Source organism: Panicum hallii, chromosome 7 (assembly GCF_002211085.1).
Source record: "Panicum hallii strain FIL2 chromosome 7, PHallii_v3.1, whole genome shotgun sequence".
Lineage (NCBI taxonomy): Eukaryota > Viridiplantae > Streptophyta > Magnoliopsida > Poales > Poaceae > Panicum > Panicum hallii.
This window is the reverse complement of record NC_038048.1, coordinates 40773322-40875149: the sequence shown is the minus strand read 5'-3', so window position 1 is coordinate 40875149 and position 101828 is coordinate 40773322. Positions and strand designations below refer to the sequence as shown.

At 45.4% G+C, this 101828-nt stretch overlaps 11 protein-coding genes and 1 pseudogene across 20 annotated transcripts; 6 read left to right on the top strand and 6 right to left on the bottom strand.

Moving 5' to 3' along the window:
• Positions 1 to 2358: 2358 nt before the first annotated feature.
• Positions 2359 to 6084, top strand: LOC112900392 (probable WRKY transcription factor 12). Its single transcript, XM_025969224.1, has 4 exons — positions 2359 to 2789; positions 2882 to 2958; positions 3123 to 3293; positions 5523 to 6084. Exons 1-4 carry the CDS (start codon positions 2523 to 2525, stop codon positions 5698 to 5700), a joined length of 693 nt encoding a protein of 230 aa, XP_025825009.1. The 5' UTR covers positions 2359 to 2522; the 3' UTR covers positions 5701 to 6084.
• A 2625-nt stretch (positions 6085 to 8709) lies between these two features.
• Positions 8710 to 16569, top strand: LOC112901344 (dol-P-Man:Man(7)GlcNAc(2)-PP-Dol alpha-1,6-mannosyltransferase). The gene is made up of 19 exons (XM_025970240.1): positions 8710 to 8979; positions 9901 to 9942; positions 10042 to 10087; positions 10240 to 10326; positions 10455 to 10510; positions 11015 to 11132; positions 11259 to 11317; positions 11593 to 11664; positions 12424 to 12487; positions 12587 to 12690; positions 12884 to 12955; positions 13427 to 13513; positions 13608 to 13675; positions 13835 to 13903; positions 13992 to 14074; positions 14319 to 14409; positions 15676 to 15741; positions 15900 to 15993; positions 16119 to 16569. The coding sequence occupies exons 1-19, from the start codon at positions 8839 to 8841 to the stop codon at positions 16197 to 16199; spliced, it is 1500 nt and encodes a 499-aa protein (XP_025826025.1). The 5' UTR covers positions 8710 to 8838; the 3' UTR covers positions 16200 to 16569.
• A 9091-nt stretch (positions 16570 to 25660) lies between these two features.
• Positions 25661 to 34533, top strand: LOC112900793. Its single transcript, XM_025969592.1, has 9 exons — positions 25661 to 26133; positions 27185 to 27532; positions 28206 to 28632; positions 28766 to 28838; positions 29028 to 29145; positions 29297 to 29645; positions 31585 to 31705; positions 32223 to 32729; positions 33065 to 34533. Exons 1-9 carry the CDS (start codon positions 26094 to 26096, stop codon positions 34214 to 34216), a joined length of 3135 nt encoding a protein of 1044 aa, XP_025825377.1. The 5' UTR covers positions 25661 to 26093; the 3' UTR covers positions 34217 to 34533.
• Positions 34534 to 36408: 1875 nt separating this feature from the next.
• On the top strand, positions 36409 to 38865 carry LOC112898942 (cyclin-P4-1-like). The gene is made up of 2 exons (XM_025967263.1): positions 36409 to 36882; positions 38296 to 38865. The coding sequence occupies exons 1-2, from the start codon at positions 36500 to 36502 to the stop codon at positions 38594 to 38596; spliced, it is 684 nt and encodes a 227-aa protein (XP_025823048.1). The 5' UTR covers positions 36409 to 36499; the 3' UTR covers positions 38597 to 38865.
• Positions 38866 to 42252: 3387 nt separating this feature from the next.
• Positions 42253 to 53161, top strand: LOC112901525 (histone-lysine N-methyltransferase, H3 lysine-9 specific SUVH5-like). Of its 5 annotated transcripts, XM_025970460.1 has the most exons (5): positions 42253 to 42321; positions 44839 to 44990; positions 47932 to 47968; positions 48847 to 48881; positions 51443 to 53161. In XM_025970460.1, exons 3-5 carry the CDS (start codon positions 47932 to 47934, stop codon positions 52937 to 52939), a joined length of 1569 nt encoding a protein of 522 aa, XP_025826245.1. In that variant the 5' UTR covers positions 42253 to 42321; positions 44839 to 44990; the 3' UTR covers positions 52940 to 53161. The 5 variants fall into 5 exon arrangements, with proteins under 5 accessions (XP_025826245.1, XP_025826242.1, XP_025826240.1 ...); XM_025970459.1 differs by lacking the exons at positions 42253 to 42321; positions 44839 to 44990 and having other exon boundaries at positions 47860 to 47968; XM_025970457.1 differs by lacking the exons at positions 42253 to 42321; positions 48847 to 48881; positions 51443 to 53161 and having other exon boundaries at positions 44845 to 44990; positions 45107 to 48083.
• LOC112901528 (glycine-rich cell wall structural protein 1-like) lies at positions 49566 to 50173 on the bottom strand. The gene has a single exon (XM_025970462.1). It carries the CDS (start codon positions 50061 to 50063, stop codon positions 49617 to 49619), a length of 447 nt encoding a protein of 148 aa, XP_025826247.1. The 5' UTR covers positions 50064 to 50173; the 3' UTR covers positions 49566 to 49616.
• Positions 53162 to 53265: 104 nt separating the features above from the next.
• LOC112901526 (glutamate dehydrogenase 2, mitochondrial) lies at positions 53266 to 56969 on the bottom strand. Its single transcript, XM_025970461.1, has 9 exons — positions 56327 to 56969; positions 56085 to 56198; positions 55119 to 55340; positions 54938 to 55012; positions 54729 to 54845; positions 54268 to 54518; positions 53984 to 54059; positions 53796 to 53882; positions 53266 to 53706 (listed from the first exon to the last, which is right to left on the bottom strand). Exons 1-9 carry the CDS (start codon positions 56432 to 56434, stop codon positions 53521 to 53523), a joined length of 1236 nt encoding a protein of 411 aa, XP_025826246.1. The 5' UTR covers positions 56435 to 56969; the 3' UTR covers positions 53266 to 53520.
• A 5456-nt stretch (positions 56970 to 62425) lies between these two features.
• Positions 62426 to 66384, bottom strand: LOC112901282 (subtilisin-like protease SBT2.5). The gene is made up of 7 exons (XM_025970160.1): positions 66233 to 66384; positions 65999 to 66149; positions 65018 to 65418; positions 64647 to 64716; positions 64283 to 64565; positions 63698 to 64026; positions 62426 to 63517 (listed from the first exon to the last, which is right to left on the bottom strand). The coding sequence occupies exons 1-7, from the start codon at positions 66382 to 66384 to the stop codon at positions 62546 to 62548; spliced, it is 2358 nt and encodes a 785-aa protein (XP_025825945.1). The 3' UTR covers positions 62426 to 62545.
• A 4211-nt stretch (positions 66385 to 70595) lies between these two features.
• Positions 70596 to 74776, top strand: LOC112900792 (cationic amino acid transporter 6, chloroplastic-like). The gene is made up of 5 exons (XM_025969591.1): positions 70596 to 70953; positions 71258 to 71480; positions 71803 to 72133; positions 72227 to 72458; positions 73138 to 74776. Exons 1-5 carry the CDS (start codon positions 70596 to 70598, stop codon positions 73671 to 73673), a joined length of 1680 nt encoding a protein of 559 aa, XP_025825376.1. The 3' UTR covers positions 73674 to 74776.
• Positions 74777 to 76252: 1476 nt separating this feature from the next.
• LOC112901331 (extensin-like) lies at positions 76253 to 77610 on the bottom strand. The gene has a single exon (XM_025970226.1). It carries the CDS (start codon positions 77161 to 77163, stop codon positions 76543 to 76545), a length of 621 nt encoding a protein of 206 aa, XP_025826011.1. The 5' UTR covers positions 77164 to 77610; the 3' UTR covers positions 76253 to 76542.
• Positions 77611 to 78437: 827 nt separating this feature from the next.
• LOC112901330 (nucleolin) lies at positions 78438 to 85016 on the bottom strand. 6 transcript variants are annotated; one of them, XM_025970221.1, is made up of 13 exons: positions 84913 to 85016; positions 84515 to 84819; positions 83592 to 84118; positions 83422 to 83511; positions 83105 to 83344; positions 82724 to 82945; positions 82313 to 82619; positions 81902 to 82221; positions 81713 to 81819; positions 81532 to 81626; positions 81366 to 81442; positions 81183 to 81282; positions 80581 to 80942 (listed from the first exon to the last, which is right to left on the bottom strand). In XM_025970221.1, the coding sequence occupies exons 2-12, from the start codon at positions 84786 to 84788 to the stop codon at positions 81184 to 81186; spliced, it is 2358 nt and encodes a 785-aa protein (XP_025826006.1). In that variant the 5' UTR covers positions 84789 to 84819; positions 84913 to 85016; the 3' UTR covers positions 80581 to 80942; position 81183. The 6 variants fall into 6 exon arrangements, with proteins under 6 accessions (XP_025826007.1, XP_025826010.1, XP_025826009.1 ...); XM_025970222.1 differs by lacking the exons at positions 80581 to 80942; positions 84913 to 85016 and adding an exon at positions 78438 to 78674 and having other exon boundaries at positions 84515 to 84788; XM_025970225.1 differs by lacking the exons at positions 80581 to 80942; positions 84913 to 85016 and adding an exon at positions 78438 to 78665 and having other exon boundaries at positions 84515 to 84788.
• Positions 85017 to 89326: 4310 nt separating this feature from the next.
• Positions 89327 to 96877, bottom strand: LOC112900791 (annotated as a pseudogene).
• Positions 96878 to 101828: the final 4951 nt, after the last annotated feature.

Genomic DNA, 101828 nt, shown 5'->3' with positions numbered 1-101828 from the left:
ACGTACTCCTTCCTAGGAACACGTACGTAACGTACTGAGTACAGAGTGCTACCATGCAATAACAGATGGCAACGGATCTAGCTGCAGTGCTGTACAACTACAGCGTCTAGTACCCGTAGTACCCCTCACTTCCTCAGTCCTCACATGCATGCTTTCCTGTCTGAATGGTTCACGACTATCCGCGCATCACTGCACTTGGATCTGAGGATCTCCAGTAGCCCTGTTCTTTACACTGATCACAATGAGAATATGCGATCCTGAAAGAAACTTTCATTGGATTTGCTTGGTTGGGGAGAAAGAGATCGGGACGAGGCAAGGCAGACGACAGACAGGCAGGCAGGAGGCAAGTGGCCCAAATGGGGAGGGAGGCATGGCTGATGGCCCTGAAGAAGAGGCTTTTACAGCAGCTGCAATGATAACAAAATTCGATCCCTCTCCCTCTGCATCTGCCTCAGCGGCTAAGATCCTAATCTGGAAACACCGGGTCACTTTGCCGCCGCTGCAACTGCAAGCTGCGTGTGCGCGCGCTGCCGCGAGCCTGCGATCTTTGCATTTGGTTGGTCATGGCTGCTCCTGATGCTAATGGCGTGCTAGGCCCACCACTTCGCCCCATGAGAAGAACCCTAAGTTTTCAATCGGAGTATCATGCGCATGACCAGGGCCACTTGCCACTGCAGACATATGATTGGCACGAACGCTAGCTGCACGGCCCCGTTTCCTCTCCTGTGCAGCATCGAAGATGACTGCCTGTGTTTTTCTTCAAGAAAAAAAAAAGATGACTGCCTGTGTGGCCATGCTGTTTTTTCTCTCCTGAATAGCAAAAAGATTCCATTACAAATAGTAACTGGACCGCTGTGTCAGCTGTACCATGGTAGTACTGCGTCTACAAACCATCCGGCCACGTCGTCGTAGATGCTGCGTGCATATGTATCCATGCTTCTTGTTGCATAGTAACAATAATGAGCATGCATTTGCATGCACACATGTACACATCTGCAGGTAGGAGCTACTACAGGTAGATGGAGGAGTTTCGAGAGTGGAGTACTGGCTGCAGATGTGATCCAGGTTACAGGCTTGCATATCGAGTGTGCCCTTGCTTTTTTGGTGGAGTGGTGCCCCACAATTATTGAGCAATTGCAGGAAACAAAAGGTACAATCACTGCATTCTTGTACCCCTGATCGACCGCTCCAGTAACATATGCTCCTCAATTGCCGTAAAAAAAGCCATGCTCCTCATGAAATCTTTTGCTCAAAGGCAGGGGAAAAGTTCTTTTGAAAAACAGTACTAATGCCCTTTTTTTTACCACCACGCTATGCGTGGTGTTCTTGCAATAGTTTGGTCGTCGTTGGATTAGCTACTACATACTACATCCATTCTTCCTACAAGGCGTGGTTTAACTTCAAAATTCACGTTGTAACTACATTTAGTCCAATGAGCGATGTTTACATTATTTGCATAAAATTTATATAGCTGGGTTCATATTTAAAAGCACTTGCTAGTGAATATGATTTTTCAGCTAAAATTGAGGGCCAGAGATCGACTTTGTGCAGTCAAATTACATCCATTTAATTAAAATGAATAGAGCACGTAGTAGCCTATGCCTTTTTCATTGCTCTCTATCGCCGCCTGAAGGAGAGGTAAGGGAGGTGGACATCCAGTGTGGGCAAAAGTGGCGGCTTGGCATGATCACTTTCTCTATCTTTCTCCTATCACAAAGATAAGTATAAAATTTTTAAAATATATTATATCAAATTTCATATACTATTATGAAAGTATTTTCATAATGAATTAGTATTTTTCCAAATAAAATGAATTAGTATTGTCATTTTGTGTTTTCTACTTATATAAACTTTTAGATACTGATGATCACAGTTAAAGTAGTTTGAATTAGGATAAACCTACATATACTTATATTTACGATTAGAAGAATTAGGTCGAGAGATCAGTAGATGTATAGCTATTCAAAAATGGATATTTGGGGATGATTGGCGATGGTTTTATTTGAATTCAGCGGTTAAGAAATGTGATCGGAACAAAAAAGAGGGGGTTATAAGAACCCATTTCCCCCCACCAAATATTCTAGCACAACAACTCTAGATGCAAGAAACCATACATAAAGTCCGGGACAACGTTAGTTTGTACGTGACATCGAGAGTAGAGAAGCCAATAAGCCATAACCTAAAAAGCGAGTGCTGGATGATGAATCTGAATGCAAGCACTTAGCACTATTGTACTAGCTAGCCTAGCGCGTACAACACCGCTACAGGAACAGGTACTGCCATCACACCACCATTTGAGCAAAAGGCTCTTTAAAGGGGATGTCTTGTCCAGACCTCGCAGCTGGGCTACCAAGCTTGTCCACCACTCCTTTTTTAAACCTAAAGGACAGAAATCTTCCTCGGCATCTCACTCACTCATGGCCCCAAGACCACTTTGATCCATTGATCATTCGATCCATTGATCATCACCACGACACCCTCACCTGCATGGTCGATAGATCGATCTTGTGTTATATGCGTGCATGGAGGGGAGCAGCCAGTTTGAGACCTGCCTTCCTAGCCTCTTCAGCCTAGGCGCCCTTCCTCCTCCTCTTGCTCCGCTGCCGAACCAGCACAAGCTTCTGCAGATGCCGTTGTTCCAGGAGCAGGGCGGGACCTATGGCGTGATGCTCTCTTCGGACCACCACGGCGGCCTGTACCCGTTGCTTCTTCCCGGGATCCCGTTCTGCAACTCTAGCGCCGGCGCCGGCGAGAAGCCCACCGGTTTCGCCGTGCTGGACGCCGGCGAGGTAAATGACGCAACGCAACGCGCGCGCGCCTGGTTGATTAAATGGCATGATCCGGATTGTGCCTTGATCCTTTGTAAAATTGGTTTTCGCAGGCGGGCACCTTAGCGGCGAAAGCCGCCGGCGAGATCCCTAGTACCACCACCGCCACGTTCCACGGCTCGAGTTCATGGTACGTAGGGCCGCATCGCAACTCGCCGCTTGATTCTTGATCACATGGGGGAGTAGTACCGTGGCGTGGTTCACCGATTCTTAGGGTTTCTTGGCGTGGGGTCGGGGATTTCTTGTTGAACTGATTGGGATCACATCGGCATCTCCTGACGTGGTGATGAACAGGTGGAAGGGCTCGGCAGCGGAGGCCGGGGAGAAAGGGCGGATGAAGGTGAGGAGGAAGATGAGGGAGCCGAGGTTCTGCTTCCAGACCAGGAGCGACGTGGATGTGCTGGACGACGGGTACAAGTGGCGGAAGTACGGCCAGAAGGTTGTCAAGAACAGCCTCCATCCAAGGTACTACTCTATAATTCGTTAGTTTATAGGAGTACACAGTAAAACGCAATGGCAAAAAATGAATGCTAAACCTAATGCTCTGTTTACATTTGGAGTGTGAATGTTTACCCGCCGCCGCTATGGAAAAATTGAGACGTTTTCCACAAATTCCTGCAAAAATCCCTAATTGTCTCGTCTTCCCCACAAACAATAACCCACTTCAGTTGTGTGCGCAGGTGCTCTTCCGCCTGATGCATGATCTTGTTTTGGATGTCAGAAATTATATGCAAACTTGCCAAACCTTGAATCATAGGTGATACTACGGGTACGGGTAAGCTAATTGGTAGCATGTCAAAGGCAGTGGAGTCAGCATCGAGCATTGGTCGGTGGACTACTGTCTTCTAGCTGAGTTCTCTCTCTAAAGCAGGGATATTTTGACGTTTTTTGAATGGCAGTGAAAGTTGGAATAAAATAAACCAAAGACTTGGCTTGAGATCCATTTGATAGTTTAGAACGTCTCAATCAATTTTCTAAATTTGACATTTTGACCGCAACATATTTACAAATTTTCTAGCTTGGCCATATATATAAATAACTTTTATAATATTCTGTTTGGAAATAGTGTCAGGTTTCGCATTTTAGAGACCAATAAAAGTCAGTAACCTCAAATAGAGAGGAAATCATAGATCGCAGATTAATGACAGCAATTATGTGTATTTTCGCTGCCTTGCTTTGTTGAACGATAGTGTCCACTAGCTTCTTAGTGCGAGAGACAGCAGCTAACAAAATTATGACATCATAAAGAATACTGCCTGAAGAGGAACATCCAATCTGATGCATTTTTAGGTGTGCTTCATGATATGTATTTTTATAAATGTGCGCTCGCATGAAAAAAAGTGTTATAGATGACACATGCAACATATTAACATGAATATTCCAGACACATGCACAGTTGCAAACTTTATGCCAAGATTTTTCTTTTTGATAATTCTTTTATCCCAAGATTGAATCGTTTCTATATGTGCCATTGGGCATGCTTGATGCATCATCAGTGATAGATCATAGATGCCCAAAACTCATCTATGCTACGCTGATGTTAGATAAGTCTTTTTCATTCATTTCACCTAATAAACATGACATATAATAAGGATACATCAGAAAAATTGTTGCTGTGATGAGAGTAACAGCACACAACCTATTTCTAAAAGAGCCCTAAAAAAACCTATTTCCAAAAGAAAAAAAGAGTCAGGCAATGCAATACTACAAAGTGAAAGGACAGATGCATATTGCTGGAGTCTCTAAAATGTCAGTTTCAAGAATCCGTAAACATCCTTTTCCTCTGCTGCTAGGTCTAAGTTCTGATCATGCATCATCCACGGCATGCCCTAGTAAAACCTATCATCATTCATGATCTGCAACAATAGGACCCATGCACATGAAGCAGTGCGTATGGATGCGCTGGGACAAAAATGCCAAATTGTGCACACATTTTCACAGAAGGATGTTTCTTCAGACACTCAATGCGCCGTAGGAAAGGCAAACCGACCTGTCCCTTTGATTGTTGGCCCATAGTATCTTTGAAATTTCGTTCAAGCTACATATCTCATTCGCAAGTGTCTTCTTTAGCGAGAGGGCATGGGGTATAGAGACTGAATTTATGCCGGCCGCGCCTGTTCATGTTTTGTCTGTGTTTGGAATGCTTTTGATTTGTTTTTTCAAAAAAATAAAGCCTTTGAATAATATATATGCCAGAATACTCTCTAAAATCAACGCACATATAAAACTGGCCAATCAGATTCAGTGCAACTTCACATAGTTCAGTATACGCATATATATAGGGGCTCTCTGCCACGTAAATTTGATGCAGTTTTGATAATTTGTCATGCCGAAAGAAATAAACTTAATCTTTGCCATGCATGCATAATTGGGACCGAAACATATGCGGGTCTCAAAAACTGACCACTTATTGTTTGTTTTACATTATGCTCCGGACATAGTGAAATATGTTAGCCAACATATATATTTTTGGTGGTACTACAGAGTATTATTGTCACAGTGATATCTTAAAAAAAATTATCTGATGAACAATGTAATGGAGCACTTCTTGAACACATAAAGTTGGTCGATGCAGTTTGACAATGCATATGCCCAAGCGCTACTTTTACTAAAAAAAAATCAATAAAGATCCATAATTTATGGTTTCAGTTCGCTGATCTGCCCTTCATGTCATTTTCTGCATGCGTGCGGCAGGAGCTACTACCGGTGCACCCACAGCAACTGCCGCGTGAAGAAGCGAGTGGAGCGGCTGTCGGAGGACTGCCGCATGGTGATCACCACCTACGAGGGCCGCCACACCCACTCCCCCTGCAGCGACGACGCCGACGGCGCCGGCGACCACATCGGCAGCTGCGCCTTCACCTCGCTCTAGAGATCGACGACGCGCGCGCTTGCACATCTGATGATGATGCTATTAGCATATGCAGCAATGCTAGCTGTGATATATATGGATCGGACGACGCACGCCAAGATGTTGATGCTTTTTGGATGCACATTTGTAGAAAGCAATCAGCAGTAGCTGCCAGGCCCATCGACGACCCTAATCTACGGGCCGGGTGACTTTGGTTACATGCATGATTGCGTCAGACATCTCTGATGCTGTTGGAACGGTACGCGTGCCTGCTTAAAGCCTTAGACATGGCTGCCATACATGCATGTAAGGCACAGAAAGCGAGGCCAGACCAGGCCAGGCCACCTTGCTTGCTGCTGCTGCTGTCAGTACAAACATTTGTATTCACCTGGCTAATTGTACAAAGAAGGGCAGCTCCTTGCTGATCATGCGACATGCGTGCAGCTTCCTAATGATTGCGAAACTGCACCACAGCAGTTGCTGCAATGCAAGTAAGGAAAACGAACATGAGCTCTCAGACAAATCTCCTTTCACATGTTCGTACGTGTATGTTTGACACGGCTGACTGCATCGGGGAGGGCAAGAACTTGAGGCTTACTTCTTGGTAGGTTAGGCCACTTCTGATTAGCTCGCTCGAATTGCTGCGGTGTTTCTTGTTCCTTGGTCCTCTACCTCACATAGGATCTAGTACTACTAAAAAAACAGTTTTTAAGGGTGGGTAAAAAACTATTCGTAAGGGCGGGTGCGGTACCCGTTTATGCGAGAGCTTACGAATGCTGTTTCCAAGGACGAATCACTCCCTCATGCCACCATTTCTAGGGACGGGTGGTTACGTCACCCGCTCATAGAAATACTATTTTTAGGGACGGATGATGCCATAATCCGTATCTGAAAATGATGCCTATTTATAGAGATGGATTGGATGTTATAGTACTCCCGCTCCATTTGTAGGGACAGATTATCTTTTGACCCGCTTTAAAAAAATAAAAAATAAAACGTTGCTACGAATCAATTTTTAGTAGTGTAGCTTCCTTAGTTCCTCTTCTTCTTCATATGCTTGGCGTCGGCGGCATGCTCACCCACCACTGCATACGCCAGCCCGTGCCACCTCACTACCTCAAACTTTGCAAGTTTTCTGAATGGGAGTTTCAATAAACTTTTAACCGTATCCGAAACGATGAGCACCACAGCTAGAAATAAAATGACCTTTCAACGCATAAAGTTAGTCCCGATCACTCTTCATCCAGTACTAAAGGTGGCATGAAGCCATTTTAAGATCTGTTTGGTATAGCTCCAACTCTGCCCGGAGCAGCTCCACTCCATAACTCCAAGTGGAGCTAGCTCTGGGTGGAGTTCGAGCTGTCTGAATGTAGTGTTTGGCTACGAGATCGTTCTTAACTCCAAAAAAATATGATTTTCAGGTGTATTGCCATCATTGCTTTTGGTTCGCGGGAACCACATGCCATACTTTTTTTCTTATTTTTCTTTTTCTGCCTTATCTTCTTCCCCTCCCACGCTGTGCGGAGGCGGCACTCTCATTCCGGTCGTGGAGCACCTCGCGGGCCGTCTCCGGGCATGACACGGCGACCACGTGCACGGGCACCAGGCTCACGCGCACGACGCCACCGGTGGCGTCCGCCAGCAGATATTGCTGCCATCGGTGGACCTCCTCGACGCCACCCAGGTGCTGCATGCCCCGGCCTCGTGCAGGTGGCGGACCTCCTCAGCGCCACCTGTCCGTGAACACCTGCAGGAGCGGCCCAGCGACCGGCGCGGGGCGGGAGGCGGTGGGATGGTGACGCCGGCATAACAGGGGTGGGAGGCGGTAGGAGCACAGCCGTCGGGCGGGAACGCGCGGCGCAGGATTGGGGCGCGTCCAGCGGCGGCGGCACAAGACGGTGGAGGGGCGAGGAAGCCGGACGGCCATTCGCGCCGCGCTCTGATGAGAAGGATGGGGAGGCACGGGAGGGTGAGGCGGCAACGGCTTGGATAAGGTGCGAGGGAGGTGGGTGGGAGACGGAGGTGGGAAGGGAAAAAAAGAAACTGCGTTTTCGTGGTATAATCGATGGCGGTGGTGGGTAATTAACCCAAAACTTCACGTCTAGGTCCATATCTGAGGGTTCTGGAGTTGCAAAATAGGTGCTCCAAAACTCCAAGCATATATGCACTACAGCTCCAGAGTTGGGGGCACTTCATGTAGTTTTGGAGCTGGGATGTTTGGCTAGAAAATTGGTTGGAGTTGGTGGAGTTCAGCTTGAGCCATGCCAAACGGACCTTTAGTACTGGCTCTAAATTTGAAAGTCTTTGGAATCATTTTTAGTATCGGGCTAAAACACCGCCCGGTATTAAATGTCACATTTTAGTACCGGGTACTGTTTTGACCTGGTACTAAAATGACGCGGCCATTTAGTACCGTCAATGACACCACCCGGTATTAAAAGGGTGACATTTAGTAGGTGGGATAATAAGGAAGTTATGCGCGAGGGTGGAGGTGGTGGGTTCGTATCCCACGCACGCGTATTTACATGTGAAAAATTCACGTGACTTGTGACTTGCGACGATGCGCGTGTGCGGGCCTCCTAGGGGTGACCATTTTTTTTTCATTTTTTCTTTCTTTTTAAAGTATTTTTTTTATTTTTTCTAGTGACGCGTTTAGTACCTGACGCTGTAGCCGGTACCGGCTGCGTCAGCCGGTACTAACCACGCCATTTGACCAGTACTCGAAGCATTCTCTCTGGTTGTGCACTAATTTCGTTATGATGAAACTCTCTTCCCATAAGTACTTTGGCATATCACCTATTTAATTGAAATGAAACCTATAAGAACCTCCCTACAAATTGCCTTGGCCAACACAAAGCTGGTCTAAAGAAAAGGAGGCCGAAGACGGTCGAGTTCAGGATAGGAATATAGGATAATACCCCCTTGGGCCTTAAGTAATAAGTTGAATTTAAAGCAACACTGCACGTGCCGGGCCGTTTCTTATGTTGGGCCGTGCCCAACAAATGTAGCCCAACACGGCCTGCCACCAACTCCGCCGCACACGCGACGCCGCCGCCGGCTCGCTCTCCCGGTCTTCCCTGTCTCTGCCGGAGCGCCGGATCCCCCGCTCGCCGTTTCTCAGTCGAAACTCCGCTTCCGCTTACGCTCCCGCTCCCGCCCATGCCCCGACCCAAGCCCGCCCCTGCCAGCAGCGGCGGCTGGTTCGCAGGATGGGGGTGGGACCTCATGTTCGGATCGATTGCCGCGTTCTACGCCGTCATGGCGCCCTACACCAAGGTGGAGGAGAGCTTCAACGTGCAGGTTCCAACCCCTGCTCCCTCCTTGTTCGCCTCGGGCCACAGCGTCGAAATCTGGTCGCAGTATCGTTGCTGCATTAGTATAGTGTCCTCAATTGGCTGCTTACACGTCCTCTCATTCTCTGGCGGCCGGTCACCTCCTCCGCCCCTGCCCGGCGTGCTTCATACTCGACGCAACTGCCGTTGCACCCGTGCCGCTGCTTCGCCGGCTCATCCCTGCCCACCCTGACTTGTTGGGCTGCTTAACCCCTAAACCTAATTATGGGGTACTGCTATTGCCCATTCATCCCGCGAGCAGTAGGGAGTTCCCCATTTCTGCAGTTACGGACGTCATGTTCTGACTTCTGAGCAAGTAGTTGTGGTCACTCGTAACTATGCACCTCAGATTCTGGAGGATGAATAATTGCTAATTTCTTGAGCTCAAACAGAAGCTTTTGTAGTATGTGTTGCTTGTCTCTGGGAGGGTGGACTTTGGATGGTAGTATGAGTTCACACCGACCAATCAAAGTGGATTATTTACCCCTGCAGTCGTGCATGATACTTTGTAGAGCAATTATCGCAAAAGAACTTAATAACTTAAGGCACTGCCATGACAGTAAATGCAGGCATTCTTTGAAATGACTTTGAATAGACATTTAGTTGGTACTAGGACTTGTATATTGTTGGTATGCAATCATCCACATATGCTGCACAAATGTCTAGTGTTTCCCATTATCTAATGTCAATATATGTTTCTTTTACACAGCCCCTGCGTCCTGTAACTTAGAAGACTTTAGTTGCATATTAAGTTTGGCTATACATGATTCTTACATTTTTCAACTTCATCTGGTAGAATATTTTTACATTGTCTATTGTTTGAGGGTGCATTTTTACTGTCATGCATTTCCTATGGTCGAGCTAATCACATGATTCATTTATTTTGTAGGCCATGCATGATATTCTTTATCACACTTATCACATCGAGAAGGTAAATACTGATGCTAGCAACTCTCCAAATTTTGTTTAGGATAATATCTGTGGTCTTTATTAATTGATTTCCACTATGTATTTTTATGGTTTTGTGCAGTACGATCATTTAGAATTTCCTGGAGTTGTTCCTCGAACATTTATAGGTAAAGTTCATGTTGGCTTGAACCCGTGATTCGTGCAGCATGAAACAATATTTCCTCAAAACAAGATATTCATATGTGTCTTTTTAGGTTGCAGAGCTTGTGGTCTCTATATGACATTATCACATTATATGATGTACTGTCAATATTTTCAGGAGCATTTGTTATCTCTATTCTCTCATCGCCGGCAGTCCTTGTAATGCGTTTACTTCATGTTCCAAAGTTTTATAGTCTTCTTACAGGTGACCATTAAAGCTCGGTACATATCTTCCATGAATGTTTATTCTATTTTGATGTATGGCTTGAGAAGTTAATAACTTCTCTTGGATGCAGTTTTGGTAGACTGAATTTTCTCTGTTTTCTTTGGTAGTTCGATTACTATTGAGCTTTGTTACTTTGATGAGTTTGAGACTTCTCCGAGTTCAGGTATTTCTCCTTTCATCTCTCACTATATCTGACACCGGATGCTGTTAGTGCTTTACTACTTGCTGCTTTCTGTTGTTATTCATATTCTGAAAACATAGTGGTATATTGAAAATGAATAAGACATAAAACGCCAGGCATGCAAACAGCTCATAGAAAGATGGTCAAGAATTTAACATTAGTAAAGGAATCTTGCTTGTAAATTCGAATATAGTACATGCAGACTTTTAATACCATGAACCAAATTTAATTTAGACTGGTGTAGTTGTTTATTAGTCGATTATGTGCTGTAGATGCGCGGTTCGCTTATCTGGAGCATCGGACATCAATCCTCTGGTCTTCTTTAATATCCTCGCCTGTTTTTTCCCCCTTTGATTGGAATAGATACCATTTCGGCATGCATAGTTTTGATTAGGTGGTTCGATAACTTCCTATTTAAGAGTTTATATTGGATTTCTCATACTATTTTAATTGGAGATCATGGTTCTGTTGTCTAACAACAAGCAGGTAAAAAAGAAGTTTGGCCATCAATCTGAAGTGTTCTTTGTGGTACTAACTGCTATCCAGTTTCACTTGCTGTTCTACTCAAGTCGTCCGCTTCCAAATATCTTTGCTTTAGCTTTAGGTAAGCACAGAGCACATTGTATAAACAAAGCTGAAATCTGTTTCTGTCAAGTTTTTGGCAACAACAGAAAACTAATTAGGAGTTTACAAAAAAGAAAATGACTCTTCTATGGTGTATGTTATGCAGTCAACTTGGCATACTCTTTATGGTTTAAGGGAAGCACCATATGTACATTACAGGCCCTGGTATGCTTTACCTTAGATATACTCTTTGAATTTGAATGGTGTTGTTTTCACATTTTCTAAAGATTGTCTTGTTTCCAAAGTTTATCACGTGGATTCTTGTTTTTCAAAATTTGAGTTGGTACACAACAAATAAGTAAACTCAATCTAAAGTTCTGGACACAGCATGATTGCAACAAGTGCAAGTTTCAGCACCAAGTATCAGGGTCAACAACGATTTAAAGCTTTTTATGTAACTAAATTAAACCAAACTATATGCAATTCTCATTTTCTTGCAGATTGTTGCTGCAGTTGTTTTTAGATGTGATATGATTCTTCTTCTTGGCCCAATAGGGCTTGCACTTTTGCTGGTGAGTTTCTGGCCTACCAGATGTCCAAGCTGTTTTCGTTTCATCACTTGCATTGTTTGCATGTTTGTACAGTTGTACTCATATTTCAATATAGTTCTATATTTTTAGTAAATTGCACAGGAATTGGTACTGTTGTTCAACAGCATTATTGAAAGCGAGGGTGTGGGGGGAGGGGGGGGGGAGTCTATATGTTTAAAGTATTTACTTTGCCTAGAAGTGAACCTGGTTGGGACCACCACTAAATAGTAGAAACATAACTCTAGTCCTGAACTTTGAGGAATACTAGATGGTATGAATATCCATGACTATGAACTTGAAGGAGCAACAACAAACCCTCAGAACATACAAGAGGAATCATTCAGGGATCTTTGGAAAGATCTTAGTGTTTTTTAGTTTCTATCCTGAATCAGTAGTACCTGATCTAGTGGTACCCCCCCCCCCTCTCTTTTTGAATTTACAAATTGCTTAAGGAAGCACAAGCTGCCATCATTTGTTTGTCAAAAAAAGTACCTTAAGCAATGGATAATCAAGATAGCCCCCCTCAGAATTTATGTCCAACTTCCGTCATTCTTATAGCCATATATACCACACCTTGCAATATTCTTGAAGTTGAAGTTGTAGGGTCACTATGGTGTATAGTAATGTCTACTTTTGGCTACTATAAGAATTATCCGTACACCTTGTTCTTGTTTCTATATGCATTCTGTACTGTTGGGGCTGAGTTACCCTAACATATGAATTTGACTATGCTATTTACAGAGCAGGTCTGTTTCTCTGCTGGAAGCAGTAAAATATTGCGTAAGCACCGCCCTTGTATGCATTGGTATGTTTCTTTGTGTTACATTTGTATATTCTGTAATGGAATTGCCACACAAAACCTTTAAGAAAATTCCGGCTGCACTATGAATATTTTGTTTTTCAGGATTTACAATGCTAATTGATTCTATCATGTGGCGTCGAATCCTGTGGCCAGAATTTGAAGTTCTCTGGTTTAATTCAGTTCTGAATCGAAGTTCAGAATGGGGTGTATCCTTTATGCTTTTGTGAAACTACACTTATATTTATTTCCTCTTCCAAAATATCCAATTTGTTATCCTATTACATTATGCTACTTTTCTCTCTGCGGCTGAACGTTCCATTCAATTTATTCAATGTGCATTTACAAATGAAACATCCGTACTAACCCACTGGAACTTATGTTCTCCTTAACAAGCTTAAGACCCATTCAATTCATTGGTACTTTACCTCAGCACTTCCACGCTCCATGCTTGTGGCGTACCCTCTTTGCATGGTAAGACAGATTCTATTGGTTAGAGCTATCATATGATCTGTTGTTTGAAATTTGAGTGATCTTGGACCATAGTGTTTTTGAAATGTCTGCATGCCATTTTTCTTGACCCTAGGTACTTTTTTTCTTTCAAATTTGGTGTTGCCATATAAGTATAAAACCTAAAGGATTATGACAATAAAAACCATATTTTCCATTTCCAGTTTTACTTCAAGATAGATTGAAATTGTAAGGGATTAATGTTATAAGGGTTACCCAAGGATTTAGTGGCATTGCGTTGAATTTGAAACTGTGTCTAAAGGTATGGTGTTTTCTAAGCTTTGGTTAGCATTGCATTGAATTTATAAAGGCAATCATTTGTTTCTAAATTTCGACGAACTAGCTAGTACAGATTTGAGGAATTGTTAAGGCATTACTGATTTACCGGTTGGTGTTTTACTGGAGATCTGATGAAGCCTTTTAGTTCACTTTCAGGTTGGTGCCCTTCTTGATAGAAGGATAGTACCATACATGCTTCCTGTCTTCTTATTTGTTGTACTCTATTCAAAACTTCCACATAAGGTAATTCTCCATCTCTGGATAGTAGTCTGATTCTTATATCTGAAATTCACTAGGTCAATATTGCACATAATAATTGTCATCATTTATATTTCAGGAACTTCGTTTCATAATTGGCTCAATTCCCATGTTTAATGTGTCCGCTTCACTAGCAGCTAGCAGATTGTGAGCAACTATCGTATCTATTTCATACCATTTTTTTAAAAATGACAAATTCAAGCTGGGAATTTTAGCATCACTTATTTACCTACTTCCTTTATAAAAATCCTTGATGTTCAAGTGTCATAGCACTATCCAATATTTATTTTTCTTCATCACTTCCAGATATAATAACCGAAAGAAAGCCGGGTGGAATTTACTTTATATTCTGATGCTTGGTGCCTTTCTTGTCAGGTACTGCCTTGATGATTTTAATCCACAAACTGTTTTTTTGAATAGTATAATGTATCTCGCATTGCTAACTTACAAATGGTTCCTGTAGTCTAGGATACTCTGCTGTGACTTTCATGGCATCCTACAACAATTATCCTGGTGGCTATGCTCTAAAGGCTCTACATGAAGCAGGTGAGTGCTAGTGGAATACATGAAACTACAAACTTGTGTCCTATGGTCAAACTACGAGTAAGGCTTAGGTGCCTCAATTTATTAAAAAGGTTTAAGTTTGGATAAATTGCAAGCACAAGATGACAAATTGAGCAGCTGTGTACTCTTATTGGCCTCTACTATGACTATGGGGTATGTGGACAATAGGTGTCCTTTGTTTGGCAGATACCACTAGCCATTGATCTTTGCATTCCTCTGTTACCAGATTCTTCAGTGAAGGAAAAGATGGTACATATTGATGCGTTCACCGCGATGAGTGGGGTTTCTCGTTTCTGTGAAAATGAATATCCTTGGAGGTATGCTCCTATATGACAAAGTTAGTTGACTTATCAAGAGAAGTATCCTTATTAATTAATATCACCAGTCCATTAGTCTTATCTTTTGCTACTGTTAATTTTGGACTGTCAGGCTAAACTTTTAAGTCCTATTAGTTTTTTTTCCTCAAATAGTCTTAATAGTTTTACGAGTACTCTCATAGTAGTGGTCATTGTAGGATGCAAATTGAAATACTGAATCAGGCATGCCTCTTTGCTACTCCCTGACTAGCTTACTCTTGGTCTTACCTTTCTTTGCCAACTATACATCCACTATATCTGGCAAAATATACCTCTGAGGCTCACTAGATATCCTTACACGATACGTCTGCCTTATGTGGTCCAGCATAGAGTTTTCCCAACTTTTATTGAGGTTAGACTTTCTGCAATAGTCCAGTTTGGTTTGCACTCTAGAATCTGCATGGGCAATTATATCATGTTCTGAAATGGCAGAATAGGTATTTTTGTCCTCGAGTTCCCTCGAGGCTCCATTTGGTCCCTCAATTATTAAATTGACCGTTTCAGTCCTCAAACTTTTTTTTGGCTTCGAATTCATCCCTTTATCCTATGTGGCTTGCCATGTGTCGCGCTACATCAGCGAAGAGTTGTCTAAGATGAATAAGCATTTGTGAATTGACCTCATTTACCCCCTCATCTCTTCTCCATTAGGCTAGCCAGCCTCACAACACATCAGATTTCCTCATGTCCCCATGACAGCTCGACATGTGGAGCGACACAACAAGATAGCCATGCAACTATGTTGTTTAGTGATTTTTCATTTCAGTTTACATATTTCTTTCCTTGCCCCCTGTTAGCCATCAAACATATTACTTTTTTCCTCTACCAACAAATTATCGGTCTATCCAGTACTTCAAATCACATGGCTGCTCCTCCTTCCTTCATCTGAACCTAATCTTCATGCTTGTGCCCCAGCATAGCCATATGTCAAATACTGCCATCCTTAATTATAATGAGGTTGGATCTAGTGCTGGACTCATAGTTAAGTTGTATAATATTTGGTTTTTTCGATATTTTAAATTGCATTGGGTTGTTTGGAAATGTATGCATACTAATTTATATTCGGATGCATTGCAAGTCAGAACTTCTGAATTGATGACATCTTTGTTGTCATGTACTCTTTTGATCCTTCGTAAATTTTGACACCACCATTTCTGAGGTTTCATCAATTTACATTGAAATTGTCACACAATTTTATTTTTGCACAATCAATCTTTTGTTCTGTGGCAGGTATTCTAAGGAGGAAGAAATTTCCATTGAAGAATTTCAGGAAAGGAATTTCACCTATCTACTGAAGTGAGTTTAATAGTTTGCTAAAATCGACCATTCAATCATTTTGGACACCTAACATGTTTTTGAATGCTCCCAGCAACTTCTGTGCTTTTGATATATTTGATATGGATTTCACATCATGATGCTTAAATGCTCTCTCTTATCTCGGATGTATGTAACAGTGAACACCAGTCCATTAGTGGGTACAAGTGCTTGTTTGCTGTGGATGGATTCTCCAGAGTAAAACTTCAGCCCCGAATTCCCCCACTTTCCCTGGTATGGTAACTAGCTCGTCAAATTCAGTATCCAAGTTTGGGAACTTGTAGTAACAACTCCATCATATTATTTCCTCCTGTCAGGAATTTTTACTCTCTTCCTCTTTGCCTGCACATTTTCTACAGGTGAAAGAGCCCAAGGTGTTTGCACATGGGAACCTGAGAGACCCTGACATTCTTTCACTGAATTGGCCCGGTTGTCCCTGAGAACAGAGAAACACTCAGATTTCTGTCGCAAGACCACTAACTGCCAACAATGAAGATGTGTTCAGTCAGTCTGTGTGATACAGATGATATATCTTTTTTTTTAGACATGATATATCTGGCCTGGGTCTTGGCACTCCCTGCTACCTGTAAATCTAGATGGATTCCTCCCCAGATCCCAACTCCCAAACCAGAGCTTTAAGGCTTAACTCTTACGAGATCGCCATTTTAGGTGAAAATTTCTGTAACATTTTCGAGCAGGGAAAAAGTACTGGTTCGTTTCTTAAAATGAATAGGTGGAATCACAAACAATCTTGTAACAACTTGCTCGTTTTTTTTTCTTTTCGAGACAGCTCCCATACTTTATTAGTCAGCAGGAGTACGTGCTGGATGCAAACTTTCTGGGTTTAATAATAAGATATATGAACTAAAACATGTTCTCTAGCTACTGCAGCCCCGCTTTGCGACTCGTATTCGGTGGCAGGCTGGCAGCGTCCGCGCTGTACAAACATGCGATGCGAGGCGCCAGATATGTAAAATCTCCTCGGCAAACGAGCGCGTGGCGCCACCAACCCGGAGCCGGCTAGCCGCGCCTCCCCGTTCCGGCGTGGCTTGGGGCCGGGGCTGACGGCAGCGAGCACACAGAAATCCGCCTCGGCCGCACGCCGGAACCGCGCGCCCCAGCTTCTGGTGATCTGATCCCGGTGCACGGCGCCAAATCCACCTCCGCCGAAGCCGACGGCGACACGAGGCATCATCATCATCAGGAGTAGCCTCTAAATAAGAGCCCCCGAGTCCTGCCACTGCCAGCGGCTGACGCCGCACCGGCGCGTCGTGTCGTGCCGCGGGCTAGCTAGCTAGCCAGCCACTCGAGTCACCGGTGGACGGACGGCGGGCGGCGGCAGCAGCCGTTCTTGGCCTTGCCTCGGCTCGTCGGAACGGATCGGAGGTCGACAGGTCGTGGTGTAGGAGGGAGGTTAGGACAGGGAGAGGTTATGGCCGGCCTCATGGGACAGCCGAAAGCAAACCGGCATTAACAGTGTCCTCCTCTGCTCCTACTTGTCATGGTCAAGGATGGGGGACCCGGCCGGGCCCAGCCGCTAAGCACTGCTGCTGCCAGTCGCTCGCGCTCTGGCTGTCACAACCCAAATATTAAAAACATAATTACTATGTAACTAGTAGCATCATGAGCATCATTGAATTATAATGGAGCATCATATGCATGTGTTGCATGAGATGTTTAATTATTTTACATTGTGTGGATGAGTGTTTGTTAGGCAAGTTGAATTTTTGTTAAGCAATTGTGCCCTCAAATATTTTATTCAAATATTAGACTTAAATGATGAATTTAAAATATTTTTTCTTAATTTTGTGGCAACTAACCCGAGGCATAAAATTCTTGGAATGTTTAAAAACTGATGTTTTATTTATTTCACTGTGAGCAACCTACAGTTGATTTTTGAGTTCTTGTTGTTGCAGCGTGTTCTTGATTGTTTGATCTTGCCTTAGAAAAATTTTGGTGACTTTTCGAGTCCGGGAAGTACTTAGTTTTTGAATTTTGAAGTTGAACCATCATTTTTTTCCCTTTTCCCCTCCTCCCCAGGCCCACCTGTTAGCGGCACCCCCATCTTCCTCGCGTCTACTTGCCTGCCGATGGGCAGCAGGGGCGGCAGCGCCACGGCGTCATGCGCCCGTTGGCGCATGGAAGCCGAGGCACCGCCGGCCGCTCGCCTCTTGCTCGCCCTCCCCCTCGAATTAAACCGCGCTGGCCTCCTTCTCCAAACCCTAGCCCCCAATTTCTTTCTTTCTCCACTGTTACTGCTGGCTCCTCCTCTTCTTCCCCAACTCCGTCCGCCATCAATCCCCGACCTCTGATGAGCGATTCTTCTATTACTCACAGCTGCGGCCTCCCCTCGTCCTCCTCGACTGATTTTGGCGCTCACCCAGTCGTTTTCCCCACCGCACAGGGCCTCCGGCGGAGCTCCTCCGCCGCCACCACCGTTCGCTCGTCGCGCTGCCTCCTCTGCCGCCGTTCCTCGCCCGTCAAGCCGCCGGTGAGCTTCGTCGCCCCTGGAACATGCCGCCCGCGCCACTCCTGCTCACTTTTGTCGCCCATGCGCCTGCCCGGCTCTAGCCGAGCCTTGCCGCCGTCGCGCTCGCGCGTACTGGCCGCGCCTAGCCACGGGTCAAGGTTGAGCCGCTGGCCTTGACCTGGCCTGGGTCCACCCCACCCCCGGGCCCGCTGGTCAGCAGCTCAGGTGGGCCTAGGTTGTGTGGATCTAGTGTTTTGATGTGTTTGTAACACTATGATCTTGTAAAATTCATAGAAAATTCTATAGATCTCCAAAAATTATGAAACTTATTTTGTTGGATTCCCCTGAGTGAGATCTATCTTGTAAAATTATTAGATTGCATGTTTGTATTGCAATAAATTAGTTATGCCTTGTCTATGTGAAAGTGGTTTAATTGCTTAATACTTTCTCTACTGATCTAAAAATTCCAAACTGAATTTTGTTACACTCCTTGAGAAATGTGCTATCAAGTAGTGCAGCTTATTCTAATATTTATCTACTATTTGATAAGATTTTAGTGTGATTTATTATTCTTTGCCTGAAAGTTTGTTTAATTCATAAATTTTTCTCAAAAAGTGATAAAATGGCAAAACCTGTCCTGTTAGCTTTTTTTTATGTCTAGATTCTCTGGTATTTTTCTGAGAATTGTTGGTAATGAATTGTATATCTTTTAAGATTTAACTTATTTAGAGTAGCCAAAACTTGTGGTGTTCATAAGTAATTTAAAAAAATAATTTTGCTGCAAATCCAACTCTCTTGAGTTCCTTTTGATGTTCTCTATAGGTTAGAATTAAATCTTGATTTATGCTTGATGTATGAATTTATTTTGACCAATTTTCGCTTTAGTTCCTTTTGTTTAAGAGCATAGTAAGCGAGTCTTGTTGCTAGCGTTCGTGTTGCTTGTCTTCTTTATTTATGCCATTCATTTCTTATTTTATATCATGTCATATTCATATCACGGTATCATGCTAATGCATGCATCTTATTCAACCAAAACGCCGGAGAACGAGCCCGCCGAGACCGTCGAACACCAACCCGGAGTTGAGTTCGTTGTTGAGCCGGAAGAAAACCAAGGCAAGCAGCTAAGCATGTTCCTTGACCCGCTTAATTTGATTTAATTTAGTTATCTCACTTGGATATATGTGGTTATGCTATATGTTTATCTATTGCATCATTGATCCTACTTTCCTGCATGTACCTTCCTTATTTTATATATCCATGTCCTTAACACTTGCCACTTATACTTATAGTTAGTACCTAATTAATTGATTAGATGTTTAGCCATGCTTAGAGTTGGTCTATAACTTGTAAGGAAATTTTGGGAATAGGACCACACTACACTCACTTGGCAACTTGGTTACCCTTGATTGCACTTGTCCGGTTTTGGAAATGTTCGTGAAAACGTGGTTTTGTGGTTTGGGCAGAATGTAGAGCCTATAGAAAGAATTTTCGGAGGCATAGTCCGCTTGAATCATTTAAGGACCGTCCGTGGATGATCTCGGTCTTGAGCAACTTAACGTAGTACCATATATCCAATCATGGTATGGATAAGTTGAATACCTTATATGTTTTATTCGTTGAGGTACGGTCCTAAATGCGTGGCCATAGGGCTTTGTAGAGAGGTTTAGGGGTGTCCCCGGTGGATCTAGGTGACTCTCCATGCAAGTTAGGCGTGATTTTTAACGGTCAAGACTTATTGGAAAAGGTTGATGTGAGTACCCCCTTACCTAACGTGATCGGTTGGGTGAGTCGCATGGTCCTTATGTCGTGTGGGTAAAGAAGTACGCTCTTGTTCAATAATCAATTCGAATTGACGCGCTCTCAGTTAGGATCAATCTTAATATCCAATGAATTCTTCGTAGAAGTATCGTTTATGCTTTGTTATGGCTCATATCACATTATGTTACTTTAATTGTTTAGTTAACTTAAGCAACTAAAATTATAAGGTAGGTTGGACAAGATAATTAAATTGCTAGAGAGTTATATGCTGGATTAGAGAGCTCATGCTTTACAAACTTACTTAGCTCTAAAAGTCTTTATCTTGTTGAGCTCTCGCTGCATACTTGCTGGTTATTAAATTGCGTAAGTTCTGTGATTACCTTTGTACTCATGTTGCTTTTTAAACTAAGTTGCAGGTGAGCCGGAAGTTGTGTTTAGCCACTTCTACCTCGCCGATCCCGATGCGGGGGAGGAGTAGGTCGTTGTGGCCTCGATGGTGTTCTTGAGCAAGACTCCATTAGTTTATCATATTTTATCAAGTTTATCTACTGCGTAGTCGTTTCTTTTGTGATAGCATGGGTTTCATGTCTCTTTTAGTGCTATTTGTGAGCTTAAGACTTGTAAATTATTGTTGAATTTTTAATTTCAGATTTGAATCCTCCTATGCTTAACTTTTAATGTTTATTTGTCGAACTCTTGAAATGCTTAAAATTGCTCTTTGTGGTTCATCGACAATATATTTTGGTCATATGCTGGAGCACGTACCGGGACTACCGGATTTGATATTATTTTTGACAAACGACGTGTCAGTCCATTAGATGTAGGTTAACACGTGGTACGCTCTCAGATGACCAGCAGTTTACTTAAAATGGTATTAAATTAGATAGTTCTTGCACTGGCCCCTCCCAGTCTCCGTGCCCGGACCACCATCATTCATTTGGTCGGTGGCTACTGGCTCCCGCAGCCGATCCATCCAGTTTGATGCCGCTTTGATAACCACTTGGGGCTAGCGTCACTCGTTCTTGCTTTGCTTTGATTCTGGCCTGCATAATTGGGAGTGCGTCCAGGTGCTATGTATGTGCCGCCGGGGACGGGGACGGGAACGGGAGGGCGAACCGATCTTGTGCTTTGCGGTGACTGGTGACTTTTGACATCCACTGGGCACACGGAGCGATTCACCGCTCACGAGTTGCAGCTGCTTTACACGGTGATCTGCGTAGGATCTGGCTCTGACTTGGCTGCACCGCCTGCACGGACTGTGCACGCATGACGTGGAGCCAACGACGAAACGCCGCATGCGCAGCTGCCTGGACGCACGCCATCAATGTGGTGGTGCCGCGCTGCGGATGCGTCATGCGTGCTGTGCGGCCGTGCGGGGGAGGAGCGCGGGCGCTGCTGCAGTCTGTTTGGTTGGTTTGGTTCAGACTTCAGACGATCGCCAAACCAGATCGGCGGATCCAGATTCCAGAGGGAGCCGCGCGACGACACAAAAGGAAGGGAGGGAGCGAGGGGGGCGCGTCACATGGCCGCGACGCGACGAGCGCACGCACGGAAGCCCCGCACCGCTCGCCGTGAAAGGGAGGCAGAGAGAGAGAGAGAGACCCAGAGAGATACAGGAGGAGCCAGCAGCCAACGCAACCCAACCCCACCACTCCATCACCAGCAGCAAATCGAGATGCCTAATCTAATCCTCCTGCTACATCCTACATGTGGATGGATATCATATCATATCTATTCTATCTAATCAGCAGCGTGTCACAGCGGGGCCCACATGGACGTGGGCCCCGCACCACAGGCTTCCAGCGAACAGAAATGCTTCTCTTCTTTATTCTTCTTTCTGTTCCTGCCAGTAGCCATTGTTGAACCTTCTTCTGGGACATCTTATCTGGAATTATCCAGTTGACGGGGTTTTACCAATTCTCTACTAATCTGTCCGAGACTGTAGAGTCGGCTAGGTTGAACGGGTAGATGCCAACAGCCCCTTTGACCCGTAAAGGTCGCTGCCGCCTCGGTGCCAAGCAACCGCGCTTTGACTCTGGCTAATCACCATCTGCTCAGAAACTTTTATTAGTACCTGGCTAATGGTAGCGAGCATTCCTTGCTTAGCGCCTGAACTCTCTCGCGGGAGCACGGCAGATCCGCGTGTCCAGCTGATCTGGCTGATGTCTGAATTGCTGATAGAGTGGTAGATATCCATGGCAACTTTTATCTTTCAGTTCTTTTTGTTTGACATGAACGCACAAATGCCCTCTTGGTTTTTTGGCCTATGCAGCGTCAGGATGTGGTCATAGTGTGAGCACTGCAAAGCTGTAGCCCCCAACCAACCCAAATAAATACCAACTGCAAATCATTCCTAATAACCCAACAGGAGTACCAGTACCATCACCATTCTGTACTGAAGGTAAAATACAACTTTGACAGATCTGCATTTGCAACTCATTGCAGAGAGGCCTCTGATCAGTGCACCATTTGGTCGGCAGAACACTAAGCAGCATTCCGTGCTACTGACCCCCAGGGGAGAGTGAGTGTACACGACGAAGCTCCTGATATGATAGGGTTGTCTAGAACACGGAGAAAAGAAAAACAGCTGCGATTTCCCTATCAGTGCGGAACCGGGAGACCCCTGCTTATACGCAAGGAAATGTGAAGAACCGACTGGAAAGAACCCACCCAAACTTGCAGTCTTTGGGAATGTTTGGTTTGGATGACGACATTGCTTCACAAAGTTTTAGGATCCAGCTCGATCTTGAGGACTTCAACTTAAGCTTCTCTAATAAAATACTACGTACTATAAGGCCACTTGGTCGGTCGGAAATGCTGTACACGTAAGAAAACAACCACCAAACTACCATTCCTGCGGTCTGCGGACTCGTTTCACGCACACCTCAACATCAGAGTAATTCCGAATCAATTACATCAGGTATCTACACTAACCACAGTTTTACTCCTTCACAAAATCAGTCCATCATTGATGTAATTATTGAATTAACTCGAGGTTAAACAAGATGAAGTAATAAATAAAATAAAAAAGAAAAGGAACATTGGACACTGCTTAATCATGACAGGGGGTGAGTTGGCACCACCACCTGGCCGACTTCCTATTTGATGCCTCCGTTTCTTATCCCCTCCAAAAGAGAAAACAAATAGAGCTACCACATCGAAGTCATGCCTATCTCCAGGGAAAGAGAGAAAGGAACCAGGGCCTCCATGCTTAGGTCAACACACGAATATGTACACCAAATATTCTCTCTCTATCTCGTTTCCCCTTGGGCCCTTTCATGCTCTGTCACCGTCCCCTTCTACCCCTGTTGAGCTAAACCCACACCTAAAAAACTTATGCGGTGACCACCGAAATGCAGGGCCGGAATATCTTTGTTTCCGCAAGTTCTTGAACCACAGTCATATCTTTAATATAGGAAACTTTTATGAACTGCTACTCTAGTCAAATTGTTTCGCTAAAAAACTCTTACAAGAGTTCCAAGAGCCTTCCATGGATGACTAATGTAAGAGTTTAACTATTTCGCGCGAGATTCGTGTTGAAGTTCGACCGTTTCACGTAAGAGCCTTGTGTAACTGGGAGATCCATTGGGTTTTCTTTTCTTTTTGGGAAAATCTACTGGATTTCCTTTTTTTTCTAAAAAGCCATAGGATTTATTTTTTCTTCGAGAAAATCCATTGGATTTCTTGTCTGTGGGAAAATCCACAGGATTTCATTTCTATGAGAAATGCATTGGATTTCACATATTACTCCAGCATTTTCCTAATATTATCTTAGGTGCCTTCGGATTAGCAATAGCCCTTTGTTTGGTATAAACTAGCAAGTCTGGGCGGTCTGGCTGGCTTGTACTAACAACTAGTGTGGCCACCACGTTAAAACCCGGAAGAGACCGACCTTTGGGTGGGCTCTGAGTAAAATATGGCTCGTATGGATGTAAATCGCCTGATTTCTGACGCAGCATTTGTCTCGATCGTGTCATCGCTGATTTGAATATTGGCAGCCTGTTTTGGTGTAAAAATACGTCAGCTGATGGAATCACTGGTACTCTCTCAGACCTCTCGTTAACGCTGTTCATTAGTGGTGAAGATGTGGCTGCCGTTGAATGGGTGACAACACGGTCTAATTCTTTTGCTTGATTATCATTCAACTTTAGTTTCAAGGAGCGATGCATACTCTCTCTTTTTTTCAAGGAAAAAAACACCAAGTCACGCGTCAACCAAATGCAAATTCGAGTGTAAACCAAACTCTGGATTCTAGCGGAATTTAATGCCTTGTTGAAACGGATAGTAGGTAGTTTGACTAGAGGCAATTCATGTGGTCAGATTTGGAATTTGTATGACTGTTGTTAGTTGGATTTGATACAGCGCAGAGTCGCTTGTCTTTGGGTGTAAAATGCTGGGTGGCACCAGAAATTCCAGATATGTTAGAGAAAAAAAGGCAAGATATCACCGCAGCTTTGCCAATTCAGCAATTGTCTTGCAAGATCACACACAGAATTGTAGGTGAACTATATTTCTGGCAAACACATTAAAACAGCTTTTGGGACTGGCCTGTGCAGCCCTCCATATAGGGAACCTGTGCTTTCGCAAACAAATTATTTGCTCATTTCTTTTTTTTTGAAAGATCAATTATTTACTCATTTCAAAGGTGTATCAAATTTCGAGTCTATTTCCCGGGCCTCTCTTTCCGTTCTACGCGAATGCTGTGGATCCTACCTCCTATGCCCGATGCATATTCTAAAGCATAACATTATGATATTTACATCTTCCTTGTGCCATAGGATCGCTCCATCTCCATACACCTTTAGGCTCATTTGGGTTTTAGATCATCCATCGAGCAACACTGATTCAGTGTGACTTTCACCTTTCATGTGTCACCTTTATGCCTCATCTCTTCATCCTTAATCTTTATGTGTCTATAAATTTTTCGACTCTATATCCACAACTGACACCTAGATGTTTATAAGTTAGCATAGATTAAATGTCTTAGAAATCATATCTTACTTTTAGAATAAAAGAACTTGTAGTACCACATTCATAAATGTAAGCCTAAATTGTTGCGCAAGATATGATCGAGCTATTTTGAGTATACATCAATTAGTTGTGACGGTTATACATTTTTCAAAGAGTCGTTTCCCGCGTTTTTCGTATAGCTGAGAGTTATAACTATTCGCTAACAGATTATTCCAATAGTTTACCTAAACTGCACATAGCAAATTGCATTGCACCTAAGAAAAATGCTTTACCCTATGAATAATGACTTTTCAATCTCAACTCCATTATGCAACAATCCATCTCTGGTTAAACTAGTGTGGCGTATCCAGACATTGTACTATGGTACATGACTTCGTTGGACTGAACATATGCTTTTTTCTCAAGGGGGTAAGATGCAAATGGCCCAAAGCAGAAGGATTCTTTTAATGGTACCTAGAGCGGAGGGCTTTAAAGGTAAGTAAATTGACTAATTAGTGCAATGAAAGATCCTCAACTTCAACTTAGTCACATCCACATGAATAATCGTGAAATTGAATTAAATGAAATGAAACGGAGCAAAACCAACCCCCAAAAGGCCGAAAGATACAAGAAGCAGCTTTGCCCCTCCCTCTCTACCTCCCAATTCCTCATTGCTTCTCTCTCTATTTAACAAAAACCTACAGCTTTTAAATTATATTTCTTTTGGATTCCTCCCCAAATGCCTTTCACCTGGCCTTTGTAAATCTCCCCTCTGGCTGCTGCTGCATTCCTTCCTCCATTATTTCTCCACCCCTTTCCCCTCTCTTTCTCTCTCTTCTCTACCTTCTCTCTAAAAGACGGGATACAGAACAACGGGAAAACAAATATAGAGGAGAGGAAGGAAGAAAGAAGAGCACCTACCAAGCAAGACTTGGTTTTTGAGCACTCCATGGGCTGTGGAATTGCCCCCAGGAATCCCCTCTGGGTTTGACGAGATTCATACAGAGAAATAGTTCTTGTTTTTTCCCTTTTCCCCCAAGAATTTACCTGTGCAGGAGAACTGTTTGTTTCTGCTTTGTTTCCGTGTTTGTTTTATTGGGATTTTCCTCCGGTCCATTCTTCTTCACCTGTGGGGAGGTGGGGAGCTGAGGGAATCATGGGGAAGCAAGGACCCTGCCATCATTGCGGAGTCACAAGTGAGCTCTTGTTCTTGAATAAAGCTAGAATTTTTCTTCTAGTTTTTCTTTTTTTCTCTCTCTCTTGTTTTCCTCCCCTTTTCCCCTTTGTTCCTCAGCAAGTTGTACTTTTCAAGTGATGATTTCCCCCAATTATGCATCTGGGAAGCGGGCCTTAGACGAAATCTTTGAACTCCGTGGGACTCGAATTCCTCATCTTTCCATGTTCTTTATGCGCTCGTTGTCTCGTTGATGGTTATTATTACTTTGGATTCGTTGAACTGCTAGGAGTGTTCAAGAGAAATCTGTGCACATAGTTAAGGTTTCAGAGGCCTTTGCCTGTAAAATTCTGAACGTGGGGAACAGATTATACCATGCTCATGGAACACATTTAGACTTGTGTTTGATTACGGAGGATATGCGCTTCTTAGATAACTTCTGGAGATAATGAGAGATTAGATGCAGCTGGGACTCCTATTCTACAAGAAGAAAATAACCATTTGCTTCTGCCATTCAGATATTTAGAGTTAACTTGTTGCTTCTGCCATTCAGATATTTAGAGTTAACTTGTTGCTGCTGCTACAGAAATGCTTAGTTTCAGGGTGCCATTGAAGTGAAAACTTTGTTTTGGTGTGTAATATACAGAAGCTTATCCCATCTTGTGGCAGCAGCATTATATGGTCTGAACTTTCCTTAGCTCCTACTAAAGCAAATGCTCCTTTGAAGTGGCTATCTGCATTCAATATGGCCATTGTAGAACAGCAGATTAAGTATTGCATGCATGTACTGTTGAACTAACCTTTAAGGCGTTGAAAACAATATCTGAAATATTTGATCTGAAAGTATGTGATTAGTTACATGATGTCTTCCGGATACATTCATTGATAGTGTATAGTTTCTTACCCTTTTTTTTATGTTCCCTACCGTGATGGCACCATCTCTTGATACATCTGAATTGTGATATCAATTCCTGTGGGATGTGGGACACTGTCATTAAACTCTGAACTTGTACACCGGTCATATTTTTGTGTATCAATTTTTGATGGATTTCTAATGGGAAATGCTGAATCAGGTACACCCCTTTGGCGAAATGGACCACCAGATAAGCCGGTGCTGTGCAATGCATGTGGCTCGAGATGGAGAACGAAGGGTTCATTGGCAAACTACACCCCAATGCATCGCAAGGATGATATTGATGATGATGAACCTAGAATTAGCAAGCTGAAGCCACCAACATCAAAGTCGAAGTCACAGAAGAAAAAAACAAATCACATCATAATGGAGAATGGGCCATTTTCTTGTCAGAACTTCCGAAAGATGGGGGATGCTGACCCAAGCTATCGTTCTAGTTCAGGATCTGCAGTATCATACTCTGAGAATTGTGGGCCATATGGTGCTTCTGATGCAAGTGAAATGACTGGTCAGTGATCTCAATGCCTACTTTGTTGTTGCTTAATAAAATAATTTGTGTGCCCTCTCATTCTTTGTGGGTATATGCATTGATTTAGTTTAAGATGAGTAATAGAGTTAATGTCAGAAGTACATTCTTGGATGCTTTGTCTACGAAGTTGTTCTTAAAACGTTAAAATTTTCTTTAGACATCTTTATATTGCTACCCTTTTAGAGATCATACTAGTATTATGTTTGTAATGCAGATCTGAATTTTATCCTCTGTTTTTCATGAATGCATTTATGCCACTCGAACATCTTTTAGTAAACTCCAGTTCTATCTGTAGTCTAGAATTATGAGTTCATGAGAAGTTCAGAATTTATGGTGATTTGATAAACCATTAGCTACTTATTAGTCATTATCATCATAGAGGTAAATGTGAAGGATTGTGATCTAGATATTTGGTTCAGACGGCATGGCGCTAAATGTCTAGCAAAGATAATGATCCATTAAATGTCAATACCTAATGCATCATATGCAACGGCACATCTTCCTTTATCACGTCTCTGAAGTGATTTTTGATGACATCAACCCCATGAAACAAAAATAAAGATCTAATATCAATTTACCTTACTTAGTCTAGAAATGACCTTTTTTTTGTTACAATTGTCAATGTTGACTCTCGGATATATTGCCAATTCAGGTTCAGCACAATCACATGCTTGGGAGTCCCTAGTGCCATCAAGAAAGAGGAGCTGTGTCACTCGTCAAAAGCCTTCATCAGTAGAAAAGCTTGCAAAAGATCTTAACTCCATCATGCATGAAGAACAGCTATATTACCTTTCAGGATCCTCAGAGGAAGACCTACTGTACCATAGTGAAACTCATGTGGGCTCGTTTGAGATGGGCTCTGGATGTGTGCTTCTAAGGCATCCGAACTTGAAATCACTGGAAGAAGAATCAGAAGCAAGCTCCATTCCTGCAGATAACAAATCATACATTACAAGTGAATCCTATTCTGGTTCTGCCTCATTTGTTGCTCACAGTGGAAACAGGGCAGCAATTAACTTAAATGCTGCAACTGCAAGGCCAAAGAGGTCGCTGCTGCATATTGAAGATAATGCTAGAAGGTATTATACTTTTTATGTTCTTACTAGCATAATGTGCATTTTAGGATTGTATTTATCCTCTGTGTTCATTCAATAGTCTAAAACAAGTTGCTTTGGTAAAAATCAATCTAAGTTTTTTTGTGTGTCTCTGCAGGGATAAACTTCATTACGGAAATCAGCATATCCCAGAGAGTATTGATTCACCTTTAGTTTCAGTAGGTTTAGAGGTATCCATCCTATGATGATTTTTTTGTTCAGGTTAATGATTTGTAGATATTATCTGCATAGTGCCACTGGATATGGTTAGCATATATGTATCTTGACTAATCGGTGAAACTAAACCCATATAATATCTCCTCATTCTTGAGCAGGACGCTTGCTTGTACCTGGCTAAATAGTGGTTTCTTTTGGTTCAGGAAAAGGAGATTAAGGCAACTGGGAGAGTGGAGAATATCTGTGGATCAAAAGGCTTTACCAAATCCACTATGAATCTGCTAAAAAGATCCCATGACACCCACATTCAGAGTGACATAGGTTAGCAATCTTAGTTCCTCTGATCTTGACTTGCTTCAAGTTCCTAGATGTGACATCCAAAAATGTCTAAAGGAGTATATTCCTATTTCACTATTTATGCATGCCAGTGACATCAAAGGTTTCTTATGTGCTTTTGCTTGTGAACATGCAGAACTAGAGGGTACCATGATGAGTCCTAAAAGAGTTTTAAAATCTGGGGATTTGACTCCTGAATTTAAAAGCTCATCTCTGCTAAAATCTGGCTATGCCACCAAAGATTCAACCTGCACTGGAGGAGCACTTAACTTATTCATGTTACCCCCAGAAAAGTTATCCTTGTTGGTCCCTCCACAATATGCCGATGGCGACTTTGATCAAGACTTGCTACTGGAGATTCCTCTAAATGCATGGCACGCGGAGGCAGAACTTCTTTGTCAACCTTCTCAGCTGAGTTCAATAACTCAGAGCAACACCTCCGTGGATGGGGATGCTGGAGGAGAGGGGTGTCTCAAGCAACCATAGTCCCAGATCCCATCAGCAAGCAATTAGGAACAGGTGATAGCTGTAGTTTTCTTTAGGTTCCTGGATCATGGTGCCTTTATTTACTAACCACCGATGGGTGTTTTGCGGTCCAGATAACAATGTGTGTCGTCCGCCAATTTGGCAACTCCGTTTAGCTAACGTTTGTAGCATGCTTTTGGATCGGGTTCTGCTGGTTTTCTGTGGCATATGGCTCGTGGAGAGATCATAAGCTGTCTCTGTATGGAAAATATGTCATCTTATTGCAGGAAAATGAGAAAGAAAGAATATAGAGAGTTATGTATGTGATATGCACTTTGCAGTCGGTGCTGAAGTGCTTGCTGCTCACCAGTTTTGTCTGGTTGAGCAAGCTGTGCGTGTCTGCATTGCAGGACCTCTTGCCTCTTTGAGCCAAGACAATGCTGAATGACAGCGTTGGTTGGTTATATGACATGGCATTAGGTCACTAGCAACATCACTAGAGACCTCAATTTGGTCAGCACTTGGTTCCATTCTAGAATTCGATTATATGCTTTTATTTTTAGCATTGCCTAGACTACTCCTAGGCTGAATTGAGTCAAATCTGGGTACGGAAAAAATCTTGCTGCAACTTTAGCATGGTTATAAGCTAAGCACCACTATTTTACCAGGAACTTTAAATTGCCCATGTATTAGCACGGCTAGCCAAAACTTTGGTCTGACGACTTACAAGTACAAACTAAACATCCTCTTTTTCCAAATGATATTTCACTTCTAACCATCTCAACCAGTGCTTCTTGTTGAATCTTCTGGGCAGGATATTGTTCTTTTTAACTGGTGTCTTATGCCTATCAGTACATGATTTGAAGTGAATTCCGACACATTATGCTTTATTTTCTATCTATGTATTTTGACATTTCAACTGATATAGCTTTATCGGAGTATGTTCCCGCTGTTATTTGATAACTAGTTGCTTGTAATTGATAAGTAAACTGTTGAAGTTCCGTATTAGCTATATAGTTAGAAAGCTTACCTCCTCTCCCTTCCTGTGTGAAGGCCAGCTTCAAGTTCCAATCCAATATCCCATCTTTCCACTTGAATAAGGCAATATCTTTAATAATTGTCTGAATTTGAACTCCATATCATAACTTTCAGCCTGCACAAAAAACCTTCGATTCAGATCCAAACCTTTTTAATGTAATTTTTTCCCTTCCACTCAAATTCGAAACTACAGACTTGAAATTGGATTCTGCGGTAATTACCACTTGAAATATCGAATTCTGCCATAACTCGAAACTTTTGATGAAGATTCGTGTTTCAAGTCCGAGCATGAAGATAGTAAGCTTCTGGTTGGCGGCTCTATGTGTAGTCGAGAAGCGGAAGGTGGGATGGTGAATAAGATGCGCGGAAAATCATCAATTTAGATCCAAAGCATATGACAAGAAAATTTTTCCTTCCACTCAAATCCAAAATCTTCCAACTTCAAATGTCGAATTCCGTATTAACAATAGCTCCAATCAAAACGTTCACCTAAAGATTCAAGTTTCAAATCGGCTTCTAGAACTTCTCACCTGAGATAATGTGGCAACATTGACACCTAGCGATGGCGAGATCTTAGGGCAGCTCAAGCAGTCAACATACTATTGCAATTGCAGCACGTAGTGTTCTCCCCTTAAGAACAAGGTAACACAAGCATCTACGCGTTATGGGTTGCGAAGATAGTGAGCTTCTAGTCGATGGCCCTATGATGAAGTATGGGTACCTCATTTTCTTTTCCGTGCTCCGGGTGAAGGTTAGGTATGCATAGTCGAGAGGCGGAGGGTGGGGAGGGAGAGGGGGGTGTCTATTCCTAGCATATGCGATCGGAATTGATCCAATCGCTCACGCCGACGCCCCCGCCTTCCCCTACCTCCGCCGCCACCGTTAATCACCTCCGACTGAGCTCCCCCACCCGGTCCCTAGTCCACCGAATGTGAAGCCGCTGCCCAGCAACCCGCCTCCGCAGCCGGGCTTCCCCCTCCCCATCTCCCCTGTTCGAATGCCGCCGGTGGCCAGCGGCGCCCCAGCAACCCTGTTCTCCGAAGTCTGGCCGTCGGAGCTCGGGGAGGAAGATGAATAGGGGTGGGGCGCTCTCTGCGATTGGATCAATTTCACTCGCATATGCGAGGAATAGATTTCTCAGGGGAAGAGAGTATGATGCGCAAGGAATGAAAGATCTATCGAAAAAAATAAAAGCTATTGCTGACCTGGCCATCCATACCTATTTAATGTAAACGCGCTATAGAATTTTCAAGCGCATTGGAAAAAAATATTAATGAACCAAATAGTTGCCGAATTAGTGACCCAAAAAATGATGTAAATGAACTTTTTATTTTCTTTTATTTTTCTTGGACTCGTAGGGAACCAGGTCTCCCAAATAGAGAGGACTGCCAGCGGTATTAGTACTGAGGCAGAGCCGTCGTGGATGTTACAGGCCGAACCACGGCCCAAAGGTAAACAGATCACGGCCCACCAATACAAATCCGCGCGGGAAGACGCAAAGGCGGAGGGCTGTGGGCCCAGATCGTGCGGATTCTGACACACGAATCCTAAAGCGCCAGCCCAGCCCCCAAACCCGGCCTCCGGCTCGCCAATCGCCACTCTTATCCCCTTTCCTTCATCCGCAACGGAAGCCGCCCTCCTCCTCGCCGCTCTCCCTGCCCGCCCGGTCGCTCACCATGCTGCTCCACCTCGTGACCTCCTCCTCTCCCCTAACCACGGCACGCCCCTCGACGCAGCGGCGTCCGTGCGTTTCCGCGGCGGCGGTGACGGTGACGATTAGGTGCGCAGCGTCCTCCTCGAGCACCCCGTCGTCGTCTGCATCGGAGGCTGCTGCTGCTGGGCAGCAGGTGGCGAAGGTGCACAGCTACGGGACGGTGGACTACGAGCGTCGCGCTCCGCTGCGGTGGGGAACCCTGTACCGGCGCATCGCGGTGGGGCACGGCGGGCGGCCCGTGGGGCGCACGCTGGGGGCCTGGGACGAGGGGGAGCGCCGCCTCGACAAGTGGGAGCTCTGCCGCATCGCCAAGGAGCTCCGCAAGTTCAGGAGGTTCAACCTCGCGCTCCAGGTAGCTATGCTGTTGCGATCCGGCTCCGTGGCGTCTCTCTACGACCGATTCCCCTACGATTTCAGCCAATGCACCTATTTTATTCATGAACCTGGGGGCTGAACTGAAAAACAGCCACTGTTCGAGCATTATGATGGCCTAAGTAGGGGGCGGGAAACAGTAGCTTGATTCCTTAACGTTCTCACAAATCCTTTTCGGTGCTCCTATGATAATGCTTATTGATGACTAGGCATTAGAATTAACTATATTCTTGATATGCCTTCTGATGGCCAAGCGTAATAATGATAACCTTGATATTATTGGTTCTCATCCAAAGTTTTCTATGACCTACACAGGTTTATGATTGGATGGCAGAGCGCAGAGATAGATTTCCACTCTCAACAAGCGATATGGCAATTCAGTTGGATCTGATTGCTAAGGTACACGGTGTTTCACATGCTGAGAAATACTTTGAGGATCTTCCTGATACCATGAAGGACAAGCGGACTTATGGTTCCCTTCTAAATGTTTATGCCCAAGCTATGATGAAAGAGAAAACAGAAGACACGTTTGAGAAAATGAGGAAAAAGGGATTTGCATCTGACACATTACCTTGTAATGTGCTGATGAATTTCTATGTGGATGTTGGAGAGCCTGAAAAAGTGTCGGCAATTATCGATGAGATGAAGGAAAGAAATGTTTCCTTTGATGTATGCACTTACAACATATGGATAAAGAGCTGTGCAGCCAAACAAGATCCTGATGAAATGGAGCGAGTCTTTTGCCAGATGAATGCTGATGAGTCTGTTATCGCAAATTGGACAACTTATACCACACTGGCTAGCATGTATATTAAGCTTGGGAACTCTGAGAAGGCAGAAGAATGTTTGAAAGAAGCTGAAAAGAGAACTACAGGTCGGGAGAAAAAGTGTTTTCACTATCTCATCACACTCTACAGCCATCTTGGCAAGAAGGAAGAAGTTTACCGTATTTGGAGCTGGTATAAAGCAACTTTCCCTACAATTCATAACCTGGGTTACCAAGAGGTACTATCAGCCCTTGTAAGGTTAGGAGATATTGAGGGAGCTGAGCTTCTATACGAGGAATGGGCATCCAAAAGCTCTAGTTTCGATCCTAAGACTATGAACATTTTATTGGCATGGTATGCTAGAGAAGGTTTGATTATCAAGGGTGAGCAAATTCTCAACCGATTTGTTGAGAAAGGTGGAAACCCCAAGCCAAACACCTGGGAAATCCTTGCCACAGCCTACCTGAAGGATAATAAAATATCAGAAGCTCTGTCATGCATGGAGAAAGCCACAGCAGTTAAAAGTGCAAGTAAATGGAAACCAAGACCCACCAATGTTGAGAGTCTTCTGGCAAGTTTCAAGGAGAAGAATGACACAGAGGGTGCAGACAGGTTAGTGAGTGTACTTACAAGTAGAGGATGTGCTGAGGACGAAGAATACAAGTCACTGATTGACACCTATGCTTTTGCGGGCACATAATGGTGGAAGCAAGAGTAACGATATGATGAGTACCATGCATTGAACAATCGCATTGCTTGCCTGTAATGTTTTCTAAACATGCGTGCTCAACTGGTACAGCTATGTCAATTCCAGAGGGTTTGCATGCATTTGATCAGATATTTTGCTAGACAAAGCAAGACAACTAGGTACATAGATCTTTCTGATCCTTGGCTCAGTTAGAAATTCTAAAATCACGAACAAGGGGCCAATTAGGTGGCTTCTTTGTACTTTCGAAATGTATATTTACATTATTTTTGAGGATTAATCAAGCCTTCTTGGTGCAATAATTTTAATCACAGCTGGTTGAGGTTGTTTACTTTCTGCCCACAAACTGGTTTCTTAATTTGTACATAAACTAGATTCGATTGCTTTGCTTGATTACCGTTGAAGTCAATCAGAGGATGCATGACTAGAAGCTTTTTCTCCTCTTGGTCACTTCTTGTTCTTGGGATTGAAGGGGTACTTCAACTCGCACGTTGTCACTCTTTGACTCGACACTGCTTAGGTTTACTATGGCCCTTTGCTTCACACTTACGTTCTTACCTACGGCTTGCAAACTTCATATCACATAATTATGTATCATCTCTTAACTTCATGTATGATTGGCATGCCTATTCTGATTGGTGCATATAGGTTTCTGTAGATCTTGATATCCGGATAATGGTAGCTGGATTTGTCGCAAATCTCAGAAGGACCACCCGGTATTCGCCCGAGTAGTTGCTGCTACTTTGCTGACCAATCTCTATCCTTCAAAAAGGCAGCTTATCTGTAGCAGATTGCTCATAGCAATGTGAAATAAAGCATGTGGGGGTCACTAGAGAGACCACACAAGGGTAGTTGCAGTCACCTGGCTGCATCCGAATTAGAATTAAGGTGCAAAACTAAAATAATGATCAGATTCCTTCAAAGGTAGGTGATGAACAAACAGTGGCCATGCAAAGATGAAAAAGGAAGGTCAAGTGCTCGTTTTATCCATATATTTTTCCTTCACAAAGTTGAGTGTACTGCATCTTTGTCCTGGACAATAATACAGACAAGGACGTGAGGACATGATCTAGACCCTCGCTCTAATCTTCAGGAGCAGTTGGCAAGAAAGCCAACATTAAAAGGGATACAGCATGTAGGGCTAACTCCTAAATAATACTAAAGGTATACGCAACATGTTTTTTGGGAATTATCAGAGACAAATCGCAGCCTGTAGCAACATTAGAAAAAGGCGATTCTGCAGTGACTGGAGGCGCACGCTAAAAGCGAGGCACCCGATGGGGTTTTAGTACAAGTCATTTCTGATGCGCGGTGGTGTTACGCTACCGGTCGCTCGAGTGTTTGACCTTTAGTAAGACGTGATCACCATTTCCAACTGAAGAATTTTGTGAAGAGAAACAGAGCTGCAGGCATGTGGTTGACACGTCCAACTTAACTATGTAATACATGGCTTGTAAACATTTTTTAAAAAAACATGAAAAAAAATTTCGAAACAGAAAAGAAGCATGGGGAACCTTTCAACTGACTGGAATCGTGTGAAAGAGGCGTCTGTCGATTTTGGCACTCTTGGAGCGTCACACCTCACCATTTTGACACGACTGAAACACCCCTATTGAGCCAATCTCGAGTAAGAACAACCGAGCGTGCAACTCAGATGTAAAGAAAGAATTTTGGTCTCTTTACCTCACCAGGCTACTACCTAACAAATCAACAACCAGCCATACTTACAGGCGCCAATCATGTAGGATGTGCAAGGAATATTCCATTCTAAAAAAAATGAAAGCGAAAGAAATATAAGACACAGGCCATAGAAGTGGATAATGGGCTTCTGTTTCGGAGGACATTAATGAACTAGAAAAAATTCTGTAGGACGTGGTATAGATAGGGAAAAGTTTCTGCCCATTTTACCCTGCAAGCAGGGCTCAAAATCTTTACTGAATACTGATTCTATTCGGAACTACGGACGGACTCGAGTTGGAGTACACCGAGGACTGAAATGCTGGAAATCGATATCGCCGCCAACCTTGATGCCGACTCTCCTGCAGCTCTACCGCTTACTTTCAACATGGAAATGTTCCGTACAAATTCCAGTAAAAATTGATGAAAAGTTTTTGTATACCTGAATGAATAGGCGCTCAGTGTTTAAGCTTCTTCCCTCCATTTTATATAACGACCTCTTCAGCTCGGCAGCATCAACAAGTCCACCCCCTGCCCCCCTCTCCAAAAGCACCCGCACACGCAGCGTCTAGAAGGCAACGACGGCAAGAGACCGTACTCATGGCCGAGGAGGAGGAGCAGCTGGCGGACACGCCGCGGGTGGTGGGCGTCCTCTCCGCGCTGCTGGAGCGCGTCGTGGAGCGCAACGACGCGGCGGCGGATGAGCTCACCGCCGGGGACGCGCCCGCGTCCGCGGCGTCGCTGGCACCGGCGTCGGCGTTCCGGGCCACGGCGAGGCCGGACATCTCGGTGCGCTCGTACATGGCGCGCATCGCGCGGTTCGCCGGGTGCAGCCCCGCGTGCTACGTGGTGGCGTACGTCTACCTCGACCGCCTCCTGCGCCGCGGCCGGCGCGGGCGCGCCGCGCTCGCCGTGGACTCGTACAGCGTCCACCGCCTCCTCATCACCGCCGTGCTCGCCGCCGTCAAGTTCATGGATGACGTGTGAGTGTGCCTGCTTCACGCCTGATCCCCTGGCCACAGCTTTCATTTCTAATACGATCATATCACGAACACAATCGAATTCTTCCATTTCTGACGGTGACGGTGCTCAGTTTTGTTTCCGGTCTGTGCTCCACACCTGAATTCTCACTTTACAGCAACAGCCGGAATCAGCCAACGAGTAGAAATGTAGGATCCGTGTCCTTGAACTGTATTGAGTTCAGGAAGCAGAAGTTGCATAGACTACGAGAGGAATTCAGATACAGTACCTAAGATATACACGGAGTCCTAATACGCAAAACAATGGAGAGAGAGCCTCACGTGATCATGTTCTTTTGCTCTAATTTGGATCATTATATATTTTACCTAGCTACTGATTTTGAGACCAGGCATTTTTGCAAGAATAGCACTATCTTGCTTCCTTTTTGCAAGGTAGTATGGGTTATGGGTAAACCACTGTCGTCCAGGTTTGGAATAGTGTGCTAACAATTTTTTGTCCACTCTCAAATCGGTGTCCATGTCGTAATACAGATGACTTCTACTTAAGCCATGACAAACAAGATTGGTGAACTGGGTCTTCTGAATATGGAATTCTCTGATGAGATACGATAGCCAACAGATTCTGAAAATCCAGAGTCAAGTAAGATGCATTAGCAGAGCAAATTCTTCAAGGAACAGAGCTCAACAACTTGCTGCCTAAATTCTAACTGGTACTTGCTGTACCTACATCCTATGCACTGGCAATTGAAAAAAAATGCAGCAATTATGACAAGACCACACGTTACATTTGAGAAACTGACCATTAAAAAATGCAGCAACTTTGTGTATTAATTGTACACCAAATATTATCTCACTATACTCTAGAGGTTGAGTTTGCCTTTTTTTCAGGGTTATGATATATGGGAAAATTATGCGCGTCCAACAAAGAAGATATGCTCATCCTGTTCCTCCCATACAGCCCACACACGCACCGGGGAGTGGGGACCCAAAAACATAGGATAAAGATACTCACCCTCTTTGTCCTCGTCACAACCTTTTCTCGCTTTGGAAGTTAATCCATGGCCAAGTTGTGTGATAGAATTAGAGTGGGACATTGGCAACTTGCCCCTGCTGATGCTCACTGGCCCAATTCTCTCCTTGCCAACAGGAGCATCATATCTGAAGTTCTGAACTGAACCCTACTGTCTCTTTCAGAAAGAAATTACCCATCGTCCATCTGAGTGATTCACATCCTCTCAAACCATCACTCAACTGGCCATTTGATATTCTAAAAGAATTGGTCCGGTGATGCCTATCCTTGGCCCATCTGGTTTGGTGCATGTCAGGTAGCCAGCCCACTGCTGGCAGGCACTAAAGCCTGGTTTCTGAATTCTGAAACAAAGCTTTGGCCTGACGGCCACGCGCTACCTCTCGCAGGTGCTACAACAACGCCTACTTCGCCAGGGTCGGCGGCATCAGCCTGGCGGAGATGAACTACCTGGAGGTGGACCTCCTGTTCGCCGTCGGGTTCGACCTCAACGTGTCGCCGGAGACGTTCGGGCACTACTGCGCCGTCCTCCAGGCCGAGATGCTGTGGCTGGAGCTGGATAAGACGCCGCCGACTCCTGCTGCTGCTGCGGCCGGTCCAAGGCTCCACAGCTGCTGCCTGTCCGAAGACGACGGCGCCACCACCACCAGCAGCAACAGCGGTAGTTCTCAGCAGCAGCTAGCTGCATAGAGACAGGTACAATACAATACAAAACATTGCTTCCAAGCAAGCAGCCATGTGCGGCCACTTGTCCACGTACAGTACAGACGTGCTTGCTTGGAAGCAAGCATGGAGTGCGCACGTACCGTAGTCCCAATCACATCTGCGTGTGATTGATTTCCTGTCTAGCGCTTAGCTTTAGCTTGTCATTAGGCGCCCTCTATATGCTCTTCTGTTCTTGTTGTTCATTTGGAGATCGAAAAATCGAAATGAGCAATTTAAATTTCACTCTCCGTATAGTTTGATTTTTGGTCATTTTTTTAACCATCCTACTGGCGTGCACATATGGACAAATAAGCACCTAGAGCAACGCTGGATAAGATCCGTGCCAAGTTGCAAGTAGGAGCATGCTCATGAGTCATCACCCGATCGATCTGGTTGAACCAGTACACCAGGTAACCAATGTTTCCACGGTCTCTCGCGCACGCAGGCACGCAGCTACCTTGCTCTCCGGTGCGTCCGAGTACATGCCTGCTAGGAGAAAAGGAAAACGGCTTCCGAGCAGTACAGACGAAGCACGGCTCAGGTGGGCATAATTAACTGAGACCGAGAAACCAACCCGAAAAGATTTGAGACCGAACTCAAAATACTCGAAACCGAAGTTTTCAATTACAAATTAGGTCTCAGATTTTAAGTAACCAAATTAATCTTGGTTAATTTAGTTTTACGTGTTGGATAATCGAAATACCCGAACAAACCGAATTTATCTAGAAAAGCCTAGCTTTTCTCATAGACCTCATGTCAGCCAAAATAAGCACAAACCATCCTCCCAAACCCTACCTCAACCTAACCCAGCCACCCCCGCCCCGACCTCCCTCGCCTGGCGCCACCCTCCCTCCTAGACTCCTCTCTCTCTCCACGACTCCATGGACGGGCGGACGACGTCCCTCGGGAACAGGCGCACGACCGCTCTGGCTATCGTCGCTGGCGCTAGGAGGCTAGGAACCAATCCACCGGGCGCCAGCGACTCCCATCCGGCGTCTGCCAGCCTTCCTCGCATCTCCCCCGAGCTGTGGCGATTGGATGGCCGGCCGGTGGCCCGTCAGGGCTGCTCGGCTAGATCCGGGCAACGGCGGTCGGCGGCCTACTGCGGACTTTCTCTATGCTGATGCAGCAGCGCCGCCCCCACCACCTCGACGACGACAGCAGCAGCACGCGGCGAGCCGGCGAGTCCTCCAAGTCAATCCGCGAGCACGACTCCATGAGGATGCTGTTTGAGTTCCGTTTGTGTTGATTTGTGTTTCATCCATGCAATTGGTGTTCCATTTAGTTCCATTTGTTTGGATTTATGCTTCATCCATACGATTTGTATTCAATCTTGTGATTTCTTCGATTCCTCAACGTGCAGTTCGGTTCGTTTGGTCATAGACCGAAACCGATTGACGGGTCCAGATCACTGTTGGGATCGTGAAGAGTGCCTCTGACTGAACGGCTGTGCCGACTGTCGAGCCACTGAGCCAGCATGACACCCACCCCGGACCATGCCGTTGGGCACTTGGGCTGATTGTTTCGGCCTGCAAAACTTTGGCGTTACTCTGCAGTCTGAATCTGCACTTCCGCTTTCCAAGCCGTCCAGCGAGTCACGTACGCCAAGACATTGTTACAACAACTTTTACTTCCCTTTCTTCAACTCATTTTACAAGGAGGTGTTTGGATTAGTTACAGATTATGAAAACCAGATAAAAAAATCCAAACAGCTAGATTATAGTGTAAATTACAGAAAACATAACTATCAAGATTAGAATAAATAAGAACCGTCATCGTGATAAGATCAATGACTGAGATATAAACAGCACTTGCCTGACTATTCCGAGCTTAGTTTTTGCTAGTTTTTCCATTGATCGAAAACCAGCACATCCACCAATGAACACAGAGCGTGCAACTAAGCCAGGAATAGTCAATCAAGTGCTTGTCCCACAAAAGCTCAATGGTGATAAATTGGTCTAACATCGTTCTTCTCTCATTTTCTTCAGAAGTGAAAAACATAACTAAAAAAAGAATCGCGGCTCTCACATGACAAATGCCCCAACACAACTAAATTGTTTTTGTCATGGACTACCCATTTGGCTCGTTTTGCCCCCATGCAACAAATGCTTAAAACAGCTAAATATGTTTCTGTCATGTACCAAATATAAGGCTTGCAGGATTAAATCACCAAAAATTCATGAAAGGAGCATGCGAGTGACCTACATATTAAGATATATTTTTATTACTCGTCCTTAGGAATTTTATACCAATCTACTCCCTCCGTTCCAAATTGTAGGTCATTTTAGCAAATTTAGATATGTAATTTTTGCTATATATTTACATACAATGCTTATCTAGGTGCATAGCAAAAGCTATGTATCTACATTTGCCAAAACGACCTACAATTTGAAATGGAGTGAGTATTCAATACCATGGAAAATCATAAGAAAGCAAACTAGCGCAATCCAACTCCAACTGTAAATGATAGCACCGATTAAGCTCCGGCTATTAAGATTAATTTTTTTAGTCTAGCGGTAGCTTGACTCTCTTGTTTTCTTGATAAAGGAAAAAAAATACTAATGAAGAATTGTAGATCTAACATGATAGACATTCAAAACAGCTAAATATTTTCTTGTCATATACTAATTATTTGGCTCAAAATAGCTAAATGTATCTTGTATGTACTCAATCTAACGTGGAATTTAATTTTCATAAATCCAAAAGAGAAGGCAGCACATAACTCAGACATCTTAAGTATAATTTTATCCTTAAAGCTAGCTGGAGAGGCTTCTCCATTTAGATATATCTCGAGAGCCCACTTTCTACTTTCATAAGTACACGAGAAAAAGTAACTTTATCACAAAAAGAATAACATAGTAGCCGCTCTGGCGATGAACGGCATTCCGGCGCTCCGACAAGTTAGGGTTCGGGGGTTTGGGGCTAGCTGTACTGTTAGGATGTTAGGGGATAGAGGGAGCTCGGGGGTGGCTGCCAACCCGGCAGTGGAGGCGGGTTATGAGCGGGATGGTGAGACAGCGGGGATGCCACCCGCTGGGGAAGTGGGAGACAAGCGGTGGCCGGAGGCGGCGGCAGGGGTGCTGACTCCGGCGATCCGTGTTGACCGTGGATGCGGGTGCTAGTGGTCGGGGAGGCTAGGGTTGGGAGTGGTGGCTCCGGCGACGCCGTCGCTGCTGGAGCAGGTCGGACGGCAGTAACAGGGTGGGAGAGGTTGAGTCGACGGATGTAGGAGGATGTGATGCCAGAGGAAGATATGTGGAGAGAAAGACATGCAGGAAAGCATAAGATAAGTGAGGTCCACGCGAGATTTTATCTGGAGGGGGTTCTCGCGTTAGTGTTGAGTGGAGATGCTTCTTGATCTAGTTGCCTCCTAATTTTATTAATAATTATTTTTTTTAGAAAATGATACCAATCGTTTCAATCTCGTGACGTTCAAATCATAACCAGTTGTTAATTCTCGACTCAGTTTTACCAATATACGGTATGGTTTAATCAAAATCAATTTAATAGATCGACTTATCAAGCTATGAATTGGAGAACTCACCCACCGTGAAAATAAATTCGGATCCGATTAACAAGTGGAACCACGCCATAAAACCGCAGCCGATCAGAACAGGAAAAGGGGCTCAGGCGCTCAGCACCAACGCCGCTGCCGCGCGGCTCGTCCCCTTTCACCGCTCCAGGCCCCGAGGGGGCAAAGAGGAAGACCCATTGGCCTTGTTTGGCACAGCTTATGGGCCAGCTTCTGAGCAAGTTTAAGTTGCGGGCTGGCCAAACGCTCCGCTTCTAGGCCCAGCTTCCCCAGCAGCGCTTCCGGATAGCGCAAGAAAACGAGCTGGACGCAGCAGCCGGACCGGACCAGCTTCTCGCGCAGCTTATCCTCTCCACCCGTCTCTTCCCCGATCCAATCCTCCCTCCCCGACGCCCCCCTGCGCCGCCCCCTGTGCCGGCCGGCGCCGCCCCCGCCGGCACCCCCCGCGCCGGCCCCCGCGCGACGCCCCCGCGCGCCGCCCCCGCACGCCGGCCCCCGCGGCACCGCCCCGCGCCGCCCCCCGCCGGCCCCCGCGACGCCCCCGCGCGCCGGCCCCCGCGCGACCGCCCAGCGCCGACCTCCGTTGCCCCCCGCCACGGTAAGTTTCCCCAAAGGCAACTTTTTTTAGCTTTTGTGCTCGTTGGGATTGAAGCAGACTAGTCAATTGATTTCCTTGCTACCTTTTCTGTGGTTTATGTGATCTCTTGGTCACCAAGAAGAATCTAAGAAAGAGAATAATGGGCCTTGAATGATTGTGCTATGATATTTTCCTTACGTCTAGCTGTTACCTGCAAAGAGGAACCTCTTGGTATTGTGTAGTACAATCTGTTTAGCATACAACTGAAAAATACCATCAATTAAGGAGTAGATTGATGTTGCTTGTGATCAATGTTGGTTCATGGTTACATGCTATGACTTCTGATGAAACTTTTGGGACCATATTTATTGAGTAGATTGTCTCGATGGAAGTTTTATGCTCTGTACTAAACCAAGAATGCGTCCATTTGTATATACCACTATAAGCTATTACAATCTTAGCTGAGCATATTTTGGCATGCATTTAACAATACATAGATCCTCAGTTGCAGTGGTCTCAATTTTGATACTCGTGCTGGTGTGGTATGTGACCTTCTGTGTGATATGTGAACCTAAGAATACGGTTTTATGCATAGTAGTGTGTAAAATGTTGTGGCATACATGGTAATCAACAAATTGATAAAGCTCGCAGTTCAACATTTGAAACCCAGATATCTTCATCCGAAAAGAAGCCAAGAAAAGTGCCAGAAGAATCAGGTTATCAATTTATTCAGAGGCAACTTAGTAATGAAGAGAGCTGTTATACCATGTTCAGAATGGGAAGGTTAGTGTTCTATAACTTGCATGAGGAATTAGTTAACAATTATGGTTTGACATCCTCAGATGAGATGTGCTCCATTGAAGCACTTGGTATGTTTTATGGATGTGCGGTGCACCTCAATCAGTTCGGCAAGCAAAGCATATTTTTACACATTCTTTAGAAACTGTGAGTAGGAGGTTCAATGATGTCTTAGAAGCTGTGAATCTTTTGGCTGCCAAAAATATCAAATCCGTAGATGAGACCTTTGCTGTGGTGCATCCAAAAATCCGAGAGCACAGATCCTGGCCTCATTTCAGAAATTGCATAGGTGCAATAGATGGAACACATATTGAAGTCATTGTTCCACCATCTGAGCAGGCAGTGCATATGAATCGACATGGATATTGCGGTCAGAATGTTATGGCTGTTTGTGATTTTGATATGAGGTTCACATTTGTGGTAATGGGATGGCCTGGGTCTGCTCATGATACTCGCATATGGAGAGACACTATGTTCAATAAATACAAAAATAATTTTTCACATCCTCCCGACGGGAAGTACTATCTTGTTGACTCAGGTTACCCAAATAGAAAGGGTTATCTAGCACCTTATAAAGGTCAAAGGTACCACATCACAGAATTTCAAAATACTGGCCAACCAATTGGGTTGAAGGAGTTGTTCAACCATGCTCACTCATCGCTTAGAAATGTTATTGAGCGTTCATTTGGGGTGCTCAAAATGAAATGGCGCATTCTTTTAAAAATGCCGAGCTACTCAATGGAGAAGCAATCAAAGATTATAATTTCTTGCATGGCGTTGCACAACTCTATTAGAGATAGCAATTTGAGTGATAATGACTTTGATACACTTGCATCTGATGAGATATATGTTGATGGGGATGCGGGAACTACTACTAGTAATGTTGGTGATGAGCAAGATATGGGAGATGTACGAGATGCTATTGCGCAAGCATTGGCTGGAGGATATTGATAATGTAATTTGCGCAAAAAAAATGATGTAATGACACTCTATTATCTAATTTATAATTAAATTATTATTATCTTATTTAAGAGTAATTTATGATTAATTGTTTGATATATTTGTGTTGTTAATAATTCTATTGTTATTCTGTTATAAAAATAAATAAATATATATCTGTACATAAGAAATACATGTACTCAGTAAACAGTAAGGGTATTTCAGTCATTTCTCACTTCATATAGGATTTCAGCCCATTCAATAAGCAGTCTGCCAAACAATTAATTTCTGTGACCAGCTGCTTTTTTAACGAGCTGATTCTCGGATCAGCTAGCCACCAGCTGCTCCAGAACAAGTTTCAACTGCGGCAAACGGTCCAATATTGTTCCAATCTCCTCTCTGCTGCCCGCTCCATCGATACGGGAAGGAAATCCTCCATCAGCGCCGCTCCTCTCTACTCCCCGCTCCGTCCCGGAACCGCCCCGCCCCGCCCCGGCCCGCCGCGCCGCACCGCGGGCAGTTGCAGTTTTCAGGTACGCATCGGGGAGATCTCCGGCCTACTGGCTCGCCCTTTTGGTTATCTCCCCTTCCGTCCGATTCGTATTGAGGCCTGAGGCATCGCATGTTTATTTTTTTAATCCGCGTCCAGGGGATTTCGGAGGGGTCTGCTGGTGGGTCGGAGCCTCGGAGGCTCCAAGCAGAGTAGGCGGCGGCGTTAGATGGAGATGGGGGCGGCGGCGGTGCCACCGAGGGCGGCCGGGGCGCGGAGGTACAAGGTGCTGGTGCCCTGGCGCTTCCAGCGCGGCTTCGTCAGGGAGCCGCTCAAGCACGCCGCCGCCGCCAGCGCCGTAGCGCCCAGCCGCGGCGGCGGTAAGACCGTCGGCGATCCGGAAACTGAAAATTGCGGATCGGGTCGGGCGCCGAACAGCGGTGATGAGACCGCCGGCGTCCGGGACGCGAAAGATTGCAGATTGGGTGGAGCGCCGAGCGGCGGCAAGAGCAGGGCGATTGGGGGAGGAGAGCGGCATTCGGAGGGATGCAGTCCCAGTCCGAGTTTGAAGAACCCTGACGTGGATAATGGGGGTCGCCCTGTACACGAAAATGCCTGCGATCTGGGCAAGTCCGGTAGGGATGGCGGGGCGAAGAGCGCCCGATTGGATGAAACTGGAAATAACAGGGGCACCAATGTCGGCGTTGAAGCTGGAGAGGACTGCAATTTAGGGAGCTACAATTGTGATGGCAGTGTGAAGGATGCTGGTACACTGGATTCAAGGGGTACCGGCGATGGAGCAGCTTGTGACCCTGAGGTGGCTAGGAGCAATGTAGAAGTGGAGAAGTGCTTTGCTGAGGGTTTGAAGGAGTCTTTTGTGGATCAGACTGGATTAAAGAGCAATGGTTCTTCTGCTTCAAATCTCAGGTCGGAGGACCCAGAGAGAAATGTTGGGTTGGGAGATTCTGCTTGTCACACTGCAACAGAGTGTGGCATGGGAGATGGGGCGGCCAAGGAGAGTGATGCATCAGCCAAAGGTTGCAGCACTGCAACTCCTGATGACAATGGTAATGGAATATATTGCCGCAAGGGGCAGAAGGCAGTCGTACCATGGAGATTCCAGGTTGGGTACAAGCGATCATTCTCCAAAGCTTTTGGCTCTGATAATGGATCTCCTGATTGTCCAGCATATGGGTTTGATGACAGTTCAACTCCAGCAACTAGAAGCAGTGTGCGGTACTACGCAAGTGCTCATTCTGGTGTTAGAGTTTCAGCTATGCGTGAGCGTGACTTCTCCTCAGTGGAAGGTGAAAATGAGACTGGTTCTGAATGTACGAAGAGGAAAACCAATAATAATGATCAGGATGGAGTAATGCCAAATAATGGAGGTGTCATTGTTAGAGAGAACATCATGCGGTCTCTACAGGATTTTCGGTTAATTTATCGGGAGCTTTTAGATGAAGAGGAAGAGAATTCGAGGGAAGAAGTGCTTAACGTGCGGCCTGATCTACAGGCTTACAGAATTTTCAGGGAGCGGTTTTCCACAGAGTGTGATGATAAGAAATATATTGGCAGCGTGCCTGGAATCTATCCTGGCGATATCTTTCATTTGAGGGTAGAGCTTTGTGTTGTTGGTCTCCATCGCCCACATCGGGTAGGTATTGATTATACCAAGAGGCATGATGGGACTAGTGTCGCTATTAGCATTGTGTCTAATGCACAATCTTCTGACATCAATTATAATCTGGATGTCTTGGTGTATTCTGGATCAGTGGCAGTTACAGTCAATCAGAAGATAGAGGGCACAAACCTGGCGCTTAAAAAGAGCATGGACACTAATACGCCAGTTCGTGTTATCCATGGGTTCACCACTGGTAATGGAAAAAAGAAATTTCCTACTTATATATATGGTGGTCTATACCACGTTGAGAAGTACTGGAGGGTGAAAGAGCGTGAAGACCGTTATGTTTACATGTTCCGACTGAGAAGAATGGAAGGACAGAAACACATTGACATCAAAGAAATTCTGCAGACAGGGAAGTATGGATCAAACAATAGTATTATCATCAAAGATCTGTCCCGAGGACTGGAGAGGGTCCCTGTATCTGTTGCTAACAATATATCCACTGAGTGCCCAATGCCTTATCGCTACATTTCACACCTTCAATATCCCTGTAACTATCAGCCAACTCCACCAGCAGGCTGTGGTTGTGTAGGCGGATGCTCAGACTCAAAAAAATGTGCATGTGCAATGAAAAATGGTGGAGAAATACCTTTCAATGATAAAGGCCGCATTTTAGAAGCAAAACCTCTTGTTTATGAGTGTGGGCCTTCTTGCAAGTGCCCTCCTACATGTCACAACAGAGTTGGCCAGCATGGCCTCAAGTTCCGGCTGCAAGTCTTCAAAACAAAATCAATGGGTTGGGGTGTGAGAACTCTTGACTTCATACCATCTGGAAGTTTTGTGTGTGAATATATAGGAGAAGTGTTGGAGGATGAAGAGGCACAAAAAAGGATGACTGACGAGTACTTATTTGCTATTGGTCACAATTATTATGATGAATCTCTTTGGGAGGGCCTATCAAGATCTATACCCTCACTTCAGAAGGGTCCGGGTAAAGATGATGAAGCTGGATTTGCTGTTGATGCTTCAGTGATGGGAAACTTTGCAAAATTTATCAATCATAGTTGCACCCCCAACCTCTATGCACAAAACGTCCTCTACGATCATGAAGACATCAGTGTGCCTCATATCATGTTCTTTGCTAGTGACGATATTCGGCCCCATCAAGAATTGGCATACCACTACAACTATAAAATAGATCAGGTTCATGATGCCAATGGTAACATCAAGAAGAAAAAATGCCTTTGTGGCTCAGTGGAGTGTGATGGCTGGTTGTATTAAGTTTAGAATGTGCAGTATTTTTGTCTTAGCTGAACTTGTTTCATTTAGTCTGCTTTTAGATTTTTTTTTATGGCTACAGATGCAAGATATACATCAATGCTTTGGTTATCGATGGGGTAAGGTTTTTCCTTCGTTTCCATCCTATTCGTTGTTTTGTATGTCTAGCATTAATGTGTAGACAATTGTGCACATATACTTCCCAATCAGTTTGTGGATTTTCTTTCTTGACAATTTCCATCCCTTATTGGTTGCTCTATGCTTAACTACCATTAATTTACATATGAGGAATAATCTGTGGTCATGCTATGACTGCCGTCCAAGGGCATGATAATTTTTTTTATCATGATCAATTATGTTGCAGTAGCTCAGTCAAATTATGTAGATAGTTGTAAATCATGTTTTGCAATATGAAACGAATATGTCTCAATATTCTTATTTGAGAATTCTAACTTCATTTGCCCTTTCTCATTGTCTTTTGAACTGTTCACAACATTCTGTTTCGATTAATAGCATCAGCAGATTAATAGTGTGTGTACCTTTTTGATCGAGTTTTTCTGAACCGTGCAAGTTGCAACATTTTGTTACTACTACGATGTTCCTTGAGCATTTTTGAAAACTTGATGCTACCTATTGCTAGAGCATTTTTTGTGTATGGAAATTCTTGTGGCATCATTTTTTAAATGTGGGAAATCCCTACATCTCAAGAATAGATTTTTTATGGTCACGATAGTACACATAGAAACATGGCAACTTTATTCAGTTCGAAGCACCAGCAAAGACTCATACCTTGTGGTTGACATTTTAATCCAAAACTGCTCAGTTCTGGACACCTTAATGGCCAGTGATTGGCTAGAATGCCTCAATATAAGTCCGGCCTGATTTTAAAACGCTGTTATTGACTATCATTGAGTTTTTTCAGAATTTGCATGCGTTTGCTTGTCCTGAAAGCATTATTTATGCACATTGGATTTTATGGCTATAACCTCACATGCAGGCGCGATGATGTCAGATAACAACATGAATGCAAAGGTAAGATTGAGTAAGTGTTCACCATCTATACCATCTTTCTATGTCTACTTGGTTACCTGTTTTCACTTGTCAAGTTCAAATGCAACTACAAGCTGAATTATCGAATAGATAAAAGGCCGAACCAAGTGTGGAAATAAATATCCAAAGAAAATAACTCCTCCACTGAGTACTTCTGAATCCCAAAGTTTTTTACTCCAAAAAGTGTGTATTTCTCTGAAGCACGCCCTTCCTCTGCTACCTCAATGCTCTAGGCCTATATGCATGTATGCTGGAGGACCTCAGCAACTGACTTTATGTGTTGGGAACCAATAGGCTCCAGAGATGATTTAGATCGTCAGACGTCACTCTCATGAAAATGGATGAGAACCTGTCCCGTGTTCCTCTCCAGGGATAGTGTACTACTGATACCAGTTATTCTGTCTTCTACAAACTTTTTCCTAGCATCGGCAACTGCAACAGCTGAAACCTGAGTTGCAGACTGCAGTCATTTTTACCGGGCTATGACTCATGTACCTCCAGGAAAAAATGTGGTTAAGCATATGTGCTACCTTTATTCGATTCTGTAGAAAGGTTCAGAAACACGGTACTGTACTAGTGTTACCAACAAAACAACAGTCTGAAGCAAAGGTGTTTCTTGCTTACAGTTACAGAGTCACACAGGATGAAGCCAGGAATGCATGCTTGTTAGCAGTTGCACAACGCACAGCACCACCACCAGATGCTGATTGGCCTTCTTCAGTTGCTGCCACGACAGCGTCCTCGCGGTGTCCGCTGCCTTCCGCCACCGCCGAACCCACCGCGCGCGCTCCAGCCGCCGTGAGCCGCGTGATCACCTCCAGTCCCAGACGCCCCGCCGCCGGTTCCCCAGCTGAAGCCGCCAGCGTGGCCGCCCGCGCCGCCGGGGCCGCTGAAGCTGAACCCGAACCCCCCACGCCCGCTTCCTCCTCCACCGCCGCCGCTGTCGTAGCCAAACCCGCCGTACGCGGCGCCGTCTGCAGCGCCGCGGGGGCCCTGCGCGGAGCCGTGGCCGTAGCCCCAGCCACCCCCGGGCCCCGAGGCCCACCTCCAGCCGTAACTCCACGAGCCGTCGGGGCCGGAGCCCTGCCTGGACCCGGAATCGCCGGCCCATCCGTGCGGCGCCGTCCGCCCACGCCCCGGCGCGGGACCCCTCGGTCCGTCCATGCCGCCCGCAGTCCCGCACCCGCCCACTGGTAAGTGCAAGAGGTGGAACGCAGGAAAGAGGAAGAACTGTCTGTTGAGAGGAACGCGGCGACCAGCCGACCACGACGTGGCCTGGCGAATGGCGATCAAGTCTTGGCCTCTGTTTCGATGTTTCCTTTAGCTCTGGATGGCCATACATTTGCTTGATTTATTTTTCTTGTTTTCCCACGAAGACGACGGCAGCAAGTCATCTCGCAGCATGAGTTATTTTCTTTCTTTTGACACGGGCACACGGCTCACGGCATGACGTAATGCGTGCGGAGGAAAATCAGAGGCAACCCAAATAGTCCTGGGCTAATGGGCCGTGCGGACTATCGGTAGCTCGGCCCAGATGGTCTCTCCCCTGCTACAGTGCTACCTGCCACTGATTTATTTCGATGCGATTCACCTTGTACTGGAGCTTATCCTTTTACAGTCCCTTGCAGGGACTTTTTTTTTTTGAAATAAAGTAGGGACTTGATTGTAAATTTGTAACCAACTCACCGGGTGAACAGCAAAAATCAGAGGGGGATAACGTAACAGGAAGAGATAGAGGCTAGAGGCTACAATGACCAAGGGCAGTATGGTCCACGAAAAGTTGGGTTTCCCAGGCCCTGACCGTGACCACCATCAAAGGCAGCAGAACAGCAGGGAAGACGGAAGAGCCCGGCCCAACCACAAGCACAGCCACCGGCCGCAGTCTCTCGCTTCTCCCCGTTAAACCCTCCTCTTCTTTCCTTCGTCTGCCACCCAAACAAGCGGCGGGACCCGATCTTCCGCATCCACCCACCCAGCAATGGCCGCCGTCGTCGAGGTGGACGCGGACCAAGCGGCGAAGCTGAACAAGGCGACGGAGGAGAAGGGGAAGACGCCGCCGCCGCATCCGGTGGGGGCCCCGCGGAAGCAGCGGCAACCCACGCCGGATCACCCACCCTATTGCTGGGTAATAGCCTACTCCCCGCGGATTCTTCGATCGGACTTCACCCCCAAATTACTCCCTGCTCCTCCTTTATTTATTGGATGATTCCTCAGAAAAACATGACATTGCTATGCATTTTGTACTTTATTATAGTACGGCTTGTGATTGGTTTTGTTTCTGCAATTAATTTGTCCTGTTCATCTGTGCTTTAATCGAACAAACTTGGCGGCACCTCTAATGGAAAAGACACCCATACTGCCGCTTTACCGAATAGCTTATGCTAACGTTGATCGGCTGATCCCAGCAATGGAATATTTTCCCCTCCTTTTCTTTTTCTTTCTTTGAGATGAGAAAAGGGCGTTGCAATTGAGTTCGTATCAGCCATTTGTCTGGGCGGACGCCTATCACCACGCTTGACATTGTTGGGCACGTTCGGTTGCAGATGATCGGCGAGGCAATCGACGAGCTGTGCGAGGATGGCGGCTCGGAGGAGGACTCCATCTCGGCTTTCATCCGCGCCAGGCACCCCGGCGTGCCGCCGGCGCACGATAGGCTCCTCCGCCACTACATCGAGAAGCACGTCGTCGAGGGCTTCTTCGTGTGCACCGCGGCGGGGCGGTACTTGCGCAACCCCGAGGAGAGCACGGATGTGGAGCGCCCGGTGGAGCAGGGCGCGGCGGGCTTATCCGAGGAGGCGTGCGTTGGGTCTCCGGTGGCGGAGGCCAGGAGGGATGGGGCGCGGTCCGCGATCCCAAAGCGCCGCGGACAGCGTCGCGCCGCGGCCGGACTGGCCGCTGCGCAGGAGTATGTTCCAGCGTCACCAGTTGCTGTTGCCGACAAGAAGGACGGAAGCCAGGCAGCGTCCTCGCTGCCCAAGCGCCGCGGACGGCGTCGTGCCGTGGTGGGACTGGCCGCGGCCGAGGACTCTGTTCCAGCGTCACCAGTTGCTTTTGCTGACAGGGAGGACGGAAGCCAGGCAGTGTCCTCGACGCCCAAGGGTCGCGGGCAGCGTCAAGCCGCAGCACGACTGGCTGCTGCCGAGGACACTCTTCCAACTTCACCTGCTGCTGTTGCCGACAAGGACGGAGACCAGGCAGCATCCTCGACGCCCAAGCGCCGTGGCCGGCTTCACAGGCTGGGGATGACCACGGCCACCAACAGCTCCGGCAAAGCACTCGTCCCAGGCCAGAAAGACAGCAGTGAGGTTCCATACACCACGGGCAAGGAGCTGGCACTAGTGATCATGGGCAATGGCTCTGCAACAACATCGATCATGGACAAGGCATGCACCGAGGCCACTCCAACTATGCCCGTGGACTGTGGTCAGCCTCTCGAGCTGGCCCTGGTGACCACCACCGACGTGCCTGTGCCTGTGGCAACGCCTACCATAGACAACAAGAAGGATGCTCCATCCTTCGACCTGGCGCTCGTGGCCAAGACTGATGACATTTGCAGAGCGTCCACTTCACCAGAGTCCAGCAGCCAGGCTTGCGAGCTGGTGCTCGTGGCTGCTGATGACGGCTCTGTTCCTGTGTTGCTGGGTGTTGAGGAGGCTCCATATGCAACCAACAAGAGTGTTCGTCAGCTTTGCAAGGCCGGCTCTGTCCCTACTGCAGGAAAGAAGGATGGCAGCAAGGCTCCATCAGCTACACCCAAGGGCCATCGCCGGCAGTGCACACCAGCGGCGGTGGCTACCGACCGCTCTGCTCTTGCACCAGTTGCTGGCAAGAAGGCAGGTCGTAAGGTCTCATTCTCATTTGCATCACCCAAGCTGGCACCAGTGACTGCCGGTGGCTGCTCTACCCCGGCGTCTGTTGCTAACCAGGACGGCATCCAGGCTCGCAAACTATACCCAGTGACAGCTGACGAGATACCTGATGATCCGGCGTGCTGTTTGCTCGCTCTGCCTTGTCTGACCCCGGCGGCAGCGAACGCGTAGCTCCAAAACCTGCGCTCCCTGAAGCATCTCGTATGCCTAAGAACACTTCCAGAATTTCTAAATGCAAGGGGTTGTATATAACTTCAATGTGTTTTCTTAATGAACTATGAGAGATTCGTAGCAGTTATATGCTTTATCTAAAGTGTCGGTTCAGTGATTATCTTCTGGAAATGTGTCTTGCTGGAATATTCAAGTTTATTATGCAGTTTTTGCAATTCATTCACATCTGGGGTCTTCAAACCGGTACCAGAATTTCAGTAAGAATGACATCATACAGGAACTCTATTGGAATCAGTTGCAGACAATAAATTTTTTAAACACCAAAATGCTTTAAATAAATTTTCCATTAACCATCACCAGAAACTGGATAAGTAACCATTTGCAACCCAGGACAGTGTATTGGTGAAAAAAGAAGGTACAAAAAAGCACAGCACCCAGAATATTATTTCAACTGGACTCCTTCCAAGCCGGCCACTTCTGATGAATTTTAGCAGATCTAACACTGGTCATCGAACACCCAACATTGTTGGACATGAATTATTGAATGTCGAATCTGATGAATCTGTATGCCATTAATGGTCTCATGCCTCCCAGCCTCTCAAGAGGGTGGCGCGAGCAACCCTGTTAACTCCTAAAGTGAATGCCCCCATCCTAAGGTCGCAATCTAGAGACTTGCACATGGCCTTGGTGTGGTGGAAACCACTTCTCATGTACTTTTCTAGTTCATTGTTCACTTTCTCTTCATCCCACATGAAACCTTGAATGTTCTGCACCATCAAAATAGTGCAAAGGTGTTGGATTAAAACAAGGAAGCAGGATGTGCAATAACATGGCGAAGAATGTACAGCTAATTTACCTGAACCCACTCAAAGTAGCTAACTATCACACCACCAGAATTAGCATAGATATCAGGTAATACAATTACTCCCTTCTTGGCGAGAATCTACATATACAAGAGTCGGGCTCAGAAAACATGGTTGCCAAATTGGTTGTGTTCCTAATAATATCTCATAGATAGTAATTATTATAAATTTTTCTGTGTACCTCATCTGCCTCTGGATCAGTTGGATGGTTAGCAGCTTCAATTATAAACTTGGCCTTCACATCTGGAGCATTGTCCCTTCACAAAATCAATTAAGCCGAATCAGCAACCTTGAGTCTATACTACTAAACTAGGAAACAAATCAAAAGCATACTATTCGACTCATAACAAGATTGGCATAGTTTCTCAGGTCACGAGAAGGTACTGAGAAAGCCATACTAATGAGCAACAATTGTTGACAGAAAATTAGTGAAAGTAACAATAGACAAGGACCACTAGTTCTTACTTGTTAAGAACACCACCTAAGGCACAGGGGATAAGAACATCACAGTCAAGCACTAGCAACTCAGCAGAATCCATAACTTCTGCGCCATGGAAATCTTTCAAAGCACCGCCGTCATTCCTGTGCTTCATCAAAGCAGGTATGTCTATGCCAGCCTTGTTTCTAATTGAACCAGTCACGTCCCCAAGGGCTGTTATCTTACCACCCCTCTCATGGATAAGTTGTGCGGCCCATGAACCAACATTACCGAAACCCTGCAAGTTTTACAGATTATAAGGACTATATATATTGTACTAGCAAAATAGAAAAATAGCATATACATAGTAATTAAACACATTTTGCTAGTTGAGCTGCTGTCAACACTCTAAGAAAACAGTAGGAATTCATGCTCTTGTTTAAGCTTGAACATGCTATTCTCTTTTTACCATCTTATAAAAGTACTTTGGGAGTCCACTATGACCTACCTGAATAACAAAAGTCGATCCAGAAATGGATTTTCCATATTCAGCCAGGAGAGCCTCGGTAGCATACATCACACCCCGCCCTGTGGCTGCATCCCTCCCCAGGGATCCACCAAGATCCTACAACAAAAAATTTGAATTCTTATCATACTTCATATTGACTTTATTTGCACAAAGTAACTTGCTGTAATAACTAATATTTATTCACTTACTATTGGCTTCCCTGTGACAACTGCAGGGGAGTGTCCATGGAACTTCGAGTACTCATCTAATATCCATGCCATGGTCTGTGTCATAATTGGATAAATTGGTGCCAAGACTAAGGGAAGTAGCTGAGCATACCAAAAAATGACAGTGGATCACAAACAATGACAAAAGGAATGCCAGCCTCACCTGTGCATTGGTCCCCATGTCAGGAGCTGGGACATCAGTATGAGTCCCGATAAGATCATGGATTTTCTGTGTAAATACGCGTGTCAACCGCTCCAGCTCACTTCTACTTAGTTCACCGGGAGAGCACCCAATCCCTCCCTTTGCTCCACCATAAGGTACTGCTGCAACTGCTGTTTTCCATGTCATCAGTTGTGCAAGTGCGTTTACTTCATTTGGCTCAACCTGTCAAGCCGAAAATTGAAAATCATTGCTTGACAGTTAAACAATTGGATCAAGGAATAAAATACAAGACAGAACGTTAACAAGAAATTCTGCGGTTGATTTTTTTTCTGCTTAACATTTTAAAAATGTAGAACAAAAGAACAAACACCTAGGAATGGCATTAGAAAAGAAAACAGTGCCTTCTGTTACTAAAAGAAACTGATAACATCAGTTGGTTAGTCACATGTTTAACCCAAACAGCCACAACGTATTCAGTTAATTATCTGAAAAAAACATCAGAACAACTTCAAAATAGATAAATCAGAACAAGAAACCCAGGTACAAATTTTGAATATGTTTCAGCAAAGTTATTTATGGAATACAGTAGCATTAGCCTGTGAGGAAGTAAAACTTTTGGACATCCGAGGTCTTTAGAGAGTGGTTGAACAAAACATAGAAAAAAAATACAAATTAAGTTATTCTTTCAGTTTGGACTGAGACAGATATCACATAAGCATACAGAGATAGAAGTATAACAAACGAGAAATTTCATAACGAAAAAGGACACTATTCACACATCATCTGCTTGACAACATATACAGTAAAAAAATAGCCCAAATTAAATTACAGAAAAGTATTGTATCGTATTGCAGATCCACCAGACCAAAAAGAAGCAATGAACTAAGTTCACAATGGCTACAAAAGCTATTCTTAGCACGTTTAGACATAATCAACAACAGAATCGCACCAGGGGAGATGCCTCACCTCTGGGTGATAGCGGATACCGCCTTTCATCGGTCCACGAGCGTTGTCATGCTGCACGCGGAACCCCACGAAGGACGCCAACTTGCCGTCGTCCATGGGGATGGTGCATTCCACCTGCGATGACGAACAGGGGGTCCCATGAGCAAAGAAGCCATCAGCCGTCAACACGGACGGAAACAATCCTCATGAAAACAGAAAAGACGGAGCACGGATGGCGCGAGCAACCGCGCGTGGGAGCCCACCTTGATCTCGCGGAACGGTATAAGCAGGCTCTTCTCGAGCTTGGGGTCGAGGTCGAGCAGCCTTGAGGCGCGCCGGAAGTTGCGGGTGGTGGCGGCGAGCGCGTTCATGGCGGCGGCACCTCCTACGGGTACAAGGAGGAGAAGGAAAGATCACGGCTCACGAGAGGCCGGCCGGCTGAAAGGGCCCGCCTTTCTAGCAGCGCCGACAGGAACAGCAGGCGCACGCGACGGGGGCGAGATCCGAGCGCGAGCTAAAAACGGCGAAGGGAAAGAGCGCGGGCTGCAGGCGGCGCGTTTCCTCCGCGGAACGAGGAGAGAGGCCTGGGAACGGAGATCGGAGGCAGGAACCACGGGCGGTATTAATAGCGAGGCAGGGTGGATCCAGGCGGGCGGAGGCGGAGCTGGAAGGACGAGGGATAAGATCGAAGGAATCTGGAACTCTTGGGGGGAGTTTGGAGGTCGGACAGGAACTCTGCTCGCAACAAACGTTGGAGGGTGGTGACTGGAACTCGATTTGGATCGGAGTTGGAGGCAGCAGCACGTCTTCCGGGCGGGAAGAGGTTGTTGGCTACCAACGCGAATTCGCTAGTGGCGCGCGCCGATGCCGGATAAGGAAGGGAGATCGCGAGCTCATTTCATTAGGAAATTTCTGGGGGAGGACACGAGCGATTTCGTGCTCGTGCTCCGTTGATGGTCACCTGATGCCTCTCCGGTCTCTGCTTCTCTCCTTCTCCCTGTGGGTCCCGTCCGGCATCGGGCCCACATGGGTGCCCCAGCGCGTGCCGTGCCGCGCCCGGCCTTTTCGGTGCCTCTTTTCGTTCCGATGCTTCACCTCACCTCACCCGTCAGAAACTGAAAAGTCTGCGTGCTGTGTTTTTTTCTCTCAGGATTTTGTCTCTGGTTCCGCGGATTCTCTGCAGCCTGCAGCCGTGCAGTCAATTCAAAGCATCACCCTGACACGGCAACGTGCCTTCCTTCCAATGTCCAGATCCGGGCGTTGTTGCAACGGAATAAAATTTGGTGCGGACTGGCCGCCAAGCGGTGCCGTGCGAACCGTCCTCGATTGCGGACGCGTGGCAATCCCACGGCCCTGCCGTTACACGCAAGTATACGCACGCAAGACGCTTTACGCTCGGCTTGGCTCGGCTCGCAATGCGGAGACTCGAACAGGATTACGGCTCGGTGCTTCGCCTGCTCGCGGAGAAGGACCCGAACTCCGGGGGAGGCCGCCGTCGGCAACGGAGATCCTCGCTGCGCTACTGCCACCCTCATCCGATTCATCAGCTGATCACAAGCCTGTCAGTGTGATGCCCCTGCGGCCCTTCCCCCATCCTGATCCCCGTAACTGATCCCCTTACCTGGTCTCCAAGCCAATCAAGTGTTTGCTGAAATGACGAAGAAGAGTTCTTGCCTGGCATGAGAATGTCAAACGGCCTCAGTGACAGAAGTTTTACTTAGACAGGAAGCAGCAATATCAAGAGTTGGATGAAGCTTCAAACTGTATGGAGCATTTCACTTCAAAGATAAATTGCCGAGAAGAAACATACAAGTAGTCCAAATGCATCAGCTCACACTAAACGGAACTATCTCAGTGAACCATATAAGTAAATAAATAAGATGCAGGATAGTCCAATTCCATCGGCTGATAATCAAAATGGTTCTGTCATAAGAGTACAGTCATATATTTTTATATAAAAGCCAAAGAGTATAGTTATATATTTTCATTATCTAGCACTCTATCAAAATATAATTGTCTAATGGCTGACGCAGCATCTTTATCAACTCCAAATAAGAGACTTGTGTATCCTCCTCCTATACCATGAGCATCCATAATAGAAGAATTCATGTGCATATTAAAGCCCGGCATTATGACATTAGCATAACAGCCTTGGATTGATGGAATTGTCGTAGTTGAAGGTTGGCCATACATATCGTTTGGTATGCTATTAGCTTCAACTATTCTGGCATCAAGGTCCTATATGTCACAAGATATAAAATCATCCATTAAACTTACATGTAAGTACAATATAAAAAGGATATAATAACAATTGATACAAGACAGGTATCTTACCATCGTTTGTTTTGGATCAGCACCTTTATCTTTGTTGGTACTTCTCTTTTTCTTCCCCTTTCGCTTTTCAAGGGATGTGGTCGATCGTTTTTTCTTTGGGCTTTTTACTACACGAGGAACTCTAAAGGATATTTCACCTGTTAACGTATTTGTAGAACAATAAGCTGAAATTGGAGGAACATCATTATCTTTTTCTTGCACCTTCATTATAGAATTATCTACATCCAAGTCCAGTTTATCTATGGCGTTCTCCAAATCATAAGAAGCTCTTTCGACAAAGAACACTTCAATGCAACAGATGTCGCCTTTCGTGAGATACCTGCAGCTTGAGTAGTCAAACTCTCCATATCAATAGCATGTTTCTCAACAAAAAATTCTCTTTTTGCATATTCAGTCCATCTATTCATTATATATTTTGATGGCAAAACAAAAACATCCTTTACGTTAAAGATTTTGAGGGCATGCTTGCATAATATACCTGACATAGGGAAAGTATTATTCATCAAATTGTATTATAAAAATATATCACAATTCAGAATTTTTATACATACCTATAGATTCATACTTTCTGCACGAACATGTGATGGTCATATTGTCAATGTTGAATAGTACTGTTGCCCCTTGTTCTGATTGTATATGCATAATCATATATGTCAAGATTGACCCCTCAGTTTTTAACAATTAACCAGTTAATACAAATTGATCTTTAAATTCTGCCTCGAACTCAGAGTACATTCTCCTTGTATATGATTCAGCTGCCGTCTTCAACATAGGTAAATTTGGGCTGTAAGTAACCGGAATCTTACGTCGTGAATAAAAATCTGCATTCACCTAATTTTCACGAAGACTGGTGCACACCTTCTCACGTTCTACAAGGAGCTCCGAAAGGCCCAATTTCCTACGAAACCTTTTCTTAAAGATATTATTCATTCCTTCGTTCCTTTGAGTAGATGTTATGTCAGCTGTAAAGGAGTCATGGTAGATAATAGCCTATTTTTCCCTCAAGTTATAAAGGTTTGCCATCCAGTCAGTGTCCACAAGTTTGTACACCCGCAACAAATCATGCCACTTTTTATTGAAGTAATACTCTGATCTATCCTCATAGATACAACTCTTAAAAGCAGGCAGAAAATCCTTATGCTTATTAATTACATGTCTGAGATGTTTGGCAGCATTAAGATAAATATGCCACATACAAAGGCGATGGCTTGTATTTGGAAATACATAAGCAATAGCACCTGCCATGGCTGCATCTTGACCAATGAAAATTGTACTGGGGTGTTTGCCTGACATTACTGTTAAAAAAGTTTCAAAGAGCCATACAAACGATGGAATTGTTTCATCAAATAGCAATGCAGCCCCAAAAATTATAGTTTGCTTATGATGATTGGTACCGAGGATTGGAGCAAAAGGCATTTCAAACTTATTAGTTTGAAACGTGGTGTCAAATGTTACAGCATCACCGAAGCATGCATAATCCATGATAAACTGACCATCTGCCAAAAAAAAAAATAGCTATACGGCCTTTTCGAGTCCATCTTCCTGATCTATATCAATTGCATAGAAAAATGTAGGATCCTCACGCTGTTTATTCTTCAAGTAGTTGCATAGCGTTTGTGCATCATTGGATTGTAAGTATTTCTTGCGCTCACGACCAATCTCATTATTACAATCCATCTTTGAGTATGGCACTTTGTCGGCTCCTCCACAGAACTCCTTCATGAACTCAAACACCTGGGTGGGCCTCATTCCAGCTTCCCGTATCTGACCAATTAGCTTCCTATCCGCCTCTAAGATACGTCGTTGGGATCTTAGATTTTTCTTCTTATTTGGACTAGCAAGGTAATGATTGTGCTCTAGTACAACACTTTTCACTGTCCAAATCCCCTCTTTACTGATAACAAGCTGAATGCGAGCACCGCATCCTGTATGTGTCGTGCCCTTTGACGACTCAGGTTTACCATATCTTTCGCCACTGCAAACTATATATTTCTAACATATTGTGCCATCTGGTCGGCGCTTTGTGGTGCTCTTTCTAATACTAAATCCAATTATCCCAGCATACTTGTTGTACATCTTATAAGCATTGTCCTCGTATTCGAAAGCCATTCCAACTTTAGTAGCGATTGAACTTTGCCCAATTTTATCAACCACCAGTTGTATATCATAATCTCGCTTCATGTATTATCTACTGTTTGAAAAAAAGACGATCAAATGAACTATGTGACCTTACCTGAGTTGCCTGATCATCTTCATGAGTTGCCTGATCCCCTTGAGTTGCCTGATCTCCTTCATAAGTTGCCTGATCCCCTTCATGTGTGCTGAACTCAACATCCTCACTCCCGGCGGCGATCATGTGTGCTGAACTCAACATCCTCACTCCCGGCGGCGACATCACGATCTACATCCGGGGTGGCGTCCTCATAGAGAGATGAATCAACCTCCATGACGGCTGCTGCTAGGGCTAAGAAGATTTTAAGATGATTAAGTGCAGGATCGTGCATATTACCAAGAGAACGTAGACTGCGGGCCTTACCACGACGACGAAGGCGATCGAAGGAGTTGCCAGAATTGGAATCGCACGATCGGCAGCGTGGGATCGAAGAATTTCGAGACTGGTATACGATGGCGGCGAGACTGGTATACGTACGATGGCGGCGGCAGTTTCGTTTCTGTACGAGAGCTATACGGAGCCGTAAAGCATAGCCGAGCCGAGCTTGCGTGCGTCTAGGCAGGCTTGCGTCTAACGATCGGGCCGTGGGATTTGCCACGCGTCCACAGTCAAAGACGGTTCGCACGGCACCGCTTTGCGGCCCGTCCGCACCAATTTTTTTTCCCGGAGGCATCTGGCCATCTGAGGCAGGCGAGAACCGAGATCTTCCTCGTTCCGGGAGGCGCCTCCCCCAGGGAAAGAGCTGCCCAAATGGAGGCAGCCAGGCAGGTGGAGCCGGTGGACAACGGATGCAGTCACGCAGCCATGGAACGGGTTGCTGTGGCCGTATCTGGCTAGACAGCGGCAGTTCCATGCCGTGCCCCCAGGCCCCCATTTCCCCGGGGTTCGGTGGGGGCAGATCACATGCCAAGAGCCCCCCTTTTTTATTGAAGAAACCAAGAGCTCCCTTTTCAGTGTGGTCCCCGTCGCCTGATCGTGCGGAGCTCCATCTCGCGAGCACGCAGGTCTTTCGTGGACGAAATTTTTTTTTTCTTTCGCGCTAATCGTGGATGGATCGGGTAAACTAAAGTATGTGACCGTCTGTCAAATCTACACCCTGCTGTTATTCTCGGCCGAAACGTGTAGGTGCTGACGACCTGGTTGCACCTGCGTGACCAACGGCTCAACGCTGCCGCCTCAGAGACACCGCCGCGGCATCGCTGTCCTCCCAGGCCCAGCGCCCAGTTCGATTCGGCCACGTGGACGTGGACGGGTGCGTCGACGGACGGACGGCATGGCTTCCCTGTTGAGCTTGGCCATGGGAAGCCCACGCGTGCACGCAAGCGCGCGCCCCGCGATCGACATGGACAAGCTCCATAAAAAACGGGGTCAAACCCCGGCAGATTCGCGCTGCTCCTTGGCCTTGGGCTCCCGATGTCAACTGGGGGAGGTGCGGCGCACCGGCCGGCCGCCGCGTCCGCGCTGAGGTGGAGGCGTGGAAGCTGGGAAGCCCGGTCGCGGATAAGCGCGGCCGCCTCGCCGCGTCGCACCGACGCCGCGGCGTCATCCGCTGCTGCTCGTAGTCAGATCCTCATCCCAATCGTGCTCGCAGCTCTCATGTCAATGGATGGGTGGATAACCCTATTCTAATTTCCAAGTCGTCGTCGGTTCATCGCAACTCGCAAGGAAAAGCACTCAAACCAGGTCCAGCTCATTGCCACGCGGGACACGTGGATTCCAAAGAGCATTTTAAAATGGGGAGTGGTTTTGCCTGCTCACGATCTCAAGAGCCGAGACTATCTTTGTCTGAAGGTTTGCCCGTGTTCCCCGAACGAACATTCGAGTGTCAGGAGACTTCCCGCGCTCCCCGCAAAGGCTGGCTCTGCCTGTTCAAACGGGAACGAGTGTGCATCGGAACACACGTGTTTTTTTATTTCATTATTTGTGCGTACACGCGTATTCTGAGCTGGGAGTGGCATGGTTCTGTGCTGCGAGTTCACGGGCTCAGCGCCGCGGCGGGGTAGACGGCGAGCGGGATCCGGACGCGGTGCTTCCTGTCGCCCCTGAGCACCACCTCGCCGAAGCTGAAGGCGTTCCCGGGCGCGGTGGTGTTGAGCGCGATCCGCAGCGTCCGCGCCGCCCCTGGCGCGATGGCGAACTCGGCGGGGGACACGCGCACCGCCACGCCCTTCGGCGCGCGCACGTACGCCATGTACGTCTCGTTGTGCGCGCCGACGCTGGTGACCCGCCGGTCCACGCGCCGCGACCCCACCAGGCTCGCCACCGTCACGCTCGGCGAGTTGAGGTCCGAGCACCAGCGCGCCGCCCCCGCCCGCGCCCGGGGAGGGCACGGCGCGCCAACCGCGCGGAGCACCGCGGCCTCGTCCACGCCGGGCACCGCGCACAGGAACTGGAGGTGGTCCCGGTACCCGGCGTCGAACACCAGGCCCGGGTCCAGGGCGCGCGCCGCGTTGACGGCGCCCGCGCCCATGTCGAACGGCGTCGCGGGGCCGAGGGAGCCCTCGTCGCCCCGAGCCATCAGGGGCCGCCCCGAGCGGTCGGTCGCGTCCGCGCTCGTCATGATAGCGGACATGACCATGGCGGGGCTCCACGTCGGGTGCCTCTGCTTGATCAGGGCCGCCACCCCGGCGACGTGCGGGGCGGCCATGCTTGTGCCCGACAGCAGCGCGTAGCTCTCGCCGTGGATCTCCGGCAGGGCGTTGCTCGTCGGGCTCCAGGCTCCCCATATAAGATGCCCTGGCGCCATGACGTTCGGTTTCAGCACCTCTGCTGGCTGCATCAGCGAGTTCTCCACGTCGGGTCCCCGCGACGAGTAATCGGCGACGACAGGTGCTTCTCCCGTGTAGGTTGCACGCCGTCCCTCCAGTATCCGAGCAGTGGCTCCGAAGCTGAGAACGTCTCCGTCTTCATCTCGAACCGTGTTATTGTTATAGTACTGCATCAGAGCCTGCACCCAGTTGCAAAAGACAATGCAGTCACGCAAACATTCCGAATCACGGAAAATAGAATATTTGGAGTTTCAGTACAGATCCAATCGCTGCTGTAACGCAAAACACAAGCTCTATAACTGAATCAGGATCCAGGGACAGATCTTTTTCTAATGACATTTTGCTGTTCAGGAAATTACCTGCATGTCAGAACCCTTCAGGACTATGGCTGAAGGAACTGTTGTGGGAAATGTAGGCTCAAAATCAATGTCAACGTCATGCGTAGAACGATCAGTGACAATGACTCCAGCAGCTCCAATTTTCTGAATCGTATCGACGATGCTTGCAAGGCTCACGTCATCGTAGTAGTCTGATGAGTCGAACATGCAAATAATCACCTTTCCCTGGACAAGAGGTTTGATGAAGATCTTTGGATCTCGGCATTTGTTAGACCCTTCGTCGGTTGAATTCTCAACTATCACATCATCAGCCCATGCTAGTGGGTACATTGTTTCACCTGGTGTTGGTGCTGGCAAGACAGGCAAGAAGGGAGTCAAAACAAACATTGGCACATTATGATATGGTCAATCATCATTAAATCTACTTGAATGTGACAGGTAACAGAATGATGCTGTAAGCTAGGAAAGAAAGCTCTTATCCTATCCACTATCCGCTACAATTTATAAATAGCACAAGGAAAAACTGCAGTGTATTGAATTGTGCTTATAAATTCGCAGAAAGCTACAAACTATTGATCAACAACCAAGATAGGTTGAAATGAATACCAGAAAGAGTGCCACAGGAGAAGGCTTTCCCATTGCCAGTTATGATTGATTTTCTATACTTCCGATCTGTCGTCGAAGCAGCAACACTTAATATCCATGGGCTGAAAGAAACGACTGTGTTCTCATCGGGGCCTCCATTGCCAACTGCTTGAACAACTGAGACTCCAGCTTTGGTGGCAAGGAGAAGTTGTGCCTCAAGCAAATTGAGGAAAGATGCTGGCCCAGGTGAAATTGAAGAAGGAGCCATAGAAAGACTTATAACATCCACACCATCCTCTACAGCCTACAGACAAGTAGCACAGGCAGTTTAGCATACAGCTCCGGATGGTAGTAGCTTTCTGTAAAGAGTATATTATCTAAGAACCTGGTCGACTGCAGCTATTACATCTGACATATATCCACCGAAAGGATAGGCAGCTTTGTAGATTGAAAGTCTGTCAGGGAAATCAGAAGAGGCAACAAAGAGTGAGATTATATACATTGCTTCCCCTCTCTGCTTCCAGTATCTGAAATGCTGAAAAAGGATTGTTCTTTCAATCTTCCTCACCGAGCTCCGGGGGCAATGCCGCTTGCATACCCAAAGCTGTAGCCTCTTGATATTACTGGCGTATGGAAATTCCCAGCTGCAATCGATGCGGTGTGGCTGTGAATATATTGTTATGATCAGCCGGGTGACACATTCTGTGTTAAAAATGAATTAACAGAGTCATCAGTATAGTAGATAATTGCACACACCTGCCATGACCATCCGAATCGTACGGAGATGCATAGTGAATTGTAGCATTGAACTCTCCAGTCGCTTGAGCAGCACGTGCAAACCACCTAGCTCCCACTATCTTACCATTGCATGAATCTGGAGGAAACCTATTCCCAGAACGACACATTCCTTTGAAACTAGCTGGTGGTGATTTTGCTTGGCTTGACATGTTACTGCTAACAAAGCTTGGGTTCTTGGGGTCGATGCCAGTATCAATCATGCCAATCACCACCCCATCACCAGAATTTTCAGCACCACCCAGGAGTGGCCAGACTCCACTAGCTCCAATGAAATTTGGAGTGTGCGTTGTCATCTTGGCCATTTTGATGTCTTCTTGGATAAGTCTAACTCCTTTTGCACGGCTAAGAATTCTAACCGTCTGTTACACATTTAACAGATGTTAATCTCAATGGAAACGAGCAACCGTCTTTCACTAATAAGATCATCAACTCTTTAAGGAAACTTGCAAAAGGATGGCAAAGTATAAGAGCAAACGGATTTGCATTTGATCATTGATGAGTCTCGTGATGCTGCGGTGGACATACATGTCTTTTATGGTCTTAGTTTGTAAGTACACAGAGTATTAAGTCATATACTGCTCATTGCTCAGAAAATAAAGTGGATCATATTTATAATTCAGGGAAACTGCAGTAGAGCAGCAGCAGATCTGGACCAGACTCTATGAATTCATTGCAAAAGTACTCCTGATAATATTAAAAAAATAACCAAAACTTGCATGAGTTCGCTTATATCATTCACTGATGAAAATATATTATGATGTATCTCTGCAGATCCAGTCATGATTTATGTTTATTCCTGGTACTGGAAATACTATTCTATCAGGTGAGGGAATGAAAGCTCATTGTAGAACACTTTTCTTATTTCCCGGACTAAATGTCAAGTAACAGATTAAAGAATAGAAGTAATGTTATGCACTTTCGGGGCTAAGAAAAAGGCACCTTCTCAGATTCAGCATGGAGAGCAAAGCCATTGATCAAGTGAGTGTAACTGTACAGTTTCTTGTAAGATCCTATTGGGAGAAATGAGTCCAGGAAGCTGTCATGCTTTGTTGTGGCCACTCGTTTGTACTTCTGAGCTTCCTCGCCTCTCCTGAATGAAATTCTTTTGTTAAGTGGTACTTGCCTTTCCTGAGATAACATAAGTCAACCTATTCCTATACAGAAAACACATACATTACATGCTTGCGGTTCACTTTGTAAGAAATGACTGGATCATCCTCCATCACCACCATATAAACCTTGGCAGATACATGAGATGGACCACAATTCAGGCTGAGGAAAGTAAGAATTGAACATAACACTAGAGATGGCTTGAAAAATGCCATAACGGTAGTGTCACTTGATGATTGTATGAAGCCTTCCAAAACTCCTATGCTTGCACATAGGTTCTTATATAAGGGCGAGAACAGGACTCATGTAAAAGAATGTTAGGTGGGAATTAGAGGGAAATAAAATGAAGCACGCACCTGATACATCAAGAATTGTCTTGCTCGTCTCTGAACCACCAAATGCATGCAATGGGCGCTTCCTGAATTCCATGTGCCTTTCTTTGACTAATTGCCCTGGTGAAATCCAAGCGCTGTGGGGGGAATATGAGAAAGCGTCCTATATAAGCCACGCAACCGGCACAGTCCATCAAACCGATATTAATCAATGATAACACATTGCGGTTTATTTAGATTAGTTTTGCACAAAGGTATATAAAGAACTAAATCACAGGTGAACCATGTATCTTGTCTCGTTACCTACAAAGGCTACAACACTTTGCAACAAGCAATACAAATTTCCCCCTTCGGCATGCTTTGCGTGGCAGCAAGAACCTGCCTAGTTTTTCAGATCACCTCCTTTGTGTACAAACATTTGATTTGGAATCACTGACCACATGACACACCTAATATACCTGTGAAGCTTTGACAGTTGACACTGTTCTTTTGCATCAAACAAACATATAAAGATATAGGCTTCCTACCCGCGCTACCAAATCACACGGGAACACTCTTTGTGCCGGGCAAGGAGGGAAAAGAAAACATCCACAACACCAGGCCAATGTCAGAATTAATACCTCGCCGCCGCAAAATCACCAGGTCTGCCGGTGTATGGCGGCGCTCCGGCAAGGCGCCGCATGAAGCCAGGAGTGTTTTACCCTAACACGGCGGAATCGACCCTGGGATGGTTGGTAGTGAGCCGGGGAGTGCCAATGCCACCACGACTGGACCTCTGGCATGTGAGGGGCGGCGGCTCTTGCGGGACTGCCGGCGGGGATGGTAGATGTCACCAGCAGCGGCGCTGGCTGCCATGGAGTGGAGATGACCGGCAAAACTTTAAGAAAGATACTATTTGCATATAGCTCCCCAGTATTTTTCAATTAATCCCCTAATTTGGATCGCGATTATTAACCTCGATCAAAATATTTGTATATAGACCCTTATAAAACTTCAAATAACCCACTGATTCGCATCGCGATTATTAATCGCGATCCGGATTTTTGTATTTAGACCCCTGGTCCCATAGTTCGGATCTGCTCATCCTTCCTCCGGCTCGCCCGCCGTGCCCTGCCCACTGCCGTTGCCATCGCCCCCGGCCTTCTGTCCCGGCCGGAATCGCGAGGCCCTCTGTCCCGCCAAGCAATCGCCCGCCGCTGAACACCAGGAACCATCAACCGGACGCCGTGGGCTCCCGTGCCCGGCCGCGCGCTTGTGCTCGCCCACTGGCTGGGCATGGTGGCCAAGGTTCGTGAGGTCTGCGGTCTGCCGGTGTGTGGCGGCGCCTCCGTATCCTTGAACGAGGGAGAGACGACGGAGCCTGTCGCGGCGTCGCCGGGGCGTTCGCCATTCTTTCCCTTTTCCTGCTCTCCTCTTTCCTTCGACTGTCGCCTTGTATAGTTGTATGTATGCCTTGGGCTGGGAATGTTTTGCTGGGCCGATTGAGGTGTTGTTTTTTTTTGAAAGATTCTGAGGTGTTAGTTTAATGGGCCAAAGTTTACGCAAACTGGTATGGGCTGGGCCAGGTAGACTATAAATGGACTGAACTTTCTTACATGCTACTGTGGGGTCAAGTTTTGATTGCAGCCCAAAATGATAAAACTTGAAACAAAAATAATACAGAGAATCATTCCTTATCATAAGCAGATTGCTAATGCATAATGAGGAGCAGATAATCTAATAAATACATTCGTCTAACGAAATGTAGTGGAGTTAATGGAGCAGTTCCTCTCCCTAAGAAACATGTGTGTTCTGAAAGAAATAACACCACCTAAAAAAACTAGTGAGTCACGTCTACTTAACAGGTGCAATTTACCTAGGTGTACTATAGCGCTGCAGCGCAATACAAAATCCACAAGGTCTCTGACTTGGAGCCTAAACAAATCACAATCTTTTCCAGTATGCCTGACGCATCTTGATCTTAACTACCTCTACTACGCATGCTAGCAAAAGTAGCATACCCACATGGACATGGGAATGCAGTTTGGCTAGGATATCATTCAATTCTATTCCAAAGGGAAGAGGCTAGGGAGCATCAAGCGTGCCTACACCCTGTAGCATCTAACCTACGCCTCCCCTTTGTGATTAACAAGGCGATTCCAAATCCGTGCCAAATCAAAGGATTAACAATAGCAAAGTCGCCTCATCTTTCTCTCGGGGCCATCATTAGTGGCAGCCTCTGCGAGTGTGTGTCTGCGTGTTCTTCGATCATTCTCCGGGAACCTCCTATAGTGACAGCCGCTATACGAGCATCCAAGGTTCCTGTGCGGCTGCAGCCTGCAGATCGATCGATCTCTGCTTGTTTCCTGCAACGAACCTTTTAGCGTCGACCTTTTCTCAAGTATTATACGGCCGGTGTGCAAATAAAGCTGTTCTTTGTAGCAGTGATCATCTTGATGCCTTCATGCAGCAGTTCGTCGTCTGTATATATCTTTCAGAGCATCAGACTAATCATTTTATGCTCTCTGAATCTTTGACTACTCTGGACATCGCCTGGCCTCTCTTTCAAGCCGTCAGATCATTGGTGCTATGCTCCTATGTTATCTTTCTACAGAGATTGCGTCTTGGAAAAGCTCATCAAGGTTCCTTCGGAAAAGAAGCTGATCGATCAGGGTTGGATCACAGTACATTGGCTCACTTTCAGAACAGTTTCTTTTCCCCTAACATTTCAATCCTCTGACGCCTTTTCTCAACCCTTTTAAAATACATAATTACTAGGTTCAGTGTTTGTTATGGATGCTGCAGCTCTTATTGTTTTTTATAGATATTGTTTGCTAATTAATTGCTATAATTTGTTTCTGCATTTTCTCGCTTTTCAGTTCAGCTCTGGCATTTGGTCTCGTAGTAATTGAAAGTTGGTAGCTACACATTGGTATTTGTACTACTTGCAGGAAACAAAACTCAAAACGACATCTTGGAGCAACCTGCAGCTGACAGTGCCTGTGGCTTGCTCTCCCCCGAGGGGCCAATTGCACGTCGACACGTCGCCATGCTCATCCACCTTGTGGTGTCTAGTACATGCTCATTAGTATATTGGTGGTCTGATGGTCTCCTTATAGGGCTCATGTAGATTTGACCTCCCTGCTTTCCATTAAGCACTATAAATGTTGCCTGCCAGACCAGGTGTCAACATGAGAGGTACAGGAATCTGTGCTCTACATCCTAGTATTGATTTCATCACGGTTTATAAACAGCCACAAGATCCATCCACATCTACCTGCTGAAAGCCTGAATCCTGTGCCATGTGTGAGCTTTCAGTCGTAGCAGCATAGAAAATGCAGGAGCCGTCAGAAATCGCACATTTACACGTACCAGCAGCTCGAGCAGCTGGTGCATACAGGATTAAGTAAATGCAGGCGAGTCCAGAATATATGCCTGAATCTGCAACCATGTTTTATCTCAGACGAAGTTACGTAACACATTTCGCTCCAAGATTTTTTTCAAAGCTTTCAGAGAAGTAGTGGCACAAGAACAGCATCTCGCGCTGCAGCTAACAGCTGCTAGTCCTCACCTCCAGCTGCGTCAAGCATGTGCGCGCTCTGCGTGGAGTGCTTTTCGAGGCGAACACATGGCTCGCGCACGGACGAACGGCGCCCTCCTGGCATCAGACAGGCCACGGTGCACGCTGAGCTCCGAGCGGTCGCTGCACAGCGAGCACCGAGCAGCAGCAAGAGACAGGTCCTTGATTTTGATGCTGCTCCACCATGCGAGCTAGATACTCCAGTAGAGCCAGCGGGCAAAGGGTTTCCTCCAGTTACAGACGGACACAAACATCCATCCACTACTGGGCTGGCTTGGCTAATGGCTAGGCAGGCTAGCAAGCTCGCGAGGCCCGTACGCCCAGAAAGCTAAACGGATGCATAGACTTCATTGCCCACCGTCCGAGTGCCTAAGAACTTGAATGCTCTCCTCTGTTCTCTTATAAATAGTAGCGAGCTCGATTCGATCGTCCCGGCTACGTCCACCCAGCAGCTGGCCACTGATCAAAGAAACTGTCAAGAGAGCCAAGGAGGAGAGAGGGAGGAAGCCACGAGCAAAGCTAGGCGGCTGGGCCAATGGCGCTGCGCGACGTGCTGCTGTCGATCGCGCAGACGCCGCACCGGCTGCGGAGGAGGGCGCTGGTGACGTGGACGCCGGCGCAGGAGCTAAACGAGGTGCGGGACCGGTCGGGGGCGCGCATGAAGCGGCGGCTCGAGTGGTACGACCTCGTCGGGCTCGGCGTCGGCGGGATGCTCGGCGCGGGGGTCTTCGTCACCACGGGGAGGGTGGCGCGCGACACCGCGGGCCCCGCCGTCTTCGCGTCCTACGTCATCGCCGGAGTCTCCGCGCTACTGTCGTCCTTCTGCTACGCCGAGTTCTCCGTGCGCGTCCCCGTCGCCGGCGGCGCCTTCAGCTACCTTAGAGTAACGTTCGGTAATTCATAAACCCTTTTCCTCATCGCCCTGGTTCCGCGCTGCCTGCAGAACATTCAGCGCCGCCGTTCCTGTTGAAACTACAGCCGAAATCTTATGAGAAAATAAATTCCGTACTAATGTTCTTCCGAAAAATTTCCATGACAAGGTTGGGTTTCTCATCAGAAGTACTTGTAACATGTACCTGAAGATTGGAATGCAATGGTCAATACATGTACCCCATATAAAATGTGTTGATGTCCTAGCAAAAGGACAATAAATAGATTGGACAAAGGAAGCAAAACCCATTTATCTTATTTTGTCAGGCGAGTTCGTGGGGTTCTTTGGTGGAGCCAACATTCTGATGGAGTACGTGATGTCGAACGCGGCGGTGGCGAGGAGCTTCACGGACTACCTGGCCTCGACGTTCGGGGTCACGGAGCCCAACGCGTGGAGGATCGTCGTCGCCGGTATCGCCGAGGGGTACAACGCGCTGGATGTGCCGGCGGTCGCGCTCATCGTCATCATAACCGTATGCTTGTGCTACAGGTAAACGTAGGCACATTACTAAACCATTTAATTTCTAGCTAGTATCACATTATCTTAGTTTTTTTATTTTTTCCTCTGATAATGCAATGTCCTCTTCGTTAGCATGTGGTTCCCCTATATTTTATGATGAGCACAGTAGTACAAGTTCTGTGCGTGCATGACTTGCTATTGGTGTGAGTATGATAGATGACACATGGACGTACGAGTACACACCTGTTCTTTTGATTTTTTTCCCAAAAAAATATTAGGCAGAGATTAGCAAAACACATGTACCAAAAAAAGAAAAAAAACTGGCATTGGGTTTAATTTGCAACTGTTGCAGCACCAAGGAGAGCTCGATGCTGAACATGGTGCTCACGGTGTTCCACCTGCTCTTCTTCGCCTTCATCATCGTGGCCGGCCTGTGGAACGGCAGCGCGAGGAACCTCGTGCGGCCGCACGGGCTGGCGCCCTACGGCGTCCGCGGCATCCTGGACGGCGCGGCCATCGTCTACTTCAGCTACATCGGGTACGACTCGGCATCCACCATGGCCGAGGAGATCCGGGACCCCGCCCGCGCGCTCCCCGTCGGCATCGCCGGCTCGGTGCTCGTCGTGTCCGCGCTCTACTGCCTCATGTCCGTCGCCCTCTGCGTCATGCTGCCCTACACCGAGGTGACCACGCACATATGCAAGCGTTGCCTTCCGATCGATCTAACGACGGTGCTGCTTGTTCTTCCCGGCTCACCGTGCGATGCATTGGTGCAGATAACGGAGACCGCGCCGTTCTCGTCGGCGTTCAGGGAGAAGGTGGGCTGGAGGTGGGCGAGCAGCGTGGTCGGCGCCGGCGCGAGCCTCGGCATCGTGGCGTCGCTGCTGGTGGCGATGCTGGGGCAGGCCAGGTACCTGTGCGTGATCGCCAGGGCGCGCCTGGTGCCGTCGTGGCTCGCCAAGGTCCACCCTTCCACAGGCACTCCTATGAACGCCACCATTTTTCTAGGTACCCAAAACGACGCTGCTAAATCTTTCAAACAGCATCAATTTATTCAGCATTTATTGCAATATGGCTCAGTGAGTGATACTTCGGCAATCAAGATGCAGTAGTTCTGCGTGTTGAATATATTGTTGTCTTAAAAAATTTCTGCAAGCCTAGTAGTATCAGCATTGGAGTAGAAGTGCTTTTTAAATCCCCAATGGGGAGTAGAGGGATTGAGATGGTTACAAACAAATAGCATGCTCTAGCAAGTAATAATGGTTAAAGTCACAGGCTTGTGAACCACAAGCCCCGGAAGATAACTTACAAAAATAAACCTAGTCTAGCCGAGAGTGATACGTATAATAAGCAAACCCTCTCGCCCTAGCTCTGAGCCTTGCTTTTCTTTTCATGCTCTGATATGGACTGCCAACATTTCAGGGCAAATAAAGTCCAAATAACAAGTAGTGTCACCCATGATTGAGATAAACTTATTGTTTCTATAGGTAAAGCAGTTTAAGATTAGTACATGTAACTTTAGTGAGATCAAGGTCTTATGAATTTAACATATCGGCAATGGTATATTCATGTTCATAGATGTATCACAAGATAATGCAGTCTACCAAGTACATTCCAATGCACTTGCCAGCATCTTTTTTTCTTCACAGTACTTTCTAGTTAACTGTCAAGCACTTTGGTTGCCCAGGCTTCTGCACTGCATCATTAGCACTCTTCACGGAGCTGCAGATAGTGTTCGAGATGATATCAATCGGGACACTGCTGGTCTTCTACCTAGTGGCCAACGCACTCATCTACCACCGGTATGTGAAGGTCGGCGTGAACCGCCCGCTCCATGTCCTCCTCTTCCTGCTGCTCCTCACGCTGAGTTCTCTCGGCTTCTCCCTCTTGTGGAAGATCGACGGGTGGTGCATATGGGGGATGGCATTGTTCGGGGCCATCTCCATAGCAATCACCACAATCTTCCATTGCACAGCACGGCAGGACATCGCTGGACCACCATCAGAATGGTCGGTCCCTCTGATGCCCTGGCCTGCTGCTGCATCTGTCTTCCTGAACGTGTTCCTGATAACCACCCTCAAGATGAGGTCCTATCAGAGGTTCGGCATCTGGAGCCTTGTTATCATAGTCTTCTATGTATGCTATGGGGTGCACTCTACATACTCTGCAGAAGAAAATGACGTCAATGCAATGATCCATCATTCAAATCTGGACATATCTTAGAAGTAGCAGGGTAATTATATGCCACAAGTTACATTTGAGCTCAATAGATAGCAATTAGTCCATCTTGGAAATGGTCCCAGGCCTAAAGAAGATGGTGCAAAAGAGAGGCTTACTTTTGCTTTAGGTTAATCCCTCCTTTTTCCTGCTTTTGTGCTTGCTGATTGGCCCAAAACTATTGGCATGTACCTACTTTTTTTCTCAAGGTGTATATGCAGGATTGTGCGAGGCATGTGTTTGTTTGACCAGAGACCTGAATTTATCTATTTTCACCACAACAAATGGCAAGGCAAGAATACAGGAAAATATCAAACACCAGCAGAATGACTGATTTGTCCAATCTAGAAGTTGCTTTCAGGTGCAACTAGCCATACCTGCAGATGGAACAGGAGATGATGATACAAAGCAAGATAATCGTATCCAAGTTTACTGGAAACTCTATCCAAAAAAATGCACAAGATTTCATTTGTGTAACTAAGAAAAATCACTATTCATGCAACATGGGAAGATGAATTTAAAAGATGTTCCTTTTCTGTTTAACTCTCACGGAGAGAACTAGAGGAAACTGAAATGCATATTCTGTGTTCAGAGTAATTAATGATGCTATTTCACTCACACTATTTCCATAACCATATAGCAAGGATTCACATGGATATCATTAGCACATTGGTACCATTCACCTTTCATGTAATACAATTTGATGCCTAAATGTTACTCACCAAAAACAAACAGATCGTATGCGCACATCCTCTACTGGTCCAAGAAAAGATGTCACTAGAGAATTCTCACAAACAGCCATGGCAGAAATGTTCAGTTTTGGGAACTAAATAAGTAGTGCTTATGTTATAAAAGAAAAGAGACCACACAAGTCTCAAAAAATACATGGTTCATTGTGAAAGAAGGGCATGTTCATGGTATATTGCACACAAAGGACCCGCGAGATGAAACTATTCAGTAGACTAGGCTTTTAAATAATGTTATCCGATAAACCTAAATAATGCTTCTTATACAGAATTGTATTGAAAGGACCACACACGATGGAATTCGGAAGTAAAGCCGAACATCATGGAGTGAGTTCCTGCTTTCAAATCAGCGTGCATCGTCGAGTCAATGTGCATACCTCAATTTTCATTTGTTGATGCTAATCTCAAGTGGTAGCCCAATTGTTGAACAGCACAGTTAGCTAAAGGAGTGGATGCCAGCATACTAAGGAGTAAGGACCACATCGTATGATGGTGGTCCTAGATCATATTCAAGTGGTGCCTTCATCTGCAGCAAATCCACTGACACCAAATGGAACTGTTTACATTGGGGTAGTGGACAGATAAAACCTTTCCTTGTATGAACTTATAGTATTCGGAAAACTTTAAGTACCCATTTAGTGTTCTCACTGGATAAGGAGACGCTAAACAATAACAAGATAACTGTAGCAGGTCGCGGGATATCTGAAGTTCCAAACTATTGCCATTCGGAGTATGTGCACACAGCAACATATTTGTTAAGGAAAAGGAATGAAAGGACAAACAGAACAACAGAATTGTTCACAGAAACAGACAGAAGTGTCCGTTACACAAGGAAATACATAAAAATAATAAATAAGATAGCATACATTATCCAAAGAATCTTATCTTTCCTAACAAAAGTCGGTTAATAAAGGATAAAAATGAAGGTCGGGATAATAGCCTATAAGCACCGCAATGAATCCCGATCAAGCATCTAATAACCAACATACACTATCATGCGGTTAATAGAACATATTCACTTCTGATACCATGCAAATTCTCAAGTAGAACATGTCATAAGAAATGACCTCGTTATATAAAGAAGAAAAATTTAGAATTCATCTCCAAGTTTGCAATACCTGTACATACAAGTGAACACAAACTTTTGTCTCTGGTCACTTTTGTACAGAAATCTTCATATGCCCATCCAAGTTTTCTTGAGGATTTTACCTTGGGTACCAATAATTATTCAAAAATCAAAATGTATATATGACGCAGCAATCATCAACCCAAGTAATGTTAATGTGCGGGTTTTGGGGTACAATATTGCCTGATCCTTTTCCCGTTTGGAATTGCTTGAAAGGGTCACCAAAATACATCCAGCTTCAGGATAGGCTTATATTTGGTACTCCAACTGGATATGCTGAATATTCAGCCCCACAAAGTGAAAACTCTAGCAGAACTATAAAAGCATGCTACTCTGCCGGGACATGACTGAAAATGAAACCTTGGCATGACTCGGTTCGAATTTCAAAACAATGAAACATATAGGCTGGCCCAACCATCGAAGTAAAACCCAGTAGTGAGTTCATTCAGCGTCTCAAAAGAAAAATAGGAAAGATACTACCAGCCTCAGCTGAAGCACCAAGGAACTAGCAAAAGGAGAAAAAAAATACAGTTGCTAACAAACGACATCTCCAGTTCATCCTTGTGGTTCCTAGATTCAGTTTATTATGCAAAAGGTAACAAAGGTTTTCATGCTGTATGTCATTAATATAGCAGAGACATGTGCGTTCTTTCTTCTCAGGTAAATAAAAGTCCAGGTACCCCAAACACAATTGTCATCCACATTCAATGTTCTAAAGCTGTTATTTTATCATTGTATATGTTACTTTTTTCAGAACATAAAAGTTAACAAATTGAAGCAAAATTGACATGAAAATGGGAAGATAACTTGTTCTTCTTCCATAAAAAAAACGCTCTTTTCAGCAAATACAAGACTGCAAAGCACTAAGATTTGTCCACTTCAACTACATCACAAATCCATCCCAGCTACTACATATGAACAGCTCTAAGAAACTCCTAAACACAAGCCGTTACGAAACGAGGACAAGGAAGAAAACTTGAGGAGACACCTTTGCGCCACCACTTTACTCCAAGGCGTCGACGATGCGGCCCACGAGCGCGTCCATGAGCCTCCGCTGCGCATCAAGGTGCCGGAGCGCCATCTCCATCCGCATCCTCTGCGTCTCCCTGGCGGCCTCCATCCTCCTCTCCTCCGCCCGCAGAAACCCCTCTCCGATGGCTCTCAGCGCCCCCACCACGTCACTCAGTCCATCCTCGTCCCCGGCATCGTCCCGCCTCCTCTTCCTGGGCGGGGAGGCGGGAGGGGAAGGGGGAGACGGCGGAGAAATCGCCGGCGGTGGCGATGGGGACAGGGACGGGGACCGGGACTGCGACTTGGAGAAGAAGGGCGGGGAAGGACCATCAAGGAGATCGATGGCGTCGAGAAGCGGGCAGGGGCGGCGGCGGCTGGATCGGAGGCGGCGGCGGAGCTTCTCGACCTTGTGGCGGCACTGCCTGGCGGTCTTGGACGGGGCGGCCGCGGCCACGGCGGCCCAGTCGGCGGAGGTCAGGTGCTCCCGGCCGACGGTGAGGCGGCGCGCGGTGTAGGCCCGCGCGACGGCGAGGGTCTCGTCTGGCGTCCAGCACGGGGGCGGCACGCGGCGGCCGGAGGCGGGGGCGGGGGGAGAAGGGGAAGGGGAGGCCATGGCGGGGGTGGACCTGGCGTGGATGGTGAGGCGGAGGCGGTGGTGGAGGACGGCATGGTGCGGTGGGTTATAACGGAGGCGTTCCCCTTAGGCGGCAACAGGTGGCGGTGGGCGCACGCGGGCGGCGGTGGGCGGCAGCGGCGGCGGCGCCAACCGCGGGGGCGTGGGGGCACCTTGACCGACACCCCGCGCGGCGCGGGCCGTGCGACTCGTAATATTTCGCGGTGGGCTCCCCTCCCGTCCCCCTTTCCGGCCGCTGGGCGGCTGCGATGCGTCGCCAGCGGGCGCTGGTGGAGGACGGCCGTCGGATGATCACGGGCGAGCCGTGGATTCCTCTCTTCTCCATGGCTGCCGCTGCCTTGCCGCGATCTCCACCGGGTTTAAACTTTTCCCGGGGGGCGAAATGGAATTTGTCCTCTGGGGCGAGCGGTGGTCACGTCCTGTGCGATCGGCCGCGCGTGGCGGCATGCGGCGCCGTGCGAGGTGCGACCTGGGGGGTACGAGGGGTGGCGTGCGGCAGCGGCAAGGCGACTCGCGCGGCGCGGCCTCGGCGGGCGCGGAGGGGCCGTGTGAAACCGACGGGGGCGCCGAGCCGCCGATGCCGACGCGCGGCGTGGGGGCGACGTAGCGTGCCGCGTCCGCGTGTTTCGTGCGCGGGCGGGTGGAGCGCGCGACGGAGGGATCGGGACGTCGGCGTCGTGCGGATGCGGTGGGCTGTACACGGTTGACACGGGCCCCGGTGGGAAGGCCGGCTGCGGCGGCCGCGTGCGTGGTGGGTTTGACGAGGGGCCGCGCCGCGCTGCGTGCGGCGGCCGCCGGCCGGGAACCGGCAGCGTGGAACGTCGCGCGCGTTTGAGACGGGAAAGCGCGCTGCCGACGCGGCAGCAAGAGTCGGTCCGGGCACGGACCTCGCTCGAGTTAGCCATCACCGGCAGCTCCAGAAACTCCTGACCAATTGGCATACTAGTACGTGATGGCAATAGTCCAATAGAGCAGAGTCCGAATCAATTGTCAGTGAAAAAGGCATATTTCTTCACTCTCTCCGGACGAGCTAACTAGCTTATCATAAACGTCACATATTTGAAAACAGAAGTAGATAAATGAACAAGTGCTCCATCACCGGTTGAGCTCATCAGCACACAAGACTGTCGATGCGTGGAGCTCATCAGCAGCATCTGACCAGGACAGACGCACGGCGTGGCCAGTGAATCTGGCAAACAGACCCAACGGAGAATACCACAATCACATTCGCGAGAGCATATGACAGAATCAGGGTATCTCCATATGATCTTTCTTATAAACACGCCATGTTTTGTACATTTAGTCCATTCCATGTTTACACTGTTCTTATACAAGCTCAAATCAGTAACACGAAAGCAATACATCACAGCTACCACATGAAGCCATTCAAGAAACCAACCTGGAGGCATAAGACAAAAAATCACACTACCTGTTTGAAGCTCAATGCTTGTCTTCAGGGGAGAATGCTGCTGGCTATAATTCTCGAAGCGCTCAAAAAACAGGATAAATTAAGCCAAGTTAGCATGAAAACCAAGTAACATCTAAACCGCAGTACAGAGTATAAAAGATTAAAAATGCTAGCATGCTGGGGAAGACAGAAAATAATAAGCATCAACAGCTTCTTTGATAGTAACATTACTACAAACATGAAAAACAGGATAAAAGCAATGGAATTTTGCTCAGGCACTCAAATGGTCAGATTAAGAATTCTGAAACAGATAGTGATGACATATTTGGCAGCTTGCTTGTTCTGACTTCAAAGAATCTTTGGTTGAATACTTAATTAAATATAGTTAGACTAAGCTATGTTCTCTTTGTGTTTGCTTCAAAAATTGAGAATGATTCAAGACCCTTCAGTTCAGAACTTCAATGCAGTATCTTTTTATTACTATTTTCAAGAAAAAATGTTTCCTTAATATGCCTGCTTTCAGATCTCACCCATGCCCTGTAAATAAATAACAATCTCCATCTACCCCCTGTTTCTCAAATGGGCACCAGATCAACCAGTCGCAATGTGCTGATTCCCACATAATGGCCCCCAGTATCCAAATTGAATGATGCCATTGCATATAGCTGGATAAATTATTCCTTCCATGTAATCAAACATAGTTTTGCTAGATCTCATAGCACCATAACCAATTTCCTTTATTAAGTCCTATATTCCAGCAAACTACTAACACGAGCACTAAACAATGGCTGGCAAGTACATTGATAAGCACAGAATGTTGTTTCCAAATACTGCAAAAGCCATCTCAAAGCTGCCTCTTCAATGATACTAGATACTGGCCTCTCTTCCTACTCAGCGCCACCACTAGAAATATGTAATTTCAAGAAACCAATTCAAGGCCAAAAATATCTTAGACCTCAGGATCCAATAATGTTATTGTGCCTAGTCCATTTGATCAAATAAACTCAAAATTAAATGCCTTAAACCTTAGGACCTAATAACTTTACTGCCCTAGTTCAATTGATCAAATAAACTCGAAGTTAGCAAATGTGTTTTCCTTGTAATGATTCACACAATGATGGAACCAGCAGTTTGTAAGCTCTCTGCAGTATAGCTGGTATTGGTACCTTTCATCTACTTTGCAGAATGCCAAATAGCATTAGTTACTGTTGAAACACAGTAAACTAGTATATTTTAGCAAAGTGCGACATCATTTGATAAAAAAAAACTATGCAAAACAATCATGAAGGTATCACAAATTTGACCTATCAAATATATCCCCCATGTGATGGGCTGAAAGCCAAGTGTCCCGAGACTGAGTTAAATGTTATGTCATAACCCATGGTAAATAAAATTATCATACAAATTATGGTATCAGATAAACCAAACTTTTTCTGTAACTTGATCAGTTAGTGTGTTATGCCTCCAGCAAGATTCTTGACGCTTGCAATCATCCAATGCCCATTAAGCTCAAAAATGTTATTAACCCATGCTCCATATAGCAGTTCAAAGAAATTTCATAGATGGTGGGTGATCAAACCAGGCTGATCAGTGTCGGCACTGCTTTTTTTTTTTACCTGGTGCCTTGTGTAATGTGTTCTATAAAGTCAAAAGTATCACAGGGCTATACTCAAATTTCAAATGTCCTTTTGCTGCAAATTCTGTTAACTTAAACTTTGGGGAAGCCAAAGTAACTGCTTGGTGAAAGAACTATATCAGCTACACAAGCAGTTTCTCTCAAATTTTGGCAACCGATAACACCATGGAATCCAACATGGAAGGGGTCCAGAATTTAGGTCTGACCAATCAACATTCTGTCCAAATATTGATCCTCTAGAGAACAGGTGAAGCATGCTAAGAAGAGAAGGTTTTCAGAAACTAGCAGCCTTACAAGAAGCACTGCTTGTAGAGCTTCATTTGTAAGTCTGATCTTTGGCCAGCACATCACAAGATGGAATCTCCAAAAACCTTGAATTGCAGAAACTACCTCAAAGTACACTCCATAACTGTCTCAATAAGGTTATAGAAACACTGGAAGTAAACATGTCGAAACACTTATAAAACACCATAGCTGGCCCTTATGTTCATAACTCTTGACCAAATAAAGCAAATCCTTACATTACATAAACAAGCCAGAACATCCTCCAGACTAATGCTTCAACCAACTTGATGTATCTGGCTTCTTTGAACATGTCTTATTTGAAAACATTGCCCAGACTTGAGTACTTGGCACTTCTTTTCCAGATCTGTAGGCCTCAAATTCAGAAGCTCCATAAAATGCAGGCCTACACCAACTCCTACGATGCCAAATCTGTTCCACAAAGATGATGCGATGCCAAATCTGTGTCATTAAATTAATTCATTGTTGATCCGGACTTCCCACATCTTTTGACACATGGAGAAACATTTGCCACCCCCAGCATTACAATTAGCACCATGATGTGACAGTGAAAGAGAGGGGGAGTGGTGAAAATAAAGTATGCACAATGAACAAACTTTTTTTTTTTTGGGGGGGGGGGGGGGGGTAAGGAAATATAAATGAGATTCGCACCTTAGTAATATGAACTGGAACCGCTGCCCCCATAGTAGCCACCACTGCTGCTACCTAAACTACGGCCCGAGTAAAGTGATGAATATGAACTCCCACCGACCTGCTCAAATGGAAAATTCAAATGAATTGAGGAAACCAAAAAAAGGTAGTAAACAATAGAGTTGATATTTCAAATATACTCACATCAGATCCACGAGACGCATAGCTACCACTGTAACCTGATGAGTACATTCCACTAGCATCACCACCGCTAGCAGAACCTGCATGAGTTGATGCAAATTGACATGAAAATTAAAATAAGTGCATGACCAAAGGTGCCCTAGCAAATAATAGAGCTTCAAGACCATACCTCCATAACTCACACCATGACGGCTGCTACCATATGCTGAATCATGACCAGAGATAGATCGACTGCCACTATATCCCACATGTGATCGTCCAGGCCTATAAGTGCAAAAATACATAGCATATTGAATAGAAGAAAACACAAGGCAAAAAAACAATACTGCAACCTCTAATTGTCCACCAACCTCTCACTATATGTATCTCCATATCGAGCACTGCTACCACCAACGTCATAGTCCAACCGTGCCTTGGACTGACGAACACTGATGTCTTGATACCGAGGCACATCATCCTTGACAGAACATCAACACAATTAGGTTAATTCAGAACCACACCACAAGTTCTGGTCATTTAAACAAATAAATCACACTTACCATATCGGCATATGGACGCTTTGATCCAGAAATGGTGTCATAATCACGGCCCCGACTCTCCCTATAGGCCGGTAAAGGCCGGTCAAACTTCCCACCATAACTATCATCAGGATATGCTCGCCTATCAGAAAGACGAGGAGCGCTACGTGGACCTAGGTCTGAATAACCTGATCCCCGGGATGAATAATCATCCCTGAAAGAGGGACGTCTATCAACTGGAACTCTTGGGCTGTAGTCAAGTGCAGCTCTGCTCCTTGGAGGAGGAAGCTCGTCACGCCTCACGTATTCTCTCCTTGGACTTCTCTTTGGGTAAACTGGAGCTGTCCACAAACGAAATGTGGGAAAATACATATGGGTGTAATGCATTACACTGTAACAGAAATAAACCAAATGCACATAAAGCCTGCAAACCTGGAGGCCTCCTGTCATAAGATCTCTCTGGAGGGGGCAAACGCCTAGCTCTATCTGGCATTGACATAACAGGTCGCTTATCTCTAATATCAACAGGCCTCTTCAATGGATGGCTCCTGATGGGCGGTAAGCGGCTGACAGCAGGCCGAACAAGACGTGGTGGAGGCCTGCGAGGTGGAGGAGGGCGAGCATACGGTAAACGGCCACCTCGGGAAGCACCATGCCCAACTCTAAAATTTCCTCTTAACCCATGCTTCATTCTAGGAGGTCTCTGTAGGGGTCGCGACAATCTAGCTCTTACTTTTGCCTGAACCACAGGGTTGTACTCATTAGAAGGATTTGCAAGATGACATGCATTGAAAGTAGAGCAAATATTTAAATGGGTGCTGCAAATATAGTCGCATAACAGACCTTGTGATCGCCTTCACCAATCTCAGAATTGCTTATCCCTTCGGCACATGCAACAGCATTATCATGAGTATCAAAGGTAACAAACCCAAAATCCTTTCTCTTGGCAGCCGGCATATTTCGAGCAAGTTCCACTTTCTCAATAGCTCCATACTTTTTGAGATATTTCTTAACTCGGTCTTCATCCCATGAGGGAGAAAGGCCATCGATAAATACAGTTCTGACCTGAATCATAAACAATAGAAATCAGGATGCAACAACTTCAATGATAAATGGTAGATATCTGAAACTATTGGGGACAAGAGCTGATGGACAATCCATGTTAGGAAGTTTTTTAACCCGCAGAGCCACTTAAAGTTGGAACTACTGTGCAAAATTAGTCACCTGTGCCATTATTTCATCATCAACTTGGGGGTAGGAATCAGCGAAGGAAACCTTTGCACTACGATCAACTCCAAAAACTACATCCCTTTTCTGCAATATCCTGAAAGCATCCATTGCTTCAGGTCGAGTAGAAAACTCAAGCAAAGCATAGCCACGATTCATTCCTGGATTATTGCTATCCTCAACCAGTAGTAAATCATCAAAATTCTCTACTCCATAACTCTTCAGTTTGTCCTTCAACTGCAAATGCCAAGACAAGTCATTTCTTCAACAAAGAAGCATACAAAAATCACAAAAACAACTCTCAACCATCTTACATGTTCTTTTGTCCATGTTTTGCAGATATTGCCAACGAAGAGTGTATCATTATCATGACTTGGAGCAACACCACACTGTTTACCCCGCACCTAAAGTATTAAATAGAGCATGAAGTCACTTGTGAAAAGGATATGACGCAAACACAAAATAGTCAGATCTTAAAACCAACCAGTGGATTCTTTAGCTCTGAAACAGCACGCCTTGCTTGCTCCACAGTTGCATATCGCAGGAAGGCAAAGCCTTTGTTCTTCTTTGTGACAGGATTCATCATCAGACGAACTTCAGTTATATCACCAACTTCACCAAAAACCTTCCTAAGGTCACTTTCTGTTGCATCTTTATCTAGCCCACCAACAAAAACTTCAAACTCCTTCCGCTTGCGGTGCTCTTTGACCATTTCACTATGCTCTTCGTCATCCACATCCACATGATGTTCTTCATCAGCATTTTCATATCCTTCCCCCTCGCCATCATCGCCACCTTCATCTTCCTCGTCAACCATATCAGTCTCCACTTCAACCACGTCTTCAGTATACTCCACCTCTTCATCACCATCCTCATATTGCTCTTCGTAGTGCTCCAAATCTTTCTCATCGTAGTCCACAGCAGCCTCCTCTTCGTATTCTGGTTCGTCCTCAAACTCTAGTCGTTCACCTTTGTCCTCTTCTTCATATGTTTCTTTCACAGCTCCCTCATCTACAAAATTGAGTTAACCATAAGGTCCATCACATCGTCTTAACAAAAATTGCACAAGATGTGATGCATAGAGCAGAGCTCCACAACCACAATCACAGCAATCGTATAATCTTTCTTGCCTGGTTCATATTAATCCTATTGTATGAAACTAGGCAAAATCAGAAGTAGCCATTGTCAAAACAGAAACTTCATGGCCACATATGCATCCAGCACCCATCTCGCCATCAATGGAATGAACAAAATCTACCTAGCGTTCATGCTACTCAAGTAAGGAACTACTATTGGAGCAGAATACAATCACACAAGCTACCACAAAAATCTAAATCCTTACAGGCCATAGCACAGATCACAAATGAAGTCAACATGCTATGCACAAATAGGAGCGGAACACAATACCTTCCGCGTGGTTGGCACCGTTAGCTGTGGCATCGGAGCCTTTCTCCTCCACCGCCGGCTGTTGCGACGGCGGCGGCGGCGAGGGCTGGCGCTTCGGCTCCTCGACCATCTTCGGGGCTTCCTCGGCGACCTTCACCTCCTCGGCGGGCGCCTCCTTCGCATCCTCCACGAGCGGCGCCTCCTCCGCAGCAGCCTGCGCCCTCCCCACCCGGCCCCTCGTTGCCGGTGCCTTCCTCGCCGCGGCGGCGCCGCCTCTCCTAGACTTTGGCGGCATCTCCCACGTCACAGCTTCGACGAAAAATCACCTAGAAATCACCCCCCCCCCAAAAAAAAAACGTAGATTTAGGGGAACCAGGCCACGAATCTGGGGTGCGGAGGGTGCAATCTTCAGTGCGTACCTCGTGCTCTCGCAGACCGAATTGGGGGGGGGGGGGAGGGGGGTGACGAAACCCTAGCGCCGGAGGCGAAAGGTGCGCCCTTTGGATTGCCGTGACCCGACACGGAGGCCTACGTGGCCTAGCCGCCTAGGTATTCTTTCCCCGGGGCAAATCCGTGTCCTGTCAAATTGGACGCCGGAATTGGAGTTAATTACGGATTTGCTAACAAGTCGTCTCGCTCTCGATGACCGCTTCCTGCGGGATGGAGGTGTTCTGGTCTTTTCAGGTGGAATATGGTTTTGCGTGTAAGTTGGTGTTAAGGAATTTCGCTCTGCCGTCTTTCGGAATTGTGATCAAGTCTTTCTTTAAAATAAAATATATTCTTTAAATTTAAATTAAATAAAATGAATCATGGAAACTAAAAATCTTAATCTAATCCAATATAGTAATAAGTTCTATGGTACCAAGTACGATCTGATAGAAGAATGCCAGATTTTCTTGTACCATTGTATTGGTGTTGATTTATGCTCTTTTTAATGAACAAATTTTTCATCTCCTAAAGCAATCTCGGATCTTTATGAAGTTTAGAGTTAGAGTTACTTGTAATAGGGAGTTTAAAGTGGAAGGTGGAAGTTCTCAAGCTTAGAAAGATATATGGCTAGGCTAGTGATGGTGGCGAGTATTAGGGGAATAATGAGGTTATTGCTTTGCCGCAAAGTAGATGGGGTTTGCCATGGGGATGACATTGTGAATACAAAAGATATGTATTGACAAGTCTAACGATATAAGAGTTGTCGGAGATGGAGGACACAACAGAGACATGGGCGGTTCGACATTGAAGGTAGGAATAATGAAACATCAACACTAAAAATGGATAGTGCGAGAAGGGAGAAAATGCAGAGGATGGCTGATAGGCAACATTGGAAAACATAAGGCAATGATTATGGCACGTGGGTGGATGAAGGCAGAGGTAGCGATGCTTGTAAAATGACAAATGCTTGATAAGGTAGAGGAGACAATAGGTTTATGTAGAAAAGGAACGAGAGATGCTATGCCTTTTTCTCATATGGGTTTGGGTATGACATATTTTGGTTATTGTCAAAAAAATAGTTAAATCCATAGATATACGATTTTTCTTTATTATAAATTGAAATAGTGTGTAACATAAATCTTCAAAAAGCTATCAGTAGAGATAATATACAAAAATCAGCATCAAAACAGAAATTATCCATCATAGTTTCTCCTATTGATAAAAGCTAATCCCACACGGTTGCAATGCAACTTCGAATAAACGTGTGGTACTGTCGGAGGAAATCTCCAGCCGGGTGGCGGAATGCACCCGCCTAATTCTAGTCTAGGATGAGTTTGGGGGAGATTTAGGAACGCTTGATCAAAGGGTAGATGAACACGAAAAAGACGCAGGGATTTAGAGTGGTTCGGGCCGCCTGAGCGTAATACCCTACGTCCACTTGTGAGTTGTATTGCTTGATCGTAATACCTTACGTCCACTTGTGAGTCCTTTGTGTCCAAGAGAACTCGTCTCCAAGAACTTTTTTTTATAACGAGCGCACTCTCCTTTTTATAGACTAAGGGGAGTGCATACGCTAAGCGAGGCCCCGACAGGTGGGCCCGGCTATATATTAAATAACGCACCGACTGGAGCCTGTAATACGAGAGATATGGAGATCTTCCTCTCCAGCTCCTTCCTGTAGTCCTCTCGATCGAGAAGTTGATGTGCGTATCTACAGCCAGGATATGGTCATGTGCCGCCTTACCGGCACAGTGCCTGCTATCAGTATTACGCACGGTGGAAGACGTGCTGTCTTTGTTGGGCTAGTACCCTCTGACAGGCGAAGGGGCCGCGTTGACCTGCCGCGTCGTCGCCTCCGTGCACACTGTGGGAGCGCATGCCTCAACTCTCCTGCAGCAGACCATCATCACCCCTTGCTCACACGCGCGACGCTGTGAGATGACTGTACGCCGCCTGCCTGCGCACAGTGCACAGTGATGCGACGTGCCGCCTTGGAAACAGGCGGGCTTACCGTGGTGTCAACATACCTGCCCAGTGTGTCAGTGGGTAGGCCACGACCTGTCTTGGGCGCGCGCAGCCCACCTACCCGTATTTAATGCGGTAGTTGGGCTGACGACCCACGGAGGGCCTTCTGCCACGGGCACGTGGCAGGGTTGGCCCTGCAATCGCCTCCCTGGTAGCTTGAGACAGCACGTGGTGGCTCCGGACCCGTTCCCAGGGGAAAGGAAGGTCCGGGCCCCCGAGGCCAGTTCGGATGGACATGCCCATTAGGGTCTGGCTCCCACACGTGGCGCCGCCGGACCCCCCTGGGGGTCCGGGCCTGTGGAGGCCATTTTAAAGTACCCTGCCCTTGTGGGTACGTGGAGATGCCAGACCTATAAGAGCACGAGGGGAGTTCCGGAGACCATGATCCCAGCTGTCAGGCTCGTGCCGTACGCCTCTTCACCCAAAGCGCAAGGGCAAGGTCACAGATAACCTTGCGCCCATCTGGTTGGACACTCTGTTAGATCTCCTCGCAGCGGACTACCACGACCTTTTGGTCATTGAGCAGCTCCTTGGCGATGATCGAGGAAAGGCGGCCGAGCATGTGGTGGCGCGTGTCCACCACAATGCGCTTGGCGCACACGCCGGAGCCAAACACCATCGTGCCCTTACCTGTGAGGCGGCAACGGTGCGCTAAGGGTTCCGAGGAGGTACCCCTGTCCGTATGTACCGACGGGTACCTATTAGCTTTCTATTTATTGTTATGTCTAACTAAAAAATACATGAAACTCTATCATATTGTACAGGTTGAAACACCTATCACAAATATATTTGTTTGATGTGTAAAGAGAGAGTAGAGTAAAGTGCACACAAGCTACGTTTTATGTTTCGTACTAAAATGGTGTGTGGAGTGGGTGTGTTTTAATATGTGTTGAATTTTTTTCTTTATCTATTTTTAAAGCAAGCAAGGTTTCTTGCCTCTCATTTTTGGTTTGATCCACTTATCTTATTGACAAGATGGATCTGTTATTTTGGGTCGACGTCTCGTCCGCAAAGTGTTTTGGTCCGACTTATCCGTCCACAACTTGATCTCATCCGAGACTCCTACCCAACTCTTTAAATATATTTTCTAATTTTAATATACCTATTCATCAGACAAACTTTTAATATGATTTGGGATAATGTATAATTTGGATGCTAAGAAAACTTGTGAACAAACAAAATGACATATATATTTTGAAGGAAAATGAAATGTCATATATTACACATGTTAAGAATTATTTTTGGACCATCAAAAAAGCTTCCATTTTTTCTTTGTAATTTGTAAGAATTGAAAAAGGCCCATTTTTTGTGTACCATTGTAAGAATTTTGTATTTGGAAAATAGGCCACTGTGGATTTTCCTTAACGTAGACATAATTGGAACGTACTTCGGGATAACATTTCCTCACTTGTTTCTGATGACATACCCACATGGCCGCATCTGAAGTCCCAAAAGCCTATGCCGCACTACATCCCTAGGATGTTTGGGTTTAAATTCATGATCCATGAGAAATTGGAATGCTAAGAATGTAAAAAAAAAACTCATGTGCATTCAATAGCTCCTTGTGACCTGCTAGTTTCTGTCTTTATGCTACAGTTTATTGTTTTATTCGATTGGTGCAGCTCTAATTCCTGCAATGTCCATATATCATGGAGTATACTTAATCCTTCGGTAACCACTCTATTCTGAATTGCTCCTAGCCTGATTATTCTGATTTGATACTTGTGGTTTGTTTAGCCTAGCTAGCTAGCTAACCATTCATATTCTTTAAAAGAAATCTTATATTTAAATTTTATAGTTGCCTAAGAAGGCAAAATGTAAATATGTGATGTTGCTTGTTCTCTCTCTATTGTGGTATTTAGTTGCCATGTCAAAAATGATGGACTTGTATTCTTTACTCCAATTGTGTCATTGTGTGGTTTTCATTCCTGTGTGAGTCTGTGACGAACTTGTAGATTGATTAGTTGCATATTTGTTCGATACTGTTAATTGTCTATAATACTTCCATAATTGAGTTGGTGCCATGATGGACTATCACTATATATCATCCCCGAAACATAGTTCGAAGATATCAGATAGAAAGCAACATAACACTAGCTCCAACAGGTCAAGGCATAGAACGAATAAATGGAGGATAACACCAAGGTGAGGTGAAATTTTAAGGCAGCCCATGGATGTGGCTACGCCAAAAATTTAATGAGTCATTCTAGAATAGTAGTGGTAACACAAGAAAAATAAAAACCAACAAAATTCCATCTAACCTTTCTTCTAAGGTTAGGACCCCAATGACCTGCTACCAAATGCACCACTAACAATCCAGGCACGCTGCCTCCCTACCCTGATCAGGTGTTAGATACACACATCGGGCCGCCTGGGACACTACAGGCTGGATTTTGTATGGTCCGCGGCAGAGTCACCCCTTTCCACTCTGATGGACTCTAGCATGGTCCCCAAAATCTCAGATGCGAGGCTGTCGTCCAGGGCATGATGTTCTGCAGGTTTTTCCCTACCATCCGGCTCATGCAGCAACCCTCCTACATCTGTCAACGAGATCACATCTTCCATTATAACTTTGGCAAATATTTCACCCAGGAACTTGGTCGCTTTCGGCGCATCAGTCACAGCATCTTCCAAGGTGGATATAACATGTTGGAACCTAACAAAATAGGCAGATTATGAATAGTGTGGCTTTGGTAACAAGTCATAATTATAGAATAGACTTTTTGTCAAATGCAAATGGACCATACCCATGGAGTAGCTGCTGCTGGCTTAGCAATTTCTCTTGAGATTTGCACAAGAACACCAAAAGTTTGGCCAAGAGTTCCCTTTCCAGGTCTTTCCTTTCGAAGGAGTCATTGATCCAAAGTGACACGAGTGAAGGGTAAAAGCTAGGTGCATTGAATTCTTTCATGCACAAAACAACCTCTTGCTCGTCCTTAGCACTACAGGGTAAATATTATGTTAGTATAATGATAAGATTATGACAATCTGAAACTAAATGGGAGGTTCTATGTTTGTCCCCTAGGCTGATCATCTTCCCAAAAGTATCAGACATATTAACAGGCAACACCACACGTAACATTTTAATTATTATTCATTTAATTATGTACTTGCTCTACACACAAATTTGTTTTGACAGCCAATAATTATGCATGTGTGAATAGATGTTATATACTGTAGTAAAGAACCATTGTGAAGTGGACGAAATAAAATCCTTCTTTTTTACAAAAAGTTAAATCATACTAAAAGACGGGACTCATTACCTAATTTAAAAATGTAGCTATCTAAAGTTTGAATATACTATCAGTTATGGCAAAATATTTTCTACTAGAATGTAAAGAAAATATTACTATATACAACATGATACAAGCATGTCATTTTTTGAAAAAAAGGGCAATAGCTACATGTGATCATCTTCATCATCATACAGATTAAAAAAAAGAATAACTAAATGTGCTAAGGTGCTAACAGATGACTACATATCAGCATATATTTCATAAAAATTGAGAAATGTAAACAACTATAGCGTTTACAACATATAAATAAATCATGATAGATGAGAGCTTGCCTGTAAAATTCTTTTATGGTTAATATCGATTTTTCTTGAAGAACCTCTTTAGGAAATGTCTGCGCTTCAGCACACATCTCCTTTCTGACTGTGGATGACGTATGTGTTTGACCAACAGTTGATAGTTGAGGTGAAGCATAATCTGATGTTCCCCATGATGTATTACTAGATTTGAAGTTTGTTCGATTACGAGCCGCTCTTGTAACTAAACCTTCTCTTGAGTTTTCCAATGATTGACCATGATAACTGTTCAAATGAACTTCTGGCAAAATATCATTTGAAATAGATGGCTTCCCACAAAGCAACATTCCTTTTCCTAGATCACCTTGAGGACCAATGTGAATGGATTTATCAGAACGCCTTTGATAGTGTGGAACTGGCAAGGCTCTATTCGAAGGATGAGATTTATCATCAAGATTAACATTATGGGATCCATATGAAACGTACTTGTGATGGTCCACGAGATGACAACATAGAAGATCCACGTGTGCTATTTTCAGGAGGCCCTGGTCTTAACCCAGAGCTTATGCAGGCAACAGATGAGTTAAAGTTAGGGGAGAAGCTAAACCTATTTGATTGGCCGAACTTATGTTTTACTGCATCCTTACGGACCTCATCGATCTTTTTTGGCCCTTCCACTTTCCTTCTCAGCCTCCACTTGTTTTTCCTAAGGTCAATCACATCTTCCAGTATAAATCTTATTCGAGATGATAACTTTGAATTTGCTGACAGTTTCTGTATAAGGTCAAAATAAATGTCCATATGTACCTTTGATCTGGGATGATCTATCATTTCCCCGATTGTGCTCATCAATTTACACAGAGCCTCTAGATCTTCCTCATCTGGGTTTTGATACTCACCTAACAATTTATTTATGCATTCATGCATTATTCTCTCAGTCAACATTTTCTTTTTATACAACTCCCCAACTAATCTAATATTTCCTAGCATGCGTCTGCGTGCTCGGATCCGTTTCTCTTCTCTCTCCTCTTCAGACTGTTTCATTCCACCCTCTTCCGCAACTTTATTTGCTTCAGCTCGCTCTCTTTCACCTCTCTCAAATTCTTCTTGGCATTTATTTAAAAGCAATCGTTTGAACGTGATTTTCTCATCATCCTTCACAAAGTTTGGTAGGTCACCAGCCAATCGAAAACAAAAACTAGCATACATTTCACAAAATGTGGGTTCCGTCAAGACTTTGTCAAATATCTGAGATATCACACCAGTAAGTGTGACAATATTGTCAATATTCAACTCTTTGACCTGTGCAAAGAGTTTCTCAAAATTTTGGGGTGTTAACTTATTCAAAATACCTTTCAACTGCCTTTGTTTAGCCTCTTCCTCATCAGACACCTTACCAACCTCATATTTTTTCTCAGCTTTGTGCATAATTAGCATAGATACTTGAGATGGTGATAAAATACTCTGAGCATTAGTTCTATGCTGCCATTTCTCTTCAGCAGAACCACGTGACATGCTACGTTGAGATACTACTTCTTTCACAACTCTAGAGAGAACCTCACCACTATATTGACTGATGAATGGCTGGTATTGTGAAAGATTTCTTGTATATCCATACCCAACACGCTGTATTGCATCCCAACTAGAAGAGGTAGGCTGATAAACATTGTCTAAAAAAGAGTTACGTCCAGAAACATGAGAAGAAAATTGTTTTCTCCATTTATCATCATCAAACTTGCTAGCCATATGACGGTTAGCTCGGGAAGTTGCTGAACCTTGATCTTTAATCCTTGCATGGTTTGGATTAAGCTCGATAGTGTCAATAAATGGAGCACCAACATGTACACTCATTACAACTTCACAAATATCAAATCCAATCTTGAAACCTGCAGGAAGTTCGATGCAGCTTTGTGCCAATGTTAAAAGAAAATCCTGAGGGTACCTTTTCTGCTCAAACTCACATTTATTATTGTTTACTTCTGCTCCATTGATAGAATACATATACCCAAACTCTTTTAACTTTTCAGTAGAATTTCCGGTTGTATCTTCCCAGTCAAACAAATCAGTCTGGTTCTGGTTATCAGTCTTGCAAGTTGAACAAACTTGTTTAGCATCCAATGAACAACTCCGCTTTAAGTCGAAACTCTGGACATCATGTGGGTTATTAAATCCCTCAACGTTCTCATTCAAGGAGTTAGCTGCAGTATTAAGATCATAATACTTTTGTCCACTAGCCTTAAGGAGCATCTCCTTTCGCTTTTTTTGTTGTCCATTGATATTTTTGGCTTTTGTTGATTCCAAAGCAATCTTTTTTGTTTGCACCAGTGAAGGTGCAGCAGTGGAGCATAGATTAGATATTTTTGAATCAACATTGTCATGCCCTATCTTTCTTAGGGAGCTACTTGAATTAGAAATAGGTGCTGAACTCTTTACATCTATACTGCTATTCTGCTTGTTCTTTGGTTGAGATGTTACAATTTGTGCATCCAATAAAGGTTGTTGATTGTTGTTTGATGTTTGCATATCAATGGATATGAACTGATGCAAATCAACTGATTCATCACATGCATGAAATCTTCCCGATTTGGCGACACCAATGCGTTCCTCTGATCCAAAAGCAATACCTGGCGTGGTCTCATCTACTTGTTCTGCCTTTGACACGGAGCACATCTCTTTTTTGGTTACATCATGTTCTTTAATCAGAAAGTCCTGATTCTGCAATGGAACTGAACCATTAAGTTCTGGATTTGTTTCTAGAAAGGAAACTAGATTCACCTTCTCCTTTCTTAGACCTTTTGTGAGTGTAGTAGATCCTGGAAATTTTGATGGCACCATTTCTTGTGTATAAATTATTGGAGGCTTCCCCAAAATGCTATTGCCTTGATATTTAGAATTCTTGTTAGTCGGTGATGTCACGTCAATATTGGAAATGAGTGAAGTTTGAATACAAACAACACTATCACTTCTGCTTGAAGCCTCAGTACATGATGACTCGAGGTTTAATTGGGACGATGAACGTGTTGTAATCATTGATAATTCTTCCATCTCACTAGGCTTTGCTTTTACTGAAAATATACAACTTGTAGCAGATGTCAAAGGTTGGTTACCAGTAGAGATAGTTTGAGGGCCCACAATTGGTATGACATGATCATCTAAAGCTTGTTGACTTTGTATCTGTTTTGTTGGAACTTTCTGAGATATTGAATTACAACTAATATCAGAAGTTATATCTGGAGCTTTAAGATTCCCTTCGGCAGAAACTAAATTTGCAGCTTTAGGCGAAATTGCTAGTCCAATCTTATGATTGCTTTGCTGATTTGACATAACAGATTCACCAGAACACTTTAATGGCACCTCTTTGTTTTCAACAGGGAATGTAATAGGTGGCTTTAGCTCAACATGAACCGGAGTAGATAAGCTTGATGAAAGTAATCCTTTGAAACTAGAGACTTCTGAAGCAGTATGCAAATTGGTCACTGCTCTGGAACTAGCATCAAGCCAGGATATCGGCATTGGAGGTTTCATGGAAGTAATTGGCTGGTTGCTATTAGTGGAGTCAAAGCTATGAATCAGGGGCTGCATTTTGGAGGAAATTTGCCTAGTTGCAAGAGGGACACTAGTGGTGTTGGGAAGATAGATAGGTGCTGGGTTGTATGTGTCTAGTCTAGGATAATACACTTTCTGAACTAGAAAAAATGTTTGAACAGGCTGAGGTAGCTGGTTTATATTATGTAGAGGCATCTGGCTAGAAATAGGAATACCCATAAAGGAATAGCCACGTCTATCCAGCATCAGCTCTTCGTGTGTCTCTGGATGTGTTATCTTGACAGTTCTCTTCTGTTCATTACCACTTCTAGGATTCTGCTGGGATAACTCTTGTGCAAATCTAGCATTGCCAAACTGAGGAAGGTGACAATTAGCTGGAGGGGCACATCCAAAGCCTTGTCCTTGGTGGATGAAGGTTTGCTGATGCAATGCACGAGGCTGAGTACCATGAACAAACATCGGTTGTATGTGAGGTGCATTGCCCACAGGGATGGTCATTCTCACAGGTAAGGAGCTAGATACACAACCAATAGACTGCATTTGAAAGCCTGCCCCCCTGAATTCAATGGGCACTTGAGGTTGCTTCTGCTGGAAAGCCACATGCATTGATCTCCCAGGCATTGGAAGCATAAATTGTGGTGGCGTCAAATTGGGAGTATAGGAAGCTGGAATTTGCACACTTATCTTAGGCTTAGTAGAAGGATATTTATATGTAGTGTCAAACTGGTTGGTATGAACCCTATCTTTTATTTCTTCTTGGTTTTTGCACTGCTGTTGAGTTGGGGGAGACGGAGTTCTGGGAAATAGCTCGCATGAATCCATGTACACCTATGAACCGTATAGGATAAAAGTAAGCAAAACAAGTTGTAAAGCAACTAAGAACAGATTGGTTGAGGTGCTAACTCTGCTGGTTGGAGGAATAGAATTCAGCATTGATGTCCCATGTGATTCAGGAACACGAACACTCTTATATTTGTCAATTAAGTCAGCTCCTCCACCAATAACCAAGTTATCTGTAGCTTCTTGCTTTTGTTGCTCATGGGTAGATAATGAAACTACATTAGGCTTTTCATATAATCCATAGCAGGCCTGAATTCGTCACATGTAAAGGTAAGTGCAAAATAGAAGTACAAATAATTTCATTCAATAAACTAAATCATGAAAAATGAATGGACCTTTGAATGTTTGTTCCCATTGAGATCAGGAGGGGCTGGGGATGTGCATGTAGTAGTATGCTATAAGAAGATCAGGATGAAGCTTTAGTGAATAGCAAAACAAAAGCCAACACAAAAATAGGTGAATATGGATGCTAGCACATACTTGCTTGTTAATAACTCCTGGGCTAAAAGTTCCAAACTGAAGAGTAAATGCAGTGGATAAATGCCCTGGAGCAAACATCATCAGAATTCAGAAGAATGTAATCTTATCTAACATTAATCAATTTAAAATGAAACTAGCTGACTTGCTATTGTAACCATGTTATGCCGAAAATAACCTTTTGTGGGTATTGTTGGGATCAGCGAATCTGCCACCCAAGTTCCTTCGGCAGAGATTGAGTTTAGGACATCAATCTGAGTAGGCACTTCGGAAGATTTCACATTATCTATTGACCCGAAAGATGCTAAAAAGGGAGAGTCATCAGACAATTTCACTAAGAGAGAGCTTTAGCAAAAGAGTTTATGCTAAAATATTAGCTAAATCACATGAGAGAAATGTAATATGTTCCTAACTAACATTATGATCTCATCAATATGTGCTAAAAGTTTATCCCAGGAAAATATGTCATGCTTACGAGCTCATATAGAAAATATTAGAGGAAAAATAATAGAGTATACCCTTGCATGCTCAATAGTGGCATGATTTGCATCCACACTCTTTTATGCATATCAATTATTTAAGAATGCATATATATATATATGAAAAATCTATTCTGCACGCACTTGTAGCTACTCCAACATATGTTTTTCATGGTGTAGAACGTATCTGACCCAACAAAGAGCATGTACGTGAAATATGTGATCATACTAGAACATCTATGATGGTATATACATTGGGTATGTGATCATATATATAATATGTGGATATACTAATTTTTATATACTAGCACTAAGGTATAATTATAATATATTTAAAAATAGGGGTGTTTTTGAAATTTTTTGTATATATTCTTTTGAAGTATCTTAGAATTAGTATATGAACATACTGTATATATATTTATATATATAGGATGAGTTTTATCTAAACTTGCGTGTAGCTACTCTCACCATCAATATACCACTGTGTGTATGTTCACATACTTATTTATCACTTTGAGTATGTTCATGTACTAATTCTAAGATACTTCAGAATGATATATACAAAAAATTTCAAAAGCACCCCTATTTTTTAAATATATTATAATTATACCTTAGTACTGGTCTATAAAAATTAGTATATCCACATACTGTATGTACAGTCACGTACCAAATGTATATACCATTATAGATGTTCTAGTATGATCAATACTTCATGTACATGCTCTTCGTTGGGTCAGATACGTCCTACGTCATAAAATACACATATGAAAGTAGCTATAAATGTGTGTAGAATGGATTTTTCCTATAAACACACATATGGGAAACAATTGCAAAATCACACGTACCACGAGCATTTGCACCTTGGTTCGCTGGCTCCACGTGCTCAGCAACAACAACATCGTCACTCCCAGCAGGAGCATAACTACTGGCATTCCCCTGGGTCGGTGCACCCACCGGTGACCTTGGCCTGTACTGCTGCTGCACACTCCCGAGTCTCCCGCTGCAAATGCAATTGGCACACCGCAACCACACATAAACATTATAATCAACATGCGTCATCACGGAGATCAAACACGTGGCATATGTCTTACCTTCGGTATAGTGGCGATCGCGGCCGCACAGCCGGAGCAGTGCTTCCTCGGCCGCTGGAGACGACCCAATGCGTGCCGATGCCGCTTCCGCGGCCGGTCCTTCGCGCGGTGGAGGTGTGATCGTTCGATCGATCCGACCTAAACTGGTTCCTGTACATATATCCCTGCTTCAATGCGATCTCTACGAAGAAATAAAAGAGGATGAAGCTTTCGCCACAATAAATCCAGATGATCAGCTAGGGTTATGCTGGAAACAGGAAATGAGAAAGTGCAGGTAAATAACAGGAGAACGAAAAGTGCAAGAAAGATTTGCTAAAAATGATTCAGAAATTTCTCGCTACGGTTTGAGCACATGTAGAGAATTTGCCCAAAAAAGTAACAGAGAGAGAGTTTGCAGAGATGACCCTCGCGGTGGTGCGAACAACACCATGATGCATGATCACACAGAAATCTTTACAATGCATGTAAAATTAACCAAACATGCAGCAACATGTAACTTCGAGGATGGGATGAGGCTCCTAAGATGGAGGGCAAAAGGAAATGAAAAAAAGATGATACAGTCTAGAAGAGAATGAGGGTGGAAAAAATCACAAGAAACATGAAACGACCCATATTCCAAGAGTGCCGTACATGATCGGGATGAAGCAAAGCGATGCATGCAGCCACTGGGGTTTATGGTTAGTGTCGGTGCGGTGAAGACCGGACAGAATCGAACGCAAAGCGGAGTTGGGGTTGGGGAAAGGGGAAGGCGAGGGGAAAATTTGGAGGGAAGGGTGGGGGGAAGAAGGCGAGACGGGTGGGAAGAGGTGACGCGTGTGAAGACCTGGGCGGCGCTTAACCACTTGTGCCAGAATTAGTAACTGGAGATTAGTGGATGGACCGCTCTAGAAGATACTATCGGCTGCTACTGTTAGTAAAGTATTTACCCCTATATCGGATCTGTCTCTTACTGATTCCACATGCTATTGGCAAATCACACCATGTTTATTTGAGTTGTGGCTCCCTAATGCGGTTTTGGAGTATCCTTAGACATGGGTTGCGTTGAAACCCATAGCTAGTTAAATTATAATTGTGTTTAGCCGTTAAAAACATGTCAATTAGCACATAAAAAGGAATTTATGATGAAAATCTTAAATAGCGTCCATCATTCTAGTTACAAGTGCTCCAACATACATATACTCCCTCTGGACATCTTTAATTACTTGTCGTTAAGACATGGAACCAAGCTTGTTTTTGCTTATTACTCCTATTTGAAATGATAACGTCATGTGCTCGAAGGTAGTACTTGCATGGGAGAGTAGAACAAACACACGTTAATGGACCAGATCACTTCCAAGAGGAACCATACATGTGAAGGAGCTTACACTAATAGCCGCAGTCAATGGCATCGCCTTTGGGGGAAAGCCAGGGCTCCTGTGCCACTTTTTTTGCTTTTCAACTAATGTTACCTGAAAACTGCATCCGTGTTGATCTTCTATATAAAAAAGCTGCACATTTCAAATTTTCTAATTAACGTTTGTCCAATATTTAATCTCAGCTTAAATCAAAGCTTATAACTTGACTTCCGGAGTTCTATCAAAAGAGTTAAGCCTTTCAGATTAGGCTAGCAATATTTCAATAGGTTGAGTAAATATGTTTACTTTATAACTTATCCAACAGTGTGCACTTGAATCTGAAAGTTATTCACTAAATAATTTCACATTTCAACTTATATTATCCAACCTTTCACTCGGATTTATGAGCTATTAATAACTATCCTTTTGCTTTTAACTTTGATCGTCAGAGTTTTTACTTCGATTTTAAGACATTTACTAACAAGTTTTACTTCTCAATTCATGTGATCAAACTTTGTACTCGTATAAGTATTAACAAAAAAAATCTCCCACTTAACTTAGATTGCCAAACTTTTAATTAAATTTATGAGGTACAAGTACTTACTAAGTTAAAAATTAAAATTTCAATTCAAGTTATTAAACTTTTCCTCAAGGTCCAAAGCTATTATATAAGATTTATTACTTTTATTTTATCTTCAGCCACATAAAGATCCTACCTACTTCTAAATAAGTATAAACACTGACATGGACATGCATTAAAGAAATGTATAAAGTCTAGACATGCCTTACCACATGAAAAGTATTGGGGCCATGAACCACTTGGCATTAGCGTATTCCAGTTTTTACCACCGGAAAATGTGCTATGATGACACTGGGCGTGAAAACAATACATAGACGAAAAGGCGAGTGAATCATGCTTGGATGCATGAGCGCATATTTTTCTTTTTTTTCCATGCGGGCACTAGGTTCCAAGCACTTCCATGTTTGGCCTTCCATGCACTTCCTCTAAGCCACACATTTCTCGCCCCTTGCAGCACGTCCAACCTAGCTAGCATTCCTCCCATGGCTCAAGTCTCCTCTACAGTCCCTGCCATCGCTCACTAAGTCACTTGTTGATGGCTCACTCCGTTTCGGCAGACGCGTGCTCTTTGACCCGCGCAGCCACCAAACCCGCTCTCTTCTTCTTCTCCATCGCCATTGTCTTCTGCGCCGAAATGGCACTCGGGTGCTTTTCCACAACGGACACGGCAGCTTCCTTTCCTTTGCGGCTTTGCCCTCGGCCTTGACGACGGCCGGCGCGGTGCCTTCCCTTTGCCGCCGCGCTGCAGAACACCAAGCGCAGCCTCGGATACACTGACCCTCCACCTCCACCTTGATGTGCTGAGCCGCGCCTGTGGAACCATGATTTTCTCCTTCTTCCTCGCGTCCATCCTGTAGGAGGCGACGTACGGCGGTGGCGAGGGAGAGATGAAGTATGTAGAGTTGGGATGGGGGGATGTCCGGGGAGAGAGCGCTAGCTAGGTGTTTATTCGGGACGCGTCGGGCTTGAGTGCCTGGGTGGAAACGTAAAGGCATCGGAATGGCAAGGTGTAATAAGCAGGTCAAATCCAGCTCGTATAAAGTGAAAGTGAGCATTGATCGGTCCAGGGAAGAATGGCAGCTGTAAATTTCCTTTTTAGAAATGCATGGCATATTTTTCAGGTTAAATGAGAGCTTTATTTCTTTTTTAGAAACAGAAAGGGTATTCCGATCCCGTACTTACTATATTATACTAAAGGGGAAAGTTACAAACAGTGTTTAGGACACAAAAAAAAGTGTGAAAAAAATAAAAAGGGTTACATGGTTGTGTCTAGCCATAAGCACATTTGAGATTTGTAGCACATCTTCGCTCTCAGGACAGTGTTTACGACACACGCAAAAAGTGTGAAAGAAAATGAAAAAGGTTATTTGGTTTTGTCTAGCCATAAGTACATTTGTCATTTGAGATTTGTACCACATCTTCACTCTCAGGACGGTGTTTAGGACACAATAAAAGTGTGGAAGAAATGAAATAGGTTATTACGGGGTTTGCTCCTCTTCTTCCTTGCGTCTATCCTGTAGCCTACTACCATGGTCCATGGGAGCACAGATATGGAAAGAAGGCGGCGGTGTGGCTACTGTGGTGCAGAATGGAGAGGGGACCGTCGAGAAGAGAGCACGTAGCTTTGGTCTAAAAAAAGAGAGCGCGTAGCCGCGTAGGTTTCTCTTCGAGGGGCGTCCAGGCAAGCCGAGAAGTGAAGAAGCATCGGTGAGTGCTCGTTGGATTGGTGAGTGTGTTATCTAGGCATCAGTCGAGGTGGGGCTGAACATGTGTCTGGACCACTTGTCATTGGTTTGCCGGGCTGATTTGCTTAAGCGTTGCCTGGTTAATTCCAATGTGTAGTAAAAATCTTGTGAAGCAGTGAGCGTTGATCAATTGCGAGGGAATAACAACTATAGACGTTTTTAGAAATAAATGTATTATATATTTTTCAGGTAAATGAGAGCTTTATCTTTTTAGCTAGGAGAATGGTTACAGTGGCTGTTTTCAATGGACAATGGAGAATGATTACAATGGCTGCACGAGGGACTGGAACTTCAGGTAGCAATTTTCATGCCCGGGTTTCGTCAGAACATGGCAGGATTCATTCTGCTCATTGACCTCCTGATGTCTGCAGATCAAATACCGTGATTCAAAGCGTCGAACGTGTTGCTCGACGAGGAGTTCAGACCCAAGTTATCAGACCTTGGAGTAGCCAGGGAGGGGCCATCAAAGCAGGCCAGACTCACGTGTCCACAGCGGTACGTGCAATGCAAACTTTCACCAAACTGACGAAACTTCCTTATGCTGCGGATGCACATTCCGAAAGTTTTCACATGGACCGTCAATTCTGTGCTCCTTTTGCGATCAGGTCATGGGCACCTTCGGCTACGCCGCGCCGGACTACGTCCAGACGGCCGGGGCACCTGACCACCAAGAGCGACGTCTGGAGATTCGGCGTTGGTGCTGTACGAGATCCTCGCAGCGCGGCGCTCCATCGAGCGCAACCGGCCCAGGAACGAGCAGAAGCTCCTGGACCGGGTGCGGCGGCACTCCGCCGGAAGCAGGCGGTTCGGCGAGATCATTGACGCGCGGCTCTAGGGGAGGTGCCCGACGCGAGGCGCCAGGGAGGTGGCCGCGCTCGCCGACGGCTGCCCCGCCAAGCACGCCAGGGAGGTGGTCGAGCGGCTGAAGCAGGCGATGCGGCACACGGAGATGGACGGTGCCGTGGGCGCCGTGGAGTGCCAGGGCTCGCCGCCTCATCAGGAGAAGAGGTGGAGGCGCCGGGGACGCCGGGCGCGGAGGATGCACGCGCCGCCGCGGCGGATGCTTCATCTGGCCGCTCTAGGGGGTGCTGCTGCCGATGCTCATGCGAGGAGGCGGCTCATGCTGATGAGGGCTGCCGCCGCCGCCGTTGCCCCGACGTGATCGCCGTCCGCTGTTGACGCCTCTGACTTCATTCATGCACCGTCTGAACCTATATAGCTTCTGAAAAATTCGTTTCGATCGGCCTAGTTTTGAACTTT

Bases quoted from the DNA above. Each gene is read 5' to 3' on its own strand.
- LOC112900392 (XM_025969224.1), top strand. From the start codon at position 2,523: ATGGAGGGGAGCAGCCAGTTTGAGACCTGCCTTCCTAGCCTCTTCAGC. The intron at 2,959-3,122 runs GTACGTAGGGCC...GGTGATGAACAG, and splicing joins TTCCACGGCTCGAGTTCATG to GTGGAAGGGCTCGGCAGCGG. The intron at 3,294-5,522 runs GTACTACTCTAT...TGCGTGCGGCAG, and splicing joins AAGAACAGCCTCCATCCAAG to GAGCTACTACCGGTGCACCC.
- LOC112901344 (XM_025970240.1), top strand. From the start codon at position 8,839: ATGCCCCGACCCAAGCCCGCCCCTGCCAGCAGCGGCGGCTGGTTCGCA. The intron at 12,488-12,586 runs GTATGTTTCTTT...TTTGTTTTTCAG, and splicing joins CACCGCCCTTGTATGCATTG to GATTTACAATGCTAATTGAT. The intron at 14,075-14,318 runs GTGAGTGCTAGT...CTCTGTTACCAG, and splicing joins AAAGGCTCTACATGAAGCAG to ATTCTTCAGTGAAGGAAAAG.
- LOC112901282 (XM_025970160.1), bottom strand. From the start codon at position 66,384: ATGGCATTTTTCAAGCCATCTCTAGTGTTATGTTCAATTCTTACTTTC. The intron at 64,566-64,646 runs GTTCTTAGATAA...ACTTGTCTGTAG, and splicing joins TAATAGCTGCAGTCGACCAG to GCTGTAGAGGATGGTGTGGA. The intron at 64,027-64,282 runs GTATTCATTTCA...CTGTCTTGCCAG, and splicing joins CTCCTGTGGCACTCTTTCTG to CACCAACACCAGGTGAAACA.
- LOC112901331 (XM_025970226.1), bottom strand. From the start codon at position 77,163: ATGGCCTCCCCTTCCCCTTCTCCCCCCGCCCCCGCCTCCGGCCGCCGC.
- LOC112900792 (XM_025969591.1), top strand. From the start codon at position 70,596: ATGGCGCTGCGCGACGTGCTGCTGTCGATCGCGCAGACGCCGCACCGG. The intron at 70,954-71,257 runs GTAATTCATAAA...TTATTTTGTCAG, and splicing joins CTACCTTAGAGTAACGTTCG to GCGAGTTCGTGGGGTTCTTT. The intron at 72,134-72,226 runs GTGACCACGCAC...GCATTGGTGCAG, and splicing joins TCATGCTGCCCTACACCGAG to ATAACGGAGACCGCGCCGTT.
- LOC112901526 (XM_025970461.1), bottom strand. From the start codon at position 56,434: ATGAACGCGCTCGCCGCCACCACCCGCAACTTCCGGCGCGCCTCAAGG. The intron at 54,846-54,937 runs GTAAGTGAATAA...TTTTTGTTGTAG, and splicing joins TTGTCACAGGGAAGCCAATA to GATCTTGGTGGATCCCTGGG. The intron at 53,707-53,795 runs GTAAATTAGCTG...TTGATGGTGCAG, and splicing joins GCTACTTTGAGTGGGTTCAG to AACATTCAAGGTTTCATGTG.
- LOC112898942 (XM_025967263.1), top strand. From the start codon at position 36,500: ATGGCCGAGGAGGAGGAGCAGCTGGCGGACACGCCGCGGGTGGTGGGC. The intron at 36,883-38,295 runs GTGAGTGTGCCT...TACCTCTCGCAG, and splicing joins GTCAAGTTCATGGATGACGT to GTGCTACAACAACGCCTACT.
- LOC112901525 (XM_025970457.1), top strand. From the start codon at position 45,177: ATGGAGATGGGGGCGGCGGCGGTGCCACCGAGGGCGGCCGGGGCGCGG.
- LOC112900793 (XM_025969592.1), top strand. From the start codon at position 26,094: ATGGGGAAGCAAGGACCCTGCCATCATTGCGGAGTCACAA. The intron at 26,134-27,184 runs GTGAGCTCTTGT...ATGCTGAATCAG, and splicing joins CCATCATTGCGGAGTCACAA to GTACACCCCTTTGGCGAAAT. The intron at 28,633-28,765 runs GTATTATACTTT...GTGTCTCTGCAG, and splicing joins ATTGAAGATAATGCTAGAAG to GGATAAACTTCATTACGGAA.
- LOC112901528 (XM_025970462.1), bottom strand. From the start codon at position 50,063: ATGGACGGACCGAGGGGTCCCGCGCCGGGGCGTGGGCGGACGGCGCCG.
- LOC112901330 (XM_025970221.1), bottom strand. From the start codon at position 84,788: ATGCCGCCAAAGTCTAGGAGAGGCGGCGCCGCCGCGGCGAGGAAGGCA. The intron at 82,946-83,104 runs GTGACTAATTTT...TTTATGATTCAG, and splicing joins ATGATGAAATAATGGCACAG to GTCAGAACTGTATTTATCGA. The intron at 82,222-82,312 runs GTTTGCAGGCTT...GTTTGTGGACAG, and splicing joins TTATGACAGGAGGCCTCCAG to CTCCAGTTTACCCAAAGAGA.